General features: G+C 35.7%; 5 protein-coding genes across 6 annotated transcripts in view; 4 read left to right on the top strand and 1 right to left on the bottom strand.

Moving 5' to 3' along the window:
* Positions 1-146, top strand: part of DEFB113 (defensin beta 113) — a 967-nt gene extending 821 nt beyond the window's left edge. The window contains exon 2 of the mRNA XM_045866014.1: positions 1-146. This exon is cut by the window's left edge and continues 45 nt beyond it. Within this exon, the coding sequence (XP_045721970.1) occupies positions 1-146 (146 nt within the window).
* An 11,038-nt stretch (positions 147-11,184) lies between these two features.
* LOC123836976 (uncharacterized protein KIAA1143-like) lies at positions 11,185-12,029 on the bottom strand. The gene is made up of 2 exons (XM_064597022.1): positions 11,819-12,029; positions 11,185-11,604 (listed from the first exon to the last, which is right to left on the bottom strand). The coding sequence occupies exons 1-2, from the start codon at positions 12,014-12,016 to the stop codon at positions 11,335-11,337; spliced, it is 468 nt and encodes a 155-aa protein (XP_064453092.1). The 5' UTR covers positions 12,017-12,029; the 3' UTR covers positions 11,185-11,334.
* A 10,942-nt stretch (positions 12,030-22,971) lies between these two features.
* DEFB114 (defensin beta 114) lies at positions 22,972-23,942 on the top strand. The gene is made up of 2 exons (XM_045866180.1): positions 22,972-23,080; positions 23,761-23,942. The coding sequence occupies exons 1-2, from the start codon at positions 22,972-22,974 to the stop codon at positions 23,940-23,942; spliced, it is 291 nt and encodes a 96-aa protein (XP_045722136.1).
* Positions 23,943-50,149: 26,207 nt separating this feature from the next.
* Positions 50,150-121,741, top strand: CRISP1 (cysteine rich secretory protein 1). 2 transcript variants are annotated; one of them, XM_064597693.1, is made up of 9 exons: positions 50,150-50,269; positions 89,075-89,162; positions 99,910-99,977; positions 105,105-105,242; positions 109,286-109,376; positions 110,514-110,662; positions 113,657-113,754; positions 116,005-116,093; positions 121,259-121,741. In XM_064597693.1, the coding sequence occupies exons 3-9, from the start codon at positions 99,912-99,914 to the stop codon at positions 121,384-121,386; spliced, it is 759 nt and encodes a 252-aa protein (XP_064453763.1). In that variant the 5' UTR covers positions 50,150-50,269; positions 89,075-89,162; positions 99,910-99,911; the 3' UTR covers positions 121,387-121,741. The 2 variants fall into 2 exon arrangements, with proteins under 2 accessions (XP_064453763.1, XP_045721967.1); XM_045866011.2 differs by lacking the exon at positions 50,150-50,269 and having other exon boundaries at positions 88,951-89,162.
* On the top strand, positions 95,728-97,908 carry LOC123836975 (cyclin-I-like). Its single transcript, XM_045866012.2, is given in 2 exon segments — positions 95,728-96,716; positions 96,719-97,908. Coding segments are annotated over 2 exon segments (1,038 nt in total). The 5' UTR covers position 95,728; the 3' UTR covers positions 96,769-97,908.
* Positions 121,742-144,179: the final 22,438 nt, after the last annotated feature.

The following is a 144,179-nucleotide window of genomic DNA, read 5'->3' as shown; positions in this document are numbered from 1 at the left end:
GTTATCTTGTTCGTGGTGCTTGCAAGACTTCATGCAACAGTTGGGAGTACATATATAATTACTGCAGTACTGAGCCCTGCTGTGTTGTACGGGAATACCAAAAGCCAGTCCCTAAACCCATCAATACCACAGGGGATATACTGTAAATTATAGGTCTACCATACTCCATAACACTAACTTGTAACATTACTATTAATAAAAATGAGCTTTCTACTTTTTTATCCATCTATTTTCATGTGGGTGTCCTCTGGCCTTCTCAGTTACACAACTATATTATGGAGGCTAGTGAGTTCAATGCTGGGTTAGGTACAAGAGATGTAAAAAAGAGTGGTAGCTTATTTATTAAACTGGCAGAAGTTCTCCTCTACCCACATGACAAACACCTTTCATCTTTAATGCTTCCCTCTACCTCTGGCCTGTTTATTTGCCCTGTACAGTAGCCTCGTTATTTTCATATGATCTTTTAGGCATCAGTCATCAATCATGGTTTATGCTACCTTTCCATAATTTCAGCAAAATGTGCTTGAGTCTTAGACACAAAGTCATAAACACCTTAATCACATAATAAGACACTATTGGTGATGTATTTATAAGAACAATCAAAACTCAACAGGGAGTAAAATGTGATGAGAATAAAAGCAAGTTAAAAACACTTTTAAAGGATTTTTTTTTTCTTATTATAAAGTATAAGAAAATTTGGAAGAATACAAAAATATCCAAAGATAACAAAGAAAAGTCATTTCTAATTCTAAAGCTAACCTTTTATCATAATTAATTCTGAACATAGGCAGCCAGTCCAGGGGTCTTCTCTTCAGGTCCTTAAGAATTTTATTTAACTTCTTCATATATAATTCAGCGTTTAATATTCTGTCCTTGTCCCTATCTTCAATGAACTCATTGTGTTTCCAATTTTCCACATTCCACATTAATTCTACCATAATACTGAATTAATATTGACATGACTTTCTTATGAATTATAAATTTTTCTATCAGCAAATACTTGATGTGTAGAATTTAAAGTCTCCACTGAGTGTGTTTTTTACCTATAGCTACAGCACAGATCTGGAAGATACAAAAATTTAGGTGAGAATTCTGATCTAGAGAAAATGTAAGAAGTTCAGTGAATTTGAGGTTTAAGAGGAAATGATAATTCCAAGTTTTCTTACTTGAATAAAATACTGAACACTGCAATCATTCACTAGGAAATATAGCAAGAGACATAGATTTTTGGAAAGGAACATTTATGGCATGTTGAGTTTAGACTTTTTAGACTTTTTAGCTGTATACAGGTGTGAAGCTTGGGACAGAAAAATGTGCTTCAGATATAGATTTCAGGAGCCATTAACAGAAGTGATGGGATAAAATCACCCAAAAGACTACTACAGATTGATGAGAAGGAAAAAAATGTCCAAAATTCTAAGGAGTAACATTTAAAGTATGTTAAGAAAAATTAGACTCCATAAAGGAGGGTAAGAAGGAGAAGCTAATCAATGGGAACTCACTCCCAGTCTTCACATCTTCCCAGATGAGGTCTCAGACATAGAAGAAAAGAGGCAACCTATTCCTATTATGCTCTGTGTTAGTTTAGGTTTTTTTTTTTTTAAGATTTTATTTATTATTTGACAGAGAGAGACACAGGGAGAGAGGTAACACAAGCAGGGGGAGTGGGAGAGGGAGAAGCAGGCTTCCCACCGAGCAGGGAGCCCAATGTGGGGCTCGATCCCAGGACCCTGGGACCATGACCTGAGCCGAAGGCAGACACTTAACAACTGAGCCACCCAGGTGCCCCTCTGTGTTAGTTTTTGACCCATACAATCAATGAGCATAATAAAATTGTTTTTGTTTTAAACCATCAAGTTTCAGGGTAGTCTGTGACAAAGCAATATTAGCCAGAAGTGTATATAACTTCCAAACTATAAAAGTTTTTAAAAAAGAAAAAAGAAACAACACATAATGAATCATAGGCAATCATCTCCTGAAATGATGGAATAAAGAGATCCAGAATTCTGTCCCTTCATAAAAGCAGCAAAATAGTGGCAAGAAATTGTCAAAATCAAGTTTTCAAGAGCTCTCCAAATTAACCACAGATTTGCAGAAATCCAAGGAGCATTTATTGATTTAAAAAACAAAACAAAACAAAACAATGCTGAATCTCAATAAGAACAGCGAACTTTGTGGCAGTTCAACTGCCCCATTATTGTTCAACTCTTGCCTCACCAAGTAGCCTTGACAACCAGCAGCCGTCCAATCGAGGTAGCTGTGAATATACAAATAATATCTATAACTCAATAATAAAAACACACTAACCCAATTATAAAATGGACAATGGAGTTGAATAGACATTTCTCCAAAGAGGATATATGAATGTTCAATAAGCACATAGAAAGGTATTTAATCTCAATAGCCATCAAGGAAATGCAAATCAGCACCACAGTGAGTTACCACTTCCCACCCTCTAACAGAGTTATTTATAATGAACATAAGACACATTAACAAATGTTGATTAGGATATGAAGAAATTGGAACTCTCATATGCTGCTAGTGAGAATGTAAACTGGTGGAAACACTTGGGAAAATAGAGTTCCAGTTCCTGAAAAAGTTAAGCCTGGAATTTTCATTTGATTCTGCAATCCCACTCATAGGCATATATGCAAAAAAATTGAAAAATGGGTCAATGCAAAAACTTGCTCACAAATGTCCATAGCAGCATGATTCATAATAGCCAAAACAACCCAAATGGAAACAACCCAAATGTTTATAAACTGATGGATAAATAAACATTATGTGGCATACCCATACAATAGAATATTATTTTGGCAATAAAATGGAATAAAGTACAAACTCATGCTACAACATGGATAAAGGTCAGCAGACCTTTCTTGAGAAATATACAAAAATTTCCAGTAGAAGGAAAACTATAAAAGATAGAAATTTGGGGGCGCCTAGGTGGCTCAGTCGTTAAGCGTCTGCCTTCGGCTCAGGTCATGATCCCAGGGTCCTGGGATCGAGCCCCGCATCAGTCTCCCTCCTCAGCGGGGATCCTGCTTCTCCGTCTCGCTCTGCCTCTCCCATACGCTTGCTCTCTCTCTCAATAAACTCTTAAAAAAAAAAGATAGAAATTTGGACCTTCACAAAGGAATAAATTGAGTTACAATTTGTAAGTTTGTGGGTAAATGTAAAATATTCTTTTCCCAGTTTTTAATCTCTGTAAAAGACAATTTACTGCTTAAAACAAAAGTAAAATATATTGTGTGGTTTATTGCATTGCAGAAAGACATGAATGACAATAGCCCAAACTATGGGAAAGGGAAAATATTAGTATAGGATTGTAAGAGTTATACATGAAAGTTAAAGAGCTGTATTATAAACCCTACAGCAAGAACAAAAAAAAATGTGTATAACCAATGGGGTAGATAAAATGTGATAATAAAAGATGTACATATAGGAGAGGAAGGAAAGGAGAACAAAGGAAAGGAGAACAAATAGAAAACAAATAACAAGGTGGCAGTTTTAAACACAACCATATTATAATTTCATTAAGTGTAAATATTAAATGTACATATACCAGTTAAAAGATAGAGAATGTAAGGCAGGATATTATATTAATTCTTTTTTTTTAACAAATTATTCCAAGAAGTAACAGCTTTAAAAACCTTTATTTTCTCATAGATGCTGTGGAAAGCATTCCAGAAGCAGCTTAGCTTGGTGCTTCTGTCTCAAGGTTTCTGATGAGATTGCACTAAAGCAGGTGACTGGAGCTATAGACATCTTGATACTCAACGAGGGTCAAAGGATCTGCTTCTAAGCCTGCTCATTTGGTTGTTGTCAGGCTTTGTTCTTGAGAGCTATTGGACATAGAGCTCCAATTCTTTATAACTTATTAAATAGAGGGTCATGGATTCTAACCAGATAATCTGGGCCACTCCATAGGAATTCTCACGACATGGTACCTTGATTCCCCCAGTACAAGTGATGAGAGAGAGAGAGAAAGGGAGAGAGGGAGGAAACTAGAGACAGATAGAGAGAGTGACACACACAAAAACAAAGAGACACAGACAAAAAGAGAGCCCAAGACTATAACCACAGTATTTTTAAGTGGTTATAATAAAAAATAAGAGGGGCGCCTGGCCTGCTAGGTCAATTGAGCACCTGAGTCTTGGTTTCAGTTCAGGTCATGATCTCAGGGTCGGGAGATCCACCCCCTCGTTGGGCTCCTTGTTCAGCACAAGTCTGGTTGAGATTCTTTCCCCCTCCCTCTCCCTTCTCCTTTGCTCTCCCCCCCCCAGCCCCCCTTGAATGCATACAAAGGCATGCATGCTCTCTCTCAATCAAATAAATAAATAAATAAATAAATAAATGAAATCTTTTAAAAATATAAGAAAATAAAAAAATAAAATCTTTAAAAATAAAATAAAATAAATCTTTAAAAAATATAAGAAATCTTTCAAACCAATGATTTAAGCCTCTATTTTAAGAACTTAGAAAAAGAAGAAAAAAGAATTTAGAAAAAGAAAGGCAAAATAAACCTCATTTTAGAAACCTATGTACCTCAATGAAGCCTTTATTTTTACTAGGCAGAAGGAAGGAAATAATAAAGTAAGATCAGCAATTAATTAAATATGAAATGGAAAAACAATAGGAAAAAATCAACAAAAATAAAAGCTGTTTTTTTAAAGGTAAAAAATTGATTTTCAGAAATATCTAACCAGATTGATTAAAAAAAAAGAGAAAGAGAAAGAAAGCACAAATGACCAATATTAGGAATGAATAGGAGAAAAGACAACAGATATAAAAAATACTAAAAGAACAGTAAGAGAATACAATAATCAATGATATACCTATACTTTGATAACTGTTATGAAAAGGAAAAATTCCTCAAATGATGTAAACCACCAAGATTCACACAAGAAAACATTTGCAACTTGTATAATTCTATATCCTTTTTTAATAATGTCTATTTACAAACCTTCCCACATAGAAAATACCAGGTATAGATGGCTTCATTGCTGAATTTTTCTAAATATTTAATAATGAAAGCATATTCATTATACACAGAACCCTTTGTATAATAGAATAAGAAAGAATATTTCCCAAATGATATTAGGAGGCCAGCATTATCCATAACAAAACTCAAAAAATGAAATTTCAAGGAGGGGCACCTGGATGGCTCAGCCAGTTAAGCGTCTGCCTTAGACTCAGGTCAAGATCTCAGGGTCCTGGGATTGAGCCCTGCATGGACTCTCACTCAGTGGGGAGTCTGCTTCTCCCTCTCCCTCTGCACCTCCCCGGCTCCTGCTTTTTCTCTCCCCCCACCCCTCAAATAAGTAAGTAAAATTAAAAAAAAAATTGTTTGGAAATTTACAAGCCCCAAAATAGCCATGATAAATTGAAGAATTGAGAACTAAGTTGTAAAGCTGACACTACTTGATTCCAGATTTTACTATAATGTTTCAATAACTAAGAGAATTTGGTATGGCCATAAAATAGAAAGAGATTGATCAACTAATCAGAACATAAAGTCTTGAAACAGATGCCAATATGTGTAGTCAATTGATTTTTTACAAAGTTGTCAAAGATATTCATTTGGATTATATCTTCATTTTTGGAGTTTCTATTCTAATAAAAACATTTCTACACACAGGAGATTCACTGTCAAACAAGAGAAATACTGTTCTTCCCGAACGGAGTTTTTAGTTTTGTTTAAATAAAACCACAACCCAGTTGAAGAAATCATGTGGAAAGGTCTAAGAGTTCTGGTACAGGAACTTGTGTCCCAGAAAAAAAAGCAATGTTTGTTTTGTTTTGTTTCTTCAAGACATTGAGAATTCTAACCCCTCTGCTCACTTTATTTTTTTTTTAATTTTTTATTAACATGTAATGTATTATTTGTTTCTGTGATTCATCAGTCTTACACAATTCACAGCATTCATCATAGCACATACCCTCCCCAATGTCCGTCACCCAGCCACCCCAACCCTCCCACCCCACCCCACCCCACTCCAGCAACCCTCAGTTTGTTTCCTGAGATTAAGAGTCTCTTATGGTTTGTTTCCCTCTCTGATTTCATCTTATTTCATTTTTTCCTCCCTTCCCCTATCAGTGATATCATATGATAATTGTCTTTCTCTGATTGACTTATTTCACTTAGCATAATACCCTCTAGTTCCATCCACATCATTGCAAATGGCAAGATTTCAATTTTGAGGGTTGACCATTGTAAATATACATACACATCTTCTTCAGCCATTTATCTGTTGATGGATATCTAGGCTCTTTCCATAGTTTAGCTATTGTGGACACTGCAGCTATAAAGATTGGGGTGCATGTGTCCCTTCGGATCACTACATTTGTATCTTTGGGGTAAATACCCAGTAGTGCAATTGCTGGGTCATAGGGTAGCTCTATTTTCAACTTTTTGAGGAACCTCCATAGTTTTTTTCAGGGTGGCTGCACCAGCTTGCATTCCCACCAACAGTGTAAGAGGGATCCCCTTTCTCTGCATCCTCGCCAAAATCTATCATTTCCTGACTTGTTAATTTTAGCCATTCTGACTGGTGTGAGGTGGTATCTCATTGAGGTTTTGATTTGGATTTCCCTGATGCCGAGAAATATTGAGCACTTTTTCATGTGTCTGTTGGCCATTTGGATGTCTTCTTTGGAAAAATGTCTGTTCATGTCTTCTGCCCATTTCTTGATTGGATTATTTGTTCTTTGGGTGTTGAATTTGATAAGTTCTTTATAGATTTTGGATACTAGCCTTTTATCTGATATGTCATTTGCAAATATCTTCTCCCATTTGTTGGTTGTCTCTTGGTTTTGTTGACTGTTTCCTTTGCTGTGCAAAAGTTTCTTATCTTGATGAAGTCCCAATAGTTCATTTTTGCCCTTGCTTCCCTTGCCTTTGGTAATGTTGTTAGGAAGAAGTTACTGTGGCTGAGGTCGAAGAGGTTGCTGCCTGTGTTCCCCTCTAGGATTTTGATGCATTCTTGTCTCTCATTGAGGTCTTTCATCCATTTCTGTTTATCTTTGTGTAAGAAAATAGTCCAGTTTCATTCTTCTACATGTGGCTGTCCAATTTTCCCAACACCATTTGTTGAAGAGACTGTCTTTTTTCCATTGGACATTCTTTCCTGCTTTGTTGAAGATGAGTTGACCATAGAGTTGAGAATCCATTTCTGGGCTCTCTATTCTGTTCCAGTGATCTATGTGTCTGTTTTTGTGCCAGTACCATACTGTCTTGATGATGAAAGCTTTGTAATGGAGCTTGAAGTCCGGAATTGTGATGCCACAAGCTTTGCTTTTCTTTTCAACATTCCTCTGGCTATTCGGGGTCTTTTCTGGTTCCATACAAATTTTAGGATTATTTGTTCCATTTCTTTGAAAAAAGTGGATGGTATTTTGATGGGGATTGCATTAAATTTGTAGATTGCTCTAGGTAGCATTGACATCTTCACAATATTTGGTCTTCCAATCTATGAGCATGGAATGTTCTTCCATTTCCTTGTGTCTTCCTCAATTTCTTTCATGAGCATTTTATAGTTTTCTGAGCCCAGATGCTTTGCCTCTTTGGTTAGATTTATTCCTAGGTATCTTATGGTTTTGGGTGCAATTGTAAATGGGATCAACTCCTTAATTTCTCTTTCTTCTGTCTTGTTGTTGGTGTATAGGAATGCCACTGATTTCTGTGCATTGATTTTATATCCTGCCACTTTACTGAATTCCTGTATGAGTTCTAGCAGTTTTGGGGTGGAGTCTTTTGGGTTTTCCACATAAAATATCATATCATCTGCAAAGAGTGAGAGTTTGACTTCTTCTTTGCCAATTTGGATGCCTTTTATTTCTTTTTGTTGTCTGATTACTGAGGCCAGGACTTCTAGTACTATGTTGAATAGAAGTGGTGATAGTGGACATCCCTGCCATGTTCTTGACCTGAGGGGAAAAGCTCTCAGTATTTCTCCATTGAGAATGATATTTGCTGTGGATTTTTCATAGATGGCTTTTATGATAAGTTTAAAGAAGCCCATTCAACCTACATCCACAGACCTTACTATCAGAATTCCCCGAAGCAGAGGCTTTGGGGTAAAGACAAGGAAATCCCCCTGAGGTATTTAATTCTTCATCTTAGAACCAGTGCTTTTACAACAATATGTAAAAGCAAAGGCATGAATAAGTAAGATAACACCACCAAACAGAACACTAGATCCTGAGAAAACAGTTCAAGGAAAACAGAGTTTAATATGAACAAAACTCTCAAATATATTTGCAGAGGGATTCAAGAAGATCTTACATCTACAAAACAAAAACACTGCTTCATGGCAAAAGAATAATCAGAGAACAGATAAGGGCGCTTACATCCTAAATATGTTTGCTTAAAAAAATTAGAAAAACTGAAAAGTGAGGGGCACCTGGGTGGCTCAGTCATTAAGTGTCTGCCTTTGGCTTGGGTCATGTTCCCAGGATCCTGGGATGGAGTCCCACATTGGGCTCCTTGTTCAGCAGGAAGCTTGCTTCTCCCTCTCCCACCCCCCCTGCTTGTGTTCCCTCTCTCTCTGTCTCTCTCTATCTCTGTCAAATAAATAAAAAAAGAAAAAAAAAGAAAAAGTGAAAGATATTTAAATCATAAAATAAGTAGGTATAAAAATAAGATTTTTTTATAAAAATAAAAAAAGAAGAAAGAAGAAAATTTCAACATCTGACTAAAAGAAATCCCCCAAAGAGGGAAGATAAATATACACATAATGAGGAAAAGACTTTATCAGAGAAAGAAATAGAAAAAGAGAAGAGAACACAACATCTTCCCAGATTTGAAGATAGAAGCTCACCTGTGCCAGACAGAACTCATAAAAAAAAAGTTTACACCAGGAAATGTGTGAATCATGAGATTTAGCTACAAATTATGAAGAGAGTGTCCTATAAGTGTCTAGAGAGAGGAAAAATCAAACCATTTAAAAGGACCTAGCCTAGCATTGGAATTCTCATCAAGAAAACTGAATGGTAGAAATTAGTAGAGTAATGACTTCACAAATGATTTTGAGCCTAGATTTTACATCCAAACAATCAGGTATGAGGGCAGAATAAAAATGTTTTCCAGCATTGAAATTCTTGTATTTCCTCTCTTTTTTGAGAACACTTCTGGATGGAGGGAAAAAAAAAGAGAGAGAGAGAGGAGACGTGAGATCCAAATCACAGTAGATTCAATGTTGTTGAACAGGTTCAGAAACTCTTAGAATGAAGCAGGGACAGGTATAGCCTATGGTACTAGGGTAAACTTAAGGATCAGGAATGACCATTATTTATATTTTTCATCCACATCCAGAAGATAATTACAGGAAAAAATATTTTTCAAAAACATCATAACCAAAAATGAAACAACTAAAACCAAAAGACTTGAAAACATTTGAGAAAAAAAAACTAAGAAAGAAGAGAGAAAATAAAATAATAATAATAATAGTAAAATAATAGTAATAATTCACTTGACTTTGAAACTAATATTTGTTTTTGGTTAGCACATCAGACACATTAAAAAGGCAATAGAGTTCATACTTTATTGTATTAGAGGATTTCAATATAAAGCTTCAACATCTCAATTCTGAATGCAAATATTATCCTACACAAGATAAAAGGAAATGTATGACAACAAGTGAATGAGATGTACAAAATGGGGAGGAATGTTGGAGGGAATGGCAAGGGGACTAATGTCTTCATTTTAAATAGAGAAAGTTTAATGTTGTGACTAATGTTGGTGGGGAAAAAAATGAGGTATTTAAATGTTTAAAGATAGCCTACAGAATTTTTGAAAATTAATATAACTTTCTAATATTTGAGGAGCAGAACAGCACAGGAGTGTAAGTGATCTGAAGCCACATTTTTCTTTCTTTCTTTTTTTTTTTTTTTCAAATAATTGACTTTTATTTTTAAGGTTGACAAATTCTAGAGCACAACACTAAAGGGGGCCTCTTAAGGAAAAAGGAGGGCAGGAGACATTGAATTCTCAGGTGTCAGCAAGTGGACTACTGACCAACAACTTTTGGTTTATTCTTCTCATGTAACAAGAAATCCAGAGGTTGGCAGTCCGTGGCTGGTGCGGCAGCTCCTCGAGGCGTGCTATCAGGATCCAAGTGCCTTGAGTCTTTCTACGGTACCACCCAGAGAAAGGATCCGCCTTCCTTAGGCCAAAAAATGGCTCCGATACTCCTAGGTTTCATGTATGTGCTCTTGGATGTAGCAGGATGTAGCGAGAAGGACAAAGGTTCTTGCTTGCCAGATCTGCTTTCTTTCTTTTTTTTTTTTTTTAAAGATTTTATTTATTTATTTGAGAGAGAATATGAGAGAGAGAGAGCACATGAGAGAGGGGAGGGTCAGAGGGAGAAGCAGACTCCCTGCCGAGCAGGGAGCCCGATGCGGGACTCGATCCAGGGACTCCAGGATCATGACCTGAGCCGAAGGCAGTCGCTTAACCAACTGAGCCACCCAGGCGCCCCAGATCTGCTTTCTTGTATCAAACACCTGGTAGCTTTATTAAGCAGATTTCTACTTATCTCTCTTTTTTATAGAGTTATTAACTACAGTCTCCATGTTATACATTAGATCCTCTCTTCTATCAAGATCCCTTCTATTAGAAGCTCACTTGTACAAGATCCACTTTTATCTCTAAAATTGCCAGAGCTGTTATATGGCCACCTTTAGCAGGAGCTGGGGAAGTATTCTTAAATAGGCACATTATCATCTTCCTCCAAAGTGGGCTTCTGCTAATGAAGAAGATGCGATAGGCAATCTGTTTAATGACAAAATCCTCTGTAGCAATTATGTTAATTTTTTAAATTTTACTGATCTGGAAAAATGCTCAGAATATAATGTCATGTGAAAAGCAGGACAGAAAACATATGCAATATAATCTCAATTTTGTTTAAAAAATACATATCCCACACGTGGGAGTTCCAAAATGTTAATGGTAATTAATATCTTCAGAGTTAGCCTCATGTCAAAAGGGTATTGATAGACAAAATTTTTATCATACTAAATTTTTTCTGAATCTTTTATAATGAACTTGTATTATCTTTAAATAGAAAAAAAAAGTGTCACTTTAAAAAACACCCCATATATTCTTAAGGACGACTAAGTCCAAAATATTTTTTTTAAAGATTTTATTTATTTATTTGAGACAGAATGAGAGACAGAGAGCATGAGAGGGAGGAGGGTCAGAGGGAGAAGCAGACTGGAGCAGGGAGCCCGATGCGGGACTCGATCCAGGGACTCCAGGATCATGACCTGAGCCGAAGGCAGTCGCTTAACCGACTGAGCCACCCAGGCGCCCTAAGTCCAAAATATTTACACTTACTCAGTTTCATCTTCATTGTCAAAAGAAAGGCGGCAACTGTTTTTGATTGGCTTTTGTGAGTTCTTTTTAACTGAGTCCTGCTTATTTATTTCATCTTCATTTGCCTTCCTCTTTCTTAAGCTTGCTGTTAAACCTGAATATTTTTCATTCAAGGAACATTTGACTGGTTTTCCATACATGATTCTTCCATCAAGTGTAGCCGGTTCTTCATCTGCTTTGGCAGCCTTTATTTCTGCTTTAATTTTCATGACTTCTTCAACTGACAGGTCTCCCTTTTTTTTTTTTTTTAAGATTTTATTTATTTATTTGACAGAGAGAGAGATATAGTGAGAGAGGGAACACCAGCAGGGGGAGTGGGAGAGGAAGAAGCAGGCTTCCCGCGGAGCAGGGAGCCCGATGTGGGGCTTGATCCCAGGACTTTGGGATCATGACCTGAGCCGAAGGCAGACGCTGCACGACTGAGCCACCCAGGTGCCCCAGGTCTCCCTTTTTTAAAACCACCACTTGGGGCTGTTCATCTTCTTTGTTACTGGGGTCACCATCTTCATCTGGGAGCTGAGGCTGGATTCTCTTGGTTTCCACCGTAGGCCCTTCCCTGTAGCCAACCTGTTCCTTGAAGCGAGCCAGGAACGCCGATTCAGCTGGCGGCACGTACGAAACCTGGTTCCGCTTGCTCATAGCTGCTCCCAGTAAAAACAGGTTCCCGGGGCCGCCTGGAGATGGTACATTGGCAACAGCCTGAATCCACATTTTTCTTAGTGGAAACCAAAAGATACATTTTGTGGTTGCCACACAAGGACAAAATATTAAGCTAGATCCTAATTCTTAGGCAATAATAAAGAGAAGACCTAAACATAGATTGAAAGAGGAAATTATTTCTATTCATTACAAGGTCTTTTTTCAATATTTATTGTGTGCCTATATTATTCTGATAAAAAAATTAAAATAAATGGAGACTAATTGGCCTTTTCTAGGAAAAAGCAGAGCTCCGTAAATATTCAAGTTGCATCTGAAAATAATTTGGTAAAAATTAACTACAAAAGTAAGACTTACCATCTGTCCTTTGGTAAATGAGTAATTTGGGGAAATCAATGGGATTACTGGATATAAGTAAGAATTTGGGATATATGGACATATTAATGAATTTGCATACCAAATTCGTGGCTAGAGTATATTTTGAAAAGTAACCAGGAGTTTAACTGACAGAGTAATCTTCAATTGTTTCACATCTAAAATGGTAAATATTTCTCTTAAACCCACTCCATGCATGCCCATTGCATCAATGTTTAATTGATCACCATCGATATAATGGTGTCATGTGGGCAGCTATCTTCCACATAAAGTTTCCTCTCGAAAGATCAATAATTTCAAGTATTTTCAGTTTGGGTAATTCTGCCCACAGCCCTAGTCAATGGTGCAGAGACAAGTACACCAGATTAAAACAATTTCCGGATAAAGAGTTTTTCTTCCATTAGAAAACTATAAATAGTAAATGTCTTCTGGCTTTTTGGAAAGTGTGCTACTCTCTAGATTTTGTTACCAAATCTTCCAGCAGCTTCTTTCTGCAGAATGAAGATATTTTATCATCTCCTCCATTTTCTGTGTTATGTGACCTTCATCCTACCAGGTAAAATAAATGCTTGTTTATAGAGCTTCTAGCTAAAAATAGAAACACCAGATTATAAAATAACACAATCAAATCAATTAAAGAAGTCTCTTGATTGTGTTGAATCTGTTTCCTCATTAGAATAGTGTTATACTAATGTACTCAACTCGTTTTCTTTTCTTTTTTTTTTTTTTTTTAGGATTTTGTTTATTTATTTGACAGAGAGAGAGATAGCGAGAGCAGGAACACAAGCAGGGGGAGTGGGAGAGGGAGAAGCAGGCTTCCCACCAAGCAGGGATCCCAATGCAGGCTTGATCCCAGGACTCCAGGATCATGACCTGAGCCGAAGGCAGATGCTTAATGACTGAGCCACCCAGGCACCCTCTCAACTCATTTTATTTTAAAGATTTTAATTTATTTAAGAGAGGGAAAGAGAGAGAGAGAGCAGGAGCAGGGGGAGAGGCAGAGGGACAAGCAGACTCCCTGCTGAGCGCAAAGCAAGAGCCCACACAGGGGTTCTGAGCCGAAATTAAGAGGTGGATGCTTAACCAACTGAGCCACCCAGGCCCCTTCAACTCATTTTGAAAATTAATATGGTCAAGGTAGATCCTCTGGTTATTTTAAGTCTTGATTGTTTCAGATACTTAAATTATTTTTAAAAATATAAATTAAAAAATTTATTTCTAAAATTCAGAAATGAAGATTGCATAATAAATTGGGTCTAGGAGGGGCACCTGGGTGGCTTAGTCAGTTAAGCATCCAACTCTTGATTTTGCCTCAGGACATGATCTCAGTGTCCTGGGAGCTAGCCCCCATGTTGAGCTCTGAGCTCAGTAAGGAGTCTGCTTCTCCCTCTCCCTCTGCCTCTCCCCCTGCTGCTTGCGTGCTCTCCTCTCTCTCTCTCAAATAATTTTTAAAAATAAATAAACAAACAAACAAATAAGGCCCAGGGAAGATGAATGATTGAGAATAACAGTAAATATCTCCTGAGATATCAATAATAGAATCTATAAAATGATCCAGGATATAGTATCAAAATATGCTGGGCAATGAGATACAGTAGGAATAAAATGGCAAATAAAGAAATATTATCACAAAAAATCCTTGTTGAATTAGTTAATACATTAGTAAAGAAATTCAGCAATGGCTTTATGAATCAATTAAAAATAAATACTTAAAATACGTACTGCAATGAAGTGCATGTTGGAGATTTTATGATATTCTTTTTTTTTTTTTTTAAAGATTTTATTTATTTATTTGACAGAGAAATAGCGAGAGCAGGAACACAAGCAGGGGGAGTGGGAGAGGGAGAAGCAGGCTTCCTGCCGAGCAGGGAGCCCAATGTGGGACTCGATCCCAGGACCCTGGGATCATGACCTGAGCCGAAGGCAGACGCTTAACGACTGAGCCACCCAGGCGCCCGATTTTATGATATTCTTGAGAGGTCTGTCCTCTGAGGGGATCCAGGCTCTCTAACAATGAAGATATAAATTGATACCCAAAAGTGTTCTAATTTGGACCTAGAAAGTTGGGAATTCAAGAGGTGCAACATGTAACAGAAAGAGAACTGAATTGAAACTTAGAAGATCTAGATTTTATTACTAGCTTCCTACTTAATAACTTCTGAACCTTGCCACTCAGAGAACTTAAGTGATTTGCCAAAGTCTTTAACAATTAAAAAAAAGAAAATACAAGCAGAATCAATAACAACCACAATCTTAAATAAAAAGTCTGATATAAAATATTGTGCTTGCTAATTATATGCACCTCAAAAGACTGCAGTTAGGATTTAGCGTAATAATGTACCAGTAAGTAGCCCTACAAACTGAAAATTAGTCTACCAATTTAGATACTATTATAATTATTATAGTTGCTGATGTTATAGTTATTATGATTATCATTTTTTAAAGGTTTATTTATTTTAGAGAGAGAGAGACAAAGAGGGAGAGCGTGCATGTGGGGCAGGGGGGTTGCCAGTGGGAGAGGGAGAGAAAGTCTTAAGCAGACTTCGTGATGATGACCCTGAGATCACGACCTGGGCTGAAACCAATAGTCGGAGGCTTAACTGACTGCTCCACCCAGGCGCCCCAGATATTATAGTTATTAATAATGAAGGCGAACTGAGGAAGTGGGGACCTCAAAGATGATTAGGGAGGATGTGGAGGCCCATGGTGCTAGTGTGTCAATCAATAACCATGTAATACTGAGTGGCTAGTGATCTACTGAGCACAATGCTGGACACTAAGGAAACAAAAATAAAAGAAAGACACAGTAATTCTAGTATTCAACTAGCATATTAAAAGCTAGTTGAATAAACTCAGATAAATCAATGAATTCCTTGAATTAGAAGGCTTATAAAAGTATGCTCTAAATAGTAAGAATGGTGGAATTATGGCATGGCAATTGTGGAGGTTTGGGAAAATGTCCTGCATTCTCTGATGAAGAGCTTTGAAACTGGGGATAAGACACTTGTATTTAGACCTTGGAAGGTGAGAGAAAGAAAGGGAAGACAAGAAGTAAATATGCGTGTCTAGCATGTGCCAAACCCCACTTTGTAACTTCTCATGTAGACATCTAATCTGACCTTCCAGACAACACTCTGAGATACCTGTTATTGCCTCTTTTTATACAAGAGGAAAATGACATCAAAGGAGAGAGGTTTTCAAGGTCACACCTATTATGCTGTGTGATAAGTGGAATATAAATATTGGAATACAAAATCCTAGCGTATTTGTTCTTTATATTTCATCATGCTTTCTGTAGAAGACACTGAGGATAAAGTACAAGATGAATAGATTATTTGGCCAAAAGCAGTGAAGTCACATGGGAATATAGGTGTGCTTCAGATGTGTGGGGACTATTCCATTTGCTGAGCATTGCAGAAAACTTTAAACAATGTAATGAAGACACTTAGTGTATGAATATGACCACAAACTTTCCTTTACCTTTTGATCATTCAAACAGATACTAAGTCATAATGTGTACTGAAATGGACAGAATGCTCTACATTTGGCCTTTGCTGGACCAAAAAAATAGGAAGGGTAATACAAGGTATCAGAGTGAGTGGCTTTGAAGGAGTTTATAGAGTAGTACATATCAATTACACAAGGGTGCGGTTTGTTATTTATAGAACCTTAAAGTCATTAAAGAAACAATAAAAAGTATTCCGTCTAAGTGGATACTTTGTGAAGATGTAAGATGAGTGATCCAAGCAGAGTGATACCATGCTGGAGGGAGAGTTATAGAAAATTGATAGAGAATAATACTGACGATGGTTAAAACATGACAGAATGATCAGTATTTTAGGCAGTATTTTAGTACAAGCAAAAATAATCCATAGAGATAGTGAAAACAGCATACTAGTGGTTTATAGAGTGAGCTTGTCATCAAATAGATCAGAGTTTATATTAAGGACCTGAGGCTCCTTTGTAGTTGTGGAGAAGCTTTAATTCCTTTAACTGTACAATGGAAAGGTAATACCATTAATTTTATAAGATTTTGCAAAGATTCAGAGATAATGTAAGCAAAACATTTATCACATTCAATATCATATTGCAGTATTTCAAGAAATGGAAAAATAGAAGTAGAAGTAGAAAACAGAAAGAGAAGTAGTTGAGAAAGAATACAAGGTACTGTCTCAGTATAGCCACTTGTTAAGATGTCTCAGAATGGACCTTAAATGACAGAAACATGGTGGCCTTAGAAACTTTAAGATGTATTGCTTGGTGCATGGGAGGCTGAGTCTAAAATAGTGGAGGAGAGACCCTCACCTGTGTTGAATTGTTGGTGGAAAGACAGTAATGGTCCCGGTGCTCTAGATTTTATTAAATTTAAAATCAAGTTGATTTGGTTACAAATGAGAATTACCAATAAAATGTTGGGAGAAAAGTGGAGCTCATAAAAATAAATAACCTTTTCCCATAGGCCAGGATTTCACTGACTAGCTAAGTAACTTCTCAACCAATCCAGAAAGATGTTATATGACAAATGAATACCATGTTAGTGCTTCTCTTGCGGCAATGATTTGTTTTTATTATTTTGTACTTGTTAAGGTAATTTGCAAATTAGTCTTAATATTTTTCTGTATTTTCATCCACCTGACTTAAAGAATTATACCTTCTTCAATATCCTTGAATAAGCTAAGGAAAAATAAAACACAAATATTAATATTTTAGAGCATTTTATGACTTTTACATGATGGTACTATTAATTGATAGGAAGTGTCTTCAATAGTAGAGATCCAGGTGCCAACCATAAGATAAGAGACAAGTGCAACCCTTACCAGACTGACAATATTTGAGAAATAGAAAAGAAAAAAGAAAAATGGATTTAATTCTAAGCTCTGAATAAGAGGTCGGTAAGAGATGGGGAACAGAAAGTGACCTTAAATTCTCAGTTATCCAACTTTGAGTTAAGACATCAAAGTCAAGGGAACTGACAAATAATTCCACATAGAGGAGCTAAAATTATTTTATTTAAATTTGTCTAAAGTAAAATTTTTCTTACGTTCAGGTTGCAGAAAGGAAACCCACTTATTAAGCATATATAGAGTATATTAAGTATGTATTACTATTGATTCTTTGTATGGGTAAACATACTCATCTTAATAAAATTCTATTTTGTCATTCAGTGCTCAACTTCTGATTTTCACATCTTCAGGTTCCTCCATAGTCATAAAATACTTAAAGGTCCTAGAGACAACAAGCTACCATAAGCAATATTAAATTTGAGACCATATCCAGATCTGTTGAGTGTTTGTCATATGTCACTTTCCAACTTTTTCAATGTAGAGGCCATGGATTACATATTTACAATGCAAATTCTGGTTTGGAACAATTTAAGATTGAACCCTGGGTTAAGCATGTATTAGTTTTGCAACCTTGGGCAAATTATTTGGTCATTCAAAGCCTCAGGTTTTTTATCTGAACAGCACCAACCTCAAAGTTTTATTATGGCAGTTAAATGAGATAATGTATGCAAAATATTCAAAACAATACCTGACACACAGTAGGTTTTCAATGAAGGAAATCTATTTGTGTTATTATTAGTTTTTGAACTTAAACATATAATATGCTCTTTCAACTCTAGGATGAGAATCATACTACTTGTCTGACTGGTTCTTGTTCTTTTTATACTCCTCCTGTGCATTGGAATAACACTTGCTCATTTTTTAAGGTTAAATTTTCATATCACTCTTCCATGATACAACACCATGACATTAAACAAACACTTAATCTGTTCACACATTAGACCTAATATATTTCTCTATCATAAGTATCTGTACTTAATTAGCCTATCTCTCTCTCTCTCACTCTCACTTTGGCTCAGTGTTTTGCTTTACCTCCAGAAAAAGCCCACCGCCTGGTCTAAAAGTTGGAATCAATAAGGATTTAATTTCAACTATAGTCTTTTTATTCACCATTAATTAATAAGTTCTTAATCTGTGAGAAACTATTATGTTCCAGACACTATTGTACACCTGTTTATGTGTTAATTCATCATGTTTCATAGAGACTCAGTGAATGAGATACCATTTTCTCCATTTTACACATGAAGCAACTGAGGCTCGTAGGGCTTACCCAAAGTTACTTAGCTAGCAAATAACAGCATTAAACTTCAAGCTTAAAGTCCATGGCTGTAAACTCTGCAGTTAGAAAAACTATCAATCTGTACCATACAAAGATTTTGAAAAATAGTGATTTGTTGTTGACCTCTGAAAGTCAGGGACCTCGGGCTGTTTGCTCAGGGTCCTCTGTGCCTCGCTACACTGTCGTCTCTTTTTGCGACGGTGAAGGAACTGAGAAAAAGAGACGACAGTAAAGCGAGGCACAGGGGACCCCGAGCGAACAGCCTGAGGTCCACACTTTGTTTGCTCTACTTGATGTTAAAACTTTACAATAAAAATTATAGTAGTCTGTTTCGCATAGCAGCAACCTGATATTAAAACATAATATAAAATTGTAACAGTTTTTTTCATATAGCCTCTCCCATGCACTGAGGGGGATATATGGACAAAAAACAAAACAAAACAAAACAAAAAACACGAAACAATTGCTTAAAGGCATTGCAGAGTAAATGGGTCAATTAAAAGTTACAGTGAAAAGATCAAGTTGAGAGATCAACTTCTGAGGCTAGAAGCATTCTTCTCCCTAGAAGCATCTGACTATTCTTAAAGACACAGGAAAGAAGATGAAAAGCAGAAATCTGATAGCCTTATGCTACCACTGGGGCAAAAATTGTAATTCAGAGCCTGCAAAGGAAGGAGAACTATGGGAATACTGGTGTGCTTTGGCTGAGGATCCCAAAAAACTACAAACTAGGTTAAAAGGACATAGTCCAGGGGCGCCTGGGTGGCTCAGTTGGTTAAGCGACTGCCTTCGGTTCAGGTCATGATCCTGGAGTCCCGGGATCGAGTCCCAGGATCGAGTCCCCCATCGGGCTCCCTGCTCAGCGGGGGGTCTGCTTCTCCCTCTGACCCTCTTCCCTCTCGTGCTCTCTCTATCTCATTCTCTCTCTCAAATAAATAAATAAAATCTTTAAAAAAAAAAAAAAGAAAAAGGACATTAGTCCAGCCATCCAGCCATCCCAGGAACGAATACCCACTTTTACATTATCTCAAGTTCTATAAATGGTTTAAGATTATCCAGGAAGGTTAGTTGGTAGTCTTAGCCATCAACAAGGAACAATAATAAATCATTCTGGAGAAAGATAACATCATTCTAGACCTCAAGCTATTTCCTCAATCTTTCATTAAAAATGTATGTGACAAAAATAATCAGGAACAAATGAAAACAGAACTATCCTATCAAAAATCAAAACCAGCATACAAGGGGAGAGATTAACAAGGAATCCAGATAATGAAGTTACCAGACCTAGACTTTAAAATAACTGTGCTTAACTTGTTTAAATAAAGAAAAACAAAAGTAAAAACTTGGCATAGATGTGAAGACTACAACAAAGAGCAAAAATAAAATTCCAGAACTGAAAAATTCATAAAGCAAAATTAAATACATATTGAATGTGTTAAATAGTTGCTTTTACATATTCAGTGAAATATTTAATGATGATGAAAGATGAATCAGAAGGAAATATCTGGAATGAAACAAGAGAAAATTAGAGGTTGAAAAATAAGAAAAAAGGTGAAGGAGGGCGGGAAGGATGAAGGAAAGAAGGAAGGTAGGAAAGAGGAAAAGAAGGAAGGGGGAAGAAAGGAAGAAATGAAGGAAGGAAGGAAGAAAAAGCATAGCAAACTGCTAAAAAACAAAACAAAACAATAAAGCAAAGCAAAAGTTGAAGAAAACAACATATCATTTTCAAAGGGTCAGATATTAAACTGAAAGTTGACTTCTCAAAAAACAACAAAGAAGTCACAAGACAACGTAGTCATATCTTCAGAGTCCTGAAAGAAAACAACTATAATCTAGAATTCTGTATCAAATGAAAATACCCTCTAGGAGTGAAGATAACATAAGAATATTCTCAAATAAAAACAGAGAGTTCAACATCAGAGCTCCTGTATTAAGGGAAATTCTTAAAAGATTGTTTGGCCAGAAGGAGAATGATTTTCTATGTGGAAGCTCAGAAACACAGGAAAAAACAAAAAACCAAACAAAAAAAAACAAACAAGCAATGATTTTTAATAAGACTTTGTTAAGTTGAAACTTCTAGCATAAACACAAAAAAAGAGTAAAAGATAATATAACTACACAATGGTAAATTATATGATGGGATTATAAAAAATAACCAATATATAGAAAAGAAGATAAGAAAAAAAATAACAGGATATATTTCATCCAATATATATTACTATTATAAATATTAGTGTAAAGTTAAAAAAAATGAGTGAATCTTTTGAATGTAGTGAATATAGTTTTGAATGTACTGAATAGTTTATATGAGAAATATCTAATATATGAGAAAAGAGAAATTATAAAATCTAAAGGATTAGAAAGGATATAAAACCCCAACAAAAGCATGGTGAAGTAGTTATATTAGTATTATATAAAGTAGACAGTAAGAAAAAAATGCATTAATAGAGACAAAGAATGATTATTCATAGTAATAAAAGATTCAATTCAACAGGATAATATTGCAACCATAAATTTAATGCAACAAATAACTTAGTCTTGAAATATGTAAAAAAAAAAATAGAAAGACAAAAAGAGTAGAGAACACCATAATAATGGGTGATGATAACACACCTTCCTCAGTTACACAGAAAACAGAGAAAAATAAACAATATAAATGTAAGAATAAGAAGATATAAATATGAAGATTAACGAAACTCAACCTAATTCAAAGAAGAAATATCAGTGAGTATTAGAAAATATCATCATCTGAATGGTAATAAAAATGAGAGCACAAAGCTCATAGAACACAGCTATAGTAGAGTTTACAGGGAAATTCATACCATTATATTCATATATCTGAACAGAATAGTGTGGTACTGGTCAAAGAGTAAACAAATAGATCAATAGAACAGGACAGAGATCTCAGAAATAGATCCCTATAAATATAGTCAACTGATACTTGACAAAAGAGCAAAGGCAATATAATGAAGAAAAGACAGTCTCTTCAACAGCTGATGTTGGAACAAGTGGACGTCCACATGTGAAAAAAGTGAATCTAGACTAGTGAATAGGCTTGAAATGGCTCATAGATCCAGATGTAAAATGCAAAATTATAAAACTCCTAGAACATAACATAGAAGAAACCTAGATGTATGTCCTTGGGGATGGCAATGACTTTCTGGATACAGCACCAAAGGCACGATCCACGAAAGAAAGAGTTGATAAGCTGGACTTTATTAAAACTAAAGACTTCTCCCCTGAGAAATATAACAACAAGATAATGAGATGACAAGCCACAAACTGGGAGAAATACTCGCAATAGACACATGCAATAAAGGACCATTATCCAAAACATACAAAGAACATTTAAAACTCAACAATAAGGAAACAAAACAAAATAAAAACAAAAGGACCAAAACACTTAACAGACATCTCATCAAAGAAGTTATACAAATGGCAAGTAAGCATATGAAAGGATGTTCCACGTCATATGTCATCAGGGAAATGTAAATTGAAACGAAGTAACATTTTATACCTATTAAAACAGCTAAAATTTGGAATACTGGCAAAACCAAATTGTGGTGAGTATATGGAGCAACAGGAACTCTCATATACTGCTGATGGGATTGCAAAATGATATAGCTACTTCGGAACACAGTTTGGCAGTTTCTTATAAAACTAAAGATACTGGGGGTGCCTGGGTGGCTCAGTCGTTAAGCATCTGCCTTCAGCTCAGGTCATGATCCCAGGGTCCTGGGATCGAGTCCCCCATCGGGCTCCTTGCTCAGCAGGGAACCTGCTTCTCCCTCTGTCTGTCCCTCTCCCTACTCATTTTCTCTCTCTCTCTCTAAAATAAATAAATAAAATATTTATTTTATTTATTAATATTTATTTTATTTATATTTATTAATATTATTAATAATTATTTATTAATAAAAAACTAACCATACTGGTACCATATCACAGCAATTATGCTCCTTGGTATTTACCCAAAGCAGCTGAAAACTTCTGCCCACACAAAAACCTGCCCATGAATGTCTATAAACAGCTGTATTCCTAATTTCCAAAGCTTGGAATCATCCAGGATATTTTTCAGTAGGTAAATGGATAGATCAACTGTGATATATCCAGACAACAGAATGTTAATTAATGCTAAAAAAAAAATGAGCTATCAAATCATGAAAAGACATGTAAGAACTTTAAATTCACATTACTAAGTGAAAGAAGCTAATCTAAAAATGCTGTGTACGATATGATTTCTACTATAGAACATTCTTGGGAGGGCACAACTATGAAGGCAGTAAAAAAGACAATAGTTGGCAGAGGAGGGAGGGGAGAGATGAATAAGCAGAGCCCAGAAGATGTTTAGGGCACTGAAAATACCTTGTATAATATTATAATAATGGATATATTTAATTATACATTTGCCCAAGCCCGTAGAATGCACAACACGAAGAATGAACCATAGTGAAAACTATGGACTTTGGGTGGTTATGATGTGTCAATGTAGCTTTGTCCTTGGTAAAAAATGTACCCTTCTGGTGGATGATGTTGATAATGGGGAAGGTTATGCATATTTAGGGGCAGGAAGTATATAGGAATGTGCCTTTCTTTCAATATGTGCCTTTCTTTCAATTTTTTTGTAAACCTAAAACTGCTCTAAAAATAAAGCCTTTAAAAAAATTTTTAAAGAGAACTCATGAATTCTTTTAAAAAATTATATAATAACATAATAAGGAAAGTATATGAACTATTAAAGAAAAAAGAATTGTTCGGAACAAATACTAACAGCATAAAAATTAAAACTGCAGTGGACACCATTTTATTTGGGGGCAAAAGTTACATATATTGCTGGTGCAATATATAAATTAATAACCCTGGGATCTAACTGTTCCACAATTATCTTAAATATGGCTCATGTAAATATTAAAATATGTACTACAAATTTGCTTATTATAATCTTAAAATATTAAAATTTTAAATACGACCTAATGGAAAAAATGGACAAACTGTCATATATTTCAAAGGAATATTATGTAGCTCTAAAAAATTTTTGAATCTTATTGAGAATAATGTATGGCATAAAAATGTAATATATATTAATTTAAAACACGTTCAAACTTTGTATATATATATATGGAAGTATGTAATATTTTAGTGTCTTCTTATTTTTTGGCATTTTATAAGTTCATTACAATGTATACATAGTACTTTTTGTCATCAGAAATAATATGTTCTTAAGTAAGAGATTAGTAATGTCGGTTACTCTTCTTTTACCATAGCCACATGTACCTTGGTGGATCCTGATCGGTGCACAAAATATTTCGGTTACTGTAGAAGACACTGCTTTAAATATGAAAGGCAAATTGATATATGTCTCTCACCAAGTAAAATTTGCTGCATTGAGAGGTTATTTGAAGAAGATTAATTTTGAAAAGGAAGATGTACCTGTGATCAAAGAAGTTTGTACACCAGTGCAAAGAGGTATAGGAATAAATTAGACTTTCTGTAATAAATAAAGACATATGCCAATATTGATATCTTCCTCTGTAGATATTAATTATGCATTCAGTGGAGTGAGCTAAGACCTTTCTTATATTCTCAAGTTAGAGGTTTTATGATAGAGGTCTATCTTTCATTAATTTCCTATCATATGGATATCACCTTTGCTTCAGTTTAGAACCACTTTTGATCTGTCATGGCTTACCTAAACTTACACAATTGAACATTTGCCAACTTAACCATGACCTTATTAGAAATGTGATTGATGAAAATTAATACCCATAGACTTATCAGTTATCTAAATGTCATCGTTATGTTATTGACATTGAGAAACAGGAAACCTCAGAACAAGATGAGGACATAAGCTACAGTACAGCATGACGATATTCACTGGCCATTCCCTTCTTCTCTCTGAGTTCTGTTCGTGCAAGAAGGCATATTAATTGAATATTATTTAATACTAATACTATTAAACTGGGTTTAAATACAATCTGAACTTTGGCCAGAGTCTAGACTCAAAACATTATCTTGGCAGTTTTGTACTTAGTTCTGAAGGGATGGAAAAATGCATAAGTTCTGTTGTTTCATTCTCAGTGTAACTACTAGACAGCACAAATAGTCTCTGTAATGATAAAAGTTAAGGGAAAAACATAGAGACTAGAATTTTTTTCCAGCTAAAAACAAAGGACCAATCAACCATTTATCAATATTTTACCAAGTTCCCAAACATTTTTACTACTGTTTTTTTTTTAAACTAATTTAACAACTGGCCCAAGATTACTGCTTTTTTTTTTTTTTAATTTTTAAATTTTTGTTTTTTTTCACTAGAGATCTAGTGAACCTCATGATAATATCTAGTTTAAACAGCTTGTTCCAGGACAGGCATCATATTGCCTCTGGGGATTTAAGTGATGTGTACCTAAAAAACAAAAACAAACAAAAAAAATATGTTTAATTCAAGTACAATGTCTAAGTTAGAGGCAAGAAGGGTAACCAAAGTCTGTACTTCTGCAGGATCAACAATCAGATATGAGGATCAAATTCAAGAATCTGAAAAGAGAAGAAAAAAAATGTGGGGCGCCTACGTGGCTCAGTCTTTGAGCGTCTGCCTTCGGCTCAGGTCATCATCCCAGGTCCTGGGATTGAGCCCCGCATCGGGCTCCCTGGTCAGCAGGAAGCTTGCTTCTCCCTCTCCCACTCCCCCTGCCTGTGTTCCCTCTCTCACTGTGTCTCTGTCAAATAAATAAATAAAATCTTTTAAAAAAATGCATAAAGAGCTCCAGGGATGGAGAACAAGTTGTAAATGTTGAATGCAATAAGAAATGAGACAAAATAATTCATGATTTGCATTAAATCTTTGTGGAAAGGGATTTTGGAGGATGGTGGCAGCAACATAGTTGTTTAGAATAGAATGACTATGGGCTAAACCCAAAACTCCTGGAAAAATTTACATCAAGCAGACAAGATATCCCTGCATACCTTATCATATAAGTTAGTGGAGAAAAAAAAATACCAATGGTTTTGAGTCCTCTATGGAATCTGTACTTGGGTGGGAGGAATCAGATGGAAGAAAAACAGTTTTTTGATGGGTTTGAGAAGACACCCAGAGTGCCAACAGCATTTGTTGGGAAAGACAGCAAACCAGTTCATTGACAACAGCTACAACTACTTCTTTCTTGGTGCCACCACTAGATTTCAAGTAAATTGTGAGGGTTTAAGAAATATTATATTCTTTTCCTTTGTGTCTCCTCAAACCTGTAATAGGCTCGTAACCATACTATGTATTCATTAATAAATGTTGGAAAATAATAAAATATTTAACCTAGACATTCCAACTTATTTCTTGTCTGTCTTAAGCAGACAGCATTTTATTCTAAATTTTATAGTTTAAAATTTCATTTCTGGAAAACACTGAGATTTCTGGAAGAAGGCATTTCTGGTTGTTATCCTAGGGGATTTGCTATTGATTCATGTAATCTTGGACAAGTTACTAAACTAGCTCTCAGTTTGCTCATCTGTAAATGATAATATATTATAATTAAATAAATATAAAATTATAACTATGATCTGTATTATCTGGTCCTCCAAATGGGAATTTCAATTTTTATCCATATATCCTCCAACAATTTAAGGTGGTCCTTCTATGCAGTTTATAGCAACACATTAAAATCTTCTTTCTTCTCTTAATTTCTATCATTCTGATACCCCTGGGAGTCTTCCTCTACATGGTGGTAAAAGTGGGTATGATAAGAAATAATCAAATTCTTAATGCATTCGGAAGTCTACCTAGCCAAATGATCTGCTGGGAACAGAAAGTGAGGATGTGACTTGCATCCTTGCACACTAGGGATGACCCAAGGCTTTGTGTTTGGGTAATTGTAAAAATACAATTGCCATTATATGAGTTGTGAAAACTGTGGGAGGTGCAAGTTTGGTGAGAGTGTACATATCAGAAGCTCAGTTTGGACATCTTAGGTTAGATATTTAATTGGAAAGACCGATTAGGCAGTTGAATGTTTGTTTAATGTTAAAGACAGAGGGTTCAGGCTAGAGATAAAAACTTGGAATCGTCAACTTCTAGATGCCATTTAGAGCCATAAGATTGAATGAGATCACCTTGGAAATAAGTAGAGGTAAAATTTCTGGGATTAATCTTTATATCTGGGATGTCAAAATCCAAAGATTGATGAGATGAGAAACCAGTGTACAAGACTAATAAGAAGTGACAAGAAAGTTAGGAGACAACTAGGTAATATGATGTCCTAAAAAGCCTCTTAAAAGAATGAATCAATTATTTCTAAAAAGCCAATTAAAATAAAAACAAGAAATAGCCAATGATTTAGCACATGCTAAGTCTTTGAGGTCTTTGAGGACCATTCCTAGAACAATTTCAGGAGAGCAGAAGAGGCAAAAACCTGGTTCAAGAGAGAATGAAAGGATAGAAATTTAAGAGAAAATATAGAAAATTATTTTAGGGGCACCTGGGTGGCTCAGTCAGTTAAGTGTCTGCCTTCAGCTCAGGTCATGATCCCAGGGTTCTAGGATGGAGCCCCGCATTGGGCTCCCTGCTCAGTGGGGAGCCTGCTTCTCTCTCTGCCTGCTGTTCCCCCTGCTTGTGCTCTCTCTCTCTCTCTGGTAAATAAATAAAATCTTTAAAATAAGAAAATTATTTTAAAGAGTTTGGAAATAAATTGAACAAAGGAAATGATGTGGTAGTTAGAGGTCAAAATAGGGTCAAGAGTTTTTTTTCAATATTTATAATTGGAAATATTTTTTAAACACTACAAAAGAATCTAATAGAGATCAACAAAATGAAAAGGCAATGTATGGAATGAGAAAAAAATATTTGGAAACCATCTATGTAAGGGGTTAATATCCAAAATACTTAAGGAATGTGTGCAACTCAGTTGCAAAAAACAACTTGATTAAAAATTGGGCCGAGGCACCAAATAGATATTCTCTCAAAAAAGTCATGCAAATGGCCAGCAGGTACATGAAAAGAGATGCTCAACATCACTAATCATCAGGGAAAGTCAAGTCAAAACCACAATGAGATTTCACCTTACACTCTATGGAATAGCTAGTATCAAAAAGACAAGTGATAACGAGTCTTGGCAAGGATGTGGAGAAGAGAACCCTGTGCATTGCTGATGGGTATGAGAACTGGTACAGACACTATGAAAAACAGTGTGGAGTTTCCTCAAAAAAATTAAAGTAGAACTACCATATGACCCAGAAATCCCACTTCTGGTATAGCCAAAGGAAATAAAAATAGGATCTCAAAGAGGTATCTGCACCCCCATGTTCATTGCATTTTTCACAATAGCGAAGCTATAGAAGCAATCTGTGTTCATCTATCAATAAAAGGATAAAGAAGATGGATAAAGGCTGTGTATGTGTATATTTATTTATTTGTTTGTTCGTTTATTTATATTAGACCCTGTGCTGGGGGCTGAGGACCCTGTGTGGGTTTTACAGCCTCACAGGGAGTAAAGGCATCGACCACTTACTTGTAGCAGGAGCATGAAGGCTAGAAACTGAGAAACTGGCGAGTGAAGCTGGTGCATCATGGGGTTCTTATCTGAACAGGAGGGACAGTGGGGACAGAGATAGTCCCTGGGACAAAGGGAGGCCTGAAAGATGAGAAGAAATTCTCCATAGCCTCAGGGCACCAGGGTCCCAGTTGGTTAAGCACCAGACTCTTGTTTTCAGCTCAGGCCATGATCTCGAGGTCGTAGGATCCAGCCTCACGTCAGCTCTGGGCTCAGCACTGGGTCTGCTTACCCCTCTCCCTCTGCCCCTCGCCCCACTCATGTGCTCACTCTCTCAAATAAAACCTTAAAAATTAATTAATTAATTAATTAATTAATTAATTCTCCATAGCCTCATTGTGGCAAGTGGCTACTCTACAGGCCGTGTAGCTCTCAATCTCCTCCATTACTGATTTCTGCTAAACTTGCTAGGTTGCTTTTTCATTCGTTCACCCAGTATAATTGTTGAACACTAATTGTGAGTGACAGCTCCTTTTGATTTTTCTCAATGGGGTCTTCATAGAGGTGTAACAGAGAAGACACAAATGGCTTTGAAAGTGTAGAGACTTCAATTTGCCACTCAAGAGTTGTGCTAAATTGGATAGCCAATTGGTCTCCAAGGACTTCAGCTTTGTTAGCTGTGAAAATATGAAAAACCATATTCTCTGGAGAGTTCTGTAGGGAGGGGACTTCTAAATGTACTAAAAAGCCCTCTGCAGATTATCTGACATGTAGTAGTCGCTTGTAAGTATGAGTTTCCTTACCTCTATAATTTGTTTTATTTTTATTTTATTTTTTTTAAAGATTTTATTTATTTATTTGACAGAGAGAGAGACAGCGAGAGAGGGAGCACAAGCAGGGGGAGTGGGAGAGGGAGAAGCAGGCTTCCTGCTGAGCAGGGAGCCTGATGCGGGTCTCGATCCCAGGACCCTGGGATCATGACCTGAGCCGAAGGCAGACGCTTAACGACTGAGCCACTCAGCCACCCTATAGTTTGTTTTAAACATGAATTTGTAACCACTGTTCAGGACTCAACACAAAATTCCTTCCAGTTTTATAACATGTGATTTATCTTAGATTGAAAAATTCTCTTACAACGAAAACCTACAATCCTTGTCCCACATTCTCTACCAATGTAATCACATTCCTTTAACGTCATGCAACATAGCTATTACTCTTGATGCTATTTTTCAAAGTATTAAGAAAAAAATTAGTTGTATTCAATTGTCTTTTATATGTCATTATTTTCATGTTATATTTGATTCATTTGATATTTCCTAGGTCTTCTTTACGACTTAAAAAAATTTTTTTTTCCTTTTTTTGGTTTGTGTGAATTATTTCTTCACATATTTTGACAGGGTTTTTTTTTTTTCCTCTATCAACATTTTTCCTTATAATCCAGCACTCTACCCATAAATGTTCCCCTAAATTTTAATTCTTGATCCTCTGTGCTTTCTTTAGTTCAGTTCATAAAAATCCTCAAATCCTACTCTCTCCAATGCTTTCCATAATCTTTTTGTAGCTTCCTTTTGAAAAATTCTACTTGAAAATTCTGCTTTCAATCCAAACTCAAAATATCTAAAAGAATTTTGAGAACGTGGGAGATGAGCAGGAGGATTTTAGTATTTATCTAATGCCCTGTAATCACCCCAAACTTAGTGGCTTAAAAACAAATAATTATCAATTATTTTTCATGGCTTCTATAGGTCAGGAGTTCAAAAGTTGCTTGACTGCGATAATCTGGTTCAGGCATTCTCTGAGACTGCAGTGTATATTTGTTTGGGCTGTAGTCATCTGAAGGCTTGAATAGGCCTGGAGAACGCAGGAGGTGACTCATGTTTTGGCAAGTTGTCGTTAGCTATTGGAAGGGGATCTCAGATCCTCTCCCTAGGAGCCTCTCCAATTGACCTGTGCTTGCTTACAATGTGGTGGTGGAGTTCTAAAGCCAGGCAGAGTCCATATCCTTTCTTGAACTAACCTTAGAAGTCAATGGCACCACTTTGTACTGCATTGGTAATGATAGACCTACACACTCACCTAAATTTGTGGAAAACCACACAGACTCCAACTCTCAGTAGGAGGAATGTCAGTCACACTGCAAGAAAAGCATATCAGATAGGATCAACATATAGATGTGGTTACCTCTGGAAATTATAATTTGTCCCTGGTGTCTGAGCCCTTTCTAATTGTTTCCCACTATGTTTACAAAAATGGTAAACTTGAAGGCAAGGCAGGTTCTGAGCATTAGAAAACTGCAGAAGAATTTTTAAAAATATCTGTTAAATATTTTTTTATTTAAAATCAATTAGTTAACATATAGTGTGTTAATAGTTTTAGAGGTAGAGTTTAGTGATTCATCAGTTGCATACAACACGCAGTGCTCATTATGTCAAGGGCCCTCCTTAATGCCCAACACCCAGTTACCCCATCCCCCACCCACCTCTCCTCTAGCAATTGTGTTTATATATATATATTTAAACAAACACACAATCCTTAAGACTAGGAAAGATGTGGGATGCCTGGGTGGCTCAGCCAGTTAAGTGGCTGCCTTGGGCTAAGGTCATGATCCCGAGGTCCTGGAATCGAGTTCCGCATCAGGCTCCTTGCTCAGTGGGGAGCATGCATCTCCCTCTGCTGCCACTCCCCCTTCTTGGGCTCACTCTCTCTCTCTTCGATTTAAAAAAAAATTAAAAAAAAAAAAAACTAGGAAAGATGGACTCCTCAAAGAGATCATAACACCAAAAAAAGTATATGCAGATAAATCTAAGTATCAATTGATTATATAATTAATAATAGTAATATCTAATAGGCAAAGAAAACAGGAAAGAATTAAAACAACTAACAGAAATGATATATAGTTAGGGAAGAATCTTGTGAGTATTAAAATTATAAGAACAGAAGTGAAAGAAATAGAGAAAAGTACAAGAAAAAAATTAACGGAACTAGAAGAATTCTTTGAAAAATCCAATAGAGTTGTCAAACTTCTAGTAAAACATGAAAAGAGAATGAAAGAAGACACAAATCATAGTCCATCCCCAAAATATAAAAGTGGCATTAATGCTGCTTCTGCAGATATTAAAAATAAGATATTGTAAATAACCACATTAATAAATTTGAAAATTTATACAATTGACATATTTAAAACAAAAATGCAACATAAAATTGAGGGAAGAGATGAAAACAATTAAAAAGTGTAATCCTATAAGCATTAAATTGATTGAATCATAGTTAAATTTTTTTCTCAAAAAGAAACTTCATGACTAGATAGCTTTATTGGTGAGTTCTACAAAATGTTCAAAAATTAAAATTTCTAATATTGGACAAAATCATTAAGGAAATTTAAAGAAAATGAAAGAGTATGATCTCTTACTCAATTAAGGAAGCTAGAATTTTGTAAGAATGAATAAATGTGAGGGACGCCTGGGTGGCTCATTCGATTAAGCGGCTGCCTTTGCCTCAGGTCATGATCCCAGGGTCCTGGGATTGACTCTCCCATGGGGTTCCTTGCTACACGGGGAGCCTGCTTCTCCCTCTGCCTGTCCCTGCTTGTGTTTACTCTCTGTCTCTCTCTTCTTCTCTCTCTGACAAATAATAAAAAAAAAAGAATGAGTAAATTTGATGTTCTTGGAAATAATTTTTTCCAGTGGTAATTCTTGGTTTCTGGTTTGAGAAGTGTCTCAAATACAGTAATAACATTCCAGCAGTGTTGCCCCTAGGATGTTTAGGATTCCAGGAGAGTATTTCTTGTAGAGTGCCTATTTACATAAATCTTTTGATTCAAAAATGCAACACAAAATCCGTGAGTCTATGTGAAGTATAATTACCTATCAATGAAGATCTATAATATAACAATATTATAACATACAGTCATATATTTGTTATATATTATGTTATATATTTGTTTTCTGTCCAATCAGTGCATGTGAAGAGTATTCAGTTTTCAGGCAACAACTCTTCATGTCCTTTTTGTCAAATGCCTGTTTCTCATGAATTTTATGTCTCCCACACACATACAAAAGGCAGGAATGGTGTTATTAAGCATAATGCCATGATTCTTTCAAGTCTATTTTATTACAATAGTATATGTTTTCATGATGCTGCATCACCCATTTTGCTGCCACTGAATGCTGGTTTCCAATGACTCCTAAAAGTTACTGTGAATTTTTGGTGATTATCAAGAGGGCAGGTCTAACCCAGAATATAAAGAGAAATGTGGATGATTTTTTTTTTCTGGTCATGTTAAATTTATGATTATGAATTTTATAGCATATTGGTTGCACAACACGTCCAACAATTTCTTGAATGTTTTAGGGGCCTCAACCACTGCATTCCTAGAATCTGATCTCTTTCATTGCTGACCATTCCTTTGCCTTCCATGCATCGTTGTTACACTGAAGGATAGAAGAGCCTGTGGTCAGAGCAAGAATGATCTTATTGAGTAGGGAGTGCTATTCCTCCTCTGGCATAGCTTAAGACCAACCAGGAAGAATATAGTATTATTACATCCATTAAAAGCGAGAAAGGGGGCACCTAGGTGGCTCAGTTGGTTAAGCATCTGCCTTTGGCTCAGGTCATGATCCCGGAGTCCCGGGATCAATCCTCACATCAGGCTCCCTGCTCAGTGGGGAGTCTGTTTCTTCCTCTGCCCCTCACCCTGCTCCTGCTCTCTGTCTCTTGCTCTCTCTCTCAAATAAACAAAATCTTAAAAAAAAAAAAAAAAAAGCAAGAAAAGACATTTACTGATCCAAAGGGACCATTAGCATTTCAAAATGAGGAGCAACAATTTGGAAAATTCTGAGAAGATAGGCTTATTTATCCTCAGGAACACTTGATAGCTGGTACTCCTGTGGAGAGAGGTGGGGAGTAGAGTGACCACCCTAAGTAGCGGCAGATAGAGGAGAAGGGTGGGGTAGTGTTACACAAAGCAAGATAATATATCACCATTCCTGTTGCCCTTGGGTGCTAGAGACTGGAGATGGAATTTCTATGGAAATACAGAAGGGGAAGAAATCCTTACCCCAAAGCACAAGCTCAGTTCTAAGGGCGGCACTGAACCATAGGTAGCTCTAAGCTCTGAATTTCTTCAGTGTCCCATCTGAATGAGAACTGCCCAATATTAAGGTGTCAACACTATTCTAGCAGCCCAATTTCTCCTTTTCCTACAAAAGAAATATCTTGCCAACCAGCAGAATCAATCCACCTGTCAGGCCTTTCACTTAACCAGAGACTCATATGGGGGTGCTAGGATGACTTTTAGGCATGAAATCCAGAGCTCCCTAAGACATCTGGTGAACACCGGACATTGTGGGGGAGTCTGGCAAGCCAAAATACTGCCTGAAGGAAAGAAACAGCACCAGGGCCTACTCCAGTCCAGCCAGGGCATAGGGCACCTCACTCAGATGGCTCTGCCATCCATGAATGGTCAAGGGACTCAGAAAAATTCTAGGAAGCTATTCCAAGGTACAGAAACAGTGAGGGAGTGCCCTGTATACCAGGGTCCAGAGCAAGGTCTTCCCTCAACAAAGTATCAATGTGTCCTACAAATTACTGCAATGAAATGTGACAGAAGAAACTTGTCATCTCCTATGTTTACACCTATCTTCGCCATATCTGGGTATGCCAACTCCCATTAAATACATTTACCTATTCTTTCTTTATATTCTGTACAGTCACTACTTGCAGGGGAGCATCTGAGATCTTAAAGTAAGAAAAGCAAGGAGCACCTTTTTATTTTATTTTATTTTATTGTTATGTTAATCACCATACATTACATCATTAGTTTTTGATGTAGTGATCCATGATTCATTGTTTGCGTATTTTATTTTATTTTATTGTTATGTTAATCACCATACATTATATCATAGTTTTTGATGTAACAAACATGATTCATTGTTTGCGTATAACACCCCATGTGTATAGCATTGTTATTGCACTTTTCAATATGTGCCCTCTTTAATATCCATCACCAGACTAACCCATCCCCTCACCCCCCTCCCCTCTAGAACCCTCAGTTTGTTTCTCAGAGTCCATAGTCTCTCATGGTTCATCTCCCCCTCCGATTTCCCCCCCTTCATTTTTCCCTTAAGCAAGGAGCACATGTTAAAAACCCTTTGTATTTTTCCACATCAGTTTTGAGCTGCTGAGAAGGTAAGCATGTATGTGGAAAGCCTGGAAACGCAAAAGTAGCGAAGAGGTAGTCTAAATATCCCCTGGTGCATGTGGTGGCCATGTTGTGGAGACAGAGATGTAAAAATTTATGAAAGGCTTCAATTTACTTTGATATGCCCAAGTTCACAAACTATGGAGATATTACAAATGATTCTCTCTCTATATACACATTCATTTTTCTTTTAATGGCTTCGTAGTTCGTCATGGCATGAAGCCATCATAAGTTTATTAATCCTGACTTCCACTTCTTTCAGTTTCTTGTTGTTGAATCGGACATCTGTGTACGTAGAATTTCATGCATAGTTTTATGCACACTATATGAAGAAGGAATGTGAAGTTTAATAATACCTGGGTCAAAGTATATGTGACTTCTTAATGTTTACACATAGTCAGGCTTTCCTGTGTTTTCCCACAATGGGCCCACAATTCATGGTTGCTCTTTAAAGTATAACAACAAAAATGCAACATACGATTATTTTAAAAAATTGTAATTGTATTCATTTATATCTTCTTAATTTCCAGTGAGTTAAATATTTTGGGTGTGTTTATTATACTTTGTAGTTCTTCTCCTGTGACTTGCTTTTTCATAACCATCTCTCATTTTTCTTTAGTACTATCAGTATTTTTTTAAAATAATTTTGCACTTGTTCTTTATGTATATATTTATATCAACCCTTTAGCTATCATATGTTGCAAATATTTTGTTCAAAATTTGCATGTTTTTCATTCATAAGGAAATCACAAATTTGTGTATAGTTAAATTGTATTATATTTTGTGTAGCTAAGTTTTTTCTTGTTTAAAAGGGCCTTCCCTGTGACAAGATTATAGAATGATTCTATATATACTTTGATATATTTTAAATTTTATTTTTTTAAGACTTCTTTATTTATTTTAGAGAAAGAGAGCATGAGTGGGGGGGAGGGGCAGAGGGAGAGGCAGACCAGCAGACTCCCTGCTTAGTGGGGAGCCCAATGTACAGTTCAATCCCAGGACCCTGACATAATGATCTAAGCTGAAACCAAGAGTGGGCACTTAACTGATTGCGCCACCCAGGTGCCCTGATATATTTTATATATATGTATATGTATGTACATACATATACACACAGAAACATATACTTCACATTTGATTATTTTTGCTTTAAGTAAAATAAATAAATAATAAGTAAAAAAATTGCACTAGAAGTACATAATTTAATTTATCTAAAATTAATTTGCTGTATGTTAGGGGACATGGGTTTCTATACATTTTTTCTGATAGTTTGCTAATATCCTTTGTGAATTGCTATATTTTCTACATTGACTTAAGATGTTATATTTATGAAAAACTAAACTTATGAATATATATGTGGGCCTATTGATCAATATACCTATAATTTTAAGAAATACCATCTTATTTTTATTGCTATAACTTTGTAGTATAAAGTACATCCTTCTTTACGCTACTTTTTAGGTTACTTTATCTTTACAAGATGCCCTTGATCTTATCTGTTCTACTATCAGAAATCAATGCTACAACTCTGATATCACACAGAGTCTCACTTCCCTGGGTTCTTAAAGAAGTTTCTTCTTTTGAAGAACAAAGAGACTTTGTTATTACACTTTTATTCAGTACATTTGATGGACTAGTAATTAAATGATTTGATGAGTGCAATGTTTTACCTTATGAATACTAGCTTAAGTGATGTGTGGTATGATTACTTAAGATATTCAGTGATCTCAACAAATTTATTCTAGAAATTATAAAATTATTTTTTGAAAACCATATTAGCAGGATTATCTATCTTGATTTCATAATAGTAATATCACATATAATTTTCTAGAATTTTACATTTACAAGCATTTTTTTCCTTTTTTTATTTTATGTATGTCTCATATCATGAGCAATGAAATATATCAGAGCAAAAGAATGTTTCTACTGGGGAGATTTCAAGATAATTTTATCACACACACACCCTTTACTAAAAATAAACAGGTCAAGAGATGGGACTCTGGCATATAGCATCCTGAGTTCAGTTCCTCTCACTACCATTTATTAACTGTACCAAACTGTTGCAGAGCGAATTATATGATTTCTTATGTCTTAGCTTTTACATCTGTTAGTTGGAAATAATTTTCCCTACATTCCTATAGGATGCTGTAAGGATTAAATGAGTTAACATTTATAAAGTGTTCAAAAGAGTGCCTACACTGTAAATGATCACAAATGTTAATCCTTATTATTCAGTGATAATGAATGTGAAGCCCAGATAGATGAATTGGCCAAAATGTTTCTTAAGAAGTCAGTAGCATAACATAATAAAATAAAATTTAAAAAAGTCAGTAGCATATAGAAAAGAACTGAGTTACCGTAACTTCTAGACAAGTTCTCTTCCCAGATGCATAAGAGGCTAGAGTCCATGAAAGGAGTCTGCAGAAGGGGGAGATATCAAAAAGACCGTTTTTTTTTTTTTTTTAAACATATAATGTATTATTTGTTTCAGAGGTACAGGTCTGTGATTGATCAGTCTTACACAATTCACAGTGCTCATCAGGTGATTAACATAATAAAATAAAAATTAAAAAAAAGACAGGGCTTTTCATTTTCATGGGAGTTTCTCCTTTTATCTGTTTCTGTAATCCTTCAGAGCAGCATAAGCAGCCTTCTCAATAACTAGTATGCTGAGAATGAGAAATATGTCCTAAAAACACTGGGCTTGAATAAGCACCAGAGTTTTTAATAGCATTCTTTGGACTAAAAGTCACATGGAATCTGAAACTAACCACTTTCACTTTGAAAAATTATTAAGGCTTTGAATCTACCCTAAGAGAAAGGATAGTTCAGAGGACCCAATTCCATTTTTGCCCAAACTTGTTGCACACAGAGACTGGTTCTGGGAAATCAATAGTTTCTTATAGCTTATATAATAGCCACTGGGTAATCTTGCAGTGTTCCAAGTTTCTTGGTTCAGCAATTAAGTATAATGAGGTTATTACATTTTTTATCTTCTATAGAGAAACCTTCCTTTCTCTCTAAGAGCAGATAAATTATATGTTGGCTAATTGAATTTAAATAAAAAATCAAAAAAATAAGAGCAGATAAATCTGATGCCTCAAAGTAGGCATTTTATTATTACTGCTTGCTAATGGATCATGGTAACCACCATTTCCAATAATCCTGTTGCTTCTAAATCTTAAAAAAAGAACACCCAGAGCAAAGCAAAATTTGATTTGGATCTTTTGATAAACATCCTCTTTATATAACCATAACTAAAATATCTCCTTATAGACATCATCCAAATAACTTATTCTCATTAAAAAGACTTACTATTTACTAGTGGTGTCATTATTTGGCACTTCACAAACATGTGGCTGTGTATGTGTGTTTGCGTGTATGTATTCATTATGAAATTCTCTTATACTTACTGTGTCCTTAAGATCTGCATTGCATATAACAGACAGCAAAGATTTTGGTAATGATGAAGAAGTAATGATGAGGAGGTAATGATGAAAAGAATAAAGACCATAGATCACAGGGGAAAGGGAAAAGTAATAAATTAGGAGACAGTAATTTCTGCTACTTTTAAAAATCAGTAGTTTATTTACTTTGCATAGCTCTTTAAGAAACAAAAACAGGAAAACAAAGACTAAATTCTCATATTTAGGGGTGCCTGGGTGGCTCAGTCATTAAGCGTCTGCCTTCTGCTCAGGTCATGATCCCAGGGTCCTGGAATGGAGCCCTGCACCGGGCTCCCTGCTTGGCGGGAAGCCTGCTTCTCCCTCTCCCACTCCCCCTGCTTGTGTTCCCTCTCTCTGTGTCTCTCTCTCTGAAATAAATAAATAAAATCTTTAAAAAAATAAATTCTCATATTTATTCTTTTCAGTTCTTTTATAGGAAATTGTCCACCTCTGAGAGTCGGGGACCTGGGGCGGCGAAGGAACTTCTACAGCGATATAGACCTATAATGGTTTACAGCAGGGGCATTGTAAGGCACATTCCTCCATGTATACAGGATTAGTCAAGCACGTAAGAATCTTTAAAAACAGAACAAAGGAACAGAGGGGAGTGCCCAGTGTGCTGTTTACAGCTGGCTTCCTATCTACTAAACCTCTTCTGCTGCATATTTTAGAGCTGACCACACACGTTCTAAGGGCATTTCACTCTGATCCTTTCGGGTTATTTTTCATCCTGCAATCTAGAGTTTTCTCAGAGATCTCGGAGTCTGCACGAACATGCACCAGTGGTCCTTGTGGCGTTCTGTTTCCCACAGGAAATTCTTGGTGATAGGGAATTTCTTAGACAACTAGTTATTTAAAAATCATAAGAATCTGCTGGGAATGTCATAAGCCCTTTACATTCCCAAGATAAAAGAAAAGCAATGTCCAGCACTTTTGCCCCAAGCAGCACCAAACTGGAACGTTAACTTTTGATAAACATAAATGACTAAATTTAAAGCACTGCAGGGAGAGAAATAGAAGAAGACACACTCTCTACCTTCATCTTCCTGAAAGACTCCAGAGATGCTGATGTGACTGACTCTCTTGAGTCACAGATTCCTGTCCTCTTTATTTCTTTTTTCTTTCTGGACTCACTGACACTAGGTAAAGTAGAAGTGTTAATTGATGGAGTGAAATATCTTTCTGGAGAGAGAAGTTTTGGTTTATGTCAACTGGAGATAAAGAAGTGACTGGATTGACAAGAGCGGGGTTTGTGATGGTTCCAGGAGTGAATCACAAAGAAGGGACTTGTGATTTTACTAAAAAGTAAGGCTCCTAGTTAGTCATATTATTATGGGAGATAGTTTAAGGACTTGACCAAATGCTTTGCGCTCAGTGTGGGTTGGCTGTCCAGAAAGCCAAGTTAGATAGGATATTCATGTCTAATCATCTGGATCCTTGAGAAATAATGAGGTACTGTGAAAACCTAACAGTGGGTTTTCACTAACTTATAACAAATGATAGATTTGGCTATATTATGGTGCATGTTTTACTTTGAGAATTCTCAATTTAAAAAGTTATGACTTAGAGTCTAAAAACAATTCATTGGCTCTATTACCCCAGGTCCAATTAGATAACAACTGATTAATTAATCAGATGATGAAATGACCACAGCCTCTGGAATTACTGATACCTACATTCAGATTTGGTTTCTGCCACCTATTGGTTATATAAATCTATCAGGTTGTTTAAACTCCTTCAGCCTCAATTTCTGCTCTGTAAATTAAGTATAGTAATAAAGCCTACCTCTTAGTATTATCATGAGAATTAAATAATATAAATATGCAAAGTACCTAATATAGTCTATGGTATATATTATGTTTTTCTTAAATATTATGATTACTTTTACACTGTATTGAAACAGAAAGTAACCTCTTGGTGTCTCATTTTGGAGGAAGAAAGTTTTCTCTGACAACTACTGTAAAAAACAATGGAGGCAATATTTACCCTGTTGGATTTCATGGGCTTGGGTTGTGTACCCTTCTTTGTAAACCATTGCACTCATCACTCTTAGGTTGGATTAGCAGCCAAATGGATGTGACTTGATATAGATCATTGAAAGTGTTGCTTTGACACATTTCAGACTACTTGAGCTGGGAAAAGCATTTAAGAACACTGTAAAAACGCACATCCCAAGAAAATAATTAACTCACCTTAAAAACAAAACAAACAGGGATACCTGGGTGACTCAGTCAATTAAGCGTCTGCCTTAGGCTCGGGTCATGATCCCAGGGTCCTGGGATTGAGCCCCAGGTCAGGCTCTTTGCTCAGTGGGGAGCCTGCTTCTCTCTCTCTCCCCTTGCCCCTCCACCCCACTGTGCTCTCCCTCTCACTCACTATCAAATAAATAAATAAAATCTTTAACAAACAAACAAACATCTAGAAACTTCTGATTTAGGAGTGGCCTAGACCTTCAATAGATTACTATTTGAACTCTAACTCTATCCCACAGAACTCAGATGAAACCAAGCACTCTAGCAATAAGTCTAGCTTAGAGTAAATTCAAAAACTCAAACACCTAAGTATTTCGGATAAAAGATTCAAATGGCTTGAATTCTTTTATAATTAAATTGCATTTTCTCAGAAAAAAATCATGAGGATTATTATTGTGTTACAACCTCCTAAACTCAGGACTTAAACCAGGTTTTATTTTTACTAACCCAAACCAGGGTTTTCTCAAAATAGAGAAGACTAGTATATAGGACAACCACATTTGGATAATAAAATATTACCTCCAGTTATGTTATTGTGATTTACATGTGTCCTTCATGTCACTTGCTTTTGAAAAAAAAAAAAGTGAAAATCTTCATGACATTTTCAATATCTTCAGAAACCTGAGACTTGTATGTGTGCATGGTTTCAAAAAAAGGTTGAAACATTTGCCATTTCTTCTTGTGCATAAATATGAATTTTATGTGATGCAATGGCTATTATTTAGTGAGAAGCTATTTGTTGTTTTTGTTACTAGTGGGAAAAGGCTAATTTAGAATTCTGACTTAAATAATGCTATTCTTTTTTCATACTGATGCTTGACAGCTGTCATATTCTGTTATTTGTAAATTCCAATTAAGTCGACATACATGCTTCACACCCCTCATGTAGGACAGTGTAATTTGAGGATGCATTTTTAAATTGGTGAGATAATGTCTTTTCCCTCTGGCATCAAAGGCAATAAATAACATCTCTCTAGATAATATAAATAAGGAGACATTATTAATTTATACAGTGGAATAGTGATATCACATGGTCTAAAATATATGGAAAAAAATCAGTATAATATGATTTTGAGTATTTTCCCATAAAGCATAATTACTCAAAGGAACAGAGAAATTATATGCTAATATAACTTCACTGATATCAGAGGGCATCAATATATTGGGTTATCAGTACCATCAATTTTATCATAGCTGGATCCTACATGATAAGATTTTAGGGAAAAATGGAAGAACAGTGTTCACATACCTTCTCTGCTGATGCCTGATCATTTGCCTTTATGTTTAATGCTTTTACTTTGGGAGTCTCTTTCCCGTAGGGACCCATTTAAAAATACAAACATTTCTTGAATAGGTGAAATGTTCAGTCTTATACCCATGATATGAATAAGTTCTTTTTTGGTATATGTTGCAATAATGTTGGCTTGAGTACTTTATAGAGAAGGGGACTCTGAGAAAAGGAAACATGAGGAGATGCTGACCAATATCACCCCTCTTTACCGTGTGTTTAAAGTCAGTCATGGAGCACCACTAGTGATCCCAGCAACATTTTCTTTCCTGACTAGCCTCAGATTTTTGTGTGTGTTTTCAAAGAATTCCTCTTATCTCAGTGTCTACTAGAGTTCTCTTCATTCTCCCCATAAAAGAGAGTCCTAAATATAAAAACAAAATAGCAATTTGAACAGCAGGAGTTGACTTCTCCATTTTTGAATCCAAAAGCCCAAAATAATTTAAGTGCTTAATTTCTTTTGACTAAAAAGAAAAAACAAACTAGGTGGGTAGATAACCATAGGTATATATAATGTCTGTTCCAAAGATATTCTGGATCCAACAATATCTATTTAGAATTCTCATGAAAAACGAAGCATTAGCCACTAGTGGATCAAGCAAAAAATGACTACTTAAATCCCTACTCCAGGGAGAAAACTTAGCATATGCAGATGCTTTAATGATTTTCATGTCACCAATTGATTTATACCAAGTTTGGGGCCCTAAAACACATATAATGACTCAATGGTTTATGTGCTTTGTAAAGAGATGCAAATGTAGACATGAGTGTCATGATTTTGAAAAAAACAGTTGATTTCTGCACAAAACTAAATGCCAAATGTTGTATATAGAAGTCTTAAATAAAAATCAGCATCCCTGAAAAATAAAGCACAATGAGTATAAGGATTAGTAATAAATGAAACTGAATTAACCACCATTTTTGCCCAGTATTGGTTGCCTTCTTGGTTATATGGCATCATTTGAAGAACTAGTTTTTCTCCTAAGGATCTAACAATAGCAAGAGATATCCAGTGTATAGTGTGATTCTATAGAAACAGGTCATCATTTTGGATATCAATCCATTATTAGTTGGCAGAAGAATGCTAAATAATGAAAAAAAATTTATTATCAAAAATATTTAATTCAAAGGTATCCAAACTGATAGGAACAATTCTACAAATGAAAGAAGAGTTGGGAGAGAAAAGAAATGGAATAAATAGGATCTCCATCAGGTCATGGATCAAGAAACCTGATTCACTGCAAGCAAAGAGCCCTAACATCAGCTCAATCCTTAAATCAATCATTTGTTTTTCTTAATATGGGATGGAGTCTTCTTAACCCCATGGGGTGGAGAATGCTTAGAAAGTATGTACGTAGGGAAAGCTGGTGGAAGAATATTGAAATGACCCAGATATACAGAGACAAAGACTTGCTCTAACTGTGGTGGTCGACCAGGTTTGAGACATTCTAGCAAATGTTTTATTTCCAAATTATAGTCCAGATATCAAATAAAACAAATACTAGTAAGATTTCAAGAGAAACTCTCATGGTATATTAGACTATGTTCATACTTTTCAGTGTTAACTTAGGAGTATATAAATAAGAAGATATCTTCTTTATAGTGTGAAAGAGAGAAGAGCTTATTGTTCTGCTTCTTTTTATCAATACGTTCTACTTTATAGGACTACAGCCACAGCAGTTTGCTTTTTGTGTGGACTTGGCCAATTTGAGAACTAATGGGATATAAAACAAGTGCTAAAATCTTACTTAAAACCTTCCGCAAGTTCTCCAACACCTTTCCTCACAAGGATAAAGGCCAGACTCCTTAACTAGCCAGAGAATGAACAGACTGAGGTGTCTAATCAAGATATGAATATTATTGTTTTGTTCCTGGCATATCTTCTCTGTATGTAGAATGCAACCATGTCTGGAAATGAAAATACCTATCATGAAAGGTAGAAAAAAATTTAACTTGATAATAAAGTATGGTTCCTTCTGACATTCTTCTGATCTTAGTTCATGTTCATTCTCAGCATTTCACCAAGAGTGAAACTTTGCTGTCCCTGTACCTATCTGACTTAAGCATTGAATGAGGAAACAATACTTTCATTTTGTTTCCAAAATGGTGGAAAGTAGTGATTAAGAAGCTAGAGCTTCCTCTAGGACTAAGAAATTTAGGTCAGTGAAGAAAGTGGGCAGAAGAGTATATCATAATGATGAAGTCTTCATGTTTTGAAGTAGGATTACCAAAGTTTGATCCCCAGCTTCACTGTGCTCTTAGCTATGTGATTTGAACAAAAACCATTACCAGGGGCGCCTGGGTGGCTCAGTTGGTTAAGCGACTGCCTTCGGCTCAGGTCATGATCCTGGAGTCCCTGGATCGAGTCCCGCATCGGGCTCCCTGCTCGGCAGGGAGTCTGCTTTTCCCTCTGACCCTCCCCTCTCTCATGTGCTCTCTGTCTCTCTCATTCTCTCTGTCTCAAATAAATAAATAAAATCTTTAAAAAAATTAAAAAATTAAAAAACAAAAACAAAAACCATTACCAGCTTTCTAAGGCTCAATATCCTTATCTCTAAAATAAGAATAATAATAACACCAACTGAATTAAGTTTGACATGAGGTTTAAATGAGATAATCCAAGTACAACTCACAATCATAATGCTAAAAATAATGATCATTATTATAACTTTAATCATTTCCATAATACTATAACTGTTTAATGTTCCAAACTTGCTATCGCATATATGGTGTGTATATGTACAGAGATCACAATGCAATTATCAGAAACCTATCCACATGTAAAAAGGTGAAAGATAGAAATGTGGGTGGGTTTGAGAAATCTCAAGACAGAATTCCTTTTTTTTAAGATTTTGTTTATTCATTTGAGACAGATATCTATCTATCTATCTATCTATCTATCTAATCTGTAGAGAGAGAAAGAGAGGCAGAGGGAGAAGGAGAAACAGACTTCCCGCTGAGCCAGGAGCCCAAAGGGGGCTGGATCCCAGGACCTGGGGGATCATGACCCAAGCCAAAGGCAAACACAACCATCTGAGCCACCCAGGCACCCCTCAAGAAAGAATTCCTGAGGCAAGGAGACAGCCCTGGAATAATTCAACATTTCAGTTTCTGTTTTGTTTCTTTTTTTTTTTTTTTTTTTAAAGATTTTATTTATTTATTTGACAGAGAGAGAGCACAAGTAGGCAGAGCGGCAGGCAGAGGGAGAGGGAGAAGCAGGCTTCCCGCTAAGCAGGGAGCCCGATGCGGGGCTCGATCCCAGGACCTTGGGATCATGACCTGAGCTGAAGGCAGACGCTTAACGACTGAGCCACCCAGGCGCCCCTCTGTTTTGTTTCTTGTCTATGACCCAGGTAAAAAGGAAAGCTAAGACTAGTACAAACTGTTCATATGACCCAGAAGTATTAGCCAACTTGACATGGTAATAAAAATTTTATGGGTTCTATAGCAAGACCAGAATAACCTACTGATAAAGCTCAAAGACACACAGCTTAAGTTTTACTACATGGTACTATGTATTTCCAAAATCACAATTTATTTGTCTCTTTTTGGAGAATTAAGAAAGACCAGCAAGCCGAAAAGACAAACTATTACAGTAGCTATATTTATATTTTAAAACCTTTAAATTCAAAATGCTTTTGTGAAGTCAAGCTTTTAGGTAAATATAGTAATAATTATGAAGAATTTTTAAAAGTTTCAAAAATAAGTTCTCTTCTTATTTCCTATATTTTTATTCCCAAACATAATTAAACTCTGTTGTCCTGATGTGTCACAACAGAAAACACTTCCAAGGTTCCCAGAAGTACATGTTCAGTCCCTTTTTCTAAATAATCTTCTGAGTAATCATATCTACAGCCACTATTTCAAGCACATGAAATGATTCCCAAATTTATATCTCTGTCTTTTTTTTTCTTTAGCTCAAGATGCAAATATGCCTATTGGATATGTCTTATGGAAATTCTGTAGATTCCCTAAACTCAACACTATCAGCATAATTCCCTCTTCTCTTTCTTCACCCCCATCAACTGTCTTCTATATTGCTTATGATCATTGTTAGCATCACATTCCACCTAAAGGACAGGGCTACTTCTTTACCTTTTCTCTTTGTAAGTACACTTACTCCAGTTCATTAGTACTTCTTGAAAATGAGCTTTTGATTCTTTCCCGCATCGGCTTGGTCAAGCCCTTACTGTTAGCCTTGTTGGCCCAATGTTCATGACATTTGCCTACCATGATGATTGCCTTTAAGGTTAGTCCCCACTCAAGTTACAGAAAGGGTCAATGAGGAATTAAATCAGTTACTATGTGCTAGGCACTAGGGGTGTAATGCTGAATGTAAGGGAAGATAGTTTCCATGAGATCTCTAATTGTTAAGTATTTATTAGTACAACATATGCTAAAATGGTGGAAATCTAGGTTCTAAACTTTCCTTGAAGTAAGAGAAAGACTGCATTAAGAAAATGGCATTTAGGGGCACCTGGGTAGCTCAGTCGGTTAAGTGTCTGCCTTTGGCTCAGGTCATATCCCAAGGTCCTGGGATCGAGTCCCATGTCGGGCTCTCTGCTCAGTGGGGAGTCTGCCTCTCCCTCTCACTCTCCCTCTGTGTTCTCCCTCTCTCTCTCTCTCTCTCAAAGAAATAAATAAAATCTTTAAAAAAAGAAAATGGCATTTAAACTAAGATCTGAGATATGGGGAAAAGATAGGTAGGATATTATTGTATAGTTGGGAAGGGGGATAGGTTAGAGGGTTAATTGTGGATGTTACTGGTAAATATAGCAGGTAAATGTGTAAAGGGAGAGAAGAGTGAAGACATAAGCAACAGAGAAACTCAATATGATTGGAGAGGAAAACAAGACTAATAGTAAAAGTAGCTGAATGTGGAAGTTTGAATGAACCAAAGTCATGAATGGTCATGCTAAGTATATGAGATTTTAAAGGGAAAATATGGGAAGCTAAACCAAAGGAATCTCTGTAACTGTGTGGAGGATGGAAGATCAAGGGTGTCTGACTCCTAGATAAATGAAAAGGCTATTGGAGCAAAACAGATTAGAAATGATGTTAACTTAGAGAAGAGTCCTTCAATGGAAATGAGAAGAACTGGATGAAGTTAGCTCCACATGGACAGTAAAATCTATAGGAGCTGGGGATGGATGTTATATGGAAATTAAGAGCAAATAGTCCAGAAGTACTCACAGGTAGTATAATAGTCTCTCCTGCTCTCCACCAGGTGAGACCCAGCTTGCTCACATTAGGCTTTAATGTTGCTCAGGGAACTATTTAGGATTCTAGAAAGCCATGAAAATGTCAGATTGAAGATTGACTGTCAAACTCTACTTTGGGTGGATAGTTTATTTAAAGTGAAGTTATGAACACGAGTCTTAACCTTATAGTGAAGTCATGAACACGAGTCTTAACCCCAATCCCAAGGTAATCTCAGCCTCAGCCTCCTTCTTCTCTCACACAATACCTGCCAGAGCTGTCATTTAAGATTGGGTCTTCTTTTGTGCTCTTTCTAAAATCACCTTACATAAGTCTTGGTAATTAACAATCAACCCTCACCTGTTGCCTAAAATTACAGATAATTGTATTTTTCATGTCCTGGAACTTCAGAACAATATTCCTTCCCTTCATGACAACTTTGGTTTTTGAATTTGGAATCCAGACATATGCTGGATTTACCATATTTTTTGGTTTTTAAATTTGGATCACAGAGGTCCATATGTTCTAAGTGCCAAGGTGAATCGTCGGGAGCCCCCTTTCTCTTTAGTGTCATCTGGTCAGCAGCACAGAATTTATATTATTTGTCATCCTTGATTGGCTATATTGTAATAGTCTGTTATTTGCTTCTCTTTGCTCTCAGTTTTCCTATTAAAAAAAATTGTCACTTCACAACTTTACCAGGCTAATCTTTAGAAAAGAAAATTTCTAAAGTCATTCTCATTCTTAAGCATCTTATTCATCACTTCTATAGAATATTACCCCTGTCAGTTATTCTTCCTAATCTTAGTGCCAATCCCTACCTCTAGTGACATTCATAACTCCAAGACTGATCTTGCTGAGTTGTACTTTTAAAAATATCCTTCTTTGTTTTCAATCTGTAAAAGTTCTTATTCTTCAAAACACATGATGATTCTTATGTCTTCCATGAAGCTTTTCTTACTCTTCCATCTCTGGGTTACAATGTCCATAATAGATAATAAAACCTTTAAAACTCTTTTTTAAAAAGACTTATTTACTTATTTTAGAGAGAGAGAAAGCATGAGTGAGTTGGGGGGGGGGGGCGGAGAGAATCTTTCAAGCACACTCCCTCTGAGTACAGACCCAACGCAGTGCTCAATCTCAGGACCCATGAGATCATAACCTGAGCCAAACCCAAGAGTCAGATGCTCAACCGACTGAGCAACCCAGGCACCCCAGATAATAAAACACTTATAAATCAGTTTGTTTTTCCCAGATGAAATAATGCTTGTGTTATGGTCCCTGTGGTTATAACATGGAAAAATACTTCAATTATATCTTGCATTCCAAAATTAAAATTTTCTAATTCTGGCATCAAAAATAGTACAGCCCCACAAGAAATCTTTAATCAAAAGGATTTAATGATTAAAATTTTATTACATTTCGTTATATTGTACACCTGGAAGTAATATAACATAATATATAAATTATACTTTAATAAAAATTAAAAATTAAAAAATTAAAAATAAAAATAAAATAATAAAATACCAAGCTAAAAAAAATCATTATGTTTATGAGATTCCTGGAAAATCTTGAGTAACTGGAATTCTGTTATACAAAACTTTAGGAAATTTATATATGTATATATTTATTTTGAAGCAGATTTATATACTGCCTTCTATGTGCAACCCTAGCAACATGTATATACATCATTTTTGACCAGGAAAAATAATTATTTTCAGAGTAATTTCCTTACATGTCTTTCTCTGGCACAGACTACAAGCTCCTTTGGAAGAGAGATCATGTCTAAATCATTTTACTATTCCTCCATATTTTATTATTAAGTGATTGCTGAATAAATTAATAAAAGCACTGCAATATTCATCATAAGGCTACAATCTAAGCCAAAACAATGCATTGCATGCACCTATATCTTTGCTTTGTAAGACCTATTTGGTTGGGACACTACTGATAAGTATGCTAGGCTACATATTTATATCAAGGTTTTGAAAATTGGCTCGGCAGACATGTGTGAGATATATCACCTTTCCCATATTTGGGTTGTGGAAGAGGATTGTAGGGGAAAGGTGATACCTCTAGAACGTGTCTTTTATTCAACCAACAAATTTTATCCATGTTGATAGAAAAGACACCATTTTTAACCTATCATTTTAAAATCTCATCAAAAGCCATTCTATGATTTGACCCATTCTACCAGCATGGGTCAAATAAAAAAAAAAGTTATAGTTACCAGCTTTCTCATATCGCATCATCACTTATGAAAAACTATGACTAGGGGCGCCTGGGTGGCTCAGTCGTTAAGCGTCTGCCTTCGGCTCAGGTCATGATCCCAGGGTCCTGGGATCGAGCCCTGCATCGGGCTCCCTGCTCAGCGGGAAGCCTGCTTCTCCCTCTCCCACTCCCCCTGCTTGTGTTCCCTCTCTCGCTGTGTCTCTCTGTCAAATAAATAAATAAAATCTTAAAAAAAAAAAAAAAAAGAAAAGAAAAGAAAAGAAAAACTATGACTAAGTCCACAGAGAGTCATTGGAATTTCCTCTCTAGACAAAAATTGAGAAATATCATGATGACACAATCAAGACATTATTATTTTACCTCCTTATCATGTGCCTTCTTGTTGGGATTCCAAGAATTGTGTCCTCTGTACCTCTTCGAACTCTTTCATCCATCATTTTTCCTTATAAGTGAGGTATAGATTCAATAAAAACAATTACAACTTTATCATAATATAGATATGTTTGTGAACATATGACCATTCACTTCTTTTTTTTTTTTTTAAAGATTTTATTTATTTATTTGACAGAGAGAGACACAGCGAGAGAGGGAACACAAGCAGGGGGAGTGGGAGAGGGAGAAGCAGGCTCCCCGCTGAGCAGGGAGCCCGATGTGGGACTCGATCCCAGGACCCTGGGATCATGACCTGAGCTGAAGGCAGTCGCTTAACCAACTGAGCCACCCAGGCGCCCTGACCATTCACTTCTGAATATCAGTGGCTCATACCTCTCACTGGCTTTAGAATAAATGTCACTGGTCACTGCCAAGGCTCCAGAGGAGTCTTGGAATAATATGACTTATCCACAAAACTGCACTCTCCTATTCTTCTAGGTCAGGTGTCACTGTTTCTCTTTACGTCTCTGCTGCCTGTACTCTCGGACAATGCTGACCACCAAGCATGTCCATCTACAGCTAGAGGCTTCCTTTACCCTCAGGGAACTGAAACTGCTATCTGTCCTGTAGGGAAGTAATTTGAATCTCTCACTCTCTCATTCACTTGTGCCTTCCTCCCTAAACCCTTTCTTGTGTGTTGGTCTGAAGTAGTGTTGATTTACTCCCTAGGTAGCATAGTTGAATATTAGTGTTTAATCAATGCATTTTCATAGCTACTTGACTTACTTTTCTCATAAGGCCTTAAAAACAGTCCATCTTACTGATTGGCAGATTAAAGTCACCAAGCCATTCCTCACTGGTGACATAACTATATTGTTATTTAAACCTAAATACAAAGCTTCTGTGTATAAAATTTATCTAAAGAGATATGATCTCTTAAGTGATTGCTGAATAAATTAATAAAAGCCATTCCTCACTGGTGACATCATTTGGCCAAAGTCAAAATTGCATATTTACCTAGTTGGAACATCCTTCTTTATTACTTCTTAGAAAGTAGAGTGGCATCTATATTTTTTAAGATTGCTTTTTTCCCCATCTATTTAAGTACCCCTTGAATTCTATGAACTCTCTGGAGCCAGGATTAAAAACCTCTGAGGTGACATATGATACTCACCAGGTAATCTGAAAGGATCAGCCTCTATTCCAAAGAATCTGAGAAGTCCAGGGGCTGCACAGAAATGCACAGGCTGGTGTTAAATTCAAGCGGCCCAAGGTACTGGTGAGGGGAAATGGGGAGATTAATTCAAGTAGGTATTACCAACCTCAGTTCATGGAATAACTTGAGGTCATCAACAGTGGAATTTTGAATAAGTTGAATTATATTCACACAATAGAATTATATTCACAGCAATGAGAATAAATGATCTTTACTACATATAACAATTTTGTTTACTATTTTTATTGCCTATTTTGATATGTTTACTGATAAATCTCTCAAAAATATTGCATGAAAGAAGTTTGATACAAAGGAATTCATGATGTATAAAAATGTTCATTGTGTCATCAATAATTTAATCATTATCATTAATTGAAATGAATGTCTACATCATTGAGTATTTAGGTTAAATAATTAGCATAATATATGCTATAGCATTTATGTAAATTACAAAAGCAGGCAAAACTGATCTATATGGCTAGAAATCAGAATAATTGTTATTTTTGTGTATTGAGGCAGATATATGAGTGGTGTTGATAATGCTCTGCTTCTGAGTAGTGGTTATATAGGTTTGTTCAATTTGTGAAAACTTAAATATACATTTACTAACCTACTTTTTATGTATACTTTTTAAAAATATTTTTGAAAGATGTAAAAATATACTGAAAAAAATGGAAAGGTTCCCTTTCATCAAATATATCTTAAATTCTCTCTTCTCTCTAGAGCAAATTGATAAAATATTTTTCGCATATTCTTCCAGGCCTTCTTTTTTTATGTATAAACATATAAACATACCTGTATCAATATTAAAACACATATATCCATATCATATGCACATGACAATTTGCACTAGGCTTACAAAAGAAAAATATGCATCTCTCTTTCAATTTGACAGTCAGCAAATTCACGTTGGTGGCTTGAAATGGGGCATGGTGGGAATATTCGCACCACAGAAACTTCTTTTTTTCTGAAAGTTAGATGATCATTTTTCTAAATTTTTGCTCTTACAAAGGATGTTGCATTAAACATAAATAACATACAGATTGACTATATTGCTCCAATGTCTCTTTGTTATCGAGAGTTGCCAGAGAAAAGTCTGAGGTTCAAACAATTCTTGATATTTGTAGAAAAAATTCTTTATTCTCACTCTTTCGCTCTCTCTGACATTAAAATTTTCTCTGTATCCTTGGGGTTTGGGAATTTTATCATCATCTGTCTAGGTGAGATCCAACTTCTGGTAGAATAATCTCAGGGGTAAGTACCCTAGTGAGGAGTTCTTTAAATTAGATGTCCAAGTACCCAGAAATCACAACAGGTGACAGCCTACATAGTTAATTTCTATATCCAGCTTTTCTCCCGAAGGCAAATACATCCTAAAAATCTTGAACATCCCTAGGTGAAGAGGTCTTATTTGCCTGGGAAGACTAAAATTATATAATTGCCAAGACTGAGAAGAGTGAGTATTGCCATAAAAGCAGCAAAATAGAACAGATTTTAGTCATAGAAACATAGGTTAAGATGGTGGCACTACCACTTATTAGCTGTGTATTTAACTTTTGCCAAATAATATAATTCATTTGAACCTCAGTTTCCTCGATTAAGAAATGCAGAAAAAGTATCTTCATACATTTTTGTTTTGTTATTGAGAATTAAATAGCATAAATATAAAGAAATGTACTGCTTAGAACATAGTAAATACTAAAAATGTTAGCTTCTTCACTAATTTATTCCTTCTTTAATACCCAAAACACTGTCCTATTTTCCACTGAGGGTTATCGGTTAAACTGTTCTTCCTTTATCCTGTATACTCCTACTCTCACTTAGAACTGTTTGGAGCTAAGGATATGGGCTACCCTGGAGTACAGGAGCACTTTACTCTGCTACTAAGATGCACCTATTAACCAATTGCTCTGTTATCTTAAAAAGTTCAGACCCTGTCTTTGGTACCTCAGGTTTCTCATCTCTCAAACAAGTGGGTTGACTGGATAATCCCTACTGTTTACCAGACCCAGACTTCAGTGACATTATAAATAAATTTGCACATCTCTCTATGTAAAGGCAGGAAGTGAGAGTCAAGGAATGGATGTGTAGAGGTTTTAAGTGAAGTAGGAAGTCCATCCTTTTCAAAAGAAGGTAGGATGGTCACAAACAACAGAATAGGTGAAAACAATGTGGTAGAGATTGGTGGTTTTGGGGGGGGGGGCGGTTTCTGATGGACCAGAGCAAGAATAATTTAATGAGAGAATATAAGGGTAGATGTGACAGTAAGTTTGAACAAGAATATAATAGCTAGTGGTGAATGAATAAACACACACAATATGCTAAAAGCTATGTCCATATCTCACTTAGTCCTCACTATGAATTTGGTTCTATTATTATCTTCCACAAATATGGAAACCCAAACTTAAGAAAGTAGTAATTTGACTAAGATAAAATAGCTAACAGATGACCAAGCTTGGATTAAAAACTTTGTCTAGGGTGAAGTAAAAAAGTAAGATGTTTGGAGTGTAGAAATATGTAGAGAGAAAAGGAGAAAAAGGCAAAAAAGAAAGAGGAAAAAGGTAAACCCCTTGAATTAAGAAATTGTATCTGTAAAACTCTGTATACTGATTAATACCAATAAAATGTGCCATAGATCAGGTACTCAAAAGATAGTTGTCAATTAGCTGTTTCTAAAACACACACACACACACAGCTCAGAAAGAAAAGCCAAATAATATTTAAATGTATTTATAACTGATGACTCTAATACCAACCACAGAATTCATTCTGGAGATCCAAGTGTTCCAATATGCTTAGTTCAATGGCTGTACAAAATGCATCTTTCATGTTCTTTGGGCTTTGACATATAAATAGACTAATCAGTCACAAACCATTCTTTGTGTGGGGTAATAGTCCAGGTTTCATGCTCATTTATTTTCCAAATGGAATATAAGATTAAAAGATAAAAAAATAATCCTATGTTTTTAGTCCAGCTTCCATTTGATGTGTGAATTCTTTCCAACATGTTCCCACCGAGTAGTTACCCAACTTGTTCTTGAATAACCCTAAGACAGTACATTTACAACTTCCCAAAGTAACTGATTCTACTTTTAGATAGCTGATCTCAAAGTTTTAAAAACTATCTTCATAATCAGCCTTCCCTGTAACATTCATATAAAGTTGTATATTTCGAGATCATATTTAACAAGTTTAGCCACCTTCCCATGTCCATCTTTCAAATATCTGAAGATATCTTGATAGTCTCCCCTTGAATTTTATATTGCTTTTGCTAAACATTCTCTTTCTTTCTTATATAATGTGGTTTCCCATTCTCATATCATTCTGGCACTGCTATCTAGATACTGCTCCAGGATTTCTATTGTATTCCATTTTCTTTCCTAGAATCAAAGGCAAGGTTCTAGGTAGTGTTTGACTAGTGATGAAACACCTCCCCTGTTTGGAATTACAGTCAACCATTGAACAATGCAGAGTTTAAAGAGCACAGACAACTCACCCCCACCCCATACTGTCGAGTATCTGCATATAACTTTTGACTTCCCAAAAACTTAGCTACTAATACCCTACTGTAGACTGGAAGTCTCACCAGTTACATAAACAGTCAGTTAACATGTATTTTTATGTTATATGTATTATATGCTATATTCTTAGAGTAAGCTAGGGAAAGGAAAATGTTATTAAGAAAATCATAAGGAAGAGAGAATACATACAGTACTATACTGTCTTCATCAAGAAAAATCCACATGTAAGTGGACCCATGGACATCAAACCCATGTTGTTCAAAGGCAACTATGTTTTTATCTATTAATGTAGTCTAACCTAATTATTACAATCAAAACATGCCTCTATAGAGAAATAGCTAATTACTCTTTTACTAGGTTAACAAAGCTAATGTTTTCTTTTTCATTTTTCTTCCAGACATCATTTAACATACAGAACACAAAGCTAAGGCAAACTGATAGTAACTTTTCTCAAAAGTACATCTATCTCAGAAATAAATGTTGCTCATCTATCTTTTGTGAATGATTTCCCTAAAATTACATAAATTATATAATATAATATCCATATTACATATAATGCATATATGTGTGTGTGTGTATATATATTTCATGTGTAAATCCTGTGTGTATTACAATATTACAGTGAAGTATATTTTGGAACTTTGCAAGTTTTCTAATGTCCTGTTATTCTGTGTGTTTAGTAAAATGTGTTAATTCAGATCCTTGCTGCCTACAATTAACTGGTAGTTGCAACATTCTAAGAAGTTCAAGGTGCTCCTGCCCTGCACTGACGTGAACCCTGTACTCTTGATGACTGCTTTGACCAAGGTTATATTACTAGGATATCTTTCTTCTATCAACTTGAGTTTCCTGTCTTTATCATCCTCATCTTTCCTCCTTCCTTTCTGGCTTGTTGATAGCTATGAATACTGCACAAGACAGAGAGAAGCGAAACTGCCATGGAGCAGAGGGGCTTTGTATATATAACTGATTGACTTCAGGGAAGACTGGAGGGCAACTCACCTCCCTTGGGTTGGACTTGGTAAGGAACTGGAATGAGTGTGTTTGGGGGAGTCATTCCCCAATCTACATCAGAGGCTTAACTAGGCTCATACATCATATTGTACAGTAGTAGACATGGGATCCTACATTTTTCAGTGATTTTAAAAGTGTTTTTATTTTTTTTTTAAATTTCCATGCCAGAATAATGTAGGATGCAACCTTGGTAGAAATTATCTTTATCTTTTTCCTCGTGTATTATTTGCCATGCCTAACAGTACTATATTTGCCTTGCTCTCTAAAGAAGCAAACTTGTCATGGCTTCAGGGTCACACTGAAACTTAGTCCGATTGAAATGTAATTGCAGAGAAAATAAAATAGTGTCTGGTATAAGGAGTCACAGAAAGGATAAAATAGAGAGCTAGAGAAGTTCAAATGCTGATCATATGGTCTCATCCATTTGTAAAAGAAAAGGTGGCAGAAGACTTAGGGCTCCCTCAGTGTAATTTTCTGTGATTTCTCAACTCTTCTACAGAGAAGGGAGATGAAGCAAAAAAGAAAGGAAAAATAAACTTGGGCTTTAAGGAATTCTCTTTCATAAACCAAGTGCATAACCATTGGCTGGGGACAGGCCATTTAGCCACTGTGGTTTTCAGTCTTCCCATCTGTGACACAAACAGTTAAATTGAGTGACTGGATAGTTTTTCCAACTCGAAAGTTTATAATTTTAAGAAAACCATTTCAGAACATAATTCTGGAACAACTCTGACATACATTTTAATCTCTGAAGATACTGAGACGTGTGTTTCTATGGATGCCTAGCTTGTGTTAGCCCTAGATACTAGTCCATGTGCTGGAAGTGACTTGCCTCTAGAAAACTGCTATAAGGGATTGTTTCCTAGAGCAGAAGAAATAATATTATGAAAATTGAATTGAATTTGCCCTTGCCTTTAGCTTCTCTCTTATCTTAATTATAGCCATGAGAAGTGGACAAATGAAGGAAGAAGGTTCAGGGAGACCTGGGTTTTTGAAGCATCCTGAGTATCTGTGTACCCTGTCAAATATTGGCACAGATTTCAGGGGCAGTATGCCACTCCTGTAACCTCATCTGTCCTGGAAAAGTGACAATATTGCAGATTACTTTGCTGGCCACCAAGCTACCAATAGTACCCAATTGTACTCTGGGGAAGTCATTATCATAAACATTTCGGAGAGCTCAAATAAATCTTGTCTAAACATATTAAGAAGGCGTGAGTGTTAGCCAAGGATATCATGGCCACTCTTGCAGAACAGCAAAAGTACGAAATGGTATTGCCTTCTATACTATCAGCAGTGTATTCCTGAATTCTTAGCTCCTTGCTCAGCAGGGAGCCTGCTTCTCCCTCTGCCTGCCACTCCTTCTGCTTGTGCTCTCTCTCCCTCCCTCTCTCCCGCTGACAAATAAAGGAAAACAAAAGTAAAAGCCTAGTCCTTACCATTGCCTCCAGTGTCCCCTATATGATCTGGCCCCATTACATAATGACTTCATAACTTGCTACCTCATTTCTAGCCATGCTGGTTCCTTGCTATTCTTTGAGCAAGTCAAGCATAATTTGCATTAGTGATTTTTTTTTTCCAGTTGTTTGTTCTGTCTGGAAAGTTTATCTTCAGAAGATTGGATAATATCCCAAATCTTTGCTCAGATTTCAGCTTCTCAGTTAGGCCTACCTTGGCCACCCTATTTAATATTGGTATCTGTTTCCCACCCTTTATCTTCAAAATACTATATAATTTACTATTTATTATACTTATTTATTTGCTAACTCCTTCCCTAATATATAAACTGCTTGAGAGAGGGGATATTTATCTATTTTGCTCTGTTTTTTAAAAAATATTTTATTTATTTATTCGAGAGAGAGAGAGAGAGCACGTGTTGGGGGAGGCGGAGAGGGAGAGGGAGAAGCAGGCTCTCTGTTCAGCAGGCACTCCATCCCAGGACCCTGGGATCATGACCTGAGCCAAAGACAGATGCTTAACCGACTGAGCCACCCAGGCGCCCCTATTTTGTTTATTAATATTCTCAAAAAAGTATTTTTAATGAATTAAACTAGAAGAATTTAATACATTTCAAAATTTAATCAATGAAGTGGAAACATATAGGGCATAAAAGCAACCTCAAGAAATCTCAGTGAATTACCCACCTTACCTCCACCTAGATGATTGTAAAAATTAGCTGAATTCTATGAAAACCAAGCAAATATTTTATACAAACTTTAGAAAAGGGTAAGAGAGCCACACTTTGTAGAGATTCAGATGCTAGGTAATTATGAAAGCAGCAATTATCCAGTAAATCTAGAAATGTAAGGATGCTATAACATCAGAAAATCTATTACTATTTGTAGTCTATTTGTAATTTATATCAGCAAAACAAAGGAGCATAACCATTCTATTTATTGTCTTCCTAACTGCACACTTGATCACTACAACCACTCCCTTCTTCAGTCTTTTCTGTATAACCTTGGTAGATTAATCTTCAGAAAATTACTAGTATTGTTTGGTTTCATCTTTCTGAACTAGCACGACATTGCATGATCCTAATTCTTTATTCTTCCTTTTTACTCTTCTTCACTGACTATGTCCCATGGGCCCTTAACCTCTTCTAAGGATGTTTGTGATCGTTAGAATGTCATGTGTTTAACATCTGGTTATTTCTCTTTGTTCACTTCTTCAACTATGGACTAGAAACCATTTCCTCAAGTTCCAGGTCTATTTTCCCTGAGATATTTTGAAGAAAAATACACCCTGACTTGGGATCAGACTAGATAAAAGAGATGAAAAAAAGGAAGGATCAAAGTTAGCTCCATGTTTCCCAGCATGAGAGACTGAATAAGTGATGAGATGAAGTATAGCCCTGGAGAAGATCTGAAGGAGAACCTTCTTTGGAAGGAACGTGATGATACCATTTTAGATAAATTATTCAAGTTATAGATTCTTACATTAGAAATGTGAGATAGTCGAGTCTTTGGAGTCGTCTTGTAATAGGATATGTATATCAGGCAAGAAGTTATGGATGTGAATAAAATTTGGAGGTCATCTATAAAGAGGTAATAAAGATATGAAGTTTCTACTTCATTAGAAATAGAAACTGTAGATATTCAGTAATAAGAAACCAAACCACTTTGTTTGAAGCTGGATTTTCCTAGATATGTATGTCTTCTTCGAGAGGTTAGGAAATAAAAGTGCTGAAGTCACTAAGTGACAGAGCAAGGGATTGTGTAATTAAAATCATGTATTTTTAAATGTTTGAGTATAATTAATAGTATGTATGTTGACTTAAGTTATTGTTTTAAAAAAAAAGGGAAATGCTGCATTAAGAAAATAGGTACCTTGTGGCATCTGGGTGGCTCAGTTAATTACGTGTCCAACTCAGGTCATGATCTCATCATCCTGGGATCTAGCCCTGTGGACCAGCTTCCTGCTCTGCGGGGAGTCTGCTTGAGGATTTTCTCACTCCCTCTCCCTCTGCCTCTTCCCCCCTCCTCTCTCTCTTTCAAATAAATAAATAAATCTCCAAAAAGAAGAAAGAAAGAAAGAAAAAAAAAAAAGAAAGAAAGAAAGAAGAAAGAAAGAAAGAAAGAAAGAAAGAAAGAAAGAAAGAAAGAAAGAAAGAAAGAAAGAAAGAAGAAAGAAAACAGGTAACTTTACTACAATCTTTGTGGTTGGAGAATGGAAAACTAAGAATATAATTGGTATCAATTCTCTTTATTCCTCTCAATCCAATCTTGTTTTTTGTTGTCTAATTACTCTAGGAAAACAAAATCCAATTTTTTTCTTTCTAAATATCCACTCTGGTTAGCAGAGGATGAGAAGATATAAGAATGAGTGAATAACTCATTGGTTCTTCCCGCTCACTTTAGACTATTTAGAAAATTATAGAAATTGTTAAAAATCTAAATCACTTAGATTCCTTCCACCTTGAAACCAATTAATTTATTGCACTCTGTTATGTTCCATTGAGCATTGTTCTATACCCTGAAATATCATTGTAAAGCATTAAATTTAATGACACCAGAATAAGAAAAATGAATAAACACAAAGAAAAAATTATACACATATATGAAAGAGAATACCATCATAAACTCATCAGCTATGCCATGAGCAGTTCAGAGGGACACTCAGAAGCAGGGCAAAGGAAAGAAGAAGAGTCAGTAAAGGGGAAAAAGGACCAGAGGAGTGCAGTCATGGATACCAATGCAGTCAATTTTCGAAGAACTACTGTACATATGAACAGCAACCCAGGCAGGGAGGTTCAAGAAAAATTAAATGCCTACATTTTTAAAAGACACCATTAAGATGATAACTGAGAAGAGAACTTTGAATTTATAGAAAAGCAGTAATTGGCCTTTTGCAAGAAAGGATTGAACCATTGTATTTCAGGATAAAGGCATGTCACTTTTTCAGACTAGGTAACTGAGGCCTGAACATATTAAATGATTTATTCAAGTCATAGAGTTAGTGGAACACTGGAACAAGAAATCAGAGCTGAAACTGAGTCAAAGATTCTTATTCCGCTTTGATTTTATTTTTCTAAACAGCAAAAAAAAAACAGGTCATACAATGCATTAAAAATATTTTTTCTGATCTGTTAATTTATTGATAGAAATTACATGTATCTGGAAATCAAATCACTTTTGTATTTTCTTTGACTTATTAAATGCAAAGCAGGAATTATTTTGAAGATGGAATATATAGGAATAAATTAGAAAAAACTACTTTTTTTTACTGTAACATCTCTGGATATTATTTTTACTATTGCTTTTAAAACATAATCTTATAAAATCTAAGTTGTATTATTAAAAAAGAACCTGTAAGTTAGAAGAGCAAGCAACAGGTTTTTCCAATTCTTTTCATTTAAAAAACACTGATAAATCTCAACTTTATAATTTTTCCCTTCTTTTTAGTCACTTGAGTTTCAGTTAAAGAGATTTTACTGAAACTTTTTCATTATTTCAAAAAGATTAAAATGAACACTTTTTTCTATAATGCATATAAGTCATTTATAAGACTTCTCCTTTTTTATTACATATTTTAATAAAAAAGAAAATTGATTCAAAAAAATTACCAAAGAAGAAATAGTTTTGCATTATTTCCAGTGACACAAGATTGTCTTTTATATCCAAAACAGCAAGATTGAACGGCCTACAGAACTGAATGAACAAGCAATCTTCTAGAGTCCATTCTGAAAGGTTAGAGCCCAGAGGTACAGGCTGATAGTACAAACAAAATTCCAGCTGTGGAGCATTTTGAATGAGAAACTCCTCTTGCCTCTCCACTACTATAGGCTTGGCAGAGATGTAACCAGAGCTCCGTCTGGTGTCACAGGGAAGGCTCACAGAAGCAGCATTGCTGTTCCCCAATCCAGCAGTCTAGGGACCTGTGACTCATACATAAGTCATAACGAGTCTTCAGATCACAATGATAGTGTCTGTACATAGATGTGTATACATGCATGCTCACATACATACACATTCTGTCACTACAGTTAAAAAGACTGCAAGTGGGCACCTGGGTGGCTCAGTCGGTTAAGCAGCTGCCTTCGGCTCAGGTCATGATCCCGGGGTCCTGGGATCGAGTCCCGCATCGGGCTCCCTGCTTTGCGGGGAGCCTGCTTCTCCCTCTCCATCTGCCTACTTCTTTGCTTACTTGTGCTCTCTCTCTATCTCTCTGTCAAATAAATAAATAAAATCTTAAAAAAAAAATAAAAAAAATTTAAAAAAAAAGACTGCAAGTTAAAAGTTGATTCATTTACATATATAAAAAATTATATGAAAACATATTTTTATTTTATTTTTTTGCTCCCCTGCCCTGAGTTGAAAACATATTTTTAAATAGTGGAAAAAGCCCTATATGATTCTTATTACATCTTGCTTTAAAATAGTCATATTTTATAGAAAATGGCAATGGTCAACACATTCTTTGTTAAATAGTTTTGATTTTTGCCATATCATCTATATTTTATGATTAAATATAACTTCTAGGCTTCATGTCAAACAATGTTATATCTTTATTTATGATAGACCTAGGTTGCCTCTTTCAGCAAAGGAAACATACATGATAAATATTCCATCCCAATTCATTTCCAGTGCAGCCCTGTTACCACTGATGATAAATTTCAACTGCTTTCTTACAAACATTTTCAACTTCTTTGCTGAACTCACCCTGAGAACCTCTAACTTGGGATTGATCCAACCTCCAGTCTTTTATATGTTGTTGCTGTGTGCTTCTGGAGCAAATGGATGGTCCCTGATCACCTTCTAGCCATCATTTAAATCTTCTATGTTCAGCAACTTTCCTCACTATCCAAAATGGGACCTCCATACCTTCCCGCACTTGTCAGGGCCTCAGCCCCCTCCTGCCACCCTGCGGCTCATCTACCACTTGCCAAGAAAAAATAGTCAACCAAGCCTGAGCTATTCTGACTCTCTCTCTGTCCTCTTAGTACTGCCTCCCTCCTGTCTCAGTGAGGGTCTTCTCCTGTCTGAGACTAATCCACTACCTCTAAATCCATGCCCTGGTTTCCTTCTGACATCTCAATGATTTTCCCTTTCTCTCTACTTTGACCTCTTCCTTTTACCCTATGAACCCAAGTAAATTACTCCTGTTTTCTAAAACCTCTCCCTTAATCCTAAATTTTCATCTAAATCTTCTCCGCCTTTCTCATCAGAATAGAGCATCCTTAAATTTTATCCGGATAAGGAATTCACTTCCTTCACTTTCACTTTCACTTACTTCCTTTGTCACTTGGTTCTCTTCCTGACACTGATTTTGTTGACTTCTTTCCTGAATTTCCTTCCTCTACATATTACTAAAAAAATGATGATTTATAAACTTTTTGCTCTATATCCTTAGTAGACAAGATAAGCACTCATTACTGTGCAGGACATTGCTAAGTAGACTTATTTCTTCATCTCAGGTGACTTCTTCTTCTCACTGAGCAGCCAGACTAACTGTGTCTCAGGAAGGTGCTTCAGAGGAAAGAAAGGAATGAACTTATTCACTGGTCAAAGTTTTTGTCTGTAATGTGTTCACTCTCCCAGATTTCTGGGTAACACATTCCTGGGCATTAAGAAGAGCCTGTGGCATTCTGTGTCTCTTGTCAGAGAATTATCTGGGACAGGAGGCAAAGGGTTCAACTCAAAAAAATATCTAGGTGTGGGAATGTGGCACTTCCTTCTCAATACATATCACAGTTGTAATTAAATGATGTTGTAATAGTTTATTTAACTCCCCCATTAACTAAGCTCTTCTATATACCCTGTGCTTAACTCAACGCCCATAAGACAGTGGGTGTCCAAGTACAGACTTATTGAGTGGATGAATGAGGTAAATGAAGTAGCATTTTTTACTTATTTAAAGAACTGGTTTGAAAATCTGACAGACATGATTTTGAGTTCTTACATTAGTCATATTGTGAGATCCTGGCAAGTTACTGTGCTCTTTAAGGTTTTCTTTTCTCATAAGTATTATGTAGAGAAGACGAAAAGATAATACTCAGATTGCTTTGAGTTTTAGATGAGATAATGCATGCAAATCTTCTTTTCTGGAATTTGTATAATTTTTTTAATACTAATTTTTGTTTTAATTTTGTGATTATTGGACTTGATTGTAATTTTTATTATTATCCACGTGATAGATGTATATGTTCCTAAAAGATCAACTAGCACTTTAGATTAAAAAAAAAAGAAAATAACAATCCCTGACCCACCATTCCCCACCTCCAAATGCCACTCTTTAGTGCCTTTCCACTATTTGATCTATTTTTACTTCCCTATTTCTATATATTTATACTACCACTTTTGATTCAGTTTGAGAGGTTATTTATTAACTTTTTATAATGGACGAGGACTTAGCACTCAAAAAATCATTTCACTATCCATAACTTCTATCTCTTCTTATCCTCTCAGAAGAATTACATTATTTTTAAATTTACACTCTCCAGTGTTTACATTATCATGTTTAAGTAACATTCTCAGATAATGAATAGCATACTGTGATTAATAATATACTGAGAAAAAATACTACAATTATATACATATTCTTTGAGTTTAATTTAGAATAACAACCATTGATATTTATTTATAAATTTCTTATTTATCTATTACAAAATCTCAAAACTACCAAAACTCCTTCAATGTGTTCAAATATATGAGATGATCTGCCAGTCCAATTACATTTTTTTGAAACATCTTTCTTAGATGGTCTAATTTAATTCTCCTTCCCTAAACTACTATACACCAATAGTCCTAGGAATCCTAGAATTTCCTTTCAATATTGGGAAATTTTTTAAATCTCTCTCTCTCTCTCTCTTTTGTATCTCTTGATCCTTGGTCTCATTTCTTTCTCTTTATTCTTTGTGTGTTATTACTTTTTTAATGGTGGATTATGCCCTCCATTAGCTTCTTGAAAGAGTGAATGGTAAATAGATTTTTTTTCCAAAATAATGAATATTTTATTTTTTATTTATTTTATTTTTTTAATTTAAATTCAATTAGCCAACTCATCGTACATCCTTAGTTTTTGATGTAATGCTCAATGATGCATTGGTTGTGTATAACACACAGTGCTCAATGAATACTTTAAAAGCCCTTTGAAAAGACTAGGCTTTCTAGATGTCTTCTTTTTTTTATTTTATTTTATTATGTTATGTTAATCACCACACATTACATCATTAGTTTTTGATGTAGTGTTCCATGATTCCTTGTTTGCGTATAACACCCAGTGCTCCATGCAGAACGTGCCCTCTTTAATACCCATCACCAGGCTAACCCAACCTCCCACCCCCCTGACCTCTAGAACCCTCAGTTTGTTTCTCAGAGTCCATAGTCTCTAAATGAAGGGGGGGGGGAATCGGAGGGGTAAATAGATGTTTTTAAACCTTACATGCTGGTAAATGTCATTTATTTTAATATCACCCTTGATTTATAGCTTGGGTGGGTATAGAATTTTTACTAGGAAATTACTTTCAATTTTTTCTAATATCCTTTCAAGTTCTAAATATTCTAGTCCTCTGTGGTTTTATATAAGTGGAAACAGCTAAGAATTTCAGTGCATGAGAATAGTAAATTAAATAATTATTGAGCATATGATCCTTCTGTTCTTAAAAGTCAAACCTAATTGAAACTTGAGGACTTTTAAAAACTGAAACCAATGGAAAATATGCCATTTAGGATGAATTCCATTTAGTATATTATCTTACATGATTTCACATAATATGTATTTTCTACCTTTTATTTTGAAAAAAAAAATTCACCTTACAGAAAACTGCAAGATTACAGGTTCCCAGACGCCATCCCCTAGATGAACTAATTGCAAACTCTTTACCACATATGTTCTTCCTCTCATTTCTCTTAAGAGATGTAAAATGTATACATGTATATGTATTTTATTTATTTATTTATTGAATGAATCATTTGACAGTAAGTTGCAGACCTAAAGATTTTCGCCTCTAAATATTTCAGCATATATCCTCGTTGAACAAAGAAATTAATTTACATAGTCACAGTATGCTTATAAAATTAAAGAAATTTAAATTGATGCAATACTATGTCAAATATAATGTCAAATATAAAATCCACATTCAAGTTCTATCAAATTGTTTCAATAATATCTTTACAGCAATATACCCCAACAAGAATCCGCTATGAGATACACATTGTATTAGTTTCAGATCTCCTTTGTCTCCTTTAATCTGACACCATTCTTAAGCCATCTTTGCCTTTCCTGACATAGATCTTTTTAAAGCACACTTCAAAATTATTTAGGAAGGGAGTTATAATGTATTCCTCAGTTTCTGCTGTCTTTTCCTGATGAATATCTGATACTTGATTCTTCAGTTTTGTGCAAGAATACTGCATCAAATGTCCTTCCTAAAGCATCTCATCAAAAGACACATAAATGGCAGTTTTCCTCATTTCTGATGTTAACTTTAATCATTTCGTTAAGGGGATGTCTTCTAGTGTTAATCAGGATAAAGGACCTTTAAAAACAAAATCTTATTTAGAAACTCAGATTAAATGAGGAAGAGCAACAGGTGTAACTCAGATTGTCAGAAACCTAACTTTCAAGATAGTATTTCTTGATTGATTATGAATTCATACTAAATATTAAAGTCTTTTTCTTGGAGTGGAAATAAGAGAAACTCATTATAGTGAATCTAATGACATATGTGCCCAATTGCTTAATGTGAGGATTTCTTAAAGAAGTCTCCCTGTGTTGTGAATAGTTATATGTTATAGCTTGTGTAGGCAAAAGGCTTTCATATCAGTATGGTGTCTTCTATTTGTTGCTTAAAAAACAGGTATGACTTTTTCCTCCATAGCCCTGAGTGACAGACAGCGACTGACAGCTACTCTTAAAAGATGAGCACATATTTCTTTCTTAAGAGTCTCTTTTCAAGGAACTGCCACATAATTTTAATACAATTTAATCAGAAAAGGGCTATCTGGGTTGACTTCATTATACATTTACACATTCAATCACACCAACATCACTTTTCAAATATCATCTCTTACAAATGGATGCTGTTAACTTTCTCAACAGTAAAGGCATGGCATGTGATTTCCACCCATCAGTAGAGACTTAATAAATCACCCAACATATTACAGTTTCACGCCAAGTTAGCACCTTCATCAGGGAATGAAATTAGCAGAGCAAATCCTGGCTAATTGTGAAAGATGCTAATTACCCACTCACCCTGTAAAATAAGGCATGAGTGATGTGTGGTGAGCCCCGCACAAAGTCATGAACACTTGGAAATGCAACACTTAAATAAAGCCTAAAACTGCTTATGCAGAGCGAAATGGAGACCAGACAGATAGTAAAAATATACAGCCAGTAAAAGAAAAAAGAATTTGCAGGAATTTTTAAGATCTCATTTTTGAACTGTAGCAAGACTAGTGGGAACCTGGGTGACTCCAGGGTTGCATTATGGAGACTACCAGGTCCAATGTAAATCCTCATTCGATCGTTCCTGGCACAAGTCCTCACTGGTTAATAACTGTTCACAGCTGGGATATGGGATAGCGTGAAAGAAGTGACCTCAGTTCAACTACTCCTGATTGGGGAGGGTCCACCTCACAGGCTTGCAGTAATTAGCTCCCCTGCTGGTGGTCTCTGCAGAGAGGCAAGTTGCTGAACAGGCACAGGATGTGAATCACGAGCAGGCATTTCTGAGGCTGCCAGCCTCTGCTTGGCTGAGATGATCTGGTACCCCATCTCTGGATGGGAGACTCTTTCCCCAAAATTGCCAAATTTTTTACCTTTCACCAACACAAGACTCACATGCAGAAGGGAGACATGTTCTTTCCGAATAATGCTGTTCAGGTGTGTGACTTAAAAAAAAAAAATGTGCTACAACATGTACCATCTTTTTCTACTCTTTCCAGCTCCTCTGAAGATCTGAGCCATCACTTAAGACTTCAGTACTACCAAACCCAAATCAACAAACCAATACTCCTATTTGTCAGTTTGTCTGTTAGGTCCCACACACAGAATTTGCCTATGAAAGACAATTCTCGCTTTACATTTAATTAAAATGATCCTGACTAATGACTTGTGCAAACCACTGAAACAATAAACCGTTTACAATTTGCAAAGGTAACCCATGGAAGGAAACTGTTTTGTGGTGAATTTGTGTAATGATGCAAAGGTGATAAATTATTAAATACCCGAAGAGGCAATATGGAAATTCCCAAAGGATGAGCTTTGTGACACAATTTCAAGCATCATCATGACAAAAAAAGAAAAAGAGAAAGAGGGAAAAAAAAGGGCAAATTAAATCCCCAGCAGCTTCCAAATCATCTCTTTTAACAGAAAAGAATTAATAACAAAAATGTGTTATGTCAGCATTTATAGGACTTCTATATAATTTATTTAGCCACAGAAAAACCATAAAGTAGAAATATTTTTCCATTAATTTTTTTTTTTTTTACTAGTCGTAAATAACAACAAAATTCATGATGAGATAAAGGCAACTACTCAGTGCATTCCCTGGCCACCGTTCCTGGAATGGCAGATGTATTCCATACTGAGTTCAATGCTTTAATACCAATTTCAAGCCTGAACATTTACTCCCCGCAAAGAAAGAACATCACAAAGAAGATCTAGATAAAAAGTATTCTACATAAGAGATAACCTTATCCATTATTTTGTATGAAAAATAATAATTTGAGCCACTCCGGAATGTAGTAAAATTGTGACTTATTCTGTTTCACCAGTTTTTCTTTGTCAACAACCTGTTCCTCTAAAAATAAAAAAAAAGGCTTAAAATGATAATTCCTTTCAAATAAAGAAGTTTTCTCTGCCTATCTCAATATTCAAAATAAGCCCTGCACAAACTCTGCATTCCAGAAAAACTGAATCTTCTCTCTAAAATGTCCTGAGTTTTACAAACTGTGTTACACTTGCAACGTTTTCACTGCTCTAGAAATACCCTCTTCCCAAATTTTCCTCTTGCTGGAATCCTGCTATTCCGTTAAACCTACATCATGAAGCAGATTCTGAGTCTCCCCCAGCCTCAACTACTCTATTAAGGTCATTTTGACTTGTTCTGAAACTCCAGGAGAATTTACTTTTATAATTTAAATCAGATTTCAGTTGTTTCTATGTGCGTCTTCACTTCCTTCTAACAATTCTTAACTTAGAAGCTTAAACCCTGTCAAGACTTACCATAATACCTCATAAAGAGTGGGTGCTCAAAAGTTGTAGGATAAACATATCCTTACATTCAGTGATTTACTTGAGATTAATCTTATCTCAAAGAATGATTCAGCTATTCTTACAGATAATCTTCATAGAGATTAAGGACATAGAATCATGGATTTCATGATGAGAAAGTGGTTTGGTCATTTATTATGGTAACGTCGTTTTGTAAATGGGACAGTGAGGTTCAAAGAAAAATAGAGGGTAAATGGCAAGCCCAGGATTTGAACCTTGAATTTTTATGTTCAAATCAGAAACCTTTTGACCACTCTCAAATGAAGAAATCATATATTACTTTAAAAAGTGAGAGGTCCTGGAGCAGAAACATATGATCAAAAGTTCATGGTCGTGGAACTCTGATTTTCAATGGGTGTGTTCATGACAAAGTTCTATGCACCCACACACATTCGTACACAGACTTATGCAGACACCCACTTCCTGCACAGATTCATCAAGACATTCAGAACTCAGTGCAAGTGACAGCCTTCTATCTTCGTGAAATGAGAAGTATTGCCAGTTTCTGGTTATAGCTTAAATGAGAATTTTCATTCTTACTTTTTTTTTTCATACAAACTCTAAGAAACTTGCTAACTATATTTTTTTTCCCCATTCCCTATTTGGCAAGGTCAGGGTAAAGTTTAATCTGTCATTCTTCATTTTTTATTCACTATCCTCCTGCAATGACTCTTTCTTCACTTTAGGGTCTGTTGCATCTACGTGAGATACAGATATCAAGCTGCCAGTTCTCAGCCAGATTTGTCTAAAGATAAGTAAGTGTAAATACAAGTTCTCAGACACTTTAATAAACCATTTCTCCCCCTTTCTTTCACTCCGCTATGTTTTACTTTATAAGTTTTTAGTCATTTACATACTAAATTCATTGACAAACTCTAGAAAAATGATGATTTTTGAGTCTTACTTTTATGGTATATCATAAAAATTGGTAACATTTGGACTCAGTGCTTCAAACAGCATCTCAGTCACCTAAAGATACAGGAGGAGAAACCAATGTATATGTTTCGTATATGTATGTATGCATATATGTAATGTTTCCTTCCCTGATATGCCCAGAAGTACAGAAAAAATATTTATAAGCTCACTTTTCCTTAATATAAGAAGAGATAATTATCTCAATGATCTAAATCTGGAGCATCTAAATGGGCTAAGATTCTACATCAGGCAATGCTAATGCTGAGGATCAATGGACACCTTTGAGCAACAAGACCAGAAATTATAGATGACGACAATGTATGTGAGCCTTCCTCCAGAATCAGCACACCTTCTTGTACGCCTTCATGTACCTTTTGGTGTACTCTCCGTCAGCACATCATACCATTAATCTCATTTGCCATTAGAAAGAAATAGAGCTGTGGAAGACAAATCATCGTATCTACCACGTTTAGTTGTAGTCTTTAGCCTGCCTCTGATCCCTCCTGTCTCACACAAACTGAGAACGTTTTGTATCTGGTTCCTAGAAGACATTGCAAGGCTGTTTCGAATAGACCTACTTGTGATTCCTTGTTCTGACAAGGACCAGAACAACAGCCGTGGTGTCCTTCTCATCATCAGTATCACTGTCAGGGAAAGAAGAGTGCCAGCACTGAGCAGGCTGCTCAGGCCTCTCTTGGCACAAGGAACAGTGGTGCTGACAGCTTCTTGGCTCACTGAACATTTCCAACATACCGCACAATCCAGACCCCGAGGGCCTAAATGGGCTGTGCTTAATGTTTTTCTTTTTATTTAGCATTAGGTAAAGTCATATGCATAAAATGATTTAACAAATGTTCTGCAACCTTTTAAGCTATTGCAATAAATACATTCTTTAATGAAAAATAGTACTCCAATGGTCATCTGTCAGCTGATTTTCTTTTCCTAGAAATATTTTCTAGTTGGAATAGCAGTGGGCCAGTTGGTATGGAGGGCCCCGCAGGTAATAATGGATGGTCTGAGTTAGGCAGAAGGCTAAGATGCATGGCCATTTCCAGTAGATGACTGTTGAGATCTTAGATATTAGAAAACCCAAGTACATGGCCATTTTACTTGACTTTGAAATAAATGCTTGAGATATATGCTGCTCTTTTTTCCTCCTAGCTCTGGTCTTCACAGAGCAGCTCATACCAATGCAGGTGGTTTTTTTTTTTTTTTTTAATTATTTTCAATTAAATTCAATTTTATTAACATAGTGTATTATTAGTTTCAGAGGTAGAATTTAATGATTCATCAGTTGCATACACCCAGTGCATAACACTCAGTGCTTACTACATCAAGTGCCTTCCTTAATGCCCATCACCCAGTTTCTCCCTTCCCCACCTACCTCCCCTCCAGCAACCCTCAGTTTGTTTCCTATAGTTAAGAGTCTCTTATGGTTTGTCTTCCTCTCGGATTTCCTGTTATTTTATTTTTCCAATGCAGACTTCTCAGAACATTGATACATTAAGGGCTGTTAGTCTGGATTGGGGGGAATTACTTCACTGACTCAGGAAATCTTGACATGTAATCTTAGTGCTTTATTTTTTTGTTCTACCAGGCAGAGTCAAGGCTTTAGTGAGGGTGATTCAAATAGAGGGTTGTTTAGTGTATAATAACACTGTAAATCCCAGGCTCTTTCATGGCAAAATCAACTCCATCCATTTAATCTTGAATGAGCTGAAGATTCCTAATGCAAGTGAGGGATCATGCATTTCAGTGACTATATTTCCTTGTTTTTGAGATTACTAATGTGTTCTTTTTCAAATTTCCAACAGTTCTTGATACGTATCCAACTGTTTTTGTTTCATAGCCTTCTGTTTATTTTTAGAATGCTAGTCATATTTTTGAGAAGCTTACTTAGTTTTATTTTAGTTCTTTTTTAAATTATTCTTTTATTTATGTTACCTCAGGAGTAATTTCTAAATGGGATTCTTTCCATTAAATTAATGTTTCTTATGACAGCCATATTTTGGAAAGGGATTTCTTGGCCGGCTTGTTGTTTTCTCTCCACACTTACTCTTCCATGTTTGTTTGCTCTGCACTTGTTTTTGCAGGACCCCAGAATTCTTATATGAAAACCAGCTTTTATATTTCTGATTCTGTGGTGGTGTCTTACGGAAATATAAACAATGCATTTCCAGAGTTAGTATGTCATTTGGCCCACTTCTTGATTGTGGGATTGTCACTGCCCTTCTTTGACACTCCAGAGATACTGCTTATTTCCATCCTAACCAGAGTTAAAACTATTTCCAGGCTCCATTTGCAAATCCATGCTCTGTTCCTCCACAATGGGTGGAATGTTGTTAGAGCTGCTTCTTGTAGGAGTTGAACACAAAGATGCTGCAAATTATTATGATGTCCTGTAAGCTTGCCTCTGAGTTGCTATTTTGTGTTTTTTCATTCTCTTTCTGCCCCCCAGATAAAGTTAATCTGTTTTTGAGCACAAGTGTGCTTTTTTAAATATGTACTAATAATGTTTCACCTTCGTGTGTGTTTTTAGTATGGGGATTCAGTGCATACTATCTCTAACATATTTATCAGAAGACCTCCCAAAAGCATTTTCTAAAATATACTTTTATGTAACCTTGGACAGTGTTATAATAAATTATGTCTGCTACAAAATCCAAAGGTCAGAAGAAATACAGAATATTTTAGGTCTCAAATAAAAGCAGAGTATTTATTCGAGCATGAGGTTCTAGATACAAGTGTGGAGAGATCTAGAACACTTTTAAGATTGGTGTACAGAATATTTTACAGTTTTAATATATTTAGCCCAAGGGTACAAAATTTAATATGTCAAAACATACCTATTAGGACCTATTAATGTATCAATTGATCAATCAATAGATAATTTAAGAGATTATGAGACTTGAATATGTAATCCTGCCATGTATAAGTCTTCAACAAAAGGCATGCTCAGAATGCTATTAATAAAGTACAATTGACTTTATCTTGTAAAATATCTTACTCTATAAAATATCCTACTCCATAAAATATCTTAAAGTATCAAGTAGTATTTGACACAAAAGGTTGTTTTAAAAATCTAATATCACATTAAATCACTTTATTGCTTCAGTACAAAAATAAGCTTAAATTGGTAATATTAATATTCAGAATAAATATAGTATAAATCAAATTTCTTATTAGTTTATTCAATTTAAAATTGTAGAAAGGAAATGAGGAAATATACATGCTATTCAGAAATAGGTAGACTAATTTTTTTCCTCCATTGGACAGAATTGATTTCTTACAAGTATTTATATATTAATCTTATCAATGCTAGTAAAACTGACTTAAGTCAAAATTTCATTGTGCCCAAACTCTCAAAATTTCTGTGCTAGTTTTCCAAAGAAAATGTGGTAATACATAAAAAAAAAATTGAACCATCCATTTACTTAGTCAAAAAGTATTTTGGGGTCTCTACTCTGTATAGAGCAGAGCTAAGTTCTATGTGGAGCACAAAATAAATCACACTTTTTACCATAGTAATTACCTGTTATTTTTATTTACACAGCATCTTCTTTGAGGGATTTTCTATTCTGTAGAGCATCTGCACCTGACATATCAACTTTCAGTGAGTAGGGCTTTATCAAGATTTACTAAATTAGACCATAAAGATTCATTCTTACAGTATGATTTAAATGAGATAACAAATGTAAAGAACAAAGAATTTGAACATGTAAGAAAAAATATATACTTTAAGGAAACAAGAAAGCCATGAAAATAATTACATTATATCTGATATTTTAAAAAATAATTTTCTGTCTCATAGTGAACATAAGAAACAGGTTATTTCTCTCTATACAAGCCAATAGTAAGAAATTGTCAGGCATTCAATAAATGCTCTTTGAATTTGACTGACCACATTCTGCAATATTCCATTCTGGGGACTCTCAGCATTGTATTTTAGTACAATTAGCCACCAGGGCCTCACTTGTCTCCACTTTTCTCTCTCCTTAAATTTCTGTGCTCTATCCTTAATAACAACTTTGAAATATGTATATAACTTAAAGAAATATACTTTGTGTTGTTTCCATTTTTTTTTTTTGACCACATAGCATCTGCTATCATTCCACATTTGTGTAAGGCAGTGTCCTCCTCAGATTGACTCTGAAAGAGGTTTTTTTTTTTTTTTTTCCAAGCAAGTCCTAGGCCTAACATGGGGCTTGAACTCACCACTCTGAGATCAAGAATTGTGTGTTCTATCGAATGCACCCCTGTCAGGGATTTTTTTTTATGTCAATATTTCTCCTAGTTGCCCCAAATTTTATCCTTTTTATTATCTATTTACTTAAAAAACAAACACATTTTTATAAAGGGGGTTATGTTGAGATTTCTAACCATATCTTTCTGAGAGGTCTGTTCTTTCCTTTAAAATACCAAGGTTTACACATCTACCTTTGGTTTAACCTCCTTGCTTTCATTATCCCAAAATTTTACATATCGGTAAGGCTGGTCCCCATCCTCAGCTGAAAGATAAAGGTGGATGGTAAGAAATAAAAGAGACCATTGAGTTGATCATAGCATTTGTTGGCTCCTGAAGGCTGTACTACTTTGTGGAGGTGTTTTAAAGAAAAGGAGGACTCAGAAGTCATACTGAATTCATTTCCAATGCATTACAAGATTGTATCTTTTAATAAATATTTATCTTTCTCCAACAGCACTCATAATAAATACATCCTATCTCCAAACTCTTATTAATTCATTATCCTGCCATTTCTTTCCCTTTTAGTTGCCATGCTGACAGAAGAGTTAAAATCACATGCAAATGTGTCACTGCAGTAACCAAATTTCAAATACTGTTTTGGGAAATAATGTGATTTGATGAATACACTAATAGTAAAACCCAAATCAAAAAACAGTAGAAGCTTTCTGTGAAATTTGATGCATAAAATGATATGAAAAGTTGGTGCTCACATAGTCAATCTGGGCACTGTTAATACCAATGTTATTGCTTAGAGACTAACTATTTAAGTGTTAAGGTGCTTTATAAACTTGCTTTAAAATAAGAGAATAAATTTCTTTAGGTGAAAGAAATTCAACATGTTTGCAATGAACAAAATTAACCATGTATTTCCAATATTATATGTTTTGATTTCTATGTCAATTCTTAATTTATTAACTGAAAGCATGGCTCTTTGAGTTTAATGGAAATATTGAAGTATAGGCCAAAAAGCCTAATATTGAGAAAAATGTCCATAAGATCAATATCATGCCCTGCAAAGATCATGGGCAGAGAAATACAAAATACTAAATTAGAATCCTAGCTCAAGAATTTCATAGCTATGTGTTTTTTTGTGTTTTTTTTTAAATTTTTTTATTATGTTATGTTAATCACCATACATTCATAGCTATGTGTTTTTGGGTAACTACATAACCTATTTGTCTTCTGTAAAGTGAATGAACTAACTCCAGGGTTGTTATTAGAGTTAGAGATAAAATGGCTACCTGAGAATTTGGCAGTAAAGATACAAAATGATAGATGATATCATATTAATTCTTATTATCTTAAAAATTACTCTAACAGTGTATGCTATTTCTTTATCCCTTCATTCAAAATTCAGACACTGAGATATTCTGAATATATATTTTGCTCGCAAAACATTTTGCAAAGCTCTTACATATTCAAGACCGAAGAGTAAAGCCTTTACATTGTAGGTATAAAAAGTTTCTTTCTTTTTTTTTTTTTAAGAGAGAGAGTGCAAGCAAGGGGAGGGGCAGAGGAGAGGGAGAGGGAATCTCAAGCAGGCTCTGCGCTGAGTGCAGATCCCCACACGAGGTTTGATCTCATGACCTTGAGATCATGACCTGAGCCGAAATCATGAGTTGAACACTTAACTGAGACACTCAGGTGCCCCTAAAAACAGGTTCTTAACACTAAATGTAAAATAATGAGTCTTTACCTTACTACCTAGGTTCAGATATTATTATATATATTATTATATTATTAACATGCCTTTGAGTTACCTGTAATGAAGAGTGAAAAACATGTCAGAAAGTTGGTAACAAGAAAATCCTTCTGAATAGATAGGGAAAGTTTGGTTGATTATAACAAGAACAAATGTCACATAATTTTTTCATAGGGCTTTCTTAAAAATAAAACTCATTAAATATGAGTAGATTAGTTTCAATTCTTTTGTTTTATTCAAAAGTAAGTATCTATAGCACATTAATTGATGTTTTTACATGGTGAATTGAATCCATTTTTCAAGCATAGGAAAAATCTCATATTTTATGAAAAGTAGTTTAGAATGAGTTCTAACATAAGTGAGCTTCTTATAACCATACCTATATGTCTATAAGTAAAAAATAAGTAGAAACAAGTTCTAAATTAAATCGTCATGACAATGACACAGATCCACTAGATGTAAAAGGACCAAATAAAATATAAAATTAAGAGTTTAATATTTTCTTTAGACTAAACCTCACCTTCATCAAGTCAGATGCTTCTTCTTTGTCTATAAATCTTCTAAAGAGCTGGTGTACACATAACACAGGGTTAAATCTAGCCTACTCTTGGTTATTTACCTTTAGGATTGGATATATTCATTGGCCAAGAAGACTTGACTCCTTATAGGTTAGTGAAGAACAGAAATTTTAGAGGGATATTTTAGCCTAAGTCAAGGTTAACATGCCTTGGCTTCTATTACTCAAAGGACTGCCAAGTCTAGTTGGGAATATGACCTGCCACTGTGTCATCACCTCACGTCTGCTAGATGCTGACAATAACCCATTTGGGGGCTAATATCCTGACAAATAGCACTTTCTCATGATTTATTTTTGGCACATCTGCAAGTATTCATGAATACTGCCAGGAAAATAAGTTAATCCTATAGGAATTCCTAGAATTCAAATTAATTATTTCCTTCATTATGGTTATCATGTACTGATAGAAAGTAATGAAGCAAGAAAATTTGTGGGCAAAATAAACTTTTAATCAAATCAATTACGTATTTGTAAAATGTTAACCATATTTTCATAATGTGCTCTTGAAATCATAAGAAAATCTCAGAATTATAAGTAAGAGTCAAGGAAAACATTCTCATGAATGTGTATTATGTAGGGGGTTTAATATCATAAATAAAAAGTGACTCTTTGCTATTCTTTATTTAGACTCTGCATGAGAAAGGGGGATTCTGCTGGCATTTCGCTAATTATGAGTCATGATATGACTACAACCTGGTTCTTAGGGACAAAGGAGGCAGAAATGTCCCCCTCTAACATGGCTAGTTCAATTGTTCATATTTTAAAACCAGGAACATAAAGTCTCAGTGTGTTATGTGAAAAGCAGAATAATTAACAATTACCTATAAAAATAAAGACATATAAATGTCAGAATTACTTTTTAAAAAATTTGTGACTTGAGGACCATTTAGAAAGTGAGAGTTCTTATAAAAAACTAAAATAGATTATGAAGGATGAAATTATATAGCTTAAAGTGTTTGAAAATTCGGTCAAAATTCCCCCTTCCATTTAAATACTTCCTATAATTATATGACATTTGAGGCAAAATTAAGATTTATATCATGACAATCCTTTCTTGAAATCAAAACATGATTTTGTTGGCTGTATTTCATTAACAATGGTGCTCACCAAATACTCCATCTACTTCTCCATACTTCTCAGCCCTCATACATCTCCAGTCATTACACTGTGAGCAAACGTGAAATGAGTTACTTCTTGCCCTCAGAATATAAACATACTAGTAAGCAATACTCCGTTTCTTCCAAAGCCACAGTGATTTGAGAGTTCACACATTGAAGATGATAAGCCTAAAATACTGCCTTAGTCACTTTATGTGTATGTGTGTTTCATTTAATATTCTCGGGTATAATACTATGGGGTACTGTTATATCCATTTTATGAATTAGGAAATTGAGGATAAAAATGTTGCCACTGACATGATGGCCACAGTGATTAAGAAGCTATATCTTGACAGAAAAACATTCAAGTCCTTTCTTTGCCACTTATTTCTTACATGATCTTAGCCAGGCTATTTAATATCTTACGTTCTCAAATCCTTCGTCTGAAAAATGGAAACTATTTTAGTACCTCCTTATAGAATTGTAGTGAGAATCAAGTGACATTACATGTTAAGTTCTTAACATGTTGTAAGAATTTAATCATGGAGGGGGCACCTGGGTGGCTCAGTCGGTTAAGCGTCTGCCTTCGGCTCAGGTCATGATCCCGGGGTCCTGGGATCGAACCCCACATCAGGCTTCTTGCTCTGCGGGAAGCCTGCTTCTCCCTCTCCCTCTGCTGTTCCCCCTGCTTGTGTTCCCTCTCTCTCTCTCTGTCAAATAAATAAATAAAATCTTTAAAAAAAAAAAAGAATTTAATCATGGAGAATTATTTTTCTTATATTGTCAAAAATCCCCAAGTTGTTTGACAACTTTTAATCTTTAACTTTTTTTTTTTTAATATTTAGTTCAGGACATAGAGAAAATCAGTTTTTAGATGGCACATTTTCATATCACAGAGAATCAGATATAATCAATTTTGCCAGCATGGCACAAAGATATAAATTCTTTACATTAATAACATTCTTTCTTTCCTCCTCCTCCTCCTCCTCCTCCTCCTCCTCCTCCTCCTCCTTCTTCTTCTTCTTCTTTAATGTGGACAAAATACTTTACTACTCTTGTCCTAGAAATAAAACACTGCAGAATTAAAAATTCTGGGTCCCATAGTAAATTCTTTTAAAAATATGTGTTTTTTGTCCCTTTGTCAATTTTAAAAGAACATTTTGAGATAGGAAGTTGGAGATGTAGGAGGAGATCCATTGTTAATATTCCTTTGTTGAGATTTCAGGGAGTCTTTGAACAATATTTATACCTAAGAATATATTGAATGATAAAAGTGATCTTTCTAAAGTGATTCTTTTCTAAAGCTGTCAATTGCCTGGATAAATCTTTCAACGTTTTAATTTCCTTGATAATAAGGTTGAAACTTTTTAGCATCTGATTATTTTGATCAGGTCCATCCCCATCTTGGTTTTAGGTTCAATCAAGTTATATTCAATTTCTCCTCACAGGCATTACACTTGCCAGCCAAAGAAAAAGTCCCTATTACAGACCTGGGGATTATTGTATTCCAGGATGAGATGATAACCCCATTAAGAACAGATTCATGAGTAAAGAAGTTGTTTGGAAGATAAACCTTCCTACTTTGCAGAGAGAGGCCCAGCAGAGACCAGGTGACCCGAGAAATGGTGAACGAGAAGGAGAAAAGGCATCAGAGCTTCTGGATCTAGATATATACAGGGTCAAAACCGTCCCATCTGACTTCCAATATGCAGATGACAAATATATTTCTTTCATTTGCAACTATACTATATTTCATACAGATTTTCATTGTTTCTAATTTCCCCCCAAATATCCTCAAGATGGGGACCCTAAATGTAGTGTGAGTAAGAATCCCTGGAGAAGCTTGTTATTGACAGATTTATGCCTTCACTCCTAGAATTCCTGATGTAACTCTTTCAGGAAAGAACTCAGGAATTTGCATTTTTTAAGCCAATATCCTGTGAGTTTCTTATACATCTGAAGGTTTTCATACCTTAAGGAAAACTAGCTTTAAGGATTAAGAAATTACATGTTTCGGTAGTGCTTGAAAAACATCAACAATGATGCCTAGTGCAAATATTAGGTCTTATTCCTGAAAGGATACATGCGATGAATAATAGTGGCTTTACTCAATAGGATTATTGATAATATGAAATCAGTGACTATTCTTATAGAGGTATCCTCTGATCGATGACCATTAGTGGTCTTCACCTAACACTCCATACCAGTGCACACGAACAAATGATCTTTGAAATTAATGACTTCATCTTGTACGAGGTTCAGGACAGCTGTTGCAGAGTCTTCCAACGTGAACTTGTACTTCTCACTGCTGAGAGCTGCCGTGGCCCTATGGCAGTGCACCATCTGCTCCATGCTCATGCACCAGCAGCTGCCGTTCTTGCTTTGGCACTGTCTGCCCGGCTATCTCAGCATCCCATCTGTACCACTCTTAGGCGCTGCTAAAATTACAACACATTTCCCCTCTACTCCTAAACAGAGGAATTCCTGAGTCATTTCTCCTTTTAGATTCAGGGAAGCCCTTTGTGGAACATGTAGAAGGCTCACTTTAAAATTCCTTTCTTCTCACACTTAAAAATTTCGAACTATTAATGATTTTTTTTTAATTTGGGGGGAATTCAGTATGGTTTGCCACAGCGAAAATGCAGAGCTCCACAAATGCAATTATAACAATAATTGAATGATGGTGTTTGTCCTTAAAATAATAATAATAATAATAATAATAATAAATAATTGTAAAAACTCAAAACATTTTACTATATATAAAAGAAGATAACAAACTCTTAGGGATTTTTGCAACTTATAGGTGTAAACAAATATGGTGACTATAAGCTTATCACATATTCGATCAACAAACAAATATGCCTACAAGTTTTGTACTACTACTATCAGTGAGAAAGACAATATTTTTAAAACATGACTTTATAACCCAGTCTGGAAAACATAAATGTATATAAATGTTTGGTATATAAGAAATAGAATAATTGATAAAAGTCTTTTTTTAGAAGAGCTAACCCCTTCCAGCCCTTCTTCAGTGCCCTTCTTTATCTCTCTAGGCAGATGCCCCCCAACTGAGGAAAATGGGAGATTTATACCTTGGAGAAATTGAACAAAAAAAGCTTTGGATTCAGGGATGCAAAATGCAACACAGAGCAAGGATAAATTATAAGAAAAAAAATTTAAAAAAAGGATGTTACATGGTAATCTCTATATGCTAAATCAGAATTCTAAATTATAATCTTCCTCACTGATCCTAGAATACCAGCAGCCAATTCTATCACTTACTCTTTAAATTAAAAGAGTATTTTTCCCTTGGGTAGGGGGGGCCTCCCATATTTTGACATTTGAGATATTTAAATATTTTTTCAAGAGAAAATCATGGTTCTTATACAAATGTAATTATGTCAAATCAAAAACAAATCTGGACTTAGTAAGAACAGACTTTTATTCAAAAAGACTATTATAAGAGAGGGAAAGAGATTTTTGCAATGGGGGAGAGACCAGAACTAAGTCAACTCAATTACTCTGAAGTGGAGAGCTGTAGGATTTTTAAGGTCTGGGGTGAGCTAGAAGAAAAGTCCTGGACATGATTGGAGGGAGGTCATAGGTTGTCTCTGTTTGCTAATTGCTTTTTTTTTTCCCCAAAATAAAAATAAACTTCTCACATCTTTATGACAGAAAGGAGTATTATAACTTGGATCAAGGCACCCCACCACAATTAGGCCCCTACTTCTCACAGAAACAGGGAAATAAGGGTGTTATCGCCTTTGAAATAATTAAAAATAATTTTGGTAAGAAAAGGAATCTTTCTTATCTAGGCACACTTCCTAGAAGGTAAAGAATAATCTTTCCTAATGGAGAGGAAGGCATTAACCAATAAAACAAAGGAGGAAGCCCATGGAACTAAAGCAAACTTTGTAAAAACATTAATCTCAGATCCAGCTGTGATAGAATAGTTTTGCCTTTCTTTGTATGGTGTTCTATATGCTTTCATATTCTAGAACAGACTGAAACTTTAAGATAAAAATGATTCTATTCCTCTTTGAAAAAAAACATACACACACACGTATTTCTGTCAGTGTTGCTCTTTATATAAACTTCACTAACAATACTATTTATAACTTCTAATCAAAATAACTTTACTTCTGTTGTATGGAGAAAAACATGGAAGGTATAAATAAGACTTGAGTGTCATATACAAACATGTTGAGAGATTAACTGAATACATGTAACTGTCAATGTTGAATTTTATCTGAGTAGTGTGTTCCTAGAAAACAACAGCAATCCAGAAACCCCCCAATCTCTGTGTGTTGAGAAAAGGCTAATCACAAAGGACCATCCTGCTCTCACATATCTAGAGATACAACAATTCTCCCTCCTTCCTCATGACTCTCATACATTTATGACTCCTTTGTTTACCCGCCTCTAAAACCCCAGACTCATCCTTTTTTTTTTTTGAGATGTTCCCTATCCCTCTTTCCTTATTGCAATAGACTGAATAAAATTATTTCTTTAATTGTTCTGTGCCTTTGTCTTTCACACAGCACACTTTGTACAGTCATGTACATCCCTTTTATAACAGTTTACTAATAATTTTGGAGGTAGGGAAATATTTCATATTCACACAATGAAAGTCAATGCTTTTCTTGATTATAGACACAGACTCACAGATGTGCAAACACATCCAGAGCTTATAGCTTCAGTTCGACAACTTCAGCCACAGGTTGCAAGTAAACAAACACAAAAACTCGCACATTTCCTCACTAGAAGGAATGAAATTGTTCATTTATCTGAGTTTGCAAATAGACAAATAAATGAAAATGACAAACAAACTGGATTCTCTATCATCTCTCACCTAGTAGAGAACAGATTTCTGTCCTCCATCAACCAAGAACACCAAATGGTCAGACAAGAAAACTGAATTCTCAGTTATTGCTACCACCCACTAATGGGGAATAATTTACTGGTTGTGCATGAATCAGAAACCAAAAAATCAGAAAAGAGAAGGAAAACAGCAAGAGTAAGAAGAGAGTCATAGTGTTAAAATTTCATTGCTTGGAATTCAGTTTGGAAACGAAGAGAAGCCATACCTGGACTTAAGCATCCCATGAGATACCCTTCTCCATCAACACAGTTTACCTAACTCTGACAGATAAATCACCAGGTATCAGGTATCTCAGAGTGGTCTCTAAAATAAAAGACACTCTGATGTGTGATTACTCTACAGTCAGGTTTACTGGTGGCTAAGCCCCACCTCCACATACTTCACTTCCAGTTAGTGTCTGCAGGGCTTCATTCTCAAATATGAGCTGACAGCCATAGATCAGCAAATATTTTGAGCATAAAAATAAAAGGTACCAAAGCCAACAAACAAGGAAAGTAATTATAAAGTAAAAAGAGCCAATTCAGTTTACAGTTTTTTTAAGAAATGGAGAAAAATGACTACATGTTATGTAAACATATTCCGTGTGTTATCTCATCCACCCCTACCAGAAGCAGCTAGGAAGTGATTTACTCAACAAACACAACAGCAGAGATTTCCAAATGAGGTTTAAGAGGTTACAAAGGCAAATGCAAGCAAAGGGGTAGGCAGGTCCAAATTTTGAAGGAAGTGATTTGTTAATTAATGATACAGAACAAATCATAAAAGCCATGAAGATCCACAGGGGGATTCCATGTGGGACATGATAGTGGAGAAATTGCATTCAGAAGTATTGACATTAGTGAGGCAAACACATTATAGGTTTACTTCATGATTTTCTAATACACATCCTGAGGAAAACCAAATGCTTAAAGTAAGTCACAATTTGCTTCTAAGTCATTTTCTTGTGGAAGTTAGAGACCGTATTTTCATCTAGATTCTAGATTTTTAAGTTCTAGAAGTACTGATACTCCTGCTATGTAATCCATATGAGACAGTCTCTCCATCTGCCAGGCTTAGTGAAGGCTAATAGAAGACAGGCAACTGGGGAAGTACAAGGGAACAGTAAATAATTCTGTAAAGGCCGAAAAGCAAGAGGTGAATTAAGAAAGGGTTCAGATCTGTTTAAAGTATAGAAAAACTGAAAGGTTTTTTTTTCTTTCTTATATTTATAGTCAAAATCAAATGTCATTACTCTTCGAAGGTTATCATTTATAGTCTGAAGTTTTCTGGCAGAACACAAAGAAAAACTGCAATTCTTTTGAGTGTTTCCAATTATCTGTAATCAGTTGGGTTTATTAAAAAATAATTTATATTTACCCCAAAGACACAGATGTAGTGAAAAGAAGGGCCATATGCACCCCAATGTTCATAGCAGCAATGTCTGCAATAGCCAAACTGTGGAAAGAGCCGAGATGCCCTTCAACAGATGAATGGATAAAGAAGATGTGGTCCATATATACGATGGAATATTACTCAACCATCAGAAAGGATGAATACCCAACTTTTACATCAACATGGATGGGACTGGAGGAGATTATGCTAAGTGAAATAAGTCAAGCAGAGAAAGTCAATTATCATATGGTTTCACTTGTTTGTGGAACATAAGGAATAACATGGAGGACATTAGGAGAAGGAAGGGAAAAATGGGAAGGGGGAATTGGAGGGAGAGATGAACCATGAGAGACTATGGACTCTGAGAAACAAACAGGGTTTTAGAGGGGAGTGGGGAGGGGGGATTGGTTAGCCCAGTGATGGGTATTAAGGAGGGCACGTACTCCATGGAGCACTGGGTGTTATACGAAAACAATGGATCCTGGATCACCACATCAAAAACCAATGATGTATTGTATGGTGACTAACATAACATAATAAAATTAAAAATAATAATAATAATAATAATATGATAGGTGTGAAAAAAATAAAAAATAAAAAATAATTTATAGCACTGAGGATTAGTATTTGCCTTAAGAAATGAAATTTTTTAGCTTTAACATTGTTTGGAATCACCATGTTTATTTTTTAATAACTGCTGAAAAATAATATGCTCTATCATTGGTAGTAAAATGTGTACATTAGTTTCTGGTTTGTTAAACTAGAAGTGTGCCCCCTTCATTCACTAATTTTTTCCTAACACGACGACAACTTTGGGATTGTGAGGAAATGCTAAAAATTCAACATGGCATATTATTCAAGTAGAACACTTGGGAATCATATATTCCAACTTTTTTATTTTAAAAATAAGGAAACAAAAGTCTATTTAAGCCAACCAGCTAATTAGGAGACAAGTCATAAAAAGGTATTTGCTTGTGGCTATCAGTCTAATAGCCTTTGAAATATATTAATAGCTCACATTAATGGCTCAGTTCACTGAAATTAAAATATTTGGAGAAATGAAATCTGGAGATCAAGTGGGTTGCCAAATTTATATTTTGTCAACTGTGTCTATTAAGCTTTAAAAACAACTTTAAATCTTCCATCTACTATTATGATAATTTCATTACAGAAAAAAATTTTAACGCCAACAGCATAAGCCAGACATATTAGGAAAAAGAACGCCCTTTTATACTTAACATAACTTAGTTTTCAGTACATTGTCCCTACTTGTTTCTCATTTTGCTGTTGAATAGTGTAAACTTTATCCTGAAATATTGTAAGTCTGAGTGCACAGATTTAGGAACCATTTTAAGTGGTGTATTCCCTAAGTAACGAAAACATCTCAACATGAGGACACAGAAGGAAGTTTCGAGTTTATTGTTTTAGGATGCTCTCACAATTTCCTGGTAATCTAATTCCAGTTCATGTTCTTCAACAGGGATTATCACCTCATCTTATTGACTTCCTGTGCAGCATCCTTCTTTTTGTCTTCATAACTGTATCTATTTCCTGCAGCCATGGAGTCACTGAAAAGCAGTCTCCATTTTCATAGGACAGCTGTTTTGTTCACAACCATGTCTTCATTGTTTTGTACACCAGCTGGCACAAAATTGGCTCTCCATCAATGTTCGTTAAATGAATGAGTACGTCATGTTGGAAGGAAGGCACCAGATCCTGTTTCTACATAGTAAATACACATGTGTCATGGTTCCCGATTCATCGTATGTAATCATCATTTCAAACTAAACTTTCCTGTGTTTTTCTTGATATCTTTCTTCTTTCAGGTTGTAGGCCCTCTCATGGATATTAGATTTATAGTAATGAGGACAATGAAAATAACTAATAGTGCTTGCAACTCATCAAGATGGTTCAGATACATTAAAATGATCACTGGAGAAACCCTGAGAAGTGGGCATTAAGATTATCTGTTTATGGAAATGAGGAAATTGGAGCACAGAGATGTTGAGTGACAATCATCCCTAGTGAAAAGCATCCACAGGATTTGGACCCAGCCACCCTCTCTCAATAGTTTACTTCTCAGCCACTCCTGCAGGCTTTCAGCACCTGGACCTACTGCAGACAACCCTTTAATTTCAGGTTGAAGTCTACCTTTAACTCTTCTTCGCTCAAAACTTCCATTCTTTGGCAGAACTAGGCTCTCTTCTGCATGGTTCGTAACACAGTCTTACTGTTTTCTGTCACACGCATGGTAAGCTTTACAACTTCCCTCATCAACTTGACTGATAACCATATCCTTTATGTCCTGTGTCAGTTCTTGTTCCACGTTAGCAAAATATATCTGTATACAGTTTGAGTCAAAGTCAAAGAATGGATGTTGACATATGTTTTAGGCAGAGATGGTTTTGTTGCTGGGAACCCAAACTAAAGTTTACACAGACTAACTTAAGCACAATTTGGGAATTGATTTGAAGCAGAAAATAATTCCCTTCATAACCCAAGGACAGGAAATATGACTGGGTCTCACAAAGAACTAAAGTTGAGAAATTAAAACACACATATTTGCGTAATTCCTATATCAACAGTCTCTCTTGAACTTGGCTTCAGGTTAAGTTGGCCAAATTTGGGGGTGTTTATTTCATCTCCCTCTCTACATCCTGTAGAGAGGATGTAGAGGATGCAGGATTTTCTTAGCCTGGCTGTGTTCCTACACCCAAGGCTACAATTCCTTGTAAGGCAACCCTTTCCCAATGGCTCTCTTTCTCCCTTTCTGGCTTCCTATAACTCCACTTTCCCTCCACCATTCAGTCTAGGTGTGATAAATTTACTTACCATTACTGGTTATTGCATTGTCCATAGTGGTCTCCTTACACCCTATCCACACCTTCAGAAATTCTCTTTATTAAACTCTCTTCAAATTACCCTTCTTGGGAATCCCTTCTGTTTCTTGTTGGCCCCCTGACTGATATAAATTAACTATATCTAAGTCTCTATAGTAATCTTGCAGAAAGATTCTTATGATTTTGGCACTTTGCACTGCTTAGGAAGTTTTTCAGGGGGTTATGTGGGCTTTTTTTTTTTTTTAATCTGTCTTTCCTCTGCCATTTAAGTTAAAGGCATAATGTTTAAGGACTTAACTTCGGAGAAAGAAGAGACAGACTTTTATACCTCTAGCTTCCTACTGATATTTTCTTGAAAACTGGAGAGAAATTACAAACCTTTAAGTTGGAGATGGAAAACCTAGATATAGAGTTAGAAAAGGGGTGGGGCTAGGGGCTTATAGCAATTACCTCCAAGATAGCTCCGACAAGCCTTGTCTCCTGTTATCTATGTCCTTGTGCGAGCTCCTTAACTGAATTAGGACTAGTCTCTGAGACCAATGGAATACTAAAGTGTGTGACTTCTGAATCCATCATACAAGTTATTGCTGTTTTTCCCTGTAACTGCCCTGTTGTAAGGACTTCCAAGCATCCCTGTTGAGAGACCAATCAGTAGAACTGCTAAAGGTTCTCACCAACAAACAGAAACATTCTGAAAGTCATATGAATGAGTCAACTTGGAAGCAGTTAAGCCACCAGAGAGATAAAGGCCTGCAGTCTGCAGATAACTGCATCTGACTACAACAATGGGACACCCAAGCTTAAACTGTTTAGTGAGTCTGTTCCCAAATTCCTGATCCCCAGACACTGTGAGGGGTCATATTTATTGTTTTAAGCCACTTACTTTGGGATAACTTCTTACAAGGAGTAAAGAACTAAAACGAAGCTGAATAGAAAAACGTACATTGACTTTCATTCCAGATTACGGAAGTGAGGGGGGCAGAATATAAGACCCCAAAATGTGCTGTTTTGTCATGTGGTTTTGAGCTGAAGGCAATTAAGACCCAGCAGATTCGGGAAAACATTTTGTCTCTCTTAACCGCCTAAAAGAATTTAGATAGGGAACCTATAGCAGAAAGAAAGCTATTACCATAGATAACTTTTTATATCAAAAAGACTTATTTGCATGGGCAGGGCAAACATCTGTTTACCAAATATTTGCTCTTGTCATCTTCCTGTGAATTTTCTTCCCCTTTGAAACCCCAGACTTTTGCCTCCTTGTCCTTAGCTCCAGATGGCATAGAAAACCTTAATTGCCTATGAGTCTCATATTTTTATGGGGCTCCAGTACATAGGAAATTTGTTTTTCTCCTATTAATCTGTCTTATGTCAACTTAATTATTAGACCAATCAAAGAAGCAGAAGGGAGAAGTTTTCCACCCCTACAGAACTTAAAACAAGAGGGGGAACAGTTCAAAGGGCTGTGACATCAAAAAAGTTCCTTAGAATCAAATTAAAAAAAATTAACGAGTTATTCTGTGTGACACATATTTGGATTTCATAGGGTCTAGAGAATTTTGAGTGGGTGGGCCCAAGTTGCCAGGCAAGTCTAGAGTTGTTGAAGCCTTGCACCATAAAAGACTCTGAAGCATAAGTACAATTTTTCCGAGTGAGGCAAAGGAGCCATTAGCCTCATAAGATTTCAACCATGGTGGAAGAGAAAAAGAGGAAATCTGGGGCCAGTGGAAAAGGAGAGTGAAGCCTTGAATTGGAAATGCCCTGTGTGTGTGTGTGTGTGTGTGTGTGTGTGTGTGTGTAAAGCAGCATAAATCACACAGGAGATATTATTAGGTCAACTCTTGCCCTCAGGCTGGTACAACATTTTCAAATCATGTTTAATACATAGATCCTGGTTTCTTCCTTCTCTGTGGTTATATGTTTTATGTTTTCAAGTAAATAATTGATTTCTTGAAGTTCTTTTAAAATGCATATATTTTAAGAAACATCATGTGCTTACAAACACCTTAGTCTTCATCTATCTCTGGAGGGTTTTCTGGGATAGTCCCAATTAAAAATATTCCATCATGTTGTTATATCATATGTTAGACCAATGTATCTTGATTTTTTGTTTTAGAAAAAAAAAGTCATTGCAGATCATTTCTTACTATGCTAAGAAGCTTAAACAGAAAAAGAACAATGTATGAAAATAGGAGAGATGTGAACAGAAGCAGCCAACTGGCATCCATGCTTGGGGATCACATGCAAATTAAGTTATTCTTTGCTTTCCAACACTTCCCAAATTCCTTTAAAACCATATTTGAAGCTGGTTAGCAACTCTATATGAAGACATCAGTGATATAAATAGGGACAGCATTGTGTTGGGTAAAGCAATGCCAGGAATTGACAGGATCAGCAGATAAAACCAAAGCAATTAAGTTTCCATAAACACTTGCCATTGAATCAACACTCTTCTTTATAAATAACAGTGTAGCAACACATAAATGACAAATTATACATTTCCAATATATAAACCATGCTGGTTTGATGAAGCAGCAGAATTGTTTTCCAGCTTTCTTTTTACAATGTGGGAGGGAAAAAAAGTTGCTCAGTCATTTGTGAGCTTTACTTCAAAGTCATGTGAAATTTTCTGTCTGCAAAATGTTAAAGGATTTTTGATGAGCTCTGGCATGCTTCCAGCTTAATACCATCTCCCATTAACAGCAACAGAAATATTCTTATGGCCACAGTGAGCAATTTTTGAATGATGTTTAGTCCTCCTTTTCTGCAGACTATTTTCCAAGTAGTCATTATGAACTCTTTGGCGAGACCAGAAAATTCTGTCTCAAGAGCCTCCAATATCTTTTATTTTTTATTTCATAACTCCCACTTCAACACATAACACAAAATAACTCATGACTACCCACTTTTTACCTTATTATGTTCTCTGTAGATATTCAGCTGGCCTTTCTCAGGGAAGATCTGAGGAAAACATTTTTATTAAATAATAATGTCTTCTTTCTTCTAGAGAACAAAGGCAAAATCCACAATGGGGAGAAAAGAGAAAAAAGAAAAAGATACCAGTCAGTCATGTAGATAGAGACTTCAGTATAAATGGCCACACACTCATAAATACAGACATTTCCCAAGTTTTCAGAATAATAAATCAAAAACATCTGATTATACCTGGTTTCAGAGTGGTTTTTCTACAATCATAGATGATTTCTGCCTGTGCCATCCTTCTTTGCTGTTAAAGTCCTATTTATTTATTGTCATCTAGCTCAAATATCTGAAGCATTTCATATTTTACTATTTAGTATGTAGTATAATATGACTTATTATATCCAGACTTTTCAGTTAGTTGTTTCCACATAAATTCTGGGCAAACTTCTAATAGAATGCTCCCATATTGCTGGTGGTTTTCCTATTGAACAAGAAGTTCCTGAAGAAAACAGGTTATCTTTTCATCCGCAGAATCTCAAAGTGCCTGGCATTTATAGTGCAGTTGCCATAAACACACTGAATGTACCATATGCAGGGGCTGGAGTGCAAACTTCATAAGATTGTGCAGTTTAAATTCGGTTATTCTATGTGCCCTCAGTATTTACAAGAAGGCGTGATTCCTAGTAATACCTCAATAAATATGTATTGAATGATTGCATGCGTGCATGTAATAAGGCTGATAAATTGCCTCCCTTACTGGGCCATGGGGCCACTTTCCTTTTCAGTGTTCTTGTTATCTGATTGTAACTCCACTGAATCATGCAGCTGATCTTTGCAACTTGTTCAGCATGTGGAAATTTAAGACTGGTGAGGTCCACTGATGACGTTGTCCGGATCCTAAACTAGAAATGCATCCACAATCATGACTTGCAATCTTTTCAGTTTGTTTAGATTTGTTCTGATTATTATGCACTCATGCCCTTTGCCTGCTGTAAATTCCTGGATCTCTTGTAAGCATTTTCTTTGAACTGACTTCCTCATAGAGCAAATCTTCCCTGCAGAGTACTGTTTGAAGGCAAGAGCACACCACAGAGCCAAATATCTGGTTCGCATTCAGGACACTGAATTTTCCAAACTGTGTGAACTTGGGTAAGTTATATAATGTTTTATGTGTCAGTTTACTTATTTGAAAAGTGAAGTTAATGATAAATGAGTACCTAATGCTATTGTCACAATGTTAAATAAGAGATTATATACGGTCTTACCTTAACACCATCCATTATAATCTAAAAGTAAATGCTTGTTATTTCCGTGCTTTTAATAAGGGAATTAATAAACTTAGACATACGTTCAAATGTAACGTCATATTAATAATTTAGATCATTCTCATAAACTTCTTGTAGTAGGGTGAAGAAAAACTATTTTTCATGTAGGTCCGATTACCATGTGGTTACATAGATTCTAAAGTACCAAGATAGGTATCTTCTATTTCAGAAATTATATGACACCGCTACCAAAATAACCAGCCAGTCATACTCAAGCAGGCAGTGGCCCTCTCTCTCTCTTCTAATTGAAGGCAGGCTAGTTTCAGATTTTACTTTGGGGAGTCACCAGGCATTTCCTGGGTGGTCATAAATCAGGTAAGTGTATACATGAATCTGTATGTGTATTCCATTATATTACTTTGGTCCATATCTGTACTTGGGCCTCTAGTACTTTGTCTTAATTACTACAGCATTATAGTAAATCTTAATATCTGATAGTATAAATCCTCCTGTTTGTCTTCAATATTTTCATCAGTGTTGAATCAAGCTTTTAGAAGAAAATAGCTTCATGACTAAGGACTTCGGGATGATGAAAATTTCTTAAATAGGATCTCTCTTTTTCTCACATGCATGTGCATGTGCACACACACACGCATGCACACACACGAACCATAAAGAATAAAAAATAAACTGGACAGATTTAAACTGAGAACTTTTGTTTAACAAAAGATACAATTAAGAGTTCAAAAAATAAGCCACAGACTAGAAGAAGATATTTGCAACACATACATTTGGCAAATACTTCATATCAAGAACATATAGAGAATTCTTACAAATCAATCATAATAATAATAAAAAAGACAGTCAACCTAATTATAACAGCAGGCAAAAGATTTGATAGAGACTTCACAAAAGATAATATAAAAATGATATCAAAGTTGCTGATAAACATAAAAATGTGTTCACAGTGAATATTGTTCTCAATGGGGAAAAACTGAGAGCTTTTCCCCTAAGGTCAGGAACACAACAGGGATGCCCACTCTCACCACTGTTGTTCAACATAGTACTAGAAGTCCTAGCCTCAGCAATCAGACAACAAAAAGAAATAAAAAGCATTCAAATTGGCAAAGAAGTCAACTCTCACACTTCCCAGATGCCAGGACACTTTATGTGGAAAACCCAAATACTCCACCCCAAAATTGCTAGAACTCTTATAGCAATTCAGCAAAGTGGGAGGATATAAAACCAATGCACACAAATCAGTTACATTGGGGCGCCTGGGTGGCTCAGTTGGTTAAGCGACTGCCTTCGGCTCAGGTCGTGATCGTGGAGTCCCAGGTTCGAATCCCACATCGGGCTCCCCACTCAACGGGAGTCTGCTTCTCCCTCTGACCCTCCCCCTCTCATGCTCTCTCTCTCTCAAATAAATAAATAAAATCTTAAAAAAAAAAAAGAAATCAGTTGCATTTCTATACACTAACAATGAGACTGAAGAAAGAGAAATTAAGGAATCGATCCCATTTACAAGTGCACCAAAACCCATAAGGCACCTAGGAATAAATCTAACCAAAGAGGTAAAGATCTCTACTCTAAAACTACAGAACACTTATGAAAGAAATTGAGGAAGACACAAAGAGATGGAAAAACATTCCATGCTCATGGATTGGAAGACTAAATATTGTGAAAATGTCTATGCTACCCAGAGCAATCTACACATTCAGTGCAGTCCTTATCAAAATGCCATCGACATTTTTTCACAGAGCAGGAACAAATAATCCTAAAATTTGTGTGGAACAAGAAAAGACATTGAATAGCCAGAATAATGTTGAAAAAGAAAAGCAAAGCTGGTGGCATCACAATTCCAGACTTCAAGCTCTATTACAAAGCTGTGATCATCAAGACAGTATGGTACTGGCACAAAAACAGACACATAGATCAATGGAACAGAATAGAGAGCCCAGAAATGGACCCTCAACTCTCTATGGTCAACTAATCTTCAACAAAGCAGGAAAGAATATCCAATGGAAAAAAGATAGTCACTTCAATAAATGGTGCTGGGAAAATTGGACAGCAAAATGCAGAAGAAAGAAACTGGACCATTCCTTACACCATACACACAGATAAATTCAAAATGGATGAAAGACCTCAATGTGAGACAGGAATCCATCAAAATCCTAGAATAGAACACAGGCAGCAACCTCTTTGACCTCAGCCTCAGTAACTTCTTGCTAGACATGTCTCCAAAGGCAACAAAAGCAAAAATGAACTATTGTGACTTCATCAAGATAAAAAGCTTCTGCACAGCAAAGGAAAAAGTCAACAAAACTAAAAGGCAACCTATGGAATGGGAAAAGATATTTGCAAATGACATATCAATAAAGGGCTAGTATCCAAGATCTATAAAGAACTTATCAAATTCAACACCCCAAAAACAAATAATTCAGTCAAGAAATTGACAGAAGTCATGAACAGACATTTCTCCAAAGAAGATATACAAGTGGCCAACAGACACATGAAAAAATGCTCATCACTTGTCATCAGGGAAATACAAATCAAAACTACAACGAGATACCACCTCATACCAGTCAGAATGGCTAAAATTAACATGATAGGAAACAACAAATGTTGGCGAGGATGTGGAGAAAGGGGAACTCTCTTACACTATTATTGGGAATGCAAGCTGGTACAGCCACTCTGGAAAACAGTATAGAGGTTCCTCAAGATGTTAAAAATAGAGCTACCCTACAACTCAGCAACTGCATTATTAGGTATTTACCCCAAAATACAGATGTAGTGAAATATATACATACACAATGGAATATTACTTAGCCATCAGAAATGATGAATACTTACTGTTTACATGGACATAGATGGAACTGGAGGATATTACGCTAAGTGAAATAAATCAATCGGAGAAAGACAATTATCATATGGTTTCATTCATATGTGGAATATAAGAAATAGTGCAGAGGACTATAGGGAAGGGAGGGAAAACTGGATGGGAAGAAATCAGAGAGAGAGACAAACCATGAGAGACTCTTAACTATGGGAAACAAACTGAGGGTTGCTGAAGGGGAGGTGAGTGGGGGGATGGGGTATTTGGGTGATGGGCATTAAGGAGGGCACTGGATGGGATGCGCAGTGGGTATTATATGCAACTGATGAATTGTTGAACACTACATCTGAAACTAATGCTGTACTATGTGTTGGGTAGTTTAATTTCAATAATAAAAAAAAGTATTGCAAGGTGCAGGGGTGGGGGGCGCCTGGGTGGCTCAGTTGGTTAAGCATCTACATTTGGCTCAGGTCTTGATCTCAGGGTTCTGGGATCAAGCCCTGCATCAGGCTTTCTGCTCAGTGGCAAGTCTGCTTCTCCCTCTCCCTCTGTGATCCCTCTCACTTTCTCTCTCTCAAATAAATAAATAAAAATCTTTTAAAAATAAATAAATAAACAAAACAAAAACTGTGTTCAATATCATTAGTAATTAGACAAATACAAATTAAAAACTCTGATAAAATACCATTATAAAACCATAATGGATAATTTTTAAAAAAAAGGTTAAAATACTGAGTATGGATGAGGATATAAAGCAGACGGAAGTATAAAAGTATAAATTTCTAGAACTCCTTTGGAAAAATATTTGATAGTACCTACCAAAAGGAAAACACATGTATACCATACAACCCAATAATTTCACTATTGGGTATCTATCAAAAAAAAAAGTGAATAATAATATGCACCAAAAGACCCATGGACAAAATATTTGTATAAGTTTTACTCATAAATAGATCTAAACTGAAAATAAATGAAATGTTCATCAATAATAGAATAGGTAAACACATTATATTGTCTACATACAATAGAATACTGCATAGCTGTTAACAAAAATAAACTTTCCATGCAACATGAATGAATCTCATAGGCATAATATTAAGGGGAAGAGGTTAAACACCATTAATACAAATTCTACCCATATGAAATTTCAAAGGGATAAAATTAACCCCCAGTTATGGAAATCAGAATGGTTTTTACTCTTGGGACTTACTGACTGAACGGAGGAATGAAGCATCCTCTTGGTTGTTCTGGTTGTGATTGCACACGTATATACATATTCATAAATTTATCAATTTGTATACTTAAAATTTATGGACTTTAGTAAATATAATTTTTACTTTAGTAATTTTTTTTTAATTGACAAATTCACAGAGGCAAAGAAGTAAAAAAGACTGATGATACATTCCTTATAGAATTTATCCTTACGACTTTTTTGGTTCAGGCAAAGAAGGGACTTCATGTAAATGCTTTCTGGGAAGGTCTTGGTCTAACCAGTTAATATGTGAGAATGTCTTCCCAAGGGCATGCTAGAAGGCAATAATCAATCCTCAGTCTTCTCTTTCATTCTTGATCTTTCCTCCTGCTAAATATTAACTTGTAAATATCCGTGTTCTGCTCATATATTAAGATGAAATACAATCGAAAAACAGAAATGTAAGGAAAATAAATTTAAGTAATCAGTGCATCAAGTTTCTGGTATTATTATCTGAATATATTTTAAGAGTTTTGGCTTGGAATTGCCTATTGCATGTGAAATTATTGTGATAAATAAGTACTGATACTGAAGTCAGTGAGGTGATATTTCTACTGCTCCCATAATACCTCTGTTCAGAAAAGCTGCCCTTCCCTGAGTATATGCATCTATAATTCCTTGGTTAAAATGACCTATTTGGTTTCTAGGTTTGCAGTCCCCCAAGCAATGGAGAATCATTCAGACCATTCTGGAGGTTTAGCTCTGGTCCAGGCCCTGGGACCAATTCTGTTCTAATTCTCTAGTGAAGATGCCTCAGTCTGGGTCCGCAGAACCTCTCACCCTGGACCCACTTATTTTTCCACCCCTACAACCTCTACTCTACCTCTGAGTCACACTCTCCAATGCTAACCTCTATGTCTGCACCTTTGTGTAGGATTACTTCTGCAGGATTCCCTGTTTGCCCAAATCTCTGCCTATTGCCTGTTATTTTCATCCCTTCAACATGACCCTCAAACTCTATCTCTGAGGACTAGCCCAGACCCCAAAGTCTGTACTTCATAATAATTCTTGGCCAACAGAGATACCTTCATAATAACCTGGATTCAATCCTCATTCAAAAATGCTTAACATACTACTGTTGCCCAAGTGTTAACCTTTACTTTCATGTTTTGATTCAGTTGCTCCAAGTGTATACTTGACTCTTAAATAAACAAAGTATCCTCCTATTTTCCTTATAGCCTCTGTTCTCTGAGGAGTTTTTGGTTGAGTGTGCACATTTTACCTGTTCATAAACCTCAAGCCAAAACTTGGACTCAAAGAGCTGAGGGTTCTATTTTAGCACTTACCCTCCAGCTTAGTTGTCCTTAACTTTGAGTTTGTCCTTAGTTTGCCCTTAACTCTGCTAAGTAAAATAAGTCAATAAATAAATGGAAGATATTTAACACAGAGCCACCAAGGAACTTCAGCTAGTTATTAATAAATTATATGCTACTGAAAAAAAAAATCAAAGTTCTTTGGAGGAGCCAAAGATGCTAAGGTAACTATAATCCCCATTGACAGTAATTGTCCTGTAATCATTCTCAAGAGTTGCAATAGTTACTTGGTGATTGTTTTCAATTCTTGCATAGAATACAAATCCTAGCATTAAATCATCACTACACAGGATTGTATCAAATTCGTTATGCATCTTATGTCATAAAATAATGATTTTTTACCCATTTATGGCAGAAGAAAGATATTATATTTGTATGTAAAATTTACAGGGTGTTTTTTATATATTTACAATAATATGGGCAGTACTGTATGTTTTCAAAGGACTTCTACCAGAATTAATTAGATTCCATTTATAAAATATGATATGCTTTTAAACTTGGATTATGAAGCCCATTAAGCAGATTACAGCATTTTGAAAAAAAAAATTAAACACTAAAGATCTGATTGTGTTATATTTTCCTGATATGCCATTTGTATCTCCAACATATTGGACTTCATTCTAAACAAAAGGAAGTTGATTTTCAGAGAACTTGTGTATCTGCTAGCATCATAGATAATAGGACAACCTAGGATAAAACAGTAGTGTTTTAACTCCAGGATCAGCATGAGTTTTATTATATTGCACTATAATGAATTAACAGATCATGTGCATGTACATGTGAGTGTGTGTGTGTCTGAATTAACCAATTATTTCAACTAATTCATTTATTAAATATTTATTAAACACTATTATATATCAGGTACACTTAGAAATAAAATTACATTTAAGTCATCTTAAGAAAAAGTCTAAAGATTTCAACTGATTTCAATTTTGAAGCACAAATCCTATGGTTATTCATGAAAAAAGCCCTAAAAATGGCTTGGTGTTTGTGTTAAAATATGCATAAGTAATAATAATGATGAAGTACACTATAATAATTGAAATTAAATGCCTACAAATCAGAATGTTTCTCCATCCCAGAGAGATGAAGTGAGTCAGTGGCTGGCCAAACTCAAGTACCAATTCAGCCTTTACCCAGAAACATTTGCTCTGGCTAGCAGTCTTTTGGGCAGGTTTTTAGCTACTGTAAAGGCCCATCCAAAATACTTGAGTTGTATTGCAATCAGCTGTTTTTTCCTAGCTGCCAAGACTGTTGAGGAGGATGAGAGAATTCCAGTGCTGATGGTGTTGGCAAGAGACAGTTTCTGCGGTTGTTCTTCGTCAGAAATTCTGAGGATGGAGAGGATTATTCTGGATAAGTTGAGTTGGGATCTTCACACAGCTACACCATTGGATTTTCTTCACATTTTCCATGCCATTGCAGTGTCAAGTAGGCCTCAGTTACTTTTCAGTTTGCCCAAACTGAGCCCCTCTCAACATTTGGCAGTCCTTACCAAGCAACTCCTTCACTGTATGGCCTGCAACCAACTTCTACAATTCACAGGATCCATGCTTGCTCTGGCCATGGTTAGTTTGGAAATGGAGAAACTTATTCCTGAGTGGCTTCCTCTTACAACTGAACTGCTTCAGAAAGCACAGATGGAGCGCTCTCGGCTGATCCACTGTCAGGAGCTTGTGGGGCATCACCTTTCTTCTCTGCAGTCTTCCCTGCCTCTAAATTCCCTTTATGTCTACCGTCCCCTCAAGCACACCCTGGTGACCTGTGACAAAGGAGTGTTCAGATTACATCCCTCCTCTGTTGCAGGCCCAGATTCAGATTTCTCCAAGGACAACAGCAAATCGGAAGTGCCAGGCAGAGGTGCGGCAGCCTTCTGCCATCAGCCGCCAGCTGCCCGTGGGTGCAAGCATACCTCTGCTAATGGCGAAGTGGAGGAGATGGAAGTGGATGACTTCTATGACGGACTTAAATGGCTCTATAATGAAGATAATGCTTCGGAAAATGTGGGTTCTGTATGTGGCACTGATTTACCAAGGCAAGAGGGCATGCTTCCCCTTGTCCACCTTTGCAGCCAGTTTCTGTCATGTAGCTTCCAGTGTTACCTTCAAGTGCAAACTAAGGTAGACTACTCTGGGAATGGGAACATGGGAAAACCAGGAAAGGCTATATACAGGTGCATACCTTAGCAGGCCAATTTGAAGTGAGCCAGAAAAAAAGCCCGTTTACTTGTGTGGCAAATTATAATCGACATTATTTAAGCATTTAAAGACCAAAAAAAGTGTGAAATTCAAAAGATCCAAATTTTTTTTAAAGTAAAAAAAAAATTTTGTAGTGTTTGTCAGTTCCACCCTTTTCTCTGCTAAAATGTAGTGGAGATTGACCCATCTCAAAGATTCATATTCAGTGTTTTTTTTAAAGTTCCAGAATTCATAGCTGGCACACACTCTGTCTCCAGCATCCTGATTTAATTTTCCTCGTTTTTGCTTGCTTCTTTATTGAATACTTAATGAACTTTATGCATGTGGATCTATAGCCTGACTTCCACTGATTAGGAAACCCTCAAAATCATTTTTTAGCAATTTGGTGAATAAATTATTTCAGTGTGACAGCCATGTTTAATCCAGGATTCAGATTAATCCAAAAAGGGTACTTCAGAATTGCCCCATATGAATGAGAGGTGGTAATAGAAAAAGGACTGGCGTTACCACATTGATTTTGTGTTTGTCTCATTTCAATTCTTGGAGGCTGGAAACAAAATTACTGTTTTCATTTTTGTTTATCTTAAATTGGAACTTAAAAGTGGCATGTAATTAGGACACTCTGAGATTTGTTGAAAGCATTTTTGACTTTTGTATAAAAGAATTTGTGTTAGGTATATCCAGGTGCTCACCAAAGAAACATGTAACAACTAAGGTTTTGGTTTTTTTGTTTTGTTTTTGGTAACTGATCAGTTTTCACTCATTTATAATCAGTAGGAGAGACCGTCTAGATGTTGGGGCAGCCCTATGATTGGGGTCTGTAACGTGTAATAACTGAATTCAGTACCCTAGATTTATGCTAAGCTATTAGTATTTTCTTGATGAAAGTTATTTACCCTACCTGTATTTCTCTTAATGACTTATGGATCCTGAGCTCCCTGTGCAGTCTGAAGAAGGTATTGCAGTCAGAACCATGTACTGATGATAAAAGCCTCTGGTAGCAATAAAAGTTGTCCTCAAAAAAAAAAAAAAAAGAAAGAAAGAAATTCTGGGAAAAATAGGATAAAATATTTTATATAAATTATTTGTTTAGGTGTAAATTTAAGTACTAAATTTGGATATAAGGAAAAAAATACTTGAAAGACAAAATCTAAATTTTTAGTGCCAGTTGTTTGATTCATGTGAAATAGGTAACTCTTTCTATTTCTTAAACCTTTTATAACAGATTGTTTGAGGTATAATTAAGGTACATGTTAGTGTATACTCAGGAAAGCATTGTAAACATTAAGGCAATGAGCATACACACCATCACTCCATATTTCCGGTCAGGAAGTGCAACAGAAGTTATAGACAGCTTCATAATGGGGAAGAACTTGATTAACAACACTTCAGTGTGAATGGGTATAAATATTAATGTGTGTATGATAAATATATATATCAATCTACTATATTGCAGAAGCTCTTTTTTATTTTATTTTTTTCTTCAGTTAACTCAGATGGAAAATATCTGTTTTACTGGATTTTTTGAGGATTAAGTAAAAGAATGGAATTCATATTTCATCATCTATGGTGCTATAGTACTATAAATCTGAAGGTTTGGGGGTATGTGACATTTTGGAAGGAGAAAGAAAGGAAGGGAAAGAAAGAATTGAAAAAAAAGAGTGATAAAGAAGAGATTATTTGCATGTTCATGTTTCCTGAAAGAATTGATTTACAGAATTCCCCTCTTTGGCAGTGGGCAGGAGAAGCTTGAGAGCAACGGCAAATCTCATTACGTGTATTATTCAGCACTAGTCATTTAACCAGTTCTTTGAAATTTTTCTTTAAAATAAGAACTAAACTGTTGGCTTTTAATGCTTTCCACTCAGCAGGGATGAATTCAGAAATAAGCGTGGCAGATTGTTAAAAGAAGGTGCTAACCAAATTTAATAACCTATACTTAATAAATTGAATACCCTAGAGTCAGCAACCTTATCAAACAGAAATAAAGAAGAGGGTATATTAGCTCTGATTTGCCTGACTCACAATGACAACCATTCTTAGCAGAGTGATCATATATACAGAATGTATATAAGTCATGTATATAAATTACTAAGGCTATGATCACATGTCTTCTCTATAGGCAATAGAGAACTCAGATATAATCTTGTGTTTTTATATAAGTTTTCTGTTGCTACTGTAACAAATTACTATAAACTTAGTGTCTTAAAACAACACAAATTTATTGTCTTATAGCTCTGGAGGTCAAAAGTCCAAATGGGTCTCACTGAGTGGGCTAAAATCAAGATTCAACAAGGAGGCACCATAGGAGAATCCATTTCCTTGCTTTTTCCTACTTCCAGAGATTGCCCACATTCTTGGCTCATGTTCCCTTCTCTGTCTTCAAAGTCAGCAATGATAGGTCCAGTTTTTCTCATGATCCTTCACTGACATTGGTTCCCTTTTCCACATTTAAGTACCCTTATGAACTTGCATGGATGATCCAGGATAATCTCCCTTTATTTTTTTACTTTTTTAAAGATGTATTTATTTTAGAGAGAGAGTGTGTGTGTGTGCGTGTGCATGGGAGTCAGGGGAGGGAGAGAGAGAATCTTAAGCAGACTCCCCAATGAGCATGGAGCCCAAAGTAGTACTCTATCTCAGGACCCTGAGATCATGATCTAAGCCGAAATCAAGAGTCGGACACTTAACCAACTGAGCCACCCAGGTGCCCCAATCTCCCTACTTTGAAGCCAGCTGATTAGCAATTTGAATTCCATCTGCTACCTTAATTCTCTTTTGTCATGTAATGTAACATATTCCAAGGTTCTGGTGATTAAGACATGAAATCTATCTTTCTTCCAATTACAGTTCTGTCTTCCTTTGTTGGTTCCACTGACTAACATATTCAACTTAGTTTTGATCTTGCGGGTCTCTTTTTGCAGAAAATGTAAATATATATGCAAAAGAGGTTTGAAAACAGGGTTATAATAAAACAGGGTTATTATAATCCCAGGAGTTGATAATAATCTAAATTTATGTTTTCTTTTCAGGGATGACAATGAAATACTTCCTGTATCTGGCTGCCGCTGTTGGTTTCCTGCCTATTTTGATTATAAGAGTATGTGAGGATTGTATGTTTCATAATTACTTTCCAGAAAAGGATAAGAGCTACCCCTGTAGAACTCATTTTGTTACAGACACTGTTGTGAGGACTCTATGCCAGTTACTCACCTTGGTCTCACCATAGGCTCTAGTAGGCGAGTGCTATTCTTAATTTCACATTGCAGAGAAAAGAACCAAAGCATAGGGAGGTGAAGTCATGTGGCCAATGTCAGATAACTGGGAAGTGGCAGACCCTGGAAGTAAACCTAACCAGTTTGGCTCCATGGGCTTATGCCAATTTCATTATAGCTCCTCAGGATAATTCAAAAAGCTGAGAATGTAGAGCAGGAATTACTAAGCTCCAAACACAAATTCATTGCATAAAATTTAAACATGAATCCTAGTTAAAGGAAATAATAAACTGTTACTATTTGTCCAATAAAAATAAACAATATGGTATATTCTCTTTTAGATTCCAGGTAGAAAGCAAATGGACTAATGACTAGGCTTGAATCTTATTTTAAACTCCCCTTCAATGTTACAGTTTACTGAGCTACTAGGCATCTAATTGGACAGAAATCACTTTTTACTGACATATAGAATTTTCCATGAGAATCTAGTAGATGTTACACAAAAAGATCTTTGAAGGAAAAGTACAGGGAGTTGTGATCAGGTAATAACAGGATTTGATCTTGTCTGAGGTAATTAGAGACTTCTCTGGTAAGGAGGACATGATAGATCTGAGATCTGAAGGATAAACTGGAATCACTTGGTAGAACAAGCTGACAGAGTATACTAATGAAGAGACAGGCTTGGGCAAATATTCTAAGGCAGAATAAAAACAGGCTCATTGCAATGATTAAAAGAAAATCATTGAGACCAAAGAAGAGAAAAGTAAGGGAGCATATCTTAAATAGAGGGTGAGAGGTCAGCAGGGCCTTCACAGGCCTTGTAAAAAATATAGTTTTTATTTCTAAGAAATTGTTGAAAGACTTTTAACAGGAAAGGGACTCCATTGTGTCAGTGTTTTGAAATGTTTACTCTGGTGGATGACTGGAGAATGGATTGTGAAAGACTGGATGGGGAGTGGGAGGGGAGAAATAGAGGCGAAAGGGTGTTTTTGAAGGCTGGGAGGTCAGTAGGAGGCCAGGCTATAGCCATAGTCAGTCCAGGTGAAGAAAGAGAAGTCTGAGAGTTCAGAGAAAAATGAAGAGAATGTGTTGTCCCTTACACGGAAAGACTATTTCTACACTGAGAGTTTAGTCAGGGGAGTTAGCGGCCAATAAATCAAGTAGAATGAAGACACTAAAAAAACATTGAATTTACAAATTAAGCTTGTTAGTGACCTTAATAGGAGTTGTTTCAAAGTAAAGTATCTCAGCTTCAGAATTACTTACATTTTGTTATGGAATAATTCTTTGTCAAGAGGGTCTGTCCTGAGCTTTTTTAGGATGTTTAACAAAAATCACTGGCCTCTATCAACAAGATGGCAGAGCATGCCCTCCAACTCAGTCATGACAACCAGAAATTTTTCTAGACATTGTTTAATGCCTGGGGAAGGAAGGGGGGACTTAAGGAGGGGGTATATCATTCCTGTTATAGAACCCTTGTTTTAGTGGAATAAATGGGGGAAAGGTGAATGAAGACTATATTGCTTAAAGGGTGGGAAATTATAGACATCCAGTACTGGCAACATTTTCAGGAATTTTGATAGGGAAGGAAAGTATAAAGTACAATGATTGAATGGGGAACTGAAATAAATGAAAAGTTTTGTTTGTTTATTTTAAGTTACAAGCAACATGATTATGAATAAATACAGTGGGAAGGACAAAAGAATTGGTTGAAGATACAATGGAAAAATAATGAGTAATGTGAGATTTGGGGAAATGTGGAAGAGAATGGAATAAATAACACTGGGGAGAAATAGCTTTTGAAAGAATGACCTGTTTTTAATTTTTGAGGAACCTCATACTATTTTCCATTATGGATTTACCATTTTATGTTCCCACCAACAGTGTATCAGGGTTCCTTTTTCTCTACATCCTTGCAACACTTGAAATATTGTTTTTAATAATAGCCATCCTAACAGGTATGAAGTGATATATCATTGTGGTTTTGATTTTCATTTCCCTGATGATTAATGAGGTTAAGCACCTTTTCATATACCTGTTGGTCATTTATATGTCTTTTTTGGAAAAATGACTGTTTAGGTTCTTTGTGTATTTTTTAATCAGCTTATTTGTTTTGTTTTGTTTTTTGCTCATAGGTTATACAAGTTCCTTCTATATTTTGGATATTAATTGCTTATCAGATATATAGCTTAAAATGTTTTTCCATTCATTAAGTTGCCTTTTCATCTTTTTGATTATTTCCTTTGTTGTGCAGAAATTTTTTAGTTTGATACAATCCTACCTGCTTATTTTTTCTTTTATCATCTGTGCTTGCCAAGACCAATGTCAAGGAACTTTTTACTTATGTTTTCTTCTAGGAGTTTTATGATTTTAGGTCTCATATTTAAGTCTTAAATCCATTTCAAGTTGATTTTAATGTATGGTGTGATATAAGGGTCTAATTTCATTCTTTTGCATGTGGACATCCAGTTTTAAATCCAGGGTAAATCCAGGGTAAATCTTACGTTAAATGCTTTTACAAGATACACAAAATAATAACAATAGTAACAGTAAAGGGGGCAGGAGGAAACTTTGAGAGGTGATTGCTATGTTTGTGTTCTTTTGTTTGTTTGTCTTGATGGTGGAGATGGTTTCACAAGTGTATACTTACCAAACTCATTGAATTGTATACATTAAACATGTATAGATTTTACATGTCAATTATACCTCAATAAATGGTTTAAGAAAACCAGGAAAGTATGATCTGTTCAGTAGTACCACAAGAGATAAGGAGGAAAGAATGAGAACAAATAGAGGCAGATTGGTAGACTGACCAAGAGAAGCTGAAATAGCTGCCTCTTTACTGAGGAAAGTAGGACATACCAGATTCTACTGAGAGAGGTCAATGTGATTGGGGTAGAGTGCACAAGTTCTGCAATAACATTATGAAGAAAGACAAGGTGAATTAACTAGGTAAATTAGTAGAATTGATGACCAAATTAAAGCACTATTTGAGATTAGACATCAGAATTTTGGATGATACCAATATCTGGCATTTTGTGGAGTATTTTTCTGCTAATGTTCATCTGACTCTGTGCGGGCAGGGAAATTTTTGGTCCCACCCAAAGTGGGCGGGTTCCTAAATGACAATGGGTGGGAAAGGATTCAATATTTTAGCAAGAAAGTTTGAAATAAGAGAACATGAATAGAAAAGAAAGAAAAGACAAGAGAGGGAAAATAGAGAAAATGAAGAATGAGCTAAAAGACTAGATTATGTTGAAAATAGTCAGAGTGATTGACCTTAGCAATCTGGAAGAGTAGGAAATCCTGATCAGGCAGGGAAAAGTTTGACCAGATGATTTGGCATTTGGAGTGATTATGAGATATAGACTGTGACCATCATCGTGGAGACTAAAGAGACTTGGAGGAGAGATCTAAAAGAGGAAGAATTCAAGGGCCTGAGATATCAGATGTTTGGAACCATCCATGTGAATGCTGAAGTCCTTTGAGTTGACTGCAGAAGTTAGGGTGGACAGGATGAATTTGTTTCAGAAGGCCCTTGAGAGCTTGTTTGGAGGCCCAGTTTCAGGGCACCTGAATGGCTCAATCAGTTAAACATCTGCTTTAGGCTCAGGTCATGATCTCAGGGTCCTGGGATCAAGCCCCTCATGGGGGTCCCTGTTCAGCAGAGAGTCTGCTTATCCTTCTTCCTCTGCCTCTCCCTGCTCCAGCTCGTGCTCTCTCTATCTCCCCTAAAGAAAGAAAGAAAGAAAGAAAGAAAGAAAGAAAGAAAGAAAGAAAGAAATCTTAAAAAAAAAAAAACCCAGAAGTCCCAAATTAAATGAATGAGAGGAATTGATAGGAAAACATTATCAGAAAATAAATGTTCAGAAATGAGATGGTAGAGCAGTATGTCTTGAGTTTCACTGGAGCAGAGTTCAGAGGAACAAGGAAAATTAATTTGGCTATGATAAAGGAATTCTGGTGGCTCCCCACCTCTCCTCTAGCCTAGACAAGAGCTACCTGAAGTATGGAGGAAAATAGCACCACATGAGTGGGCTTTTGAAGAAATGATGTCCACAGGGGACAGTCTCTGGAGGGGTCTTCTGGATTCCGTATCTAGGCCTTTGCCCCATTCCTATTTTATGTTGATATAAAATAAATGAAATAACTACTAAATTTGAGCAAGGTATGGTGTTGGATCCTATCCATTCAGAAATTGCTAATAGTCCTTTGGTACTTGAGGAATAAAGAGATACTACTCAAATTATATTACATATGTTTTGCCACTTTTTAAACAAAAGGAATGAAGTGCATGTGATAGATAATACACACACAGAAGAAGCTGCTCTTTATAGCAATTAATGCTAACCTAAAATATTAAAGCTGTTTAGTTTCTTCTTAGTTGCAAGATAAATTAAAAGAATAGTCATTAATTCTGGATTGTAGCTGATTTTAATTATGTTATACTTACATATATGTATAAAAATGCTAATGTTTTTTCATAGGCATAAGACGAAAAGGTAGAATCTGAGTTGAAGACACTGGAGGCTTTGTATTCAATAATTAATATCTTAGATTAGACACATCCTTTAGACAGCATTCAAGTGCAAGTGGTTTATTTAAGAAGCAAAGAGAACACTTGCAGGAAGTAGGGTGGGATAGGAGCCAAGGAAGAGAAGTCAGTCAATAAAGGTGTGATATCAAGATATCTTCCACTATGGTTTATATTGCCTGATAAAAAGTACTTTAACATGGCCCAAAGTACCATAAATTTGAAAAAACCCAATCACAGGATATCCAGGGCATTATGCTATATACTTGTATAATGTCAGATGACATTCAGAAACCCACAAGACTAGCACTGGAGAAATGGAAACTAATCTATTGAGCAATTGTTAATTTTAAAATGCTGTAGATCATTATCCATTCAATATAAACTACAAATTCATATTGCTATAGGTCTGCAAGTAATATACATGATGAATTACACATAAAAGAATTAAGACTAATTAATAATTTTCTGATCACAGGCAAAACCAGCTCCAGTTCCATATGTTCCATATAATACACTCCTCACTGAATTGGCAACTGTCCAAGAAGAAATCGTTACTGTACATAACACCCTCAGGAGAGGAGTAGTTCCATCAGCCAGAAACATGCTGAAGATGGTAAGATTAATTAAACAGCAACAACGACGATGTTAATAATAGTAATAGTGTTTACTGAGTTTTTATTAAGTTCTCTTCACTTTCAGTATACTAAAAGTTTGGTCTTCCCAAACAAACCTATGACTTAGCAGCAGAAAAATGGAGGCACAGGGGTACCTGGGGTGGCTCAGTCAGTTAAGCATCTGCATTCAGCTTAGTTCATGATCCCAGGTTCCTGGGTTAGAGCCCTGAATTAGGCTCCCTGCTCAGCGGAGTCTGCTTCTCGCTCTCCCTCTGTGTCTGTGTGCTCTCTCTCTCTCTCTCAAATAAATAAATAAATCTTAAAAAAAAAAAAAAAAGAGAGAGGAAGAAATGGAGGCATGGAGGAGGCAAGGAACTTTCCCAAAATCAGTTATTAAATGACAGAGCAACAATTCCAACTCAGACAGTCTAATTTCATTCATAATGTACCCTAGGACAGTGCTTCTCAATCTTGAACAAACTGCTTGAAAAACTCGGTAAAACACAGATTCCTGGGCCCCACTCTCTGAGATGCTGATTTGGAAAGTCTGGGGTGGAGACCCCTGCAAGCTGCCAGCTGAAGCTGAAGCTGCCGGCCAGTATTGTCTGCATAGCGAGCTTTAAGTTATAGAGGCAATTCATAACTGTCTTCATGGGGCAACAGCCCAGAGGCTAGGCACTCATCTGGGAATCAAGATGTCCAGATTCTAAGTCAGGTGGTGCTGCCAGATAAGCCAATATTGACAAACCTATTTCCCAGTTCCCTTGCATCCCATAAAAAGAGAATTGTACTTTCCACTATAAACCTGGTGTGTGTGCACACTAGGTGCTATAAAAAAACAAATTTAGGGCAGTCTCAGATGTACCAGGTGATTAGCTGCATATGTATTATCTCCCAGAAGTATCACTCAGGTTTTTGTGCAAACTTATCCTGGTCCCTTTAACCTTGGACTGGTCTAGAGTACAAGAATTAGAAATAGCGCTGGCTCTGGAGAATGATTCTAAGGGACAGCTTCCTCATACAAATGACAAAGGGTGGGAAGCAAGTGAATAAAAGCATTATTTTGAAATTTATCTCTTGGTCAGCTTAAAATAGAAAATGTTATTTAAACAGCACAATAAAAATCAGTAGCTGTCATAGGCCTTCTTGCATTGAGTGTTGTGCCTGAAATGTAGATTGTACTTACTATTGACAGGCACTCTTTTAGAACTTTATTACATTAACTCATTTAAATCAACAGTTCTGTGATGCAGATAATACTGTCTTCTCCATTTTACAGATAATGAATCTGCACCTCAGAGAAATTAGTTAAAATCCAAAGTAATAAGTACTGAATAAGTGCAGATTCAAATGCAAATGGCACAGCTCCAGGCAGCTGCTCTTCACTACATACCTCCCTTAGTACAAATAGGGTCCAAACTCACTGGACTCCAACAGGGTCTAAACTAACTTGGTTTCCAAAAGAGCAAACACATTTAGCTAGGAGGTTCTAAAGAAATTTTAGAGTAAATGGAAAATATAGCCTCTGATTCAGAGATTTTATTATTGTGGGTTAAAGGCAAATACAAAGGGAATTTTAGAATGTAATGTAAGAATGAATACATTCAAGTGCTAAAGTGTAAAGGTACGAGAGATCAACAAGACCATAAATTAGGTGACCAGTAAGACTGAATCAGATTTTCAAAGGAATATGAGAGTTGAGCTGTTCCATAAACAATGCATTGGATGTGGCTAGAAAGGAACTGATAGAGTTACAGCAGGGCTGAAGGGCCAATCACAGCTGTCAGGCAGAGATTTTCTGAAAAAGTTTCCGTGCATAAGGTTAGAAACCGATTAAATGGAACCATGTATTAAAGCCAGAATTCATAGCTTTGGTGTAATAACCATGAATACCCACTTGTGATTTTAATCATGGATCTATCACAAAAAAAAAAAGGAGCATCTTACCAATATGAATCAGAGGTAATATCCCAGACAGCTTCCTCAAAGAGGTCTGAACCACAGACTGTATGTAATGAATGTTGTAGGTAGTTTATGTGACAAGATAAGCATACTCAGATGGAGATTAGCACACAGAATGTTTATTGGAGAACAATCCCCAGATTGACACCTACCTGTGGAGGTAGAGAGAGAAGCAGCAGTGGACATATGGAAAAGTTGGATTATGATGTAGTCACAACAGAGGGCTCAGATAATTCTGGAAGCTGTACAACTAAGACAACCCTTTGGAGCTGTCCTGAGTAGGAGGGAAGTGGCTTGGAATTTACAGTTCCCACATTGACCAGATATTGGGTATGGATTACCCCAGGGAAGGGATTATGCTCCTGGATGCAGGACAATTTTTAGAAAGGACATACAGTAGAGCTGTCAGTGGACATGACTTTCAGCTTAAGAGGAAATAAGTGCTTCAGTTCAGAAAGTGACCTGGTAGTACATCACAGCATACACAACAAGCAATGAGCTGTAAATTACCCAGATAAATTCTAGTCCTAATCACTTGGTAACCCGGTCATAATAGGCATGGTTTTTTTTACTAAGGTTTTTTTACAATGATGATATTCCCACTGCCAGGAGATCCTATGTCCTAACAGGATGTGTTGTATCATCTCTACGACCTCGGGTAGATGTATCCACTACTAAAATACAACTTTTCTTGCATGAAACAATCAAACCTTACAAAACCATGTTTTGTTTTGTTTTGTTTTTTTAAGGTAGACAACTTTTTTATTATGTTATGTTAATCACCATACACTACATAATTAGTTTTTGAAATTAAATCTTGCCATTTGCAACGATGTGGATGGAACTGGAGGGTATTATGCTGAGTAAAACCATATTTTTGCTTTGAGCTTAGGTTAATGACTTACTTAATTCATCTCAAGGTTTAGTAAATTCCTTCAACCTGAAGGGCAATTCTGTAAAACTAACACAGATGGAAGCATACACATATAACAGTTAAACTTCTTTGCCACCAAGAAAAATGTTGAAAATCTAAGTCAGGTGTCATCCAAAACTTATTCTAAAGAGTAAGTGAATGATTTATGTCAAAACCTGTAGTAAAAAATGAAGTCTACAACTTTTGTTGGTGATGTGTTGCATTCAGATATTGGGAGTCTTTTAAGTGGATGTACACAGTGTAAGGATTAAAGAGTGTTAGGGAGAACATTTGTCCCCATAATTAGTGATACAGACTTTCTGCCTCCTTTCAACTTACTTGGAGATACACCTGACAAAATGCTTCAACTCAATTGACACATAATTGACACACATTAAGAGTTAAGAGCACACATTCTGAAGACAGAATAACCTGGATTCTAATTCTTTCTTGGCTATTTATTGGTTGTGTTATCCTGAGAAATTATGCAACATCTCTGTGCCTCAGTTTCCCCATTTGCAAATGGGGATAATAATAATACTTCCCTTGTAGGGTTGCTCTGAATCAAAATGAGAAAATATACATACAGAACTGGTAACATACCCCGGCATGTGGTATTAGCTACTATTTTTTAGTATTATTTATAATTTTAGATGGAGATGTGTGACACTGTACATAGCCATTGTTTATTTATTGAGCACATAGTATAAGATTTGTCATATCACAATTGTATTGCATGAATTACTACATTAAAACTTTAGAACAAACTATTAGGCATGAATGATGGGTCACATTTCATAGATGAAGAACATATTCAAAAAGATTAAATAATGTGTTAGAGATAAAACTACTAATAAATAATGGAATGGATTTCTAACCCTGATCTGTTTTACTGAAAGCATTTACTTGAACCTTTCACACTTCTGAGAGAGAAGCTACATCTGAACATTATTACCAAATTTTGATTTTGTTAATTCAAGGGCTAACATAGTGAGCCAAAAGTTTTGTCTTCCTTTTCCAACCAGAACATTTAATATTATTGTTTAAATTGTTAGCTTATAAAATTGAGGATATTGCTAGCCTTGGATTTTTAGAAACAATAAACTAGAATATTATCATGGAAATGCCAATAAGACCACATGCTTATATTTTACTCTTCCACTGTAGGATTGGAGTGAAGAAGCTGCACAAAATGCCAGAATGTTGTCAAAGCAGTGTGAATTAAGAGAGAGCAACTCAATTAAGAGACGAATTACAAGTGGGTATACATCTGAATAACTTACCTCTGTACTCAAAAGTCCTTAGGAATTGTTAAGTAACCTGGCAAGCGTAAGTTAAGTCATTCAGTCTATGATATGGCCCCATAAACGACAGTGGATGGTGGCCTACCACACTGTTTTCTTATTATTAATTTTTAAATTTGGATATTCAAATTTCAAATTCCAATTGCTGATCATCAGAAATAAGAATCATTAACATAGCAAAAAAAAATAAAAAAAAAATAAGAAAGTTCTCAATATTACAGAATAGTTGAGTAATACAGTGATAACTGGATGAAGAGCTGGATAGCTAGAAGCTTTCCACTCTATGTAGTTATTTCAGCTACACACAATATCACCCTAGGGATATCTTTGGCTTTGAAATACTAATACAGTTGAGAGGTGAGTTCTATTCAACTCTACTGAGCTATACATGAGAACAAATTTAGGTGTTCATAAATAAGTCCATCTCATGGCATATATATTAGGTGGATCATGGCTAGTTTCCAGAAAATCTATTAGTACTTCCTATACAAGTAGACATTATTAACATTTATGAGATGCTTGTTTATTACAAAATATTTTTAAAATACTAATGAAACTTCCATATTTACAGATTATTGGGCATTTTTGCCCAATGTTTTGACCCATGAATTAGCAGTATGAGTCTTTTCTGCCCCAGAAAAAGGTAGATCACTCCTAAATTTCATTTTTGACCAAGAACCCATATCACAAGTGGATGGCTAAATGAGCAAATATTTATTTCAAGGTCCTTGCATAAGGAATACCTCTGTGGCTGTTTTCCAGTCATGGGTCCTGTTACAACCCATTGGCTACTTGGATTGGTTTCACCCTTCTCAACAGCTCGGAAGTGGCAGAGACTGAAATGTTGATCTGATTTCCAAGCTTGTACATCATCTCCTACTGTCAACTTCTCACCAAACCTAAGTACCACAAGTTCACTCATCAATGAAAAAGATGATTGCCAGCAGAGATACAGCTGAGTTTGTTTTCTTTTATAAGACATTGCTTGGATGACCAGTGGAATATTTGTAAAATGAAAATGAGGAAAATATCCTTGTAATATATTTAGAAGTTTCTTCAAGTATGACTCAGACTTTTTTTCTCCCTTTCAGATACTTTTTGTGGAGAAAATATGCATTTGACAACTTATCCTATCTCATGGTCAAATGTAATTAAAATCTGGTACAATGAATCTAAATATTTCAAGTACGGGGAATGGACATCAACGGATGATGACATAACATTTGAGCATTACACTCAGGTAACCTGCGTACTTGCAAATATACACATTGTTTAAATGACTATAAGCATGTGTGGAAAATAGGTGACTGAGAAAATTATTCTACCCACTTTTCGCAAACTTACACTTGACCCACTGAGTTCCTATTATAATTTGAAACATAAGGAAATGTGATTCCCTCAACGGATAGCTTAGAGAAGCTGCTTAACTGTTTAGTCTCCTTTTTTATACATTTGGACTTTTGGGAATTAACAAAATCATAAAACATCAATGTCACTTATAAATTACATTTCTAATATGTGTAAAGAATGAAAATAATAGTACCTTATAATACAGAGAATCCTCTTCTTCCTAGTTTATTTTTATTATGGTAAAATTATATGTATATATGTATGTATGTGTAAAATATATACATATATTATTTTTATTTATCATATATAATATTTTCATATATATAACACATAATAACTATTTGGATATGCACATATGAATATATTTTATAAAATTTTCCATTTTAATCATTTTAAAATTATGTAGTATTAATGTTCAGTAGCATTAACTACATTCAAATTGTTATGAAGCAATCACTACCATACATCTTCACAACTTTTCACCTTCCCAAACTCTGTACCCATTAAACAATGACTTCCCATTTTCCCCCCTCCCCAGCCTCTGGCAAGCACCATTCTAGTTTCTTTATCTATGAATTTGATTACTCTAGATACCTCATATAACTGGAATCATACAATTTTTGTCCTTTTGTGTCTGCCTTATTTCACTTAGCATTATATCCTCATTTGATGTTCATCCATGTTGTAGCACGTGCCATAATTTTACTCCTTTTTAAGGCTGAATAATATTCCATTGTATGTGTATATCACCTGTTTTTTATCCATTCATTCACTGATGTGTATTTAGGTTGTTTCTACTTTTGGATATTGATAATAATGCTGCTATGAATATTGGTGTGCAAATATCTGTTCATATCCTGCTTTCAATTCTTTTGAGAAATGGAATTTCTGGATCACATGGTAATCGTATGTTGAATTATTTGAGGAACTGGCATACTGTCTTCCACAACAGCTGCATTATTTAACATTCCCAGCAGCAATGAAATTTCTGATTTCTTCACATCTGTGCTGTATTGGTCTGCTTGGACTTCTATAACAAAGTACCACAGGCTGGATGGACTAAACAACAAACTTATTTTCTCACAGTTTTGGAGGCTGGAAGTCTATGAACTTCTGCAGCATAGTTGGTTTCTGTGAGAGCTCTCTTTCTGCCTTCTTTTCATTATGTCCTTGCACAGACTTTCCTTTTCTTTTGTCTGTGCGGGCTTGCAGAGAAAGAGAGAAAGAGAGTGAGAGCATGAGTGTCAGCACTCTGGTGCCTTTTCTTATAAGGACATGAGCGCTATCAGATTATGGTCCCACCCTTAGAACTTCATTTAACCTAAATTACTTCTGTAGAGGTTCTATCTCCAGTTAGAGTTGCTGGGTTATATCAGATTATTTGGGTTTTTGTTGCTGAGTTGTAAGAGTTCTTTATATATTCTGGATATCTATGCTTTAGCAGGTATATGATTCCACATAGAAGTGAGATCATTAATTCCTATTACATAGACTGCCTATTCACTCTGATGATAGTATCCTATGATGCACAAAGGTTTTAAATTTTGATAAAGTCCAATTTATCTATTTTTTTTCCTTTTCTGCCTGTGCTTTTGGTGTCGTATCCAAGAAATCACTGCCAAATTCAATATCATGAAGTTTTTTCCTTATGTTTCCTTCTAAGAGTTTTTTTATGGTTTTAGCTCTTACACTTAGGTATTTAATCCATTTTGAGTTAATTTTTTATATGGTGGAAGGTAGGAACCAATTTCATTTATTTGCTTGTAGATATCTAGTTTTTCCAACTTTACTTGTGGTAAGGCAGTCCTGTCCCCACTGAATCATCTTGGCATCCTTGTTGAAAATCATTTGACCATATATGTGAAGATTTATTTCTGGACTCTATTTTATTTCTCAGGTTTATATGTCTAATGTTATGCCAGTACCACTGTTTTAATTGCTGTAGCTTTGTGGTAAGGTTTGATATTAGAAAGCATAAGACTTCCAACTTCTGTCTGCTTTTTCAAGACTGCCTATTTAAAAATCATAGACTTAATCATTTATGGATAGCAATGCAGATATTCTAAGTAAAAGACTAGCAAATAGCATTCTGATTCTAAAATTGACACCCTTGGACAAAAAGGATATGTTCTAGGAATCCAAGAATGTTATAACATCAGACTATTTATTCACATAATTTGCCTTATCAAACAATTAGAGGATAAAAATAGAATGATCACCCTTGGAGCTAAAAATCTGACAAATTTGTGATATCAATTCCAACCTTATATGTCTTTCAGATAAAGGTAGCCTAGACCCACTATTTACATCCAAGACCATTAGTTCCATCACACTCAGATAGTAACTTAATATTTCCTCTTCCAAACACTTAAAAAAATTATTATCCAATTCCCACGATACACCTATGAGGTAGAAGATAGTATTATTTTATCCCATTTTACAAATAAAAAAATAAAATTTCAAAACGTAAACTGGTAAATACCATACAACCAGGAAGTGGTAGAGATAGAATTTGAAACCAAGATGCTTGGTCTCAAAGGCCAACTCTACTCTATGCCATGCTTCTGCTCTGATGATTAAGTAAAGTTCCTCCCATGGTTTGATCTTGATATAATCACCAACAAGCCTTCATCATGTTACCTGATTTTCCATATAGATTTGATAATAGAGTGAGCCAGGATTAAGGATGGCCAATAAGTGTGCATATGTATGTGTGCTATCCAGACACATGGAAATCTTTCTGTTTCTATGACTTCCTAATAAGCCATGCTCAAAGCATCCTAAAAGCAAACATGTTTATTTTCAACCATGGATAACAATATTCGTATTGTAATCATTTAGCAAAAGTCAAATTATTAATAAAATAATCTCTTTATCATTACAGATTGTTTGGGCCACTTCTTACCTCATTGGCTGTGGAATATCATCATGCGACAAAAGATTGTCAACTCAGTATCTCTATGTTTGTCACTATTGTCATGAGTATGTATTATACAGTTTGGTTTCACAAAGCCTTTAGAAATATATCCCTCTTACATAATCCAGTTTCTCAAACAATATAAAAGAAAGCTCAAATAAATATTTCATTTCAGTTAAGCAGAACTTTAGGGATAAAATGTCATTTAGCCAATACCTAAAAACATTACACACACACACACAATTTTATTTACGTCATATTTTTAAAATAAATTTATATTTATATTTCATTAATAGAATGTCCAAATTCAAAGCTATTACCAGTAGTCTTGCTCTGTGTTATTGATTAGCATAAGCAAAAAAACAACGATATTTACTTCAACAATCTAGAGTATATTTAGAATGCAAGGGCAGAAATATAGTGGAGTATCAAGAATAAACAAATGGAAAAATTGAAGTGTTCTTGTTAGTCTAACTATTGGTATATGCCTTTTCTTTAGAAATTAAATTTACATGTTAATCAAGGTGTGAGTAACAACTCCTAGAAGAGATAATCTGATTGCTTCAGTGAAGGGCAGGTGGACTCCTTTGCCCTACCTTTGCCCTACCTTTGTCCTTGCCTCTTTAAGCAAGATCAATTTCAGACAAAGATGATTGTAGGAGCCCACAGGAGCACACTGTGTGGCTCCAGTGGTAATCATGAGAAATTAGAGATTGTTCAAAGCTTGATATAGTCCTCTAATAGTTCACTACAAATGCCTGTTTAAATATACTCTGCTAAGGAAAGTTAATGAGTGGTCTGCATTTGTCTCCTTCAACCTGCCATACTTAAATAGTTGAGTATGCAAATTTTCCATCATACTATGAGCTCCAAGCATGGTGTTTAACTGCTATCCCCCATTATTTTGTGTTGCAAAATAAAAAATGTTCAATATGAATCAGTGAAAATTATTTATCTGTTAATAGGCTACAATATTTATACTTTAAATGAGGCCTCCAATATCAGTGTAGATTCAATAGATATATTTATATAAGAGCTCTATATATGACTTATTTTCTGATCTTATCATTACTTGATTTCAGTAGTTAATATTTGTTATGATTTTATCTATATAATTAGTACTGAAGACAGTAAGATCTCTTTGCATCTATAACACATCCATTGTACTAAATCTTTCAGGGGCTGGTGGTGGTTTCTGGTGAACTGACAATTACACAAAAGTAAAACACATAGAGCTGTGATAGAGAATATTCTGCAGCAAAGATTAGGCCAAGAGTCTGACAAAAGTCCTTACTGAATTAAGTAATAAGTTTCTTCTTTAAAGTGAAATTTTGGGGCACCTGGCTGGCTCAGTTGGTAGACCAGGTGACTCTTGATCTCCGGTTCATGAGCTCAAGCCCCACATTGGGCATAAAGCTTACTTTAAAAAAGAAATGGAAAAAAAAAATGAAATTCTAGCAATTCACATATCAAAGGGAAAAATATCAACTAGAATGCTATTTTAACCAGAACATTTACTTTATTTTTCAAGCATATGAAGTAAGAATCAGTTATAATCCACATTGTTTTCTTAGATATCTGCAGGTAAAACTGTCTTCTCTGAATTTTGTATTAGCTTAGAACTAGAAATTCTCATCTATTCTCTCTCCCCAAATCTACCACTTTAGATTTAGCCATACTGAGGAATTTTCATCTTTTATAATGCTCCATGTGTTTCTACACAAGAGTAACATGCATCAAGTTTCTCATGATACTGTGCAAGATGAATAGAACACCTCCAATTTGACTCACTTAAAATGTTCTTAACATATCCTTTTACATTACTGCTTACCAAGTCCTTATGGGTATAAATAAAGAAAAATGACAAATTATAAATCCCTCTAAAGCTCTTCTGCTTGTTAAGACTTGACTGTTCATAGGTTCCAGTCTTGTTAGAACTTAACTGTCTGAATAGGGTCAATTCTTTCAAAATGTTCTTAGGACCCCACAGTTGCCTGATAAATTGTGATCATTGCAAGTCTAGAAATCTTAAACCTATCTTAAAGATAGCACAGTGATGGGTATTAAGGAGGGCACATATTGCATGGAGCACTGGGTGTTATATGCAAACAATGAATCATGGAACACTACATCAAAAACTAATGATGTACTGTATGGTGACTAACATAACATAAAAAAAAGATTATCATCATTATCTAGAAGTGGTTTTCAAAAATTGTTTTCAAAGTTGATTATAAATGGTGAGTAAAATTTTATATGCATTGTCCAAGCATTAATTTTATTACATCACCTTTTCCTTTGTTCTTTTTCTTAAGGGGAAATGATCCTGCCAAAAGGGATAAACCTTATAATGCAGGAAGTCCATGTGGGGACTGTCCAAATGACTGTGAAAATAAACTTTGCAGTAAGTTTTACATTCATTTTGCTTAATGTAGACCATTGACCCAGGAGCCATATGTCCTTCAAATTAAGGATTTGACAATATTGCACTTTTCTATAACTTTTTTCTGAATCATCACCCAGAAAAAATCAACATTATTTCTTATTTCCCCTCCCTGAGTGACCAAGAAGATAATTGATTAAATCTGTTGGAACGGATATTAGAATGTCTAGGCCTAAACTCAAGCCCCTCCCCCCTGCCCTAAAGTTTAATGACCTAATAGGGAAAACCCAGATAAGATGTTAATATAACTATACATTTTTCTCTGCTCTATAAAAAAGTTTCTGGGTTCTCTTATTGCAACCTTGAAATTAGTGTTCTTGGCTTCTTGCTGCTCCATAACTCTCTTACCTGTCTGACCACTTATTAGGGCATGTAATTTCTTACGGAGTGATCCTTATTCTGCCATGTTCCTACTGACACATCAAAAGATATTAGTTGATGGTCACACTGTCCCCTTACAGCATTTCCTTTTATTTCTTAAATAAACCTTACCTACAATGTAGTATTAACCAAATGGGTTCCAATTACATGTTCATTCCCTTAGATAGCAAAAGTTCCTTTTCCTAGAGCCTCCTGAAAACATAGCTCCTAATCCCTGAGTGTAATGTTGATAAGATAATTTTCAACAAGTTTTTAGAGAAATAACTAACCCAGGAAAAATACCCTTTAACTTCAGACTTGGAAGATCAGAAGACTTATTTTCCTACCCCTAACCGAGTCACTCTGTTTACTCTTAAAGTAAGGAAAATAGATTCTCTTTTTCAAAATTCCTCTCTTTCTAAGTAGAGAAATAGATAGATATTCTTTTTTCTAAGTCTCATTTATTCTTTCTCTTTTTTTCCCCTTTTTCTCTTACTTTCAACCTCACTTTGTGCATACCATTTCTGAAAAGAAATTGTAGTTGGAGAAAAATAAAATATCTACTAATTACCTATGCTGGGTGGATGGGGTAGGTTTTTTTTAATCCAAGATATAAAAACAATGCTTATAATGCATAAAAAATGTAATTGAAGTAAAATGAGAGTAGGAAAGAGAAAGTATTACTCAAGAAGATTAAATCTATGCCATAAAAGATGCTTATCTTAAACTCTTTGCTCACCTACAAATGCACGAGAAGATGAGAAATATTAAAGAAAGATAGATTGGGCCACACTGGAATGGAAACAATGCTTAAAATATAAGACCTGGATATACAGATATAAGCAGTTTAGTGTAATTCAAATAAATCTTATAAAAACAAAATTCATATTATAAAATAGGGGAAATTATATATATTAATATAATTTATATACTATAATAGCAATAAAAGTACTTCTAAGAGGGAAATTCATAGCAATAAATACCTATAATAGCAACAACAACAAAAAAGAGCTCAAAACAACTTTATTCTTCAACTACAAAATGAGCAAACTAAGCGCCAAGTTAGTAGAAGGAGGAACATAACAAAATTCAAAGTGAAAATAAATAAAATAAAGACTGAAAAGAAGATGAAAAAGATCAATGAAAGGAAGAGCTTTCATTAAAAGACGAACATAGAAAAATCTTTAACTTTAGCCACACTTACCAGAAGAAGAAGAAGAAAAAGAAGAAGAAAAAGGAGGAAGAGGAGGAGGAGGAGAAGAAGAAGAAGAAGAAAAGAAGAAAGAAGAAGAAGAAAGAAAAGAAAATAGAAGATTCAAATAATTACAATTTGAAATTAAAGAGAAGACATTACACCTGATACCCACAAACAAAAAAGGGCATAAGAGTCTACTATGAATAATTGTATAGCAACAAATTGGACAACTAATTTGAAGAAATTATTGAAGGAATTTATCCTATTTATACATACAACTTACAAAACTAAACTTAAAAAAAAAACATACAACTTACAAAGACTAAATTATGAAGAAATAAACATACAGCTCACCAAGACTGAATCACGAATAAATGGAAAATCTGAACAGACTAAGTACTAGTAAGGAGATTGCATCAATAATCAAAACTCTCCCAACTAAGAAAAACCCAGGACCAGATAGCTTCACTGGTGAATTCTACCAAACATTTAAAGAATTAATACTAATACTTCTAAAACTCTGCCAAAAGAATAGAAGATAAGTGAACACTTCCAAACTCATTTTATGAGGCCAGCATTACCCTGATACTAATATCAGATGACACTGCAATAAAAAAAAAAAAAAACTACAGGCCATTATATCTGATGAACATAGATGCAAAAATCTCAGTGAAAGTTAGCAAACCAACTGCAACAATACATTGAAAGGATCATACACCACAATGAAGTGGGATTAATGCTAGGGATGCAAGAATGGCTCAACGTCCACAAATCAGACAATTTGAAGAATAAAAATCATATAGTCATCCAAATAGATACAGAAAAAGCATTTGACAATATCTGACATTCTTTCATGATAAAAAATCTCAAATTGGGTTCACAGGTATAATGTTACCTCAACATTATAAAGGCCAGATATGAGAAGCCCACAACAAGCATCATATTCAGTGGTTAAAAGTGAAAAGCTTTTCCTCTAAGACCATGAACAAGACAAGAATGCCTACCTTTTTTCCCCTTCCTGCTATCTTTTTTTTTTTTTTTTAACATATAATGTATTATTTGTTTCAGAGGTACAGGTCTGTGATTCAACAGTCTTACAAATGAAGGGGAGGAAATCGGAGGGGCAGATGAACCATGGGAGACTATGGACTCTGAGAAACAAACTGAGAGTTCTAGAGGGGAGGGGGGTGAGGGGATGGGTTAGCCTGGTGATGGGTATTAAAGAGGGCATGTAATGAATGGAGTACTGGGTGTTATACGCAAACAATGGATCATAGAACACTACATCAAAAACTAATGATGTAATGTATGGTGATTAACTTAACATAATAAAATAAAAAAAAAAAAAGAATGCCTACCTTTACCACTTTAATTCAACATAGTACTGGAAGTCTTAGAGTAATTAGACAAGAGAAAGTAATACAAGTAATTAAAATCAGAAAGGAAGAAGTAAAACAGTATCTACTTGCAGATGACATGATAATATATATAAAATACCATAAAGACTCCATCAGATCGGGGCACCTGGATGGCTCAGTTAGTTAAATATCTGCCTTCAGCTCAGGTCATGATCCCAGGATCCTGGGATTGAGCCCCACGTTGGGCTCCCTGCTCAGCGGGAAGCCTGCTTCTCCCTCTCCTACTCCCCTTGTTTGTGTTCCCTCTCTCACTGTCTCTCTCTCTGTCAAACAAATAAATAAAATCTTTAAAAAAATTAAAAAAATAAAGACTGCACCAGAAAACTATTGGAATTAATAACTGAATTCAATAAAATTGCAGGATACAAAATCAATATACAAAAATCAGTTATTTTTATATATACTACCAACAAACTATCAGAAAAAGAAATTTTTTTTAAATCCTATTTATAATTGCATCAAAAAAGAATAAAATACCTAAGAATAAATTTCACCAAGGAAGTGAAAGATCTATATAATGAAAATTATAAGATATTGGTGAAAAATATTGAAGATACAAATAAATGGAAATATATTCCATGCTCATGGATTGGAAGAATTAATATTTTTTTGAATTTCCATACTACGCAAAGATATCTACAGATTCAGTGCAATTACTATCAAAATTCCAATGGCATTTTTCACAGAACCAGAACAAATAATCCTAAAATTTGTATGGAATAACAAAAGATAGCCAAAGCAACCTTGAAAAAGAAGAATAAAGCTAGTGGTATCATGCTTCCTGATTTCAAACTATATACAAAGCTATATATAGTAATCAAAACAGTATGGTATTAGCATAAAAACAGGCACATAGATCAATGGAACAGAATGGCTAAATGAACATTATATATATATATATATAATTTTTTAAAAAGAATGGAGAGCCCAGAAATAAACCAATACATATAGGGTCAATTAATTTATAACAAAGAAGCCAAAAGCCAAATACATACAAAGGGAAAAGACAGTCTCTTCAGTAAATGGTGCTGGGAAAACTAGACAGACAGCCACATGCAAAAGAATGAAACAGGAATCATATATTACACCACACACAAAAATCAACTCAAATGGATTAAAGACTTGAACGTAAAACCTGAAACCATAAAACTCCTAGAAGAAAACATGGGGCAAACTCCTTATATCAGTCTTGGCAATGATTTTTTGGATTTGACACTAAAATCAAAAATAGCAAAAGCAAAATAAACAAGTGAGACTGCATCTAACTAAAAAGCTGCACAGAAGGGAAAACCATCAACAAAATGAAAAGACAACCCATTAAATGAGAGAAAATATTTGCAAATCATAAGTCTGATAAGGCGTTAATCTCCAAAATACATAAAGAACTTATAAAGCTGAATAAAAAAAATCCAATTAGAAACCTGGCAGAGGAACTAAACTGATATTTTTCCAAAGAAGATATCCATATAGCCAACAGGTACATGAAAAGGTGCTTAATATCACTGATCATCAGGGAAATGCAGGGATATACTACATACTTGTTAGAATGTCTATAATCAAAAAGACAAGAGATCATAAGTGGTGGCAAGGGTGTGGTGAAAAGGAAACCCTCATGCAATGTTCATGGGAATGTAAATGGGTGCAGTCACTATAGGAAGCCGTATGGAGGCTACTCAAAAAATTAAAAATATAACAGTTATATGATCCAGCAATTTTTCTTCTGGATAGCTATCTGAAGAAAACAAAAACATTAACTCAAGAAGATACTTACAATAGCTTAGGCATGGAAACAACCTAAGGGTCCATTGACCGATGAATGGATAAAGAAAGAATATATATATATATATATATAATGTACACTGTTCAGCTATAAAACAAATGGAAATCATATCATTTATGACAACATGGATGGTTCTTGAAGGTAGTATTCTAAGTGAAATAAGTCAGACATAGACAAACACCATATGATGTCAATTATATGTGGAACCTAAAAAAACCAAACTCACAGATACAGAAAACAGATTGGTAAATTTCAGAGTCACTGGGGAGGGGAGGAGATAATTCCATTGATGTCTTTAAGGAAAGATTATCTCTTTCTTCAGTAATGGTGAATTTTCGAGATAATACTGTGTAAACATGCTTTTTCCTTCCAGCTAACCCCTGCCTCTACTATGATGAATACAGTAACTGTAAGACACAAAAACGAAGTTTTGGATGCAGATCCCAGTCAGTTCAACAGTTCTGCAAAGCCAGTTGCCTCTGTGACAAGGAGATAAAATAATTTTTGTTATTTGCAACTATAATGTGCTGTTGGGGAAATGTCTGCTGGATTACATCTTTTACCTTACTTTGTTTCAGTAGCTTCTGCTAAGTTTCATTTGGTTTTAATTACACCTGAGATCCTAAATTTTACTAATCATATATGGGCATCCATAGATTTACATCAATGCTGGCCACTTTGACAATAACCTCTGCTAGAGGAGGGTCTTTTTCCCTGTTAACTCCTTCCCCTGCTTTCCCATGTCTCCAACCTTCCTGATGTTGTCTTCCCTGTCCAACTAACATGCACTGTAATTCTTTATTCCATAACTTTACTTCTATTTTAAATTGGTCATTAAAATAATCCACAAAGCAAACGAAGAGTCAAGTATTATTACTTGCAAGGCAAAGTGCTTAGTTGGAGGAGGTTTAAATGTCTCATTGTTTCATTATTATATCTATAAACATTTGTAAAGTGGGAGGGAAATTGTGTTTCCTTACTTTAACAAAATATGTACTCAGCACTGATTACATACAAAATGTAATGCGTAAATAGAGGATATTGTCTCCAGTATTTCAAATGAAGACGTAAATATTTAGTGAATCTGAATATTAAAGAAATCTGGTGAAGTGTATGATGACACAGACATCCCAGTACCTGTTATTTTGTTTTCAGTTTCAGGTTTTTTTTCCCCCTCATAACTGTGCTCTTTCTTTCTAAAAGTTTATGTAAAAGAAAATTCTCTAGGTTCTCATCAGTTGTCATATCATGTATAAGAAAGAAGCAGTGGAGGGGTGCATGGATGCCACAGTCAGGTGAGCATTGGTCTCCTTGTTTTCAGCTCAGGTTGTGACCTTGGGTCTGTGGGATTGAGCCCAGGTCAGGTTCCACACTCAGCAGGGAGTCTGCTTGAGATTCACTGTCCCTCTCCCTCTGCCCCTTCCACTCATGTTCTCTCTCTCTCTAAAATAAATAAATAAATCTTAAAAAAATAGAAAGGAAGGAAGGAAGGAAGGAAGGAAGGAAGGAAGGACAGAAAGAAGGAAGGAAGGAAGAAAGAAAGAAAGAAAGGGAAACCAAGTTTTTACTTCAAGGATGAAAATTGTTTGTGTAACCCCCCCAAAAATTTCATATGCTAAGTATCTCCAAGGAAAGGTGACACAAATTATAATGCAACTTTTTGAATGCTTCATAACATTACTCCCATGACCAAAGCTTATCAGGAGAGTTTTTGCACACAGCAACACAAGCATAGAAAGAAATCTCATGCTAAGTTCAGAGTCACTGTCAGGGGAAGTGTCATGATTAGACTCAAGAGCTGGAACACACTGCTCCATTAAAAGTGTGTGTGTGTGTGTGTGTGTGTACATATACTAATACATGTCCCAAGACCTGTGAAGCAAAGACAGTAAGTAAAGAGCAGCTCTGACGACAGATCTGATTAAGTTGTAGGGTTCACAGTGGAAAACAAATGGGCACAAAAATGGATCCAGATTACAGGGAAACGTGAAGAAAAGCCAGACTGAATAACTTTTATTTGATACCAAGAGCAAAGATAACACACCCCTGATTCTCAATGATAAGAGCTCTATAATAAAAACTAGGCTCTATGCAGATTTATACGGGGGCATGGATGATAGAATGATCCAAGATGCACAGACTGACAACTGGCGTAGATTAGGGGTCATTGTGAATTTTCAAAATGTGCTCAAGCCGTAAGCAGTTGGGACAGCATTGTCGTGATCTTCTTTCCCCTAGCGTAGAAAGGTGTCACTGTTCCTTCACCAGTGAGCGTACAGAGATCCCAGGGCAGTTCAGGGATCGTATACCCTGAACCTTTGAATAATAGGGGGATGTGGTATGTCTTCTCCCCTTAGATTAGCCTGTAATTCTCTCAGTTTTCCCAATATATTAAGAAATGGAAGGAAAATTATTAAACCTAATTAAGAGATCTGATAAACTGGTAGAGAATATAAAAAACTTATAACAAATATGTATAAAAAAATAAAAATATGCCTGTCATTATGGCTGGAAGTACTTAACAAAGAATGAAAAGAGAATTAAAAGATAAAGACTGTGACACTGATTTTTTAAATTTTCAAAAAAATATGATCAGCCATGTTACTTTTGTTTTTCTATTAAAATTTATATTTAAATTTATTAGGTAGTTCAGCAAGGAAGCCAGATAAAAATTCAGCAATCAAAAAAGGTGTTCTAATACATAGGCAATATCTCCATCAATGCTTCTTTTTAATAATTTATACTTTACCTACATTTGTATCTCATTTACTATGCAATCTTTCGAGTTTTCATCTCAACTATTTTTTTTATTTCCATTATCTCCAAGTGGTTACAATTTATAAACACTTGATTAGTCACTTTTCATTTTGTTTTTTTCTCTAATGATATTTGTTGTGTTTGTTTTAAATGTGTACTGACTTTTTAATAATTCAGTTTTCTGAGCAAATGCTCCATTGTTATCTTTCTCCCACAGTACTGAAGATAACTCAGATATACTGAAATTTTCCCCATGAATATATTTGTTAGTTTAGCTTGTTAAGTCTGCAAAAATCAGATAGGGTTTTGTCCTCAATTTTTTCGTGGTGTGTTGTGGTAGAGTTAGAAAAAGACATTTATTCTGAGAGGCTTTATGTTACAGTCAATGGTCATCTGCCCCCCCCCCCCCCGCCACCATTCCTCCAAATAGACATTTTCCATCCTCAATATAACATCTCTGCTGCTCTATTCCATAACTTCTCTTCCTGGCTGCAACACTTTTAATTAAAAAGGACCAGAGGCTGCCAGAACTAAGTATATTTGTTGTTCTAGGTTCACTGTCCCTGCCCCAGGCATTGTTTCAACACTCAACATCACTCTGTAATTGGCAAAGGAAGAGCAACACATATTTAAAATCTATCTTTAGGACACTCATGGCTAGGGTACAGGTTTCTTCTTTCTCCTTTAATTTTGCAATTTCCTTTCATTTGACACCTTATTTTGCTGACTGCTCTGACCTAAATTCCAGGTTTGGTTAGTACTGATTCCATCAAAGTTCACACCCCTTCCAACTGCTACCCCAATTAAGCCAATCAGTCATGTGCTTGATCTTACAGGGCGTGAGGTAGGGAGAAACAATGTAACAGTTCTATTCAGAAACCCATCTCTTCTCCTTGGTCTTCCAACTTCTAATACTGAGACCATGTCTTTGTGACCCCTAAGAAAACAAAAGGATCCAATCATCTTAGGATCCATCAACATTACATCCGTTTTATAACTGCAAAAACAGGCTCTCAAAATTCCTGCCTTGTTTTTGTCATCTCCAGGGCTAGAGGAGGGACAGAGAACAAGCATGTATTGTTTAAGTTTCTAATGTATAAGAAACTTTGTGTTCTCTGGCCACTTTTTGCAGCCTATATATTCTTAGAGGGTATTTCTGTTCAGGTTGTTAGAGTTAATTTTCCTTGTCCCCTTCTTAATCTAAAAATTCTCAGTCTTACTTAATGCTGGAGATGCAAAGACACACAGTCTGATTCTTTGTCTTTCCTTTCACGAGACCTTATACAGACCACAACTCTCTCCTCCCACATCTTTAGCTCTCCTCTATGGCAGTGTTATATTCAACATATTATAATGGATGAATCCACATTTTATATCACAGTGGGAAAATCAGTCAATTGGATACAATTATTTTTAAATAAGTTCATGTCTGAACCAACTGTTGATGTCAAATAGGGGGTTTCCTCACATACAACACCAAGCAATTCTAAGACACTATGTTGTCTCAACTCAATTTTGCCACTATCAATTTGAATTAGTATCAGATTCCCCAGGTTAAGGGTTCAGTCCTGGAAGCCTGCCCCTCACCCCCAACTTCAGTTGCCAGAGGCAAGCCCTTGTCTGTTACCTGTGCTTCTGATCTACAAGCGACAGATTAGAAGTTCCAATGCCTTCTCCTTAGGTTTGATTAATTTGCCAGAGCCTCATAGAACTTAGGAAAACACTTAATGTTTCAACAGCCAGATGAAGAGATACATAGGGCAAGGTCCTGGACAAAGTAGCTTCTGTCCTCCTGGAACATGGGCCCTTGGCTCAGTGACACACGAGTGTTCAGGTTCTCTAAGCCTGGAAGCACTTCAAAAGAGAAATACTGAAAAGCTTTCCCTTTTGGGTTTTTATGGAGGCTTCATGAAAGAGTCATGATTGTGGCCATTGGCTTACTCAACCTTCAGTCCCTGTCCCTTCCCTGGAGGTCTGGGGGTGGGACTGAAAGTTCCAACCTTCTAATCACAGGGTTGGTCCTACAGGCAGCCAGACCTCTGGAGGGTGCTTTCCAAAGGAAACCTCATTAAGATAACAAAAGACACTTTTTATCACTCCCAACACTTAGAAATTCCAAGGGTTTTGGGAACTGTGAACCAGAAACAAGGATGAACACCAAATATGTGTTTATCATAAATAAATTTTTATAATAAATGAATAAATTTCTTATTATACATTATAAAATTTATTATAATAAAGAATAATAAACAGCTATTTAATGAGAAAACATTTTTTACACTATGCAGACCTCTAGACGATAAAGCATATCTATGATAGTGATGGAAAGATGTGTTTTATGAAAACTCAGTGAGAAATTGCCTCAGTGACATTTTTCTGTTTCCTATGGGAAGTTGTAAACCCTTCATTAATAAAAATTTATGCAAGAAAATAAGACTCCTGGGTGTGGATATTACAAGACATTTACACAGGCATGTTGAATTTGATTTCAAGGTTTTTTTTAAGTTTACTTATTTTTTAAAATAATCTCCACACCCAGTGTGGGGCTTGAACCCACAACCCTGAGATCAAGAGTTACAGGCTCTTCCAACTGAGCCAGCCAGGCACCTTTATTTCAAGTTTTGATTAACCAATTTATTACCTTGTCTTATGATAAAAAAAAATGTTTAAAGCTACATTTTGAAAAATCTTAGTGTTTGAAGTATCATTAGAAAAATAACTTACTGTTTATTTGAACGTTATAGCTTCTAATCACTGTTTTGTTAACATTTTAATTAAAGGCTCACTTTTGAAATATTTCATTGAAACAAATATTTTTAGAACATATTTAGAACATTATTCATGTTTTCTGCAGCTATAATTTGGACTTTTAAGTGAATACTAAGTGCAAATGTAATCTCAGCAACCCAACAATTCTCTCGTGGGTTTAGGTGGACCTGGAGATGATTTGTCCTGTTTATTTTTAAATGATTCTTGTTTACATCAATTTAATAAAATTAACATTCCCATTCAAGTTCTCACATCATGGACTTGTCCTATTTCATGCTTACCTAAGTTAATAACTATTAATAGAGTTTAGTAGGAACTCAGTGTTGAAAGACCCTAAGAAAATATATATTTGTGGTTTGGATGGTTTAGTCATTTTATTTTGTCCCTCTACCTGATATCCCTTGGAGTCACTAACACAACAACAACAGTCAATATTTGAAATATAAAAATGTGAAAATACTAAGTTGTCTTAATCTTTATGTGGGAGTGCTATGTTAGAGGTAACGATAAATAGATGAAGAAATCAATAGAATACTAGGAGTCTACAGTTGGGTAAAATCATCTAACACAAAGTCTATTTTATAATAAATATGGTGACTTATTTATTGAATACTGCACTGAAAATAAGAAACAGAATGTTTGGGTACAAAATGGTAGTAAATGTATCATTTATTTAACCTTGTGATCACATGGCTGACTGGGAGCCACTGTGCCTGCCCAGCATCAGGAGAGATTATCATAGACAATATCATTAGCTCGAGAAAGGTCAAAATTCAAAATCAAAAGTACAGTTTCTACTTCATGCATTTTAGTTTTGCACCATCCAAGAGTCAAAAAAACCTGTAAGTTGAACCATCATAAATTGGGAACTCTCTGTAGTTTCCCTTTAAATTTTCCCTGTCTTCCAATGGAAGTGGGGAGCTGAAACATTTTGTGAACAGAAGTCAAAAAAGAGCCATGCCCATCTAGATTGAATGCAAATATTTCCCAACTCCTCATCAAATTTTTCTTTCAATTTGTTTCATTTGGCTGCAGTCTTTGATCAAACAGTAGTTTGTGTAATGATATTGACAGGAATGTGGTTTCCTCCTATGTACCTATTCTGTGTGGCAGAGTCAGGCAGGGGCTCCTACACCAAAGACTTTTCACTCAAGAACTGACACATGTGCAGGTAAGAACTCAGGGATTGTAATGTCAAAGACTCTAGAAAGGCATATGGCCATGCCTGTGTGGGCTACATCATGATATGCTAGTTGGAAATTTCCATATTGAGAGATTCTGAGAAAATAGAACAGAAAGAGCTAACTGACCTTGGGGGGATCTGGGAGTGAAAAGATGCTCTGGGTAGGGGATGGGCTCTGGAGGCATCACAGAAGGGGTGCTTTGCAAGGGCTAGGAATTGTCTGCTCTGAGAATTCCTTCTCCTTACCCAAGTTTCTTCAGCTTCAAAGTCTTTGGTTCCCCAGAAACAAAAAAAGATTATAAAACAGCATATTTATATCTTTTCTATCTTGAAAACGAATACTCTTCCTCTTTCGGTGCTTGGTTTTGTTTTGCTTTTGACTTGTTAGCATTTCTTTCTGAAAGCATAGAATGTACAAATTACTATAATAGTAATAAAGTAGAAATCATTTCAATTGATTTTTAAAAAATATTACTTGGCAAAGATGCCAATGCTACCTAGAGCAATCTACACATTCAATGCAATCCCCATCAAAATACCATTCACTTTTTTCAAAGAAATGGAACAAATAATCCTAAAATTTGTATGGAACCAGAAAAGACCCCAAATAGCCAGAGGAATGTTGAGAGAGAAAAGCAAAGCTGACGGCACCACAATTCCGGACTTCCAGCTCTATGACAAAGCTGTCATCATCAAGACAGTATGGTACTGGCACAAAAACAGACACATAGATCAGTGGAACAGAATAGAGAGGCCAGAAATGGACCCTCAACTCTATGGTCAACTCATCTTGACAAAGCAGGAAAGAATGGCCAACGGAAAAAAGACAGTCTCTTCAACAAATGGTGTTGGGAAAATTGGACAGCCACATGCAGAAGAATGAAACTGGACCATTTCCTTACACCACACACAAAAATAGACTCCAAATGGTTGAAAGACCTCAATGTGAGACAGGAGTCCATCAAAATCCTAGAGGAAAACACAGGCAGCAACCTCTTTGACCTCAGCCACAGCAACTTCTTCCTAGAAACATCACAAAGGCAAGGGAAGCAAGGGCAAAAATGAACTATTGGGACTTCATCAAGATAAAAAGCATTTGCACAGCAAAGGAAACAGTCAACAAAACCCTCCTACATTGTTGGTGGGAATGCAAGCTGGTTCCAGGCTGGAGAGGTGGGGGGTAGGAGGGATGAGGTGGCTGGGTATAGACATTGGGGAAGGTATGTGCAATGGTGAGTGCTGTGAATTGTGTAAGACTGTTGAATCACAGACCTGTACCTCTGAAACAAATAATACATAATACGTTAAAAAACAGAATAAGATAGTAGGAAGGGAAAAATGAACAGGGGGAAATTGAAGGGGGAGAAGAACCATGAGAGACTATGGACTCTGAGAAACAAACTGAGGGTTCTGGGGGGGTGGGGGAATGGGTTAGCCTGGTGATGGGTATTAAAGAGGGCACATATTGAATTGATGAGTTGACCATAGAGTTGAGGGTCCATTTCTGGGCTCTCTATTCTGTTCCATTGATCTATGTGTCTGTTTTTGTGCCAGTACCATACAGTCTTGTTGATGACAGCTTTGTCATAGAACTTGAAGTCCGGAATTGTGATGCCACCAGCTTTGCTTTTCTTTTTCAACATTCCTCTGGCTATTCAGGGTCTTTTCTGGTTCCATACCAATTTCAGGATTATTTGTTCCATTCTTTGAAAAAAGTTGATGGTATTTTGATAGGGATTGCATTGAATGTGCAGATTGCTCTAGGTAGCATTGACATCTTCACAATATTTGTTCTTCCAATCCATGAGCATGGAACGTTTTTCCATTTCTTTGTGTCTTCCTCAATTTCTTTCATGAGTATTTTATAGTTTCCTGAGTCCAGATTCTTTGCCTCTTTGGTTAGATTTATTCCTAGGTATCTTATGGTTTTGGGTGCAATTGTAAATGGGATCGACTCCTTAATTTCTCTTTCTTCTGTCTTGCTGTTGGTGTATAGGAATGCCACTGATTTCTGTGCATTGATTTTATATCCTGCCACTTTACTGAATTCCTGTATGAGTTCTAGCAGTTTTGGGGTGGAGTCTTTGGGGTTTTCCACATTAAGTATCATATCATCTGCAAAGAGTGAGAGTTTGCCTTCTTCTTTGCCCATTCAGATGCTTTTTATTTCTTTTTGTTGTCTGATTGCTGTGGCTAGGACTTCTTGTACTATGTTGAATAGCAGTGGTGATAGTGGACATCCCTGCCGTGTTCCTGACCTTAGGGGAAAAGCTCTCAGTTTTTCCCCATTGAGAATGATATTCGCTGTGGGGTTTTCATAGATGGCTTTTATGATATTGAGGTATGTTCCCTCTTTCCCTACACGCTGAAGAATTTTGATCAAGAAAGGATGCTGTACTTTGTCAAATGCTTTTTCTGCATCTCTTGAGAGGATCATATGGTTCTTGTTCTTTCTTTTATTAATGTATTGTATCACATTGATTGATTTGTGGTTGTTGAACCAATCTTGCAGCCCAGGAATAAATCCCACTTGGTCATGGTGAATAATCCTTTTAATGTACTGTTGGATCTTATTGGCTAGTATTTTGGTGAGAATTTTTTGCATCCATGTTCATCAGGGATATTAGTCTGTAATTCTCCTTTTTGATGGAGTCTTTGTCTGGTTTTGGGATCAAGGTAATGGTAGCCTCATAGAACGAGTTTGGAAGTTTTCCTTCCATTTCTATTTTTTGGAACAGTTTCAGAAGAATAGGTATTAATTCTTCTTTAAATGTTTGGTAGAATTCCCCTGGGAAACCATCTGGCCCTGAGCTCTTGTATGTTGGGAGATTTTTGATTACTACTTGAATTTCCTTAGTGGTTATAGGTCTGTTCAGGTTTTCTATTTGTTCCTGATTCAGTTTTGGCAGTTTATACATCTCTAGGAATGCATCCATTTCTTCCAGATTATCCAATTTGCTGGCATATAGTTGCTCATAATATGTTCTTATAATTGTATTTCTTTGGTGTTGGTTGTGATCTCCTCTTTCATTCATGATTGTATTTATTTGGGTCATTTCTCTTTTCTTTTTGATAAGTCTGGCCAGGGGTTTATCAGTCTTGTTAATTCTTTCAAAGAACCAGCTCCTAGTTTTGTTGATCTCTTCTACTGTTCTTTTGGTTTCTATTTAAATTGATTTCTGCTCTGATCTTTATGATTTCTCTTCTCCTGCTGGGTTTAGGCTTTATTTGCTGTTCTTTCTCCAGCTCCTTTAGGTGTAGGGTTAGGTTGTGTATCGAGACCTTTCTTTTTTCTTGAGAAAGGCTTGTATTGCTATATACTTTCCTCTTAGGACTGCCTTTGCTGCATCCCAAAGATTTTGAACAGTTGTGTTCTCATTTTCATTGGTTTCCAAGAATTTTTTTAATTCTTCTTTAATTTCCTGGTTGACCCATTCATTCTTTAGTGGGATGCTCTTTAGCCTCCACGTAGTTGAGTTCTTTCTGACTTTCCTCTTGTGATTCAGTTCTAGTTTCAAAGCACTGTGGTCTGAAAATACGCAGGGAATGATCCCAATCTTTTGGTACCAGTTGAGACCTGATTTGTGACCTAGGATGTGATCGATTCTGGAGAATGTTCCATGGGCACTGGAGAAGAATGTGTATTCTGTTGCTTTGGGATGGAATGTTCTGAATATCTGTGAAGTCCATTTGGTCCAGTGTGTCATTTAAAGTTTTTATTTCTTTGTTGATCTTTTGCTTAGATGATCTGTCCATTTCAATGAGGGTGGTGTTAAAATCTCCTACTATTATTGTACTGTTTTTTATGTGTTTCTTTGATTTTGTTATTAATTGGCTTGTATAATTGGCTACTCCCATGTTAGGGGCATAGATATTTACAATTGTTAGATCTTCTTGTTGGATAGACCCTTTAAGTTGGATATAGTGTCCTTCCTCATCTCCTATTCTAGTCTTTGGTTTAAAATCTAATTTGTCTGATATAAGGATTGCCACCCCAGCTTTCTTTTGGTGTCCATTAGCATGCTAAATGGTTTTCCACCCCCTCACTTTCAATCTGGAGGTGTCTTTGGGTCTAAAATGAGGCTCTTGCAGACAGCATATCGCTGGGTCTTGTTTTTTTTATCCAATCTGGTAACCTGTGTCTTTTGATTGGGGCACTTAGCCCATTTCCATTCAGGATAACTATTGAAAGATATGAATTTACTACCATTGTATTGCCTGTAAGGTGACTGTTACTGTATATTTTCTCTATCCCTTTCTGGTCTAAGCTCTCTTTTTGCTTAGAGGACCCCTTTCAATATTTCTTGTAGGGCTGGTTTCATGTTTGCAAATTCCTTTAGTTTTTGTTTGTCTGGGAAGCTTTTTATCTCTCCTTCTATTTTCAATGACAGCCTAGCTGGATATAGTATTCTTGGCTGCATATTTTTCCCATTTAGTGCTCTGAATATATCCTGCCAGTCCTTTCTGGCCTGCCAGGTCTCTGTGGATAAGTCTGTTGCCAATCTAATGTTTCTACCATTGTAGGTTACAGATCTTTTGTCCTGAGTTGCTTTCAGGATTTTCTCTTTGTCTCTGAGACTTGTAAGTTTTACTATTAGATGTTGGAGTGTTGACCTATTTTTATTGATTTTGAGGGAGTTTCTCTGTGCCTCCTGGATTTTGATGCCTTTTTCCTTCCCCAAATTAGGGAAGTTCTCTGCTATAATTTGCTCCAATATACCTTCTGCCCCTCTCTCTTTCTTCTTCTTCTGGGATCCCAATTATTCTAACATTGTTTTGTCTTATGTTATCATTTATCTCTCGAATTCTCCCCTTGTGATCCAGTAGGTATTGATCTCTCTTTTTCTCAGCTTCTTTATTCTCCATTATTTGGTCTTCTATATCATGAATTCTCTCTTCTGCCTCATTTATCCTAGAAGTTAGAGCCTCCATTATTTATTGCACCTCATTAATAACCTTTTTGATTTCAACTTGGTTAAATTTTAGTTCTTTTATTTATCCAGGAAGGGTTTCTCTAGTATCTTCCATGCTTTTTTTCAAGCCCAGCTAGTATCTTTATAATCGTCATTCTGAACTCTAGTTCTGACATCTTACTAATGTCCATATTGATTGGGTCCCTGGCAGCTGGTACCGCCTCTTGTTCTTTTTTTTTTGAGGTCATTTTTTCCATCTTGTCATTTTGTCCAGAGGAGAATAGATGAATGAGAGAACAAAATGCTAACAAGGTAACCACGACCCCAGAAAAATATACACTAAACCAATCAGAAGAGACCTGAGACCAGGGGAAAAGAAATGGAAAGAAAGGAAAAAGAAAAAGATAAAAAAAAAAGAATATGATCAAATACGATCAGGCTGGTGAATAGATCAGTGCCACACACTAGATTTGGGGTATATTTTGGTCTGTTAGAAGAAACTGCCTCCCAAAGTTTTAAAGAAAGAAAAGCTTATATATGCACAAAAAATAAGGGTAAATACAATGAAGGGATGGAATATGACTGTAAAGATGAAAATTATAAAAGATTTTATAAAAGGAATTGATAAGATAAGAAGTTGGTTGAAAAAAGAAAGAAGAGAAATTAAAAAAAGGGGGGGAAGGCAGAATGTGATCAGGCAGGAGACTAGAACAAAGCCATACACTAGAGATTTAGGGTATATTTTGGTCTGTTAGAAGAAACTATATCCCAAAATTTTAAAGAGAGAGCAACTTATATATATACCAAAAATAAGGTTAACTACTATGAAGGGATAGAATATGACTCTTCCAGAAAGTGGTCACTTTTCTGTTCAGAGAGTTGCTGCTATTCTTCTCTTCCATCTCCTGTTGAGTTTGTAGGTGTTCAAGATGGTTTGATCCCTATCTAGCTGAATTCCTGGGACCAGACGAAATTTAGGTCTCCTACTCCTCCTCCATCTTGCTCCTCCCCTCTCAAAAACATATTTTTAAGAGAAGCTGCAGTCAATAGTTTTTTGGGGTTTTTTTTTAAGACTTTATTTATTTATTTATTTGAGAGACAGAGAGAGAGCATGAGTGGGGGAGGGGCTGAGGCAGATGGAGAAGCAGGAAGAGAAGCAGGTGGAGAAGCAGGCTCCCACTGAGCAGGGAACCTGATACAAGGCTCGATCCCAGGACCCTGGGATCATGACCTGAGCCAAAGGCAGACACTTAACCAACTGAGCCACCCAGGTGACCTGCAGTCAGTAGTTTTAATAGAGAAATGGGTGGTATTCATATTTTCAAATGCCAAATAAAAAAGAATAAAGTAGAAAGTAGTTTAATTCTCTGAATGAAAGAAATCCACCATGTGTTAGGTCATCGGGTAGATTTCAAGGATTCCATCATTCATCCCTATTCCTAAAAGAGGTGGCTGGTATAATTCTTGGCCGATGCCCCAAATCTTACAGTAATTGGAACAGGAGCCCTTGATTATGCATCTTGCTTCCAAAGAAGAAACAGAGGCCCAGAGGAGGTAAATGACTTCCCCAAAATTATACAGTAAGTAAAAGACAGAGCATTAATTCCAACTCAGACAGACTAGCTATATTCTTGATGAACCCTAGGACAGTGTTTCTCAAGCTTGAGTGTGTTTTAGAATCAGCTGAAGAACTTTGTAAAGCATAGGGTCCTGGGCCCCTCTGAGGTTCTGGTTCAAGAGATCTGGGATGGAGACCACACCAAGGTCCCAGCTGATCCTGATGCTGCCAGTTAGTATCATCAATATAGCCAACTTTAAGTTATAGAGGTGTTTCATAGCTGTCTTCATTGGGCAGGTAAATATTGGCAAATCTCTATCCCAGTTTCTTTGTATCCCATACAATGAGAGAGAAATGGTCTTTTCACTGTAAACCTGCTGTGTGAGCAGAATAGGTGCTATAAAATAGAACACTTCAGGAAGCCTCAGGTGCATGAGGTTGATAAGACTGCATTTATTTATCTCCTAGAAATATCACTCAGGTTTTGGGTATCCTAAAGCTGGTTCCTTAACCCTAGACTGTCCTAAACTAAGAAGGGTTAAAAATAGTGCAAGCTCTAGATGGTGACTGTAAGAGACAGCTTCCTCCCACAAATGACAAAGGGGAGAAAGCAAGTAAATAGAAAAATATTTCAAAGTTTGTTTCTTGGTTATCTTAAAAGCCAATATGTTATTAAGGGGCACCTGGGTGGCTCAGTCGCTCTAGTATCTGACTCTTGATTTTTAGCTCAGGTCATGATCTCAGGGTCTTGAGATCAAGCCCAGTGTCGGGCTCTCCATGCTGGGTGTGGCTTAAGATTTTCTCTCTCTCTCTCACTCTGCCCCTCTCCCTGGCGCTCTCTCTTATTCTTCAATAATCCTGTAGAGTAGATAATATTATTGTCTCCATTTTACAGATTATAAATCTGGGGTTCAGATTTGGAACAATCGTGAATGTGGGTTTTCCCAAAGAAAGGTTTACTATCATATATATGGGCAATTTTTAGAGAAAATAGACAGGAGAGCTGTCTGTCGTCAGGACTCCCAGTTGCTGGGGGAATAAATTTTTCAGTGCAGAAAAGGACTTGTGTAATACATCACAGCATGCATGGATGCAATCGTTCTTGAGTTAGCCAGAAATTCAGATCTAAGCACTTGATAACCTGGTCATAACAGACAAAATTTCTTTACTAATGAGTGCATTTGTATAATTATTGCCAGGAGATCCTATCCCTGGATGGGGTGTGTTCTGTCATCTCTACTTTTCAGTTACATGTAGCCTCGACAGAAATGTGTCTTTTTGTATGAAATAATTAAAAGCTGCAAAACCATGTTATTACTCTGTGCAGGGCTATTGAGTTATTAATTCATCTCATGATTTAGAATATTCAATACCATGAAGGGTAATCCTGGAAATGAGCACAAGATGGCAGCATATACATATGATAGCTACATTTTTATTTGCCACCAAGGAAAATAATGAAACTCTGTTAGATGAATATCCTAAACTTATTCTAAAGAGTAGATGGATGACTTACAAAAAAGCTTATAGTAAAACAACCTCCACACTTTGTTGGCAGTCTGTTGCAGTCCTTCAAAGGGACATACACAATGAGGGAACAAGAGTGTTAGGGAGATTATTTGTCTCACACCTTCTGATAGAGATGTTCTACCTTTCATCTTACCTATAGAATAGTTGCTGCTGACACTCACCTGATAACATATGTGCCCCAGTTTCCTCCTTTGCAAATGAGGATAATAATATTAGTACTTCCCTTGTAGAGAAGCTGTGAGGATAAAGTAAAAGCAAATATATATCGAATCTATAACAGATCCTGGTATGTTGTATCAGCTATTAGTTTTTTATTACACACAATTTTCCAATGAGATGCCTGATACTGCACTTAATTTTAATCTAAACTGTTATTTATTAATTGTGCAGGTAGTACAAGATTTAGCATATCAGAACTGTATCACACAGGGTATCTCATTAAATATTTGGAAAAAATTGGGGGTGTGAAAAATGGGTCACATTTATAGATGCAGAAACTGAGATACAAAGAGACTAAATATTAACATGTTTGAGGTAAAACTGTTATAAATTACCAAATTTTGATTTTGTGAGTCAATCGCTGATACACTAAATTGAAATGCTGGCCTTCTTCTTCCAACCAGAATATTTAAGAATAATATCATTATTTGATATTATTTTTATTTGCCACCAAGGAAAATAATGAAACTCTGTTAGATGAATATACAGTTGAAGATACAGTTGAAGATACAGATGTCCATTCTTTTTGAGTTTTACACCACTTCACTTGTGTAAAAGACCTACATTAGTACCTGTTTTCACTAACTGAAAGAAATCCAGGAGATTTTTGCTTTTACAGAAAAAAAGCAAAAATAGCATTCAGTATTCATTTTGTATTAACCCTTTATGAGGCAGAGCCCACCCCAAGCAGTGAGAGTAACACTTCCAAGCTCCTTCCCAGGAAGAAACCCAGCATCTTAGCATCAAGCTCCCATAGCTCTGTTCTCTGAGCATCTGGGCTTTTTCTCTGTTTATTTTGTGCATCCATTAGCAGATGCATCCTAAGGTAGCAGAAAATCCTAAGAGAGGTTATTTTTTAGGTCTGGGGCTGGTCAAAAATTTTCCACAAAATTAATAGTAATGCTTCCCCGCTTTACACCATTTTGGCTTATGAAAAATTTCATAGAAACTTTCTGCTTTCAGAAATTGGGGGAAACCTGTATTGCTAGCACTGGATTTTTTTTTGGGGGGAGCCCCTAGAATCTTTTGGAAATTTTAATATGACTGTGTGCTTGGTTCTTACTCTTTTACTGTAGAGTCCAGTGAAAATGCACAAACTTCCAGAATGTTGTCAAAGCAGTGTGGACTCACAGAGAACAACACAAAGGAGTGGCAGACTATTAGTAGGTGTATATATGTCGTTTGAGCCAAGTCTGTGCTCAGAAATCACAGGAATTAAGTCACATGGCAATGATGATGTCAGCCATCCAGTCTGTATTTGTCTTTGCACCCATTCGTGACGGTGAATGTGACAGTGAATGTGACCACTGTTTCAGTGTGGTTTTTTTTCCCTTTATTTAAATCTGGGTATTTAAATCTTATAGATCTCGATCACCAAGAAAAAAGAATCTAAAAGAAAAAGCTGAAAGTTGTAGAACACTTGAGTAATGCAATGATGACAAGATTGATGACAGATAGATGGTAGGTTTCCACTCTGGGTAACGTTCTCAGCTGCCTGCCATATCACTGCAGGGATTTCTTTTGCTTTGGAAATTGTGTGATATGCAACCATACTAAGCTGGCTATGAGAACAGCTTTCAGTGTTGTAAAATGAGCCCAGCTCATAGCAACATGAAGATCATATAAAAACAGGTGTTTGCTGCACATCATCAGTTTTTGATGTAGTGTTCAACGATTCATTAGTTGCGTATAACACCCAGGGCTCAGCACCACATGTGCCCTCCTTAATACCCATCACCCTGTTACCCCATTCCCCCACCCCTCTGGCTTCTGTAACCCTCAGTTTGTTTCCTGGAGTCCAGAGTCTCTCATGGTAGGCCCCTCCCTCTGAAGACAGACTGGAAGAACAGGTGAATGATAAGCCCAAGAGAATTTTTTATATTGTATACTTTAACATAGGTCACATGTGAAGTGTTACTTTAAAATTTACTGTTGTATATAGGACATGCATGTCTTTCCCACTCCCTCATTTACCCACCTTATAAATACATAGCAGAAAAAAAAAAAGAGCTCTTACAGAACTTTAGAAAGTAGCATTATGTGCAGAAGCCAGAAGATTGATGTTTTTATAAGCACCAGGTTATTAAACCTTCCCACTGGGTAACAGTAATAAGACATAGCATTATCAACATTTCACCACTCCAGAATTTCAGCAGAAATATGATACTCCAAACCTTCCCAAAGCAAAATGCCTAGAGTCTGGATAAAAATGGACTCAACCTTAGTAAACCTTGAATCCACTTCCTGCTTTGTGGTTAACAGAAATGGTCAGGCTGTGTTTCCTTTCGTCCATCTGTTTTTTTAAAACTGCATGTGTGGATATTTAACTATGCAAAATATCTCTGTTTATAACTGATATTAAGTGTATCTATAGAAAATTACATGCCTGATTATACAAACACTATTATAAATTCTATGATTTTTTAAGCTGTACAACTGTTGCCTTGATACGTGGTGTTTTTATTTTTTCCACATTTTTCCTGGTAATTCCGTCCTTCACCATTTAAATATTGAATACAGTTACAGAAAAAAGTTTACTACTAAAATAACAAACATTGATGAAGTGGTTATTTTATATACTTTATTGGAAAAAATTTGGTATATACAGCAAGGGGAAACAGAAAACAATATCCCACAAATATAGAGAACTCAACACCCCTCACTCAAAACTTGACATAATATATAGAGAAAATAGTGTCAGTACAAAGTATATAACACTGTCAGTTGTCCCAACACATTGGACATTTGTTAGCTCTCTTACCAACATCAGCAGAAAACATGATGCTGCTTTGTCATATGCCAACTTGAATAGACTGAAATACACTTCCAATAGTGGGCATTCTTATGAATTTCTGCTATTTGGGGACATGAAGATGATTCCTGTACCAGATTTGGAAGGCAGAAGTGAAGAGGGAGAGATTTTGTAGCTCTGGGATGTTGTTGCTGATCCTCTGAGTCAACTTGTTAGTCAGAAGCAGCGAGTGTGGGGTGCCTGGGTGGCTTAGTTGGTTAAGCATCTGCCTTTGGCTCAGGTCATGATCCCAGGGAGCCTGCTTCTCCCATTCCCCCTGCTTGTGCACGCGCTCTCTCTCTGTGTCAAATAAATAAATAAAATCTTTAAAAGAAGAAGAAGAAGAAGCGGCAGCAGCAAGTGGATGGCAAAATGCTCCATCTTCCACTGGATCTTCCTTCAACTTCTACAGTATCTGGGGTGGGTAGGCATAATTAACTCCAAGATGAAGGGTCTCAGTTCTGCCAGGCATCTGTAACACCATATGAGAGGTAACAAGAACAGACATGATTTTGTGTCCATCCTGGTGGGTTTTCAGATCCTGATGCTGGCTCCAGTTTGTCCTGGATCTCTCTCATTCTTTAATCCATAGTTCTTCCCAACTGCCTCTCCAGTGGCCTTAATCTCCAGCAGGAGTTTTGAAGAATAAGCCTTACAGAATGAACCTTACAGCTAAAATTCAACCTTACAGCTGAAACCTTAGTCATCTTCCATAATTGTGTAAGATCAAATACCTGCAACAAATCTATCCATATATGGCTCTTAAAAAAAACCCTCTCTGGTATAGTACACACTTTTTTTCAGTATTGTCAGGGAGGAAGATCTTCTTCTCCCCTGTGGCCCTTCTAGCTGGACTTAGAATCAAATTGACATGAGACAGACTAACAGGAGAAAATCAAATTTAATAGGGGCACATACAGGGAATCCACACAAACATGGAATTCCAAAGACAGTGAAGGGATGTGAAGTGTATAGGAGCTAAGGAGAGGAGTAGAGCCTAAGGATACAAAGGGGAGAAGTTTCATTGGCAAGAAAGTGAAAGATGTTTTGAAAATCAAAGGTCGACCTATTATGCAGTTTCTTAAGTAAAGAGAGGAGTCTCTGATTTAGGCAGTTGAGGGGAGGCAAAGAGCTTTTCCTGCACTGGCTGGGTTTTGTTTATATTTAACTCAAAATAATCCTACTGTACACAGAGACACTTAGCAAGATGAAACAAATTCTGGTCCCTATAAGAAATTTGTTTTAAAGCTAATTCAAAGTTTACAAAGTACACTGATATCTAATATAAAACAAATTAAAATCAATTACACAAACGTATCTGGAACATTCTCAAATTTTTGTAATCTAAGCGGTGGATGCACATCTAAAAACTCATGGAGCCTAGGAGAATTCTAATAGAAAATTAGGAAGCATTTTTAATGAAATAAAAATATGTATATAACATTCAAATATCTGCAGGATAAAGTTAAAGAAGAGCCTATGTGGGCATTTATAAGATTAAATGCCTACATAAGAAAAGGATGAAATTATTATAATTATACTTCTAAGTAATCAAGACAGTATGGTATTTGCATCAAGATAAAGAGATAATCAATGAATCCGAAGAGAGTCCAGAAATAGATGTAGATATAAATAATCAAATTTTCAACCTCATTGCCCTTAGTGGGGAAAGCACAGATCCTCAACAGAGGAGTTTAGGATATGCGCTTGTATAACAAAATTGAACTTTGATCTATATATGGAAAATTATTAAATTAACTCAAAATGATTGCTTGGTATAAATGTAACATGTGAAACTCTAAAATGTCTGGAAAGAAACAACAATAATACTTGTAACCTTTGGTAGGCAAAGATTTCTTAGAATCAATGCCAAGAACAAGATTTATTTTTAAAAAATTGATAATTTACTCTTTATCAAAATTAGAAGTGTTTGATTTTGGAAAGGCAGTATTAAATAACAGAAACACAATTCAAAAATGTTATAAATTAATTCAAAATTCATGTGTAATACTGGAACTGTATCCAGATTTATATAAAAATTCTAACACATCAACAAGAAGACAAAAAAATATTATAATTTGCAAAGTTTTGAACAGACAATTCACCAAAGAAGATATATACATGAAAAAAAAAACCAGGAAAAGATGTTTTACAACACTCACCATTAGAAACATCCACATTAAAATCAAAATAAGATACAACTACACACCCATTAGAATGACAAATTAAGAAGACTACATGCCCATGAGAATGTGGAGTAACTAAAACTCCCATGCTCTGCTGATGGAAATGTTAAAAATGGTACAACCTCTTTCAAAAATAATTTGGCAGCTTCTTAGAAGTTAAAAATTAACCAGCCATAGGACTTGACTCCACTCTTAATGTATTTAATGAAGAGAAATGAAATCATAGTCCATGCAAAGATTTTTACAGGAATGTTCATAGCTTTTTTATTCTATTGGCCCAAAACTACAAATCTCAACTGTCTATCAACAGGTGAATAAGAGCCTTCAAATTTTCTACAAAATACAAATTTTTAGAGTTTTGAGATTTCTTTTAGTTTAATTGAAGAAGGATTTGAAAAATTACTGGGTACCCAGTACTGTCCTGGAAGCAAGGATAAGGACAAAACATCAGCCTGTCAAAACTCACTACAGAGCTACTGTTTGGGATTAAAATTGGGGTTACAAATAGCGATGTAGCTAAGGCCATGAGTCTCGCCAAGAGTACAACATAGAAAGTGAATAACAAAAAAGCAAGCATGATTATCTACCCAGGTACACCTCGGGGATACTGTGGGTTTGGTTTCAGACCACTGCAATGAAGTAAATATAGCAACAAAGTGAATCAAATGATTTATTTGGTTTCCCAGTGCACATAAAAGTTATGTTTACACTCTAGTCTATTAAGTGTGCAATAGCATTATGTCTAAAAAATAGTACAGATCTTAATTTAAAAATATTTTATTGCTAAAAATGTTATCCATCATCTGAGCTTTCAGCAAGTCATAATCACTGATCACAGATTACCATACCAAATATAATAATAATTAAAAAGTTTGAAATATTGCATGATTATCAAAATGTGACACAGAGACACAAAGTGAGCAAATGCTGTTGGCAAAATGGCACTGATAAGACTTGCTCGACACAGAGTTGTCACAAACCTTCAATGTGTAAAAAACATAATATTTGAGAAGCAAAATGAAGAGAAGCCCACTAAAAAATAAGCTTGTATGCAGAATACCAATTAGAATAAAAATGAACATGCTTACCACTGCATAATTATAACATACTCCATCAAAAGAGAGTGGTTCAAATAAATTTTTCATAAAATATCAGCAGAAGCAAGAAATGAGTATGAAGAGATTTGACAAGACAGCGCAACAATTTCATTAAATTCATATAGGATTGATTTTCATACATTTGTAGACATTTTACATACTCACAGTTGTCCTACTTCACCTTGTGACTATATGAAATGTATGAAACATAATTCCATCTGTGATTACATTTCCTGACACCTTTCAATTTTCCTAGTTTTTAAAATATTGATCTCATAGGTCCAAAGGAAAACAGTATTGTCTTAACCAGAAATTTACTTTTTTCTGAGGATGTAGGGAAAGAAAAATTATGTTATAAAAATGATGATACGTTTACTAGTGTCTGTTCTCAAGTTCTTGCATGGGGTATCAATCTGGAACTACATAAGCAATTCACCGTCATGTTATCTAGCGCTCCATGCATATTCTTAACCTAAATAATGGCTTTTCAAATATTCGTGACAGAAGAGAAAATTAACTTTCTGAAAAATAGCAGTAGCTAACAGTCTCTAGAGTTAATAGTGCCTTCTGTGGGTCTCTCCTGATCAGATGGGGGGCCTCCAAATGTGGGGATACAATTGGGTGGAAGCCAGTGGCGCTGGCGGCAAAAAAAAAAAAAAAAAAAAAAAATCAATTGAGGCAGAACAAAGGAGATAGAAGTTTATTGAATACACTGCAGGGGAGGGGTGGGCAGGACAGCAGAGGACAGGCTGTCTGTCTTGAGGCAGTGGTTTGGGGCTGTTTTTAAAGGGGGAAGGTGAGGCAGTGTGGGGATGTATGGAACTTTCCCTTTCTTGGTAACTGGTTATTAAGTAGCCCTTCGCTCAGTTAGAGCCTATGGATATTTTGAGGCGGGTCGCCTGCTGAGCCTGTCTGTATTCAGCCAGGGGGCACTATGAGCCCTTTTGCTTTGCTCCACATTCCATTGTTCAAGCCTGTTGTCTTAAAATGGGCTCTACACCTTCAACCCTTTTAAGACGGAATCTGTCATCCAAAAAATCCCAAATTAACACATCCACAAATTTTCAACTTGGGAATATAAAAGAGGGAAACAACTACAAAAGGGTAAAGCAGATTCTTCATCTCATGAAGAATGAAAATTGTTGAAAGATAGTTTCTCAGACTGACTCTTGATGGCAGTATTTTCAGGGGCTAAATATTTTTAAGAGTGGCCCTTTAAATTTTCCCTGTCATTCAATGGAAGTGGGGAGCAGAAACATTTTGTGAACAGAAGAAGTCAAAATGCCCATCTAGATTGAATGCAAATATTTCCCAACTTCTTGTCAAATTTCTCTTTCAGTTTGTTTTGCTTGGCTGCAGTCTTTGATCAAACAGTAGTTTGTGTAATGATATTGACAGGAATGTGGTTTCCTCCTATATATCTATTCTGTGTGGCAGAGCCAGGCAGGGGCTCCAGCACCAAAGCCTTTTCACTAAAGAACAGACACATGTGCAGGTAAGAACTCAGGGATTGTAATGTCAAAGAGACCATAGAAGGGCATATGGCCATGCCTGTGTGGGCCACATCATGATATGTTAGTTGGAAATTTCCGTATTGACAGAAGTTGAGAAAATGGAACAAAAGAGCTAACTGACCTTGGGGGGATCTGGGAGTGAAAAGATGCTCTGGGTAGGGGAGGGGCGCTGGAGGCATCACAGAAGGGGTGCTTTGCAAGGGCTAGGAATTGTCTGCCCCTGAGAATTCCTTCTCCTTACCCAGGTTTCTTCAGCTTCAAAGTCTTTGGTTCCCCAGAAACAAAAAAAGATTATAAAAGGCATATTTATATCTTTTCTATCTTGAAAATGAATACTCTTCCTCTTTCGGTGCTTGGTTTTGTTTTGTTTTTGACTTGTTAGCATTTCTCTCTGAAAGCATAGAATGTACAAATTAATAATAATAGTAATAAAGTAGAAATCATTTCAATTGTTTTTTTTTAAATATTACTTGGTAAATGATAGTCATTTAGGTACTTTTTGTTCTTTGGTACTGTAACAGACATAGAGTTTTGAAATCAGTTAATTTTGAACATTTCATACTTTATTCTAAATATGAGGAAGTTGATTTCTAGAAAACTTATGACTTATCAGTGTCATAGATAATAAGAAAACTCAAGCCAAACCTCTAGTATTTTATTTTTTATTTTTTATTTTTTTTAAAGATTTTATTTATTTATTTGAGAGAGAGAATGAGATAGAGAGAGAGCATGAGAGGGGGGAGGGTCAGAGGGAGAAGCAGACTCCCCACTCAGCAG

Source organism: Mirounga angustirostris, unplaced genomic scaffold (genome assembly GCF_029215605.1).
Source record: "Mirounga angustirostris isolate CCGP_5_RB_7025 unplaced genomic scaffold, mMirAng1.0.hap1 SCAF_8, whole genome shotgun sequence".
Taxonomy (NCBI): domain Eukaryota; kingdom Metazoa; phylum Chordata; class Mammalia; order Carnivora; family Phocidae; genus Mirounga; species Mirounga angustirostris.
This window is presented reverse-complemented; position numbering and strand designations above follow the sequence as displayed.

What these genes read in the sequence shown, in the direction of transcription:
- LOC123836976 (XM_064597022.1), bottom strand. Translation starts at nt 12,016, where the DNA reads ATGAGCAAGCGGAACCAGGTTTCGTACGTGCCGCCAGCTGAATCGGCG. An exon ending in TGGTTTTAAAAAAGGGAGAC is followed by an intron (nt 11,605 to 11,818) that starts CTGGGGCACCTG and finishes AAAAAGGGAGAC; the next exon opens with CTGTCAGTTGAAGAAGTCAT.
- DEFB114 (XM_045866180.1), top strand. Translation starts at nt 22,972, where the DNA reads ATGAACCATAGTGAAAACTATGGACTTTGGGTGGTTATGATGTGTCAA. An exon ending in TGATGTTGATAATGGGGAAG is followed by an intron (nt 23,081 to 23,760) that starts GTTATGCATATT and finishes TTCTTAAGTAAG; the next exon opens with AGATTAGTAATGTCGGTTAC.
- CRISP1 (XM_064597693.1), top strand. Translation starts at nt 99,912, where the DNA reads ATGACAATGAAATACTTCCTGTATCTGGCTGCCGCTGTTGGTTTCCTG. An exon ending in AATTAAGAGACGAATTACAA is followed by an intron (nt 109,377 to 110,513) that starts GTGGGTATACAT and finishes TCTCCCTTTCAG; the next exon opens with ATACTTTTTGTGGAGAAAAT. An exon ending in CATTTGAGCATTACACTCAG is followed by an intron (nt 110,663 to 113,656) that starts GTAACCTGCGTA and finishes TTATCATTACAG; the next exon opens with ATTGTTTGGGCCACTTCTTA.